We start from the raw sequence: 142,082 nt of genomic DNA on the forward strand, positions 1-142,082 counted from the left end.
AGAGTGGGGTTGTGTTTTGTATTTCTTCTCTATGCAATCTGGAAAACGCAGAGGGGAAAAAAGTAATTTTTAAAACTTTTACCTTTTCTCTTGTCCCAGAAGCAATGAACACAAGTTCAAGTGTTACATTTAATTTTCCAGGGAAGGAAAACTGCTCTGGCGTCCTTCCTCCAGGGGCTTCAGGGCATTCCCCACACCAGCCAGCTCGCCAGCCAGTCCCGGCCCGACCTGAGCAGCCGGCCTCCTGCAGGGCCCTTTCCCTAAAGATGCTTAAACCAAATCGCAATTGTCATCATGACAAGAATAAGGCAGGAAAGCGAGTAATTACAGACCTGGCCTTGGTGAAATTTTTTTCCCTAAGAAGCCACAACATTTAAACTTGGTTTGCCCTGGACCGCAGGGTCTGACAAGACAATAACAACAGAAAAAGCTTTTAAAACCAATTTAGCACACGTGAAAATGTAATTCTAATGAAGAATCAATAGGCTGGTGGATCATTTTTCCTGGGACTCCTTGGAGAACCGGAGAGAGACTCTCAATCAATGGGGCAGGCAGTGAGCAAAAGGGCCTGAGAGACAGTGTGGGACAGGGGTGAGGGCTGAGGACAAAGAGAGGCAGAGCCTGAGGGGGGAGCATGGAGGGAGGCCGAGGTATGGAGCTGAGCCCTCTGACTGGCATCACTTTGCAGGCTTCCGGAGTCCCCAAGGCTCCAAGTATATCAGAGCCAAGGGCTGAAAAAGCTCCTTCCTCCTCTTGGTCCCTCTGGTATGCGACAGGCTGCTTAGCACAATGGCCTCAGCTGCCTTCCCCTGGGCCTGGGCCCCAGCCCTGGCACGGCCCCAACCCTGGGCCCTGTGTTCAGGTAACTGTGACCGGCTGGCTCAGGAGCAGGCAGGGACACTGAGTTGAGTGCATGTGTGTCTGCAGTTCAGAACACCTGGTTCCCTGTGGGCGCCTCTCTGGGGTGTGTGTGTGTGTGTGTGTGTGTGTGACTTTGGGTCTCAGTTCCTGTCTCTGATGATATAGGAGCCAGGGCAATGAATGTGTCTGTGGTCGCACTTTACATTTTATAAATCACCTGCACTCAAGTTACCTTGTGAGAAGCTTGTGAGTAGCCTGTGAGAAGGACAAGGATTATTACCACGGTTTTAGAGAAGAGGTTAATAAAGGCACAAAAGCTGTGCACAGTGAAGGAATGACTCGGCAGGTCATGGCCCTTGGGTGTGGCTGGGTGGGGTTCCAAGCTGGTGACAGAGAGGCTAACGATGTGTGTGAACACCTCACCTGTGTGTAAGGAAGTGCGCCCCTGAGGGTGTGGCTTTGTATGTGCTCTCCCTTCTTGTCCTTGGGGATGTTGCTCTGTGTGTAACTAAAAGAAAAAAATTGTTTGCTTCTAAGTTTTTGTGCTCTTAGATTAGAAAAATCGCTGTATGATTTTTTAAAAAGGGAAAAAAGAAAAAACACTGGAAAAGTCTGATGTTTTAACTCACAAATAATGATAAGGTAACTTGGCCATGATTGGCCTGAAAGATTAGAAATTCATGTTCCTGTAGAAAGATTTTACATTTTTAAGTTGGGAAACAATGACATAGGTTTTGCCTCTGGGCTTCTGTGTCCCTCCAGCTTCCTGTCTCCAGTTGTACAGTTTTTTTCTAAAAGAACTTCAGCTGCAGTGGATGGGACTTACAGCAAAGAACTTAGGGACTTACAGTGAAGAACTTAGGGACTAACCTAAATTGGGGCTTACCCAGCACTTTTCCCCGACAGCCTCTCGGTGGTACTCAGCACCTGTGAGAGTGGGAGGCCCAGAACAAGTGGGAAGGGGTATGAAGCGGGGCAAATGAGAAAGGGCTAGGAACCTGGAAGGGAGGGGCGGGAGCTATAGTGCCCGAGAGGTGTCTGAATGTGTAACAAGTAGGAGTGCAAGAGTGTGCATGTGAGACACTGGTGGATAAGAGGTCTGAAGGAGAGAGAATTAGTGACAAAAGTGTGAGAAGTGTAAATTCCAGATTGAAAAGGCACAATGTGGGGAAAAGCTAAAGTGAACCTTTGAGGAGAGAAGTTTGGACAAGGTGTGCTCCTGAGATGGCGAGAGGACCAGACTGCAGGGGAATGGAGTGGCTCGAGCGAGATGTCCTGTGCATGTGGCAGGACTTTGGGTGTCCAGTCTTTTCTCCTTTTCCCTGGGGTTCTTATCACCTCCTTAGGACAAGGAAACCAGGACTTGTCCTTTTATTCCAAGTTGTTGTTCTGTGCATATGTGTTTTAATCCGGAGCAGGAGAGCTTCTGAGGGGCTTAGTAAGCAGACCCACAAGGTATTGGTGGCAGGGACCTCCAGGGAGCGACTGGGTGGAGGTGCAGAGTTAGAGGGTGTGGAGAGGGATCTTGGAAACTGAGGCCGAGACCTGGGATTGTTCGGCGGGTGAGGGGACTGATGATGGAGAAAATAGAATGGGGATAGTGCTGTGAATCACCAGGGAGGAGAACCTCACAAAATTGGGGAGTGCATAAGAGTGAACACGCGCCTGGGTTCCAGGCTGTTGACAGTAGGGGAGCGCTTATCACAGTGAAGAGGGGGTGGGTGAGAGAGTGCAGGCTTCTGGGCTGGGGATACGGTCTTTGGGTGCCTCTTGCAGCGCAGGAGCCGCTTGCCTGAGGCTGGCTCCGGGCCTGAGGGAGTGTGTGTGCCTGTGCGCTAGCCGAGAGCCTGGGGCTCCCCGGCGCGTGGCTGTGCCTCAGTGCGGCCGGGTGAGTGAACGCGGGCGCGAGCGGAGCGCACAGCTGAGGCGGCGGGCAGCCTGGGTTATTTGAGCCGCTCGGTTTTGGGTGGCTGCGCCCAGATCTCGGGGCGGCGGCGGCAAAGGCGAGACGCGCTGTCGGGCCGCGGAGGAGTGGAGAAGCAAGACCCAGTCCCAGACAGCAGCGGCGGGGAGCAGAGCATGGAACAGCACGCAGGCCCGGCAGGTGAGAGCCAGAACGACCCCTCGGAACCACAGGCAAGGGGGTGGCTGAGCGGGATGGGGGCGGCCAAGCCAAGGGCGGACTTCACTTCCCTTTCTCTCTGCGCTTGCCCGGCGGAGACACTGTGACTGCGGGGGTTCTGTGGCCCCTTCCCAACACTGGGGCCTCCTGGGCCTTCCCTCCCAGTGTCCTCTAAATCTACTTAAAACTTTCCACCCAGAAACGTGAGTTCCAACTTCTCTTGGTTTCTTTACGGAACCTGGCATTTCCTTTCTGTTACGGGTTTAAGGCTTGTATCCTTCCACTGTCTCTCAGTTTATAAATATTTTGCACAACTTTCTCTAAGTTTAGAGCACTGGGAGATCTCAGTTTCTAGTGGGAACTGTGCGTGGGTGTGGGTGCATGTGTGCCAGTGGGTGGGACAGGGTGTGTGCACGTGTGTAAGGTCCTGTGTATTTGAGTAGGAGCCAAAGTGTAAGCACTGCTGTGTGTGCCCAACACGTGTGGAGAGAGGCTCTGCCCCTCCCCCCAAATAAACAACTCCAGGGAGGCCTGGGATGAGGGGGAAGACGGCAGGCCCCAGGTGCCCAGAATGTGGGACTGTTTACCCAAAAAGCTAAGGTTGTGGAGGGCTTCTCTCTCTCTTTCCTTTCCTCTGCCTCTGCTCAGGACCTGCCGGCTCAGCTCTACCTCCCCACTCGGTGCCTTGGTGCAGTGCAGGACAACTAGGGACCCGAGTGTAGTTTTGGATTAGTGGGGAGGGAGGAGTTTGGATCAGGTTTCCAAGAATTTTCCAAATAACCCCACAGAGGTCGAGGGCTAACTCCACATGCCCCCCCCTTTTGCCTCACTCCTCCCTTTCCTCAAATCTCCTTCCTCCCCTCCCTTCCTCACCCCCCCCCCACTCAGGTTCTAGTTCTTTCAGCTGATAACACAGCTCGATCCCTCAGCACAGCCCTTCCTCTAGGTTCTTGGCCCAGTCCTTGGGCTGTATCCCTCCATTTCCCCCTCAGGGGCCTTGTCTCCACTGGGGATCCTGGGCCCCCGGGAGTGTCAACTGTGGCCTCCTGGGCTTTTAGGGCTCTGGGCCACCCCTCCGCACCAGAGGTTTAAGTAGGGAGATCAATAGCAAACAGTTGTAATGATCTAATTAATTATGGCAAAATTAAAAGCGAGTACAAAATCAATCTCTGATGGTGTTGAAGATGGAATTCAATTGAGAGCCCATCTGTGCACCCCCTCGACCGTATAAATATGCAGCCCAAGGACAGATCTAATGGCTGGGCCTTCCTGGGAACCTGCCTCCCCTTCTCTTCCTCTCCTGCAAGGGCTTCCCTCTCCCTCACTCTGGATCTATTTTGCCTCCTGCCCCTATCCCTCCCTCCTTCCTTCCTTGACCCGTCTGCTCAGGCTCCCGACACTCCCACTTATCCATTTTCCCTCCTGCAAGGCGGCTCTCCCTGCCTTGCAGGCCTGAGGTGTGTGGACCTGGTTCCCAGTCCCTGCAAGTCTCCCAGAAGAGGAAGCCTGGCCCCCTCCACAGCGCCTCAGGAAGGCGAAGGCAGAGCGGTGAGGGCGTCCTTGACCGCCTGTCAGGGTCCTCATCCCAAGTTTCCCTGCGCTGCGGGGGGTCTCCAGAAGGGACGGGGCGCTTACCCAGTAGCAGCGCTCCCCGGCGTGAGTGGCAGAGCGGCCAGGACGACTAGCTGCGCGTTGCATTCCCTTTCCCTTCCCTCCCCCCAACCCCCCACGTTTTTATCGCACCCCCGCCAGTCGCGGTTTGGGCAAGGGTGGGGAGGAGCTGCGGAACTGGGCCGGAGCAAAGACTTCCTGCGAGAAGGAAACCGCTGTTCCCCTTGAGGCTGCCCCACCGAGCTCTGGAGTCTTCGGCCCTCGGAGCCGCCTTCCCTCTTTCTCTTTTCACCGCCCCCTCCCGCTCCTCTGCCCCTCACCTCTCTCGCACACATCTGGCTGGGCACGACTCCGCGGGGGAGGGGGCCGTGTCCCCAAGGCGGGGCCCCAGGCCCCTTTCGGCCCGGTCCGGCTAGTTCAAAGTGACAAGGACACACGCGAGCGAGCGTGCGTGCCTGGCAGATGCCTTGGCGCAACCGCCGCAGCCGGGTTTGCGAAGGATGCGGGTTTTATTTATTGTCGCTGAGCCGCTTCCAGGGGAGCGAAAACCAAAAGGAAAAGGGGGACGGAAGGGAGAGGAGGAGAGAATCAGCACCGAGGTCAGTTGTGGTCTTTGGCCATCACCACCTCTAGCCTCAGAACCAAAAAAACAATTCGATGTCCTCCCTTGTATTCTTCCGGCCTGTCCCAGCGGCTCCCCGTCGCTGGTCCCTTGCTTGTCCCTCCTGGGACTTTGGGCCCAGGCCCTGGCCCACACTGAGTTCCCATGGTTCTCTCTGCCCTCCGAGACCCCTTTCACTCCTTGGCCCCGCCACGGAGCCCTCAGAGCCTGGGGGAGACGCAGCCTGCCGCCTCACCGCCCTCTTTTGCCAGGCCTCCTCACCCTGTTATTAATTGCTGTGTTGACCTGCAGGATTGATTGGCGGCCCCTCTGGAAGTGGCCGCGGAGGCCTTGGCCTGGGAGCAGCCTCAGCCGAAGGCAGAGGGAGGAGGGGGAGGTGCCGGATACGGGTCCTGGGCTCCTAACTCAGCCCCGCCTGGGACACAGCTGTTTGCCTAGACACTCTTCCCCGTAGCCCTGACACATAACACCTTTTACACACCCTCACAACACCCAAACACACACTCTCACAATCCCCTCACCGGGAGACGTTCAGCCCCCAAGGAGACACATAAGAAATCCTCCTTAATTGATTTAGAAATTGAAAGAGGCTTCCTCCATACATTAGTCGGTTTCTTCAATACATTCGTTAGCGGCGGGTCTAGACCTCGCCGCTGGTCCAGACGTGGCGGGTGGAATTACTGGGATTTAGGCTTCTCTGTCCGAGATTTACTTTGCATCTGCCCTCCCACCCCCATGCCCACCCCAGGAACAGTTACCGAGAGTTAAGCAGTATTTCTGGATGCGACCCTTAAAGTCTCAAGCCAAAGCACTTTTTCCAGAAAGAGCCTGTGCCCCGACTCCTGAGGGATTTTATTCAGCCCTTTTGTTTCAAGTTCGGGGACGGACGACTCTGGACCGCGGAGGGCAGAGGCCTGCGACCGCCGGTCCAGGGGTCTCATCTCACAGCGAAGGCCCTTCCCCAGTCCTCCCCCGCCTGCCTACCCGGCGCGCGCGCGCATACGCACCCACACACTTATGGCACGCCCCCCCCCCCCCCCCCGCCGGACACAGCAATACCCCATGCCCCGACCCCAGGCCCACCAGCAGGAACCGCAGCGGGAGTGAGCCCCCGGGACGTCCGACCCAAGGCGGGAGTGGGCGGAGGCGGCAGGAGCAGAGCAACCTCCGCCGGCCCCCGAGAGCCCCTCTCCCTGGTTCTTTCCCTGTCTCACCCGCCCTCTCCCCCCCCGTTTTCCGCACTCCCCTCCGCTCCGGTCCTTTGTCTGCAGCCTCTTCGCTGCACCGAGCGGCCGGTCCCCCACTCCCCCGGCGGCCCTGCCCTTCGCCTCCCGGGGTCGCTGGCGGGTCTCCCCTTCCTTACCCGCTCCCGGCTCTGGCGCGTTCTCCGCCTGCTCCTCACACCCGCACAGCCGCTGGCAGAGGAGAAAGGGAGGGCGGGCGCCGCGGATGGATCCGAGAGTAGATTTGGTGCTCGCTCGTAACTGTGGGACCACTCAGCCCGCCGGGCTTCTCCCGCCCCTCTCCGACTGTTCCTCGGCGCTGCAGAGCCCAGGGCCCGCGCCCGCCCTCGGCCCCTTCCTTTCCCTGTGCACTGGGGTGGCTATGGCCCTCTCCTAGGTCTGCCCGGCATCTGGAGTTGCGCTCCCCCTGCCCAGCACTCCGTTCCCTTTCGGCTGCCCCTCGCTACCGCCTGTCCCCTTACTCCGAAGCCCCCTTTGTCGCGGTGGCCGTGACAGATAGCCCCTGGACGTCCAGGGCCCACTGGCACTGTCTCCCTCCACCAGAGCCAGGTCAGCAGGCTGCGGGCTCAAGGCCTGGCTGAGAAAAGTGTTAATCATTACTTTGCCGCCGCCACTCAGCCTCACTTGGACTCTCTCCCCCGGCTTGGGGAGGAACCCGGGAAGGGGTACTTGGCCGTGTGGTAGCCCGGACTTCTCCCAAACCCGCCTCTGCAGGCCTTCCAGAGACAGGCGTCTTCTCTGTTTCCTCGGCACCCCTTTCCGCCCTTTTCTCCCCAGCCCCTCTCCCCCTCCAGCCTCCCGTTGGTCAGGCCTCCCCGCACCGGTTCATCTCCGCTCTGGCTTTGGCAGGTTGACTGCGGGTCCTGGGAGGACCAACTTTCTTTGTTTGGAACCGGACTGGACGGGATTTTCTTCCCCAAGTCTCTGCCAACGGGCCACCTCCTCCCGACGGTTTTGGCAGACTCGCCCAAAGGGGACCGCGCCGGAGGCCACAATTAACCCGGCTGTTAGGGTGGGGGTGGGGGAGTTTAACTGATCCTCTGGCAGCCGGCTGGTGCAGTGGGGCAAGCGTGCAGAGAGAAGCGGTCATGGAGGAGTGGCAGGACAGAGAGAGAGCAGAGTGGTAAACGTGGACGGAATGTGGCATAGTCAATGAAAAGGAGAAAAAATCCCGAAAGGGAGGAACACAGGAGGGGTGACAGTGACGGGCCCTCTAATTACCTTTATAGGATAGAAGGTGGATGGGAAATATCATCCCCTGCCTTGCCTAAATGCTCGGATCCCTTCCTTCCCTCTTTGTGCAAGGTCAAGGGTTCAGAAAGCAAGACACTTCCTCCTTCAACTGGTTTTCAAAATGCTTTCCTATTGGCTAGCCACACGGAGTAGGCTAGACAGGTGTAATTATCCCTATTTTACAGGGGAAAAAACTGAGGCTCAAAGAGGCAAAGGAACTATGCAGGTGATGGCTGCTGCTCCTTCCCGCGGGCTGTGGAGTGAGTGGTCCTTTTGGCTGTGCAGAGGTCCATGAGTGTCTGGGGAGAGGGTCTGGTGGTGTCCAGCTGTGACCAGAGCCTCACTTGTCCTCTTGCCCTCCCTGCCCCCTGCCTCACTCAGGAGCTTGTTCTCTGTTGGACAGAGCTCTCCACTCCTACCCTATAGACCTGCTGGCCCAGTTTCTCCTTGCTTGACCATTTTTTCTGTTTCACAGTCGGGTGGCCCACCGGCCGGCAGCCACCTGGCATGCCCGGACGCTAAGAGGCAGCTTTGGTGGCCAAGTGGGTTGCATTGTCGTTTCCCTTCAAAGGGACTGCGAAGGGCCAGGCAGATCACTAGAACCTCTGGTGAGGAGAAGCTGGGTTAAAGAGGGGTGGGGCTGGGGAGGATGAAGGCGCAGCGTGAGCGAGCGCTGGGCGGCCACAGGACCGATGGACCCAGTGGGCAGAGCAGGCCGAGAGTCTGGCCCCCGGGGGCTTCATGCAGGGAGCCCAAATATTGGGAACAAAAGCGGGAAAAGAAAAGTGAGAGTAGGAGGGAGACAGGGAGCAAGGGAGGGAGAGAGGAAGCAGAAATTAGGGGGTCTTAGATGAAAAAAAAGAAGAAAGTAGCTTTAGGGGGAATGTGCCGTGGAGTGTGAAATTGCAGCCCATGGTGCTCCATATTGTACCAGAAGCTCTTCCAAAAAAAAAAAAACCAACCCATCCTCCAACGTGACCAGAGGGCTAGGAAGGGGGAGGGACAGGAGAGTATGGGGAGGAGGAGGGGAAAGGGCCTGGCGGGCGCTGGTCTGGAGAGCTGGAGAGGGGCGGGATGCGTGCGCCCACTGCCTGGACTCTGATCTCGGAGTGTGCTCCCCAGGATGGGCGGGGACCCTCAGGGAGAGTGGGCCGCTGGCGGTCCCCAACTTGGATTGTCAGACGAACTTTTTCTTCTTTTCTTTTTTCTTTTTTGTGGTGGTGATGACTTCCAAAACTGGGAATAATTCAGAAAAGGAGCTCAGCTGCGGAGTTGCTGTTCTGCACCACCCTTTTCTCTTCCCTCCTCCATTTCTGCTTCTCTTCCCTTCGGACTAGTTTTTCCCCCTTGGTTCTAAACAGCTTCTTTCCCCCCTGAACCTTAATGCATTTAATTTGGTCCGCACTGTGGGAAGCATCTCCTAGGGAGATGCATTTAATTTCGGAATTTCTAATCCCCTCCCTGAGAGCCTCGGCCCCGGCTCCCTTTGCCGCTCCCTGGGAGGTGCCAGGAGTGGAAAGAGGAAGTCAGGCCCAGGCCAACAAAGCTCGGCTGGGGGCTTTCGCATCCCTTCAGCGCCCCTCCCCAGACCCAGCCGCCTTCCCAAACTAATCGAGGTCAGGTGCCTGGGACCCAGGTCAGGGACTTGCCTGTGGAGGGGAGGCAGAGACACCCCTGCTTTTTCTCACTGGGGAGAAAAGCCCTAGGCCAGGATGGGGAAACCGGAAACTGAGCAGAAGGATCGCAAAAGGAACGGGTGCAACTGGGGGCAACGGGCTGGATTTCCACGAGCCCTCTGCTTCATGCACAATCTGCCCAGAAACTCATTTGGGAGTTTGGGGTGCTAGTTGTGCTTGGTTTGGCTTGGGGGCCTCTGGTGGAGGGAGGAAAAAGGGGCTTAAGGGAGACCACCATCTCCTGTGCACCCACACCCTGGAAGAGCAGGCTCCAGACAGCCAGTGACTGAGGCGGGCTGCATCTTTGCCGGAGAAAGGAGGCAAGGGCGGGGGTACTGGGCGCCAGGCGAGCCTGGCAGAGCAGGGAGTGGAGAAGGTAAAGGAACAGAGATCCACAAGGAAGATTTATTGGGCAGATCAGATGCACAGAGGCGGCTAATGAAGCAAATCCCGAGATGGGTATCAGAGCAACTCCCCAAAAGTTTATTTGCCTTTAAATTTCCGCAGGGAGGCGGGTGCCTTGTTTGAAGTGTAAATGCCCCTAGGTTGGGGGGTGGAAGGGCCGCTTTGAAAACACCAGAGAGAAAAGGTTCATTTAGAGGCAGACGGGAAAAGCAACCAACCCTGACAGGTCGGAGCCCGGGTTGTGTTTGGGGTCGGGTTGTTTTCTTTCCTTCTCTTTCTTTTCCTCTTTCCTCTTCTCTCTTCTTCCCCCTTTTTTCTTTCTTGCTTTTTTCTTGTCTACTAGGCTCTATAGAAGAAGAAAGGGAAGAACAGAAAAGAGAGCATCAGAGGGAGAGGCCAGCCCTTCAGCCTGGAGCCCTAGGAGAAGGCAGAGCCGGGGCTACAATCCCCAAGAACCAGGGCTCTTTGCCTTTCTCACCCAGGATGGGCTGGAGCTAAGGAGGAAGCTGCCAGGGGGTGGCCTGGTGGGAGGGTGAGTGACCAGCTGGTGCTGGGTGGAGAAAGTGTCCCAGAGGGACTGAAGTAGGGTGGGCGTGTGGAGTTCTAGAATCTCAGGAGCTGGCTGTGAATTGGACTATCCTGAAAAGGTCTTCACTTTTCAGGGAGTACATGTGAAGGACAGGCATGTGAGTACAACTTCCAGCAGTTTCGCATTAAGTCTCCTTTACAAAAGGTGAAACTGCCTCTTGCAAATGCCTGTTGTCTGCACCCACAGCTCATCGTAGGTGTAACCTAGGGGGGTGTCCAGCTGCTTATAGAAAAGTCTGAGCCTATGTGTGGAGGGGGTTCTGCCCACAGTCTTGCTCTCCCAAAGTCCAGCCTCCCCAAGACAACTTCCTGGACCACCATAGGGAGACTCGGGGCAAAGGGCTCCGTGAGGTCTGAGTTCCTTGCAGTAAAGCAGCCTTCCTGGATGCTCCACGCTGCCCCGATTCTGGCTTAATCGCCTCCCTGAAGAAACCCCAAGGCTGTTCCAACTAATGCCACCTGAGAGCGTTTTACTCCCAGTCCTGGGATTGAGAACCTTCCCTTTCAGGCTGCAAGAACTCTGTTTTCCTTTTTCACTCCACACAAGAAGTTACTGCGTGTTCGTGGGGTTGTGAGGCCAAAGCAAACCCGGGAGCGCCATCTGCAGGTCTCGAGAGGAAGAGACTGACCTTCTGGGCGGGACCCTGCGCCTTCAACCTCCTGCCTCAGGGAATCGGCTAGGCCACCCAAGGGAAGAGGGCTGGGGGCCCAGCCGGAGGAGGCGGGCAGGGAGGTTTTTGCCCCCCCCAAAAAAAAGTTCCTCCGCAGGTGGATTGAGCAGATCAGGCTCAGGAGGATCCAGCAAGTAGGGCAATGTTAGGATCCCAGCAGGCCCGGTCCCCTAAGGAATGGGAGGCTCAAAACCCCGTCGGGCTGAGCCTGGCCCTAGCCCCGCAAGAAGATTAAAGGTACCCCAAAACCTGGGTGCAAGAGGCCCAGTAGGAGTCTACTGGCTGGGTCCGGCGGGTGTGATCTCATCTTAGCTTCCGCCAAGGCTCCGGCCAGCCGGACAGTGGCGTGGGTCTGCGGCGCTTCGGCTGAAGCCAGGGGTCTGCAGGCACGAGCCAGAGGAGCCCGAAGTCCGCGAGGCTGGAGCGCAGCGCGGGCTTCCCTGAACTGCCCTTTCGCAGACCCAGGGAAGCGGGGGGAGGGAGTGAAGGAGGGAGAGAGAGTTAAAACATCAGCTGAAGTGCCAAGATGATTTATGAGACGGGGGAAAATATTTCATAAAGATCTCCTGGATATTCTGTACTTAACCAGTTAGGAGACAAAGGGCTTCTCCTGCCTGGTGTGTGCAAGCGGACCCGTGCGAGCGAGCTAGTGGGGACGAGAGCTGCGGAGGGTGGACCGGCGGCCAGGCGCGCTGCGCCCCCTGTGCTCGCTCTGGATCCGAGGAGCTGGCGGCGGGCGGCGCTCAGCCTCGCGCGCAGCCTCTTCTTCCCAGCCGGGGAGAGCCAGCCTTGGTCTCCCGCGTTCTCTGCCGCCGGCGACCAGTCGCTCCGCACTGTCCCCCTCCACAAGCCCTCCTCCCGGGCCATCCCAGAGTCCAGGAACCCAGTCCCCGGGCTCTCCCACTGCCCGTTGGGTTCCACTGAGGCAGACAGGTCCTCGCCTTAGGTCTCCACCTAGATTCTAAGCCGAATGTTTTGGGATGCCCGGACCCCGATGGACAGGGAGGTGAGGGGAGTCCTACACGCAGCTGCGCGTGGGACCGGAGGGGACTAACTGCCAGGCACTTTGCCCCGGAATGAGAATTGGGGGGTGCGTGGGTGGGGAGGTACCTCAGGAGGGAAAGGGGAAAGGGAAGGACCAAAGAGAGGAAGGAAGAGCAAGGAAGGAACGGAAGGGAATTCAGAGCGGAGAACAGTGGAGCTAAGCCTAGGGATGCGGACACAGCTCCGGGCGGCGTGGCCCATGCGGGCACTGGCCGGTGGATGGCAGGGCTGGGTGAGTTGGGACTTCCAGCCTGGCTTCCAAGAGCTGTGCGCTCCGCGGCCCCCGGCCGATGTCTGAATATTCATTAGACTGGCCGCTCTTTATCCTTATCTAACGTTTATCTTATCGGCGAGTTTCGTTTCTCCGCGCAGTTTTAATCCCGGGCTCCCCTTCCTCCTCCCCCCTGGCCCACTCCCCTCCCTCTCTCTTCCTTCGCCCGCCGCTCCCTCCTCCCTCCCGTTTCCCCCTCCCCTCCCCTCGCCGGCACCGGAGTGACAGGCGCGGGGCCCTCCTCGCCGAAGCTCCGGGCTCCGGCGCTGGCGAATCACAGAGTGGTGGAATCTATTGCCTTTGTCTGACAAGTCATCCATCTCCCAGCGCAGGGAGGGGGAGGGGGTCTGGAGGGGACTTTGCAGCTTTTAGAGAGAGACACACCGGGAGCCGAGGCTCCAGTCTCCGACCGAGTCTTCTCGCGGCCGCAACCCACCTGGGGCCAGCCCAGTGCTGCCGGCGCCGCTCGCTCGCTCCCTCCCTCCCTCCCGGCCCTTTGGCCGCAGCAGCGTGCGCCTGCCTTTTCCAGGGGTGGGGGCCCGGCTCGCGCTCTCCCCTCCGGAGGGCGCCCGCCCAGACATCCCGAGGACTGCTACTTCTCTGCCAACTTCGCCAACTCACCGGCACTTGAAGCGGCCCAACTTCCAGCCCGGCGCCCTCGGGCAGCCCCAGCTCCTCGCCCTCTCTGACTGCCGCCTCTCGATGACCAGGTTGCAGGGGAGCTGAGCGAGCCGCTTCCCGCTCCCAGCTTCTGCCTGGGCCGCAGCTGCCGCTCGCGCCATGCGCCCCCAGATTCCCCCCGCCCGGCCCACCGCCTCGGGTTCGTCCTGCTGACCAACCAGCCCCGCGCCCCGACGGCGGGAAGTTGCGGGCGCTGCGGTTGCCAGTTCCGGCCGGTCAGGGACGAGTCCCCGCCGGGAAAGCAGTGCGGCGCCCCCCGCCCCGGTGCGCCCTGCCGCAGCCGGGCGCCTGCTCACCCCCACCCCCATCGTCCCTCCCTTTTCTTCTCAAGTCCCGAAGTTGAGTTTGCGAGGCGACACGGCGGCGGCGGCCGCGCTGCTCCCGCTCCTCCGCCTCCCCATGGATATGCACTGCAAAGCAGACCCCTTCTCCGCGATGCACCGTGAGTACCGGCGCCCGGCTTCTGCTCCCGTTCGGGGCTCCCCGTCCCAACCCGGGTCCTTCCTGGCGCGGCCCTGACCCCCGGTTCTCAAGCTGGCTCCTCCCGGTCTCCCCTTTCCTTCTTTCTTTCTCATCCCCAGTGTTTCTGAAGCCTTCGGTCTCCTCCTCTGCCTTCTGTCACCCACACTTCTCCCATCACCTGCCTTCCTACCTTCCTGTGCCCATCACCTGCCTTCCTTCCTTCCGCCTGATTCCTCCTGAGTCGTGGACCCACACCCCACCCTCTCCAGGAACCCACTCCCTACTCACCTTCTTGCCCTGGGCTGGGTGACAAACCCAGCCCGGCAGTTTTCAGGGTTTGTGTTGTGTTGTGATTTCTCTATCTTCTCTCTGCCTCCCTCCCTCCGCTCGCCTCCCCACCTCCCGCCCGCACCTCTGCCTTTCTCCAACTTGGAGTGCGGTTGCCCAGGACGAGCCTGGGAACCCCGCAGCCCCTGGGTCAGGGCGATCAGGCAGGAGAGTATGGGGGCGGGGTGCCCCCTTCTGACCCTCGGCTCCCAGCCTCTCGGTGCCGCGCCAGCCTAGCCAAGGCTTCCTGTGCGCTGGTTTGAAATACTTCTCTCCCCTTCTTTTCTTTCCACCCTCCCTTCCCTCTGTTTCTTCTTCTCTTCTCCTTGAGTTGGGAGTCGGAGATTGGCAGGACGTGGTGGTCATCTTTTTCCACCTCTCCCCGGGAGATGCTCTAAAAACAAAGAGATGTTCCAAGGAGAAATCGAAATCAGCAAAAGATGGAGTAGATGAGTCTTCCAGGGGGGACCCGGGCAGAGCAAGGCTCTGCTGCGGGGCCTGGGGCTGCTTGCCCACCTCCCGCTCCCTGGTGAGGACGGGTTAGCCCGGACCTGGCCAGGGGGTAAGCAAAGGGGGAGAAAATAGCCGGGAAAGAACAAAAGGAAGGCAAACACCAAAGCTGGCGAGAAAGGAAAGAGAAATCAAAACACGGGGGAGGAAATAAAAGAGAGAAAGCAGAAAGGATGTGACCAAAAAAGAATGGGGAAGAAAGAAATGAAAAAAAATAAGAAAAGGGAATTATTTTAATTAAATTCTAATTTAATTTTTGTCATATGTCTTTAACTTGGAAAACAATTCAGAGATTTTTTGTCGGGCTTTTTTTTTTTAGGAAAAAAAGGTAAACAGATTCTAAATAAAAACTTCTCCTCCTTTGGGGAGTAATAATTAAGGATGATTTGTAACTTTTCAGAGATAAACTTTTTAGAACTAGCTTGGATATGTGCTTTGGACAAGAAAGCCGAGCAGGGGGAGCAGAGTTTTTCTCTAAACATATATAGCGTTACAGGGGGAGCTTTAAAAAATACCCCTGGGATAAAGTACATTTTCCTAAATAATATCCAAGCACAGGAGATCCGAGCCAGGGGCCTCGGGCTGCCGCGAGTCTCCGAGCGCCAAACCAGAAATCCAGGCTCCTCTTCCGAGCTCCACTCTCTGTCTTCGTCCAGCCCGCCTGCCTCTCGGCCGGCTGCCTCCGCTCTCGCTCTCTTCTCTGGCTGATCCTGCAGGGAACCCGCCGAATCCTGGCCGCCCACTGGGTGCCACTTTGAAACCTAAAGGGGAGCAGGGCGAGCTGAAGGTGGTCGGAGGAAGGGAGAGACCGCGGCGCGGGCGGCGGGAGGCGGACCGGCCGGCAAGCCTCCGCAGCCGGAGTGGGCGCCGGTGGCAGTGGCGCATCCCAGGCCCCACTCAGCGCTGGTTCCGGCCCCCATCCCTGGACTCCCACCGTGTCCCCTTCCATTCCCACCCCTTAGATTGGGAATGAGGGGCCGGGCCCAGAGCCCGGGGAGGCTGAATTATTCATCTTTAATCTGCCCCCAGCTGCCGCCTTTTCATACCGGTAACGCGAGTTCTCCGGGGGCCTAAATTATTGATGGTCGGGTTTGGAGGGCGGGGAGGGGTGAAGACTGGGGCTAGAGGGAGGGAGTCCAGCGGAGATGGGGAGTAAAAGAAGAGGTTCCGGCCTTCCCCAGCCTCCAGATTCCGAGGCCTCTCCCCAGGGGTTTTGCCAGCTTGTGCTGTGGGTCCCCCAGAAGGGGAAGGGAAAGGGAAAGAATTGAGCCGGACGCAGATGTCCCCGCTTTCGCCGAAAGTCGCCTGAGGCTAGTGGGGCAGGGACTGCAGGTTGATGGTCCGATCCGGCCCAACTCGGCCGCTGGAAGTCTCTGTGCTTCGATTGATCAGTAACTGCGGCTGCGGGTTGATCGCTCTGGGTGCAGGATTTCTAGACTGCTTTAGCCCAGGGAGAATGGGGAGTCAGCAAGCCCCCCCAGGCCTGGCATCCAGTAATCACCTGGAACCACCCGGGCTCCGAGGCCGGAAGCCCGAGCTGGAGTCCGCAGTCCAGGTGGAGCCCCAGCGCCTTTTTCTTGGCCAAGCGAGCAAACAAACGCCCCGCTGCGGGCGACTGCCAAGGTCTGAGAGGTCAGAAGGACGCGAGCTGGCCGGGGCTGGCTGGCACAGGGTTCCCCTTGAACCCTCAGCCCGCCGGGGCGACCGGTAATAGGCAACCTGAACGAGGCGGTGGGCCCCGGGCCTGGCGCAGCGCGGCAGGCGAGCCCTGGTAGCCTGCGTCCTCCAGCTGATACGCGCGCGGCGCCGCGCCGCTCACCGCTGCCTGCCTGTCTCTGAGCGCAGCCGGCTTCGGGCCCCTGCCTCTTCCGCCTTCCCTCCTCCACCTGGCTTTCTTTGAACTTTAGACACTAGGGAGGCGAGAGGGGCAAATGGACCCCCCAAATATCTGAATATAGAAAACATAAAGGAAACGAAAACTCTAGATCCAAAAACCAGAACAAATCAAAGACACAGAGAAAGAGGTAAAAAAAAAAACACCCAAAACCATCCAATTTAAAAGAAATGCAAGAAAAAAGGTAGAGAACAGAAGGGGAGTTTCAGGGACCTGAGGAAGCCAGGGACGCAGTGATGTCCCCCTCTGCGTTCGGAGCCCTTAGGTAGTCGCCAGACCCAGACCCTTTCAAGCACCCGCACACAGCGACAACTCCATCTTGCCTGCGGCTCAGGCGGGATCCGCTCCACGCAGGTTCCGACTTCTGCCTGGCCTCTCCTTTCTTTTACATTCTCTCCTGCTGGCATTAACTCCCCCTTTGCTGTCCCCCCCTTCTCCCCTCGTTTCGCTCGCCCTGCGTCTCCATTCCTCCTTCCTTCGCTTTCTCCCTTGTGCCCCACTGGTCTGAGCCGAGCGCTTTCGCAGCCCTCTGCCGAGCGTCTGCGCTTCCGCGCCTCCACCTGCCCGAGGGTTCCGGTCCCCTATCCTCCGCGTAGTGGTCTGCCGGGCACCGTCCTCCCGCGACTCCGGGAACGTGCCCCTCTGCCCTGCCTGCTCCCTTCACACGTCCTGGGCCGCGGACCCTGACTAATGGCTGGTCCCTGCTGTGTGTGGGGTGTTGTGTTTTTTTCCTTGTCTCTCCCCAGCAGGGCACGGGGGTGTGAACCAGCTTGGGGGGGTGTTTGTGAACGGCCGACCCCTGCCCGACGTGGTGAGGCAGCGCATCGTGGAGCTAGCCCACCAGGGTGTGCGGCCCTGCGACATATCCCGGCAGCTGCGGGTCAGCCACGGCTGTGTCAGCAAAATCCTGGGCAGGTGAGGGCCTCGGAGCTGCTGCCCCAGGGGGATGCCCTGCCTCCTTCCCCTGCGGGCCCTGGGTCTCCAGCCTGAGGACCTGGCTAAAAGCTGGAGATACCAGCGGGAGAGGGAAACGACTGACTCGGGGTATTTGGAGAGCTGCTTCTTTCCAGGGGGCATTCAGGGGACGGTTGTAGCCCCCTGAGCGAGGCTGGAGCAGGGTAGTTCAGCACCTGTGCAGCTCTGGGGGGCAACCTGATTCCTGTCTTCAGAAAAGGAGTGGGCAGCTCTTTTAGCAGAGTTATACAGACTGGGGGATTGGAGGAACAGGGAGAGGAGCTAAAACAGGTACCCAAGAGGGGAAAAGTCAGCACTGAGGAGGCGGAAGGAAGGTCTTGATTCCCACAGGGGCTTTGCACCCAGTGGGAAAGGGCTGGAGGTGGTGCCTCATCCCTGGTCCAGCTGGGGGCCTGGAAGTGCAGCTTCTTCTGCTCTTTCCACAGGAAAGGTCAGGCTTTCCCTCCCAGGGGCTCCTTTTAGGGTAGTGTTCACCCAGCCCCTGGCAAGACTGCCTCCTGGAGGGAGTGCCCCCGTTGTGCTCTTCCTTATCCTCTGCATCCCTCACCCTAGCCAAGCTCCCTTTGGAAGCTCCCTTAGCCGAGCTGGGCCTTTTCCCTCTGCTCAGCTGCCTTGGGCACGAGAGTGGCTCAGTGGCTCTGGAACCTACAGCCCCCACCCCGACCCCTGCCCCTGCCACTGCTGCTTCTTGCTGATCCTGCTGGCCTTCCCGGCGCAGGTACTACGAGACTGGCAGCATCAAACCCGGAGTGATAGGTGGCTCCAAGCCCAAAGTGGCGACGCCCAAAGTAGTGGACAAGATTGCTGAATACAAGCGACAGAACCCAACCATGTTTGCCTGGGAAATCCGTGACCGGCTCCTGGCTGAGGGCATCTGCGACAATGACACAGTGCCCAGTGTCTCTTCCATCAACAGGTGAGCAAGCTACCCTGGGCTGCAGGGCAGGGCTCCAGCTCTCACCTCCTGCCCACCAGAGTGCCCCAACACTCAATCTTGGGATCTTGGTTCTTTCTCCAGCCTCTGCCCTTCCTCCCCACTCCCAGCCTCAAAGTCTTTTGGGCATGGAGAGGGGATCTGGGAGGCAGAGAGATAGACAGACAGGGCTGTCTCCAGCTTAGGTCTGGGTATTCCCTGCCAGGCTTCTCCCGCCGGCATCCTGGAAATGAATCCAAGTGTTTGTGGTAATTAAGACTCCAAGATTACGCGCCTCGGTATCTAGAGACAATCACAGCCCACAGCCGAAGCCTTTAAAATGACCAGTGTCTATTCATCGCCTCCAAACAGACTTCCCTTTCTAAAGGCATGCTCCCTTCCCCAGGGGCAGCAGCCTGTCCTGGCTCCCCCACCCTCCCTGCCAACTCCCACAAAGCTTGCCTCCCCGGAGCCCAGGCTTTGCTAGCCAGCTCTGCACAAATTTCCGGCCTACAAGCAGGAATATCCAGGCCTGTGGAGCAAATGCCAACCACTAGCCAGCAACTGGCAGGGTCTAGAGAAGCAGGACAAGGAGTGGGATGCCTCTCATGGAGGGAGAACTCAGTATTCAGAGGCTGAACCTTCGGAGATGCCGCTAACCACCTGGAGTACCTGTGTCCAGGCTTAAGAGTATGTTGCTGACAGGCTCAGGCACCCGGGGATGACACAGGCTGGAGTCAGCTTGACATAGAATAGCAGAAGATGGTCAGTCTCCCAGTCCCCAAGCCACTCCAGCATGTCCCCTGAAAGAACACAGGTGCACACTCCATCCATGTATGTACAGCCAGCCAGCGTGCAAATATGTGCCTGTCGTGGGTACAGCACACATAAGCAGCAGGTGGATGCAGCAACCCACGATGGCTTCAACATCACAAAACTGTACAACCTGACGTTAACAGAAACCCTGTACAAGTTCCAGATAACCTTGGCCAGCCTGTCAACCCCTGCCCTCTATTTTAAGGCAAATCCCCAAATGAGATGAGGGTTAAGAGTTTCATGCCCTTGTTGTTCTTTGAACTCTTCATAGGCTCATTTTCCGGACAACTGATAATTCAGATGATGCCTTTTTTGGCATCACATGTCAAGGTTTTTTAAAAAAATATTTTGCAAATGATATGGAATTATCCCAAATCATCCTGAAAACAGCAGGTAGAATTAGCTGGTAGAATGTACCTTGGCTAAAGAAGATTCCCTCTGCCACACTTGTGCTGTAACGTACTGCAAGGCGACCCCAGAAATTATCCCAGTGTGTGCCATCTGTATTAAAATGGTTATTCAGTTATGAACAGGGTAACATAATACTGATCAGCTAATTATACACCCTCCGAAAACCCTCCAGCTTCCTGGGCCTGGCTCAGCCAGGTATTGAAAGCACAGCAGTTTGACATTCAGACACCTTCGAAGGAGCTGGGGAAAAACGCTGTGTGGTTTGGGAGAGGAATGAGTCTTTTGCATTTAAAAGCTAGAGGAGGAGTCTGGGGATGCGTTGGGACAGAGGCAGGAGTGGTAGCCAGGGAAGGAAAGGGGACAAAACATTGTTTTCTGAGCCATCTGGAGATGTAGCCTCTGCTGGTACTTGGTGTGAGTTGGAACCGCGGTCTCGGGAGGAGAGCAGCCCTGCCTGAGGACAGTGGTGCCGGGACTGGGTGCTGGTGTTCTGGAGAGCATTAGAGAGAAGTGCTGCTGTCAGTGATAGGATTTGCTTTGGAGGAACCCAAGACATGTATGGTTAAGGTGGTTTGCTTCTCTCAATGGGTAGAGAATCGGGGCAATCAAGGTAGGTGTGGTGGCAGCACCCCTTGTCCAGCATCTTTTCTAGCACCCCCTGCTCCCCTCCACCCCAAAATATACTCTGTGTCACTGGCTGAGATGTTTTAGGAAACTGGCTTAAGTAAAAGTTGGGGGATGCTCTCATCCTGAAAAGCCATGGAGAACAGAGTGACCCCCAAGATCAAGCTCTAGAGGCCTTGGGGTGCATCTGCCAGCGTTGGGGAAAAGTGGAGAGGTGAGTCTAGGTTGATGGGAGAGTGTGAGAAAGAGTAACTTCAGCCTGACAGCTCTGACAGCTGCAGAACCTGCTCAGTGTGGAGCCCTAGCACCTGAGGGGCACGGAGGCTTCCTTTGGGCGTGGAGAAATAACCATGTGTGGGCAGGTGTTGCTGCAGATGAACAAGGAGTGGGAGGAAAGGAACAGGGAAGCCACCGACAGCACGGGCAGGCAGCCGTGGGTCAGCAGCTAGGTGAGGCTTGCTTTGTCAACAAGGAGCAGTGCGTACTCTCCACTTCGCTTTGGGACAGAATCCCATCGTGGTTAATATTTTGGAAAGAGTTCTGGGAGCTTCCCCGGTATACTACTGAGTCGAGGCTGGAGGGATGCATCTGGGCCCCCACCCTTAGCTTCATTCAGGCCTGTCGGTGCTTTGCTGTGAAGGGGGAAGAGTTACCTGAAACGTGTTGTTTCGCCATAAAGTCAGAGAAAGGCGGGTGTTTCTGCCAGTGCTGGTGATGTCAGGAACTTTGTGAATTCTCACTCTCTTCGGGAAGAGCCTGGAGATTTTCCCCTGGGCAGAAAGTGCGGTGCATTAGGGGAACAGGCAGTTCTTGAGTTGAAAGATTTACTGCTGGTGGGTGCCCGAGTGTGTTGGGTGCTTTGTAATCATTATGAGTAAGGGTGTGCATGTACCGGTGGTCGGCAAGAAAGAGAGTCCACACATGCTCCCCTACCTGAGCCAAATCGTAAGGTTTTTCATATTCTTCTCCTCAAAACAGATGCTGTCGCCGCACTTGAAATATGCTGTTATGGTTATAAACTCAATTGCTTTTCATGCTTTCAAAATGGTTTTGGCTTTCTCTGATCCTGTCGTGATAAAGCTTTAGTCAGCCAACCTACATTCTCTACTGACAACTCTTCATAGAAATACTTCTCTGAGCCAGCGGAGTAGGTTGGGGAGGCCTCCCGCCCCACCCCCAGGGACTACTGTCAAAAACCCAGAGAGTCGACCCGATTTCTTAGCGTGTGGATCATTTCTTAGTATCTGAGTCATTCTTGATATTGGGTGGCTGATCACTGAGCACGGAGTTGTCAGTTCTTTAGCTTGGGAGGGCGGGTGCTATGAACAGGTGACTTGAGATTGAAGCCTGGTGTGGGAAACGGCCTGGAGAGGGGACGAGGTGGAGGGAGATCCATGCTGCTGAAAGGGGAAAAGTCGCCTGGTTACATCAGAATTGACTAAGTAGGAAGGATTTTCCTGAGTGTATGCCAAGGCCTCCTGGTCTGGCTGTTGCTCTGGGCAGAAACAATACTGCTTCTTTGAGAGAACAGGCACAAACTGCAAGGAGAGTCTAGGGTTACTGAAGATCCCCTGAGGGCGACCTCTGGGAATGAGCTGCCAAGAAGGCCCTCACTTTCCTAGCTTTTTTAGCCTGCCCTGCAGAGTTTGGGACCAGGGTACTCCCTGCCTCTAGATCTTTGGTGTGGACTCTTCCAGGGTCCATTTCTCACTGAACACCTGCTACCCACAGTCTCTTAACCCTCTTTGGCTCTAAGTGAGCACATTCATCCTCTTAGCAGGGGCAACACTGCCTTCAAGAAGGCTACAGCCCCCAAGCTGTTAAAGAATTCCATCCTGTGCCATTCACAGGTCTTTATCAGAGCTCTGGCAGTGGGGTGACAGGGGTCTGCCAGCTGTTCATTCACAGACCTTTCCACATAAGCTGGGAGCCACTCATCCTAGCCAAGGGAATGCTGTGAACCTGTTCAGGGCTAGGGCTTTATCTCTCTCTCTGAAACTCAGGTTCTAGAACATTGCACGTTTGACTTTTGGACCCGGCTTGGCACGAAACTGAACTCAAAGCACAGCTTTCCCTGCCACATCGTCATACCTCTGCAGCCATTTAGTGGCCAAGGCTATTGGCCTCATGGCAAACAGCCAAGGCAAGTTGACGGGCTAAGAAGGAAACTTCTCCCAATAGAGAAATGAGAAAAGTAGAGACAGAGAACTTGCCTTCTGTGGCCTACCAGATCGGGTCACGAATAGCAAACACACATGTCAGTTTCTGTTTGAGAAGCCTTGCTCACCTGTCCCTCCCCAGAGAGGGTCTCCTGTTGCTGAGTAGCATGTGAAACAGCCATGACTGTGGCTCCTCTTATTCCTTCACATGAGCTGGTATTGTCCTTCAGAAAAACCATTTTGGTTCCCTTAGTTATTTTAGACTTCTTGGCCAGCGGTCGTATTGGCGTCTCCCTATTGACTGGCTCCAAGTGGGCGTTCAGGCCACAAAATGGCCTTCAGGTGAGAGCAATGGCTGGTTGCCCTGTGTTCTTTCCTCAGCTGGCAACTCTTGGGAAGAGGCAGACAGGAAGGGTTGTCCCTCATGAAAGCTCCAGGTGGGTTTTGGATGGTGACACAAAGTGGAAAAGAAAGGGAAACCCCTAAATAAATAAACAAATAAATGGTGCCCCAACTATTCTGAGAACGCAATAAAACAATCACATCAAAATGAAGAGGCATAAATCTTGTCTGCACAGGTAACCCACTCAATTGCTTTTATTATTGCTTGGGCTGCCTCCATTTATTACCATCCACAGCCTGGGCCGTGAAGGTTGCACGGAGGGTGGTCTCCAGTGCAGTCCTACACTCTGAGAGGCAACAATCAGCCTGTACAGGCAGGGATTTCGATGGAAGATCAGGAAGGGCCCATCTGTCTGCATGAAAACCAATCAATAACTCTGTAACCAGAGCCCTGTCACAGGGAAATGGACAACACAACAGTTCAATACAGGGGCCACAGGGGGAATTAGCCAAGTGGAGATGGGGCCAGGCAAGAGTAGCCCCTATGGAAGGGAAACAGGGTGCCTGGGGAAGGGAGGATTGAGGGGGAAGTGGGGTGCGGCAGGGGAGAGCATTGGCTCTGTGAGCATATTGGCACAAGGGGAGAATTATTGTGCAGAGTAGATCCAGGAGACGAAAGGCATCACTGGAAGTTGGGGTGAGAGGGAACAGTTGGGAAACGGGCTTGTTTTGGCACACGTGGGATCATGTTGTTGCTTGTGTGATGGTATGTGCTTTGTGGACTAGATGCAGCTTTCAGGGAAAGAGTAGTGATGGTAGTAACTGGTGCCCGAGATGAATCAACCCCACCCACCCACCAGGACCAAGAGCGTGTGCTCTGAAGAGCCAGTTTCTTATGAGCTCACATGGGACAGATGTTCTGCTTCCCAGTCTTCTCAGCAGGACCAATGAAGGAACATCTTAAGCCAGGGGCTCCATTGTCTTCCCCCAGCTTTCTAGATTTTAAGTTGTGTGTGTAACTGTGCACCAACCTCTTTGCTCTTTGGTGAAAGGGTTCTGAGGCCAAGAGGAGGAAAGGGAAGAATGCCCATAGAATGTGACCCACAGTCACAGACAAAGGATGGACACCTTGTCCTTGGGTCCATCAGGTCAATCAGTGAGGCAGTCATTGGGTCATTGTGCCATTAGGGGGCTGGGCTAAAGATTATTTCAGAACTTGTGCAAACTAAGGCCAATTTTCTTCTTTCTGTCGTTGTCTTCTTCTTCTCCTTCTCATCCTCCTTCTCATCCTCCTCCTCCCGCTCTTCCTCTTCTTCTCCTCTTCCTCTACTGTTTCCTCCTCCTTTTCCTTCTTCTTTTTTTTTGGTGTTGTAACACTTCATAGTCCAGTTAGCTCCCAGTAAGAGGAGCTTTGCTACAGTGATGCAACCCTTGTGGTGGAGAGTTGTGCAATTAGCCGATCATCTTCACTTTGACACTTGAGCATTGGCCCAGTTGGCAGGATGAGTCAGGAACCAACTGTATAAACAGCCAAAAAGATGATTTTCCTAGTGGGTCCCCTTCCTGTAGAGCTGTGGGGCAGTGACCCATCAAGGGTTGCAGATGCCCCAGCAGCAGGTATGGCAGCAGCACTGGGACACAGTCATTGGCAGAGCTCTCCCAAGGGCCAAGTCCTGGTTCCATCCTCTGAAACCCTCTCCCAGTAACCCAGGTGCCAGGGGCATAAGGAAGAAACTATGCAAGAAACGCATAGCTGGGACTGGAGAAGACTTGGACACCAGGAGGGGCATGATGGCAGATGGGGAAGGCTAGGCCTAGGGGAGCTGCTGAGGGTTTGGGAAACCAGAGAAGAATTTCCTGGCACTGGAGGAGAAGGAGCCGGTCCCTGTGGAGAAACTGGGAACTCTCAAGGAAAGGAGGAGGGAGACGAGAGAGGCCATAGAGCCAGGTTCCTCTTGTAGCTCATCCTCAAAAACCACAAAAATAACCGGACTCTCTCTTTTGTTTTTTAAGTGCTAAGATGATAAGAAGATATTTTGTATTTTTCATGTGTGTGCAACAGAGAGAGAAACGGAGAGTCCTTGGCATTCCAGAGAGGCCAGGCTTACTCTACGGATGTGAGGGGAGAAAAGCAGTGCTCAGAAGTTTAGATTAAAAAAAAAGTGTTAATGAGGGGCAGTGATGGGGATGCCGTGTGGCTGTACGGGTCACCAGCACAAATGCCTCCCAGGGGCCACGGCAGGGAGGGTCAGTGGGAGCGGCCACTAGAGATGAGACAGAGGTGGTGAGGACTGAACAAACAGAAGCTGGACTGCGCAGGCCCAGCGTTGAGGCAGTAAGATTTGGTTTTCGAAAACTCTGTGCTGGCAAAATAAAACACATCTTCAGGCCTGATTCAGTTCATGGGCCAGCAGTCTGCAGTCCCCAGGCTGCATAACTGGACATAACTTATCTCTCTGCTTCAGATGGGAACAGTAACCTCAATGCAAGTACAGGGCAATGTGACATTTCCTGAGCTCCTTAGTCCAGAAGCCTTTGAGGGAGGGAGTAGCTCTCTGTAGCTGGGGGAGGAGAGGACAAGGTGTGGATGGAAAGGGAAAGACAAAAGCAAGACTGAGGACTGGGAGACTGAGAAAGAGGTGATGAAGCTGAGAGGGGAAAGGGAGAGGTCTGGGACCTGGCTCAGCCTGGACAGGGGTGTTTGGGAATGGAGTGTGTCATGAGAGGGCAGAGCAGGGTGTGACAGGAACTTAAAAAGTGGGGTAGGATCTGTGCATCTGAGCCAAAGGCCTCTGGTAGCCAAGCAAAGTTTTGGAGGAGGTTGGAGGGTGCCAGGGCTCTCAGCAGCTGGCAGACCAGCTTTAGGGGCACTGAGGAGGCTCAGAGATAGTAAAGAAGAAAAGAGGAGGCCAGCCAGGGAGGAGAAAGGTGTCAGAGCAAGGGAAGTAGCATGGGAGGGTAAAGTCACAGGACCTGGAGCTCAGGGCTGCCACTGGCATCAGACAGCACCCCGGGAGACAGGCCAGCAGGGACTGTGGGGCTGCTGCAGTGCAGTTGCTACAGCGCAGTTGCTACAGCCTGGTCTCTGGCAGGAGGGCAGGTGGGAAAGAGGTCAAGATACAGGGAGGTCCTCACCTCCTGGGTGCTCCAGATTAGAGCCCCTTCTACTCGGAAGCCTCTGGCCACTTTGCTCTGGACTTCCTCCTCTGCCTGCCTTCAGCTCTGCCTAAGCATCTCTGCAGTGAGATGCTGCAGAGATCCAGGAACAGAAGAAGCCAGAGGACATGACCGGCAGCTCCTGGCAGCTCCTGGCAGCTCCTGGCAGCTCCTGGCAGCTCCTGGCAGGAAGAGAAAGGCGGTGACACAGGGCCACAGGCTGGAAAGGAAACTGTACCCACCTTGTAGGTACCATAAGGTCAAGAAATCAGAGAGAGGAAGGACTCTGGAGGAGAGTGGGAAGGGAGACTAACAGTGGCCCTGGGGATCTTGAACTGGGGGCAGCTTTCCCTGGCCCTCATGACCCCAGTCTTTGCTGGGCTGGTGAAGAAAAGGGAAGGACATTAGGGGCATCTTGGTCAGTGTCCAGCTTCACAGGTCACAGAGATGGTCAGGGAGGAGGTCCTTATTCTGCACCTTATCCAGTGACCTTTTGTCCTAATTCTAGAGAACAAGATGGTGCTGCCTTGTGTATGGTACCAAAAGGAGTTAGTGACTATGTGTTGGGGATGTCTGTGTGGCTCTGTTCTGGGGAGAGTGTGTGGGCTCAGGGTATCTCGCTGAGCATGGCATTTGTGCCCTGGGAAGCCATCTAAATGTCCCTGGCACTCCAGGGAGCCCTGAAAGGAATCAGTCCTGTCTGACGGAGAGCTAGTGCTTCACTCTTCAGAGGGCTTCCAGTTGAAGGGATTGTTTGGTCCCAGAACAAAAGTCTCTACCATCACTTGGATGGCCTATCCACTTGGGGTGTTAGCAAATGGTGTTGGGAGAGCGTGTGGTTGAATAGATGGTAGTTGTCCTGCTGGGTTGATGAGTGGGGGTCCTGTCAGGTGTGTAGAGGGTCCAGACACATTTAGTCTGTATGTACACATGCATTTGCTCTGCCGGAGGTGAGGGTGCACAGCTGGGTGTGATGCCAAGGTGGTGGGTGGGTGTAACATGCTACTGGGAAGACAGGTAGCCCCTGCTTGTTGGTGTCTGCTGAGGTCCTCAAAGGGAGTGTGCGTGGAGGTAAGGGCAAAGACCGAGCTATTCATCTCCTTTTATCATCTGCAGAGAGGATATCTCCTTCCCCTCCCCACATTCTCTACATCTTCCTTCCTCTCCATCTTCCCCATCATCACTCGGGTTAGCTGGTTTGGGTTAGGAGGCCAATCTCAGTAGACTCTAATTGAAGATTGAAGAGAATTTGATAAGATAAGGAAGGCCAATGCGGTTCCTCTGGGGACCAGTAGAGGTTTCACATTCCCTCACAGCGCTCCGCCTTCTCTAAGGAGCTGACAGCAGGGCAGGTGGCTGCAGCCATCTTCCCACTGACTGCAGCCGTCTGGCCCCTGGGAGAGCTGAAGAAAAGGGGGCATTCCCCAGGGTCGAGACTTGGGTCCCTTCCCCAGTTGCCAAGAGCCTGGAAGGGACAGTCTCACCAAGCCCCAGATGAGACAGGGAAAACTGGTAGAAGAGAGAGAGCCGCAGACCGGAGAAGAGGAGTGAGAGCCAGACGAGACTGACACTGACCAGCCCTAGCAGGAACTTGATTTGTGGCTTCAGGAACACGCTTGGGTGTGTGTATCAGGAATAAGGTCTCTTATTATTGTTGTTATTATTATTAGGGAAGAGACTCTGAAGGCTTTAAGCCAGTCTGCTGAGCAGAGCACTCAGCTGTTTGCAGAAAGTGCTGCCTTGGTTCAGGTACAGCTCCTCCTTGAAAGAGTGTTCACCTCACTCTTACACCCCCTGCCCTCCCACCCTGCACATGGGGTGATTCTCCCCCTGTTCTCACTTCCCCTGAACTTGGCTCTGAGGTCCAGCTAATTCCTGGCCTCAGGGGACAGCCTGGAGGGCAGTATAGACTTCTCAGGAGATGACCTCTCAGGGTGGGTGCAAAAAAAAGTTGAGAAAAATTCATTTCATGGCCAGTGGCTGCTTAGAAAAGGCGATTCCAGCATACAAATGTGATAAATGTTAACTGAGCATTAATCGCATTAAAGAGGGCCCTATAAACTTTTCATTTCTAATTAAATTCATCCAGTGATGCTGCCCAAGCGAGTACTCTGGGCCTTTGTTTATGTGGAAAATTAAAATGCAAATACAATGGGATTTATTTCCAGGAGTGGAGTGATGATGGGCTGGCCCCTCTGGCTGCTGGTCTCCAGGCTTGTCAGGCCAGGTGACTGCTTCTTTGGAGGTGCTGTTCCCCTTGGGACACATTCTGGTGAGAAGGGAGAGGCCAGAGTTCAAGGTCAGATAGGGTTAGAAATGAGGAAAAGGTGTGGAAAGGATTGAAGAAAGAAAAAAAGGCAATAAATGACCCAGAAATGTAAGGAGGCATTATCTTGGTCTCCTACCGTCTGACTCTCACTTCTAGGAGAAGAGCCCCCACCACAAACCTTGTTTGTGCATAATGTCATCACAGTTTCCTCTGCAGCTCTGGGATGGAGGGTGTGAGTGGGAGGAAGAGATATTGGAGGAAGCAGCAGGGCCACCCATATATGGTCCTGGTCCTAAAAGAACTGAATGGTCATCAGCAGGGAGGGCCCAGGGCCTAGATTTATCTACAGTAATTTGAGGGTCAGCTTCTGTCCATATGATGGTTTCATTGGGCTCTTCGTGCCAGTGCCAAGTGGCATTGACCTAGGGCAATGGAGCACAGTGGTCAAACTGAGGACACTGTGCATGTACACCCACATGCGCACAGCCTTCTCTCACGCAGGGAGAGAGCCGGGCTCTCATAAGAATAAACAAATGCCTCTTGCAAGGAGTCCTTTACTGCCACAATCCTTTTGACAAAAGTGATAACCCTAAATACTACTGAATAGAATGATCTAAATTTTCTATTTACCAAAGCCTCAATTAAGTCAAGTGGAGAGAAAACCTGGGTAAGAAAAACCATTTGGGTATATCAGTAGAGACACTGAAAGATCTCTGTGCTGCTCTGTGGACAAGGAAGCTGTAAACTGCATTAAAAAGTAGAGAGGGAAAGAAAATGGAAGTAGGAGAGATGATCAAAGGCAGAGCACTAAATCACAAATAGAGGTGCATGTACAAAGTCACAAACCAGATTTACGCCTGGCTTTGCAAAATCTTCAGCTTGGACTGTTGATACGTAGAGGGACCAAGCACACAGCCATGTAGGCATCCAGAGAGCAGGCCAGGCCGTGTCAGTATGAAGAGGGGGGATTGGCTGCAGCATCGGCTGTCTGTAGCAGGTCCTGGGATTGATCCATCAGCTCCATCATGCAGGGATCTTATTGGGTCTAGCTTTGTAGACAGTCGAGGATATAGCCTTATAAGATTTTGAAAGCTCTTTAAGCACATGAGTCTCTTGTGAGCTGGATCCATGTTCTAATAGATCTCCAAGACAGCAACCCATCCCCAGAATGGAGTCTGCTTGACTAGTTTTGTCCAGTAGCTGCTACCCCTGTCCTCTTTAGTCTGTTTTATTCTGGTTTTTTCCCCTTTGATGGTCGCTTATGTCTCCTAGAAATCCATGAGCACCTGCTGATGAACAGGCTAATGACTGTAGCAACTCCTAAACATCTGGGTGAAAACCAAAGCCTTTAGTCAGTCATTTAATAAAAGTTGTCGATATGATGTCAAGTATCTTGTGATTTGGAGATGCCCAAGTAATTGGTTGAATCTCTTCATTTTTATCCAGGCACACAGAATTAACACCCATTTTCATTTCACTGGTGTTTCGTTTATTGGGAAACACCTGTTCTCGTTCCTGACTTGGAGACTGGGCTTGGCCTGAGAGTCAAGTGGAGAGCTGGAGCTTACAGCATTTAGTATTTGAAGAAGCACAGCTGATGGGCACTTCCGCCTGAAAGCTGGCTGGGAGGGCAAATCACTTCATCCTAATAAGCTGTCTGTTAGGCCTGGCTTCCATAAGGGAATCTACTTTGCCAGATAGAAGGAGAGTGTCAGAAATCTTAGTAGATATGGTGTTTCATTCATTTGTTCTTGCATTCATCCATTCAGAAAAGCCTTGCTAAGCACCCTCTGTGTGTGAGGCAACTCACATAAACCCATGTGGCATAGAAAATGTAAGACAGCAGGTTCTGGGGAGAGAGAGCCAGAGTTTGAATCTAGCCCCCCTACTAGCTGGCTGTGTAGTTAGAGGTAAGGCTCACGTGCTTTCTGGACCTTAGTTTCCTTGCTTACCTGACGTGGGAATAATGGTATAGCTCCCTCATAGGTTCTCGTGAAAGGGATATGAGCAGCCCACATAAACCTGCTTAGAATTGCACCCAGCAGATATCAAGTGCTCGATAAATGTTAGTTATTATCATGGCAATAGTATTCATCAGTGTGTATTTCTTGTTATGTGTCTATGTCAGTGTGAATGAGTTCTGGCTTTAGTGTGCATAAACATTGAAATCTTTTATATAAAAATACTTGAGGAGCCAAAAGGATATTCTGTGAACAGAACTGTATATCATGAATGACAGTGAGAATTGTGGTCCACTATGAGTCCAGCTGAATTTAGAAAGGGGGCCTGCTCTGCGTATATTCAGGGGAAAAAAAACAACTCTGCAACTCAGTTATCTGACCACTGAAGAGAATTAGTTATATAATTTTCCCCTTTTGAGAGGTCTGCCTGCCTCTGTGTATGTGTATGTATGTGAGTGTGTACTTGAACTTTCTATGACTGCACATTTCTTCTCTGTGATGAGCTTACAACTGCTTGAGCAGTTGAAGGTTGGCATTTTCTGGGCTCCATGGCATTTTCATGTGTTGTGGTGCTTTGCATTTTTGTAGAGTTTTTTAAAGATAAAATGAAATGGTAATGGGAAAAAATTCCTTATTTGATGGGTTTAAAGCGTTCCCCTGATTCTTAAATGTCATAGAGGAAAGAGAAAGGGAGGGAAACAGGAAGAGGAGGGGACGAGAGGAGAGAGACTGGAGGTAAGATAAAGGATGCATAAAAGGGATAGGAAGAAGTGAGCAAGTATTTGACAAATTCAAACCAAATCTGTCCACCAAATTGTACTGCATATCTATACATTCCAGAGAAACATTCCCATATTGATAATTACTGTAGCTACTTTCATTACTTAGGAATAAGAAAATTTAAGAAAAAAATTTACTTTGGGCTCACTGTGCTCAGTGCCATGGGTCAAAGTAACGGGGCAGCTGCTAGTTTCTTTCTTACTCTATGCCCAGGAAGAGCAAAGATGAAACCCAAAGTTTCCCAAACTCATGATAATGTGTTCTGATTCCCCATCTTTATGGGAAGGCCCATGGGATGAGGCTGAAGCCCCAAATTCTTTCAGCCTCTTTGGCCTCGTTAAGTGACCAAGTTCAGCTCAATGGACTTCCATCAGGTCCACATCCAAGTGCTGTTGACATGCACTTACTCACCAGATTCCTTTCGTACCTCTTCCTTGGTCCCCAGATTTAACACCCAGATTCCACTATTCCTCATTTATATCGATTAGCTGATAAAGATCTTGATTTTTTTAAATTAGAAAATAAATATTGTAAGTGAGCTAAATTTGAATTCTGAGAGCTCAATCATCCTTAAATTTTTTAAATAAGTGTTAAATGTATGTGGGCCACCATCTTCCTTTCTGCATATTCATTCCCACAGGGCTGCATACAGCCCTCTTATGGAGACAGTGACCTCTATCAGCCCCCGGCCCTGCCACTACTCAATGGACCAGAAGGCTACTGCCCCTACCTCACTGTCCCTGGCTGACTGTAGTTTTTGCACTTCTCTGCTTAAACCACACAAACACCTTGATTTATGTTAGGTTTTATGCACATTAGCACATGTGTACATGTTTATACACATGAATAAGCCAATCTTATGGATGTTTTACGTGGTAAGTTCTAATAATAATAATAATGATGATGATGATGATAATAATGGCTAGCAACTGGTCACTGCAGTAGGAATTGTTATAAGCATGTTGCATGTATTAATCGCTTTAAGCTTCATAAACAACCCCATAGGTCTTTGTAGGATTGTTTATAGATGAGGAGTACAGAGAAGTTAAATAACTTGCTTTGGCCACAGGCTAGGTAGCAGAACAAGGATCTGAACCCATGTAGTTCTGGCTCTGAAACCCCTGTGCTTATCCACCAGTCCATACTTCATATCAACTTTTGATCAGAGCAAGCGCAGGCATGTGTAATGTCTTGGAGAGCTCTGTATATTTTGCAGTCTCATACCCCACGATGTAGTAATACATTTACTCATGAGCTCAGAGCAGAGACCCTGCGCCTTGGTAGAAAGTCATGCCCAGCACTTTTTCCTGTTCTTTCCCATGGAGTGAGTGCTGAGGCACATCATCTGGGGATACTGGGAAAGAAGAAGATGCTGATGGCCAGAGCTGTAGAGTGGAGCAAACTGGGGAGCCAGAATTTATGTCCTAATTCCCAATAAAATTGGGGAGTTCTCTCCCATACAGCCTCCCCTAGATCCCCTAGCCCTATCAGGGATCTAGACTCTCTACAGGCATAAGGTTTGGCCCTAGGGGCTTAACTCTCCAAATTAGGCAGATGCAGGGAGGGTGGCACCAGGACCTATGTTAGTGGGATGAGATCAGAACTGCTCTGTTAAGCAGAAAAAGTTTTCTTCCAAGAAGAATAGAACTGTGCATATGTTCAAGAAGAGATTTGTTCTGCATTTCTAGAATCCTTCTTCTGGAAAGGAGCAGTATGAATAACTAAGCCAGAAAAGCTTTAAAAAAATGAAAGGATGGGCCCTCTCACCCACAAACACACTGAGAAAGCAATTACCAAATTATATACCACTCCCTGGCTCCAACATCATTACTCAACCCACATCACCAAGGAGACACCCATTAACCTAGTCTTTGAGAGACATATATCACACACACAAAAAGAGATGCTGATATGATCAACGAACACAATAATTCAAAGCAGAAACATGGACATTGCCACCAAACAATACTTAAATTCTTCTAACTCAGTGTTACACAAAGTGCAGTCTCCTTGATACAATACCACAAAACACCAAGTAACAAACCTTAAGCTGGCTGCCAGAGGAATGAGTCACCATGCAATACACCGTAACACAGCACAATTCAACTCCCCATTCCACAGGCACACCCATACACAAAGGCTGATGGCATGTGGCCATCCGTGTGACAGTCAGCCTGGTCAGACACACAGAGAGACGGAGCCAGCAATGCAACACCCAACCCTCTGTGCACCCAGCACACAGTGGTTCACAGCCCCAGCCTCCCCAGAGCCAGCACTCTCCTGAGCCCCAAGCACAGCGCAACCTGCCAGACAAAAGTGCCCTCCTGTTTCTCCAGCAGGTGGATATGTCCAGACCATCACCTCCAACATGGCCTCTAGGCTGTCGTTGCTAGTGAGAGAGTTAACTGTCCCCTGAGCCTGCTTTGTGAGAAAGAACAAATCAGCTCTATCTCGGTTGGGGTTTAATCAGACTTTGCTGTTACGGAAAATGACAGAGCTCCAGGGATGGAGGGAGAGGTGGGGGTGGGCTAGGAGGGGGCTGGCCAAGCTGGGTGCAGGAATTCCCCTTCTTCCACCAAGCCCTGCCTTCTGCGGTCATTCCAGAACCGTAGCCCTCTTGCTGGGTGTTCACTGAGTATCGATTCAGTCTGCAAGCAATTTTAATATTTCTTCAGGGACTTTCCAGCAACAGCACAAGTCATTAATTCACCCTCCCAAATTGCTTATTCAATAGCAGGAACATGGCTCCTGAATAAAGTCCCAGAATTTATGTGACTCGCACGAGTCAGGAGGTCAAACAACTGTTATGGAGCGAAGTTAAAAATCCAAATAAAATATTGACACTTTTTTGGGGAGGGGGAGAGGGAAGTAAAGGTATTTAAAATAGGTTTTTGTTGCAATGCCCCCAGGATAAAGAATGGAAGGAGACTGAAGACAAGTTGGAGTTTATAAAATCAATGGAATTTATTGCACATCTACTTGGCATTTAATAATTCTCTCATTTCCGCATCACTCTACCCCCCCCATCCAGGCCATAGACAGAAAGATACACAGGTATACAAATGCACATTTATGCACATCAATACCGGTGCACAGACTAATATAAAAACGCGATTGTGATGTGATCATCGCAAACACCCCGGGAAGGGAACAGTAATGGCTGTGGAGTCAGATATGAGCGTGACTCACATATTTGACAGAAATAGACACAACTGAGCAGAAATTCATGAAGTAGGTTTTGATAAATATGTCCAGTATTTTAAATCTTGGATCAATGTATTAGAGCAGACATGAATATAAAGACACACTAATCATAGAAATAGTTTCTAGAAACATGGAGACTGAGAAACACATCTGTACACAGTGTCTTCACATAATCGTGTACGTGATTAGAAAACCAGATAGACAGATGGAGAGAACTGGAAAATCTACACCCCAAATCTACCAGTGCGTGTAAAATACACGGCCACCAAACCACTTTCACCTAAAATTGCAGTTCTTTGGTAACACAGACGTGGTGCTTACCAAACACAACTATAGCATGTGCAGGGCAGAGGGTCTGCGTCTTTAGGATCACAGCCACATGCGACCTCAGGTCATCGTCTGCATGTACCGATGTTCAGTTGTCCACATCGGGGATGCGAAAAGACCAAAAGGGAAACTTACCCATTCCCAATTAGGGAATAAACACAAAGAACTACTAACATAGAACTTTCCAGAAGAGATAATGTGGTTCAGCCTACAGATACTGGAGCGACAGGCCTGGACCCAAAGTCTGGCTCTAGTGCGCATGACCTCGGGCAAGTTGCTTAGCCTCTCTGCTGTCTCCTTGGGTGTGATAGACAGCGTGTCTGTTTGATAAAGTCGTAGTTAGGATTTGAATGAGAAAATACATTTGTTACAATGCCTGTCACATAATGAATAAGAAATAAATGATAGTTATTATTTTTCTTATTATTATATGCAGCTCTTCTATTCAGCTGCAGCTTCTCATCAATTCTACCATCTGTTCTTGATGCAGTTGACTTATTCTACCCAGTGGTTAGCAGCATGGGGTCTGGTGTCAGGCTCCCAGGTTTAAATCCGCGCTTTACTACTTAATGGCTGTGTGACCTTGGGCAAGTTACTTAACCTCTCTGAACCTCAACTTCTACACTGATAGGATAAGTTTAATAATCTGCATAAGAAGTTATAAGAAATAAATGAAATAATCCATGTAAAGTGCTTAGCACACTGCCTGGTACATAATGAATATATATTAGCTCACTATATCCCTATATACTATATTATTATCATTAATAACACGTTTGTGGTTCAACAAATAGTTTTTAAATATTTACATTATCCCAGGCACTGTTGCTTAGTGCTAGAAATACAGTGGTGAGGAAAGTAGGCATGACATCTGCCCTTGCAGAGCTCCTGGTCCAGGGAAGGATCAGAAGTGAATTGAGCAAGCAAGGAAACAAGATTCCAGCTCTACACTAGACCCCGAGGGGAGCAGGGGAACAGAGAAATAGGTTAGAAAGCCACTGTGCAGCCAGACTGGGAAAGATTTTGAAGGCCAGGCTGAGGAATTTTGAGTTTATCCTGTAGCTCAAAGGAAGCAATTACAGGGTTTAACCACATCACATTCCTTCAGGTGGACACAGAGAGAAACCACGAGAGAAACCATTGTTTTTGGATACTGCAGTAACTAGGTGAGAGGGGGTGGGGCTGGAGGCAGGGTGGACCAGTAGCCTCTGAGAGGCCCCACCTCCGCTGATGCGAGTGGAGGGGCAGGGAGGCATCGGTCCCAGGAATGAGTCTACAGCAGCATCCTGCATCATATAAGGCAGTCTTCTAGCCTCTGGAGGCTCACAGGTGGGAGTGTGAACCCCAGCCCTAGCCTGGAAGCCCTCATGGATGAGGGCAGGACCAGTGGCGAGAGGAGCTAGTCCGGTCACGGCTCTGGGCTTGGCATGCACTGCAGACTGGTTTCCAAATGGTTAGTTAAACACATTGCCCCTTAATTTTTAAACCTATGCCTATCTTGAAGTTAAATCAATCCATATGCTTACCATTCATCATCTAAACCATCCCTATTGCCCCCTTGGGCCAGCCCCATGGCCCATCTAGCCCAGTAAATTGTATCTGGCCTGGGCTCCCGGGGACACGTGGTGGAAGGATTACCGCCCTCAGTGCCAGTCGTGGAAGGCTGCGTTGACTCAGGAAATATGCCAGGTGTCTAAAGAACCCACTAGGAGTCTCTTGCCCTGGAATGTACCAAAAACTATCTTGAAATTATTTTTATTTATAACCTATCATTTAGTTTCCACAGAGAAACTGAGAGCTTCTCAAATTTCAGTTACTGTGTCAGTCGGAGTCAGGATTAGCAGTTGGAGAGAAATTCCATTGCTAGAATATAAATAAGGAACCTCAGTGTTCTTAACTCACTAAGACTTTCTCTCAGCTCGCTCCAGGCTTCCCTGTTCTCCACAAGGATGGGTTCCTCACTCGCTTCCTGAATGAAGGTAGTCTTCTCAAATACTAGAGAGTTGAAGAATAATTTGGACAATTTGCTTACATGCAGATTCCTGGGCCTGACTACCATCAGAAACTCTAATGGGGGGGTCTGAAGGGAGCCCCAGGATTTGCATTTTAGTACATATTTCAGGGGATGCTAATGTAGGCAGTTCAGGGGCAGTAGATTGAGGAAATCCTTCTGTAAGCTTTTTAGTATAGGACTCTCATCTCTTGGAGCTCAGTTATGACTTCTGAGAAGCGGAACAAAAGAGAGAAGCTCTTTACACATCTGAGAGGAACCCTGCTGACCTTGGAATCGGTATATTTCAGCCACATCCTGCTACAGCCAGAGTAGAAAGTCCTGCCCATACCTTCCCAGATTCAGTGGCCATTCTCATGCACAGAACCCTGCCTGACACATGGTCAGTTGTCCAAACTGAAGTCTGTAGGGCATGTGAGTGGGTGTGGGCAGATGACTCCAAGCTCTGCACAAACAGCAAAATGGGGGCCTCGGAAAAGACTTCACGTGCAGCACTTCCAGGCTGCCAGTGGCATGGGCAGGGTGCATGGCATTTGTTCTGTGGGGAGGAAGCAGTCAATTTTCAGCTTTTCTGTTCCTGGGATGTACAGTAGGGGGATTCCAGGTCCTTGGAGTCCTCAGGAGCAGGGAGGCAGAGGAACCATTTTGGGGAGAGGTGAAATTTTCCTAGATGATCTATGATGCCTGACTTGAGGCTCTGCCATGAAAAGTCTCCAGCTGTTTGCGCTGCTCTGACTTGCCTCGGGGCTGAGCCAGGGACACACGCCTGATGTTGGCAGCTCTCAAAAGGCCCGAGTTGAAACAATTACCTGCATTTGTCGGGCAAAATATCCTCTGCTGAAGCAAATATTGTTTTGTCCTCTAGAGTGCTCCAGCCTGTGGTAATACCCAGGAAGCTGGAAGTCACTGGCCCAGCGGGCAGTGTGGCTGGCTAGTCTGCAACATTCTTTATCCTGGAGTTCCTGTCATTTACCAAATCAGGAAAGACTTTCCCCACGCCAGGGCTTCAATATTTTCTTCAACAACTCTAAAGCAGGCTCTCTGCCCCAGGACAATTTAAACTGATTCATGTGTGTATATGACACATGTATGAAGACACTTGACATCTGACTCCAAAGACCCTCTGAGCAAACCAGTGACAGGACCAGGCCTGGGCCTCACCTGCCTTCCCTCTGGGCAGCCGGGCAGGACTTCATGGGGACATGCTTGAGGGTCCTGTGTATGTCACATTGTCGACAGCTGGTGCCAGCAGGTGCTATTACTCCCATTTCACAGAGGGGAGCACTGAAGGTCAGGGAGCCCCTTATCCTTCATTTCTCAGAACACAGCAGAACAAGAGAACTAGAATTCAGGGGTTCAGATTGGGACTTTGGGGTATCTCTCTCCTGGGGGCAGGATAGCTTGGCAGTTAAGGGTATGGGCCCTGGGGTTCCTCTACCTGAATTCAAACCTCAAATTTGCCATTTATTAAACGGTTGACCTTGGGCAAGTTAAAATATGCCTTATCTGTAAAATGGTTTGTTGTGTGGATTAAGTGACCCATTTGTTTAAAGCACTGAGAACATTGCCTACCACATGGTAAATAGTTAACACAATAGTTTTTATTACTGGAGCCTCCACCGAGGAAGCGCTGCTCCTGGAAATACTGACCACGCCCCCCAAGATGAGCTGTCCGAGGTCACTTCAATGCTAATAGGGCTTCTCCTTGTCTCCTCCTCGGGGGGAGTTTTTGCACACCATTTGTTATCATATAATATAACGCAATATAATATCATACATAACATAACATAATATGATGGGTAGGTTAACTTGGAAACCCTGAGGCAGACCGTGGATGGATGGATAGATGAATAGATACATTTGTACTAAGTATACATACATTATATCATTCTATTGATTTGTAAAAAGTTCCCGGTCTGCCTGGCTGTAATGAGATTTTTGAACTTTGCGTGGCGATCAATGAGAGGAATATTATTGGCCTGGAGAATTGATATACCTGCTCTCAGTGGCTTGTTCTGCTCCCAGGCTGCCCCGGCCCCCCAGGTGTACGATTCCAGCAGACACTTAACCTTTTTTACAGTGTCATCAGGCTAAAAGGAATCTAATAGTGACACAGGACTTGTGCTCAGCACTCTGCCACTATTGCTTTCCTGTCACAAATAATTTATAGCCTTCTATTTCCATCCCTGAGCCTGCACCCCAGCCCTGCCTCCCGCTTTCCCCCTGCTCCCAGGAATCAATAAACTCACAGAGCCACACTGGGACTTCAGGGTGCCAGCAGACAGACAGACAGACAGACAGAGAAGGGCAGAGAAAGAAAGTGAAAGACAGAAGAAGGAATGAGAAGAGGAGGAAGAAGAAGAGGGTGTAGAACCCGAGGAGGAGTAAGAATGGCCCCGGTGAGGTGCGTTCTAGGACGTTGAGGGCTTCTCTGTGTCTTCACCAGTTTAACGGACTATTACCAGGAGACTGGCTCCATGCGTTCATGCTCACTCACAGGGCCACTGGACTGTTTTCCTCTCCAGGCTGGTGGGGGGTAGAGGCCTCCCAGGAATTTACCCAAGAGGGAGTGGTTCCACCTGCCTTGTCATCATTTACTCTAAAGGTTTGCCGCACCCCCTGGCTTCTCTTGGGTCCAGAAGAAGCTGCTGCTCATACTGTCTGTAGAGCCTTCCCAGTGCCCCCAGGCAGAGGTCCCCAGTCTGTCTTCTCTGATGCAACCTCTTTTTGGGGGTCAGTCTGTGACACCTGCCGCTGCTGCTTCCTATCTTCTTGGTGTGCTTCCCAGGGTCTCTGTGGCAGCTGCGTGGACCAGGCTGGGGCATGTCAGGCTGAGAAGCCTCCTGCCCGCACCTGGCTCAGCCCCCACATAGAGAGCAGCCAGGCCTAGGGGTCAAGGTGAGCTGTCTGAGGTCACTTCAATCCTAACTGGACCATAGGTATAATTCTAGTTGTTACTATTTTTATGGCAAGTATTTGTTGAGCCAAGGTTTATGCTAATCATTTTACATGGACTATCCTATTTAGTTCTCACAACAGTCCTAGGAAGTGAAGAGCATTATTATTCACAGGCACTAAGTAATGGAGCTGGGACACGGACTGAGCCCCTTCTCCCTTCCCTGTAGTCACACTCTTGTGAGTGTGGGAGACGCTAAGTGCCTGAAGGCCCCGCGTGGGGCCCAGGCAAAGCCCTGGAGGTTCCCAGGAAGTTGGGGAGAAAGAACATCTCTGTGGAAGAAAGCACGCTGAAAAGAGAAGTGGGGAGAAGGCACCCCGGCCGGGCAGTCTTCCCAGAAACAAGAAGTAGCATCTCCCTGGCCTCAGGTCAAGGTGTGCTCTCCAGGGCTCCCGGCTGCATCCTCCGAAGATCCTTATGCCAGACTTGACTTTTCGGGCCAGATCCACCTGGGGCCCTGGAGACCACAGAGGTATCTGGCACTCCATAGGACCAGGAATGAAAGAGAAGTGGAGGAGGAAGAGGAGGAACTAGGAGAAATAGTATCAGGCAGTCACCCAAAGCAACTGCTTTTCTTTATCCTTTTAATCTCTAGTGATATTCCCATCAGTTGGGTTGCATGCAGGATGCAGGAGGGCAATGGATGACAATCATAATTCCACAGTCCCAGTTCTTTAATTTCCCGAGTCCAGATCTGGGGACTCGGGGGGCATGGATGGACACTAAGAGTATTAGCAACTCACAGCAGGCCCCCTGCCAGCCCCTCTCCCAGGCACCACCAGGCCGCTGTCAGGGAGTAGTGATTTTCCATCACTTGCTGCCTCAGCTAAATCTGCACCGGTGCCTCAGGGGTCAGGGGTGCTGCGTAACAAAGACAGAAACTCCACAAGGCCAGCGGTTATCTGTCTCATCCAGCCCCAGCTCCGAGGCTTCCTTAGTCCAGAGCCCATCAACGCTCCAGCCAGAGTCACTGGCAGGTCAGCGGGATCCCAGAAGCTTTTGCTGCAATGAATTGGAAGCAGCTGCTTTGAACCGCTCTGCCTCCTTCTACATCTTTCCTGTAGACCTCCAGTCTATACCACCCTTCACTACTCTGGTCTTTCCCATTGTGATTATGCTCCAAAGACCCCCGCCCCCACCACCACTATCAATTCTTGGGAGATGGCCTTCCCTCTGCTTTGATAAGAGATAAAAGCTACAAAAGCAGTTTTTCAAAGCATTTGGCTCCCTCGGAATATGCCCTCTCTCCCATTCCCTTCTCTCCTCGTCCCGCCTTCCTCTCACCATCATTCACAATCTCTCCGCCAACTTCAGTCGCTCCCTCTTCACCAGTTCTTCCTCCTCAGCCTACAAATGCATCCAGGTTGCTCCTACCTCAGAAAGCCTTCCCTCCACCCAGCTCCTGGTTCCATCCCCTGGCTCCCACAATTCCCTCTCCTTTTCTACAAACTTCTGAAGGCACTCATCTACTTTCCTCATATAAATTTCCTAATAACATGTTTTTGTCTGGCTCTTCCCCTGTATTGATACTGCTCTCCCCAAGGTCACTAATAGTCACCAAAATTCCCAAACCTATGCCCCTTCTTATTCTCAGTTCCTTCTGATCCTTATGTCATCGTTGACACTGCGGATTACGTTCTCCTTCTGGAAATGTTCCTCTCCATTGAGTTAAGTGAAACTGCCAGACCCTGGTCCTGCCATTTCCTGTGTGGCCACTTCTGACCCCCCTGCAAGGTTACGTTCTTTCCCCCATCTCTGAAAGTGGTATCTGCTCCTCAGGCCTCTTGAACATTTCCATGCTCCTCCCCTTGACCGTCTCCTAAACCCCTACCTGTTGTGTCAGCCAGGGTGTGGGCATGTCCACCTGGACACTCCTCCACCACCTCATACGCTGTTGGCCGAGGACCAGCATTACCACCTCCCTCCAAATCAGTCAGCTCCTCGAATCCCTCTTTCTGACAGTAGTACCAACTACCAGCTTTTCAGTTATCAGACTTGGAGTTCTCGAGCCAAGGTTGACTTCAGTTAATTGCCAAATCCTGACCATTCTGCCTTCACACTGCCTTGTAAAGTGTCTTTCCTGAGGTCAGCCCCTCATCATCACCTGCCTCTACGTTGCTTTACCAGAAACAGTTTGTACATGGCTCCTCTAAGTTTAGAAATCACTTGTGGCTTGGACCCTCGAAACCCAGTTTCTATATATGGGAGGATGTGTGACAAAGTAACAAAAGCATACATTTTTTTTGAGACTGAATTCTAATTCTACCCTAACCTGTGATGTAATCTCCAGTAAGCTCTTTAACCTCCATCAGCTTTGGTTTTCGATCTGCAAAATGAGGATAATAGTATATACTTTGGAGGTAGTGAGAATTAAGAGTAGTGTATATAAGTGGTATAAATTGCATGTAATGTAGGCCCATAATAGGTGCTCAGTAAGTGGAAAATCACAGCTCCCATCACTCCCGAGTTTGCAGACTTATTTCCTCCTGCATACCTCTCCTGTCTTGGCTGACCGGTTTGGGGATGGGTCCCTGGAATGCCAAGCTCATTTGGCTTCCACGCTTTGGTCCACCCTCCTCCAGCACCTGCTTAGTGCCCTGCCCTCTGCTTCTTTGTCCATCCTAGAATGGTGTTTTAAGAGCCCTTAGAGGTCCTGTAGTCCAAGCTCTTCAAAGCTGAAGAAACTGAGGCCCCGAAAAGTAGAGTGGTGAGCCCAAAGCTACGTGGCCACATAATGGCAGAGTCGGAAGCAGGACTTGGGGCCCCTGCCATGTAGCCTGGCACCCAGCCCACCATCCTCCGTGCTTCTGGTTCCTGTATGTATCTATATGGCCAGTCCTACTCTGCTGTGAAGAGCTACAAGCTTCACCTCCTCAGTGACTTCTCTCCCAATTCCCCCACCTGCGAGTGGGACGATTCCCCCTCTGCCTCCTTCTGGCACTTACAGCTTGGCCCCCTTGGTATTGCTTAGCTTTCTTCGAGTGTGTGTCTTCCTCCCCTAACCTTATATCCAGCATTGTGAGGCCAGGGCCTTCATTCTATTGCCTGGATGTGCTCAGTAAAAGCTGGTTAGAGCAGAGTCCACTCATGGCTGATGACTTACCTGCTGGCTGAGGTGAAGTTGGATCACACGCATCTCTGCAGGGAGGAGCAATGCTGTTGGAAAAATTGCTTCCAAGGGCAACTGATCTGATCGGTGGGTGGAAGGAAGTGTTCCTCAGTCCTGGCCCCAGGGCTGGCCTTTGTATGACATTGCCCCAGGTTCTTAGGATCACTGACAAGCCAGCTCGTCACCAGTCCTGGGATGTTTGACTCACCCAGAGTGCACTGTGGGGGCATCAGGCTTTTCAGGTAGCCTGGTAAAGAAGCTGTGATCCGAGGAGGACCTCAGGAAAGGAGGCCGTTGGGCCCTCGAGCTCCACGGGGACAGGGGTTTGTCTTGTTTGAGAGCAGTAAGTGGGCTCAAGAAGTCGTTCAGGGCCTGACATCTGGCAAAGGGACCACGTGCTGTGTTGGAATCCTGGCTACCACATGCTGTGTCCCCTTCCCTGGCTACTTCTCCTTGGCTCAGCAAATGGGGAAATCTCATCTTCTCTCTCAACTCTGGAGATGTGCAGTCCAGTCCCAACAGGAAAGCCAGCTCCAACATGATCTCCGGATCCAGGGAGTCCTGCTCCCAGGAAAAGATTTGCACGTGATGAAGGAGGGGAGGATGGACAACAAGCCCCCGAGCTGATCTCCACGGCCAGAGTGAGCATGCTGTACTCACTCTGCTGCCCCAATCCCTGCTACCAAAAGTCAAGCCACAATTCTTACCAGTCACATGTGGCCCCTGCACAGAAGGCAGACTATTGCCCTGCAGAGCTGCACTAGGCTGGATCCACACAGCTACCAGGAGGGAAAGCTCGAGCCGTGCAGTGGTTGGCGAGGGCAGGGTGCAGGGAGCAGACAGGTGAGGAAGGAGCTGAGGAGTTGGAGATAGCTTCTCTGCAGGTCTGGGCTAGAGCTGGTGCGGACGGAGGGGGCACGTAATGTGTGATGCTGTTGTGATTCTGTTGCAGGATCATCCGGACCAAAGTTCAACAGCCTTTTCACCCAACGCCAGATGGGGCTGGGACTGGAGTGACGGCACCTGGCCACACCATTGGTAAGAGGGCTTAGGGAGCAGGGAGCAGGGCTCCACCCGGGAGAGCTGCGTCTGCAGCTCTACCCCAGAACTGGTTTGTTTGTTCTTCCTTGAAAGAGACTAGCTCACTAGGATCCCTACCGCAACCCCCACTCCCATCAACATTTTTCCTTTAGTTTATCTTCTTCCCTTCCTCCTCCTTCCCTGCGTTTTGTTTGTATCTGACCCTGTCTCTCTACTTGTCCCTCTTTCTTCCATGTCTACTTTATTATTCCATTTTTCTTCATTTCTAAAATTATCATTCTCTCTTATGCCCTCCTCCTTCTTCTCTCCTCTTTCCCTATTCTCTCTGCCTTTCCCTTTCTCTTTTCTCCTTTCTGTGTGTGTGGTTCTGGGTTTGTTCCTCTGTCTGTCTCCCTCCCTCCTCATGGCCTGTCTTCCTTGATCTCCGTCTCTGTCGTCCACTCTGTAACTCTCCACTTCTCTCCAACCTTCTTATTTATCGATCCTTGCTCGTGGCCTCTTCGAGACATGACCCAGGCCCTTCCAGAACACCTGCTAACAACCAACACCGCCCCCTCCCCCAAACATACAGTTTTCCCCTTGGCCCAAGGGTGCTTGGTGCCAGGGCTCAAGGGGCTGGGATGTGGTCAGACTTTTCCTACTGCCCTTCTTGGCAGCTGTCCCCTTCTCTGTTGACCAGCAGGAAGTAGAATGGTAGGCCCCAGCTCTCCTGGAGTTGGCAGGATCTCTTGTTTACTAGGCCTGTATTACAGCATGTGCTGGGAAGGAGGGTTGGGCCGGGCTGTACCTGAGTAGATCATTATGGAGTGAATGTGTTCACCAGTCTGTGCCCTGAGGGGGAAACTGGGAACTTCTCAAGTGATTTCAAGACCAGAAACAATGGGGAGATAGGAGCTATGCACTACACTCCTGGAGAGTATCAAGACCACTGTTGTGTCTCCTAGAGATTCAGAGACAGATCTTAGAAAGCCACAGACTCTAAATCAGGACTGGTAAAGACTCAGCCCAGGAGACTAAGAGACAGTGAGCTGGGTCTGTTTAGGAGGATTTTCGCAGCCCCGGGGATTGGATGAGCTGCGCAAGGAGGCCTCCTAGGAGCTGTGCTCTCTACAGGACTGCTGAGTCACTCCATAGATTAAGTCCGCTTCGGTGTTTCCATTCATCTTCAGGGGAGTGAGTCCATGGGCGTCAGTAAATCTATACATCTGCAGAGAAGGCTTGGGTTTGACTGGTTACCCCTCAGCCCAGGGCTGGACAGAAGTGAATAGCCTGCTCCGTATGTAGCAATGCCTTCCCCCTTAAACCTCCGAGGAAGAAGGGGAATTTGGGCTCCCCATCCCTCCTTTTTCCCTCTGCTTCTCTCTGCCCCCAGCCCTGGGGCTTTGGCCTGCGGTCGCAACTGCTATCCTGACGGCATTTCCTCCTGACTCTCTTCCAGTTCCCAGCACGGCCTCCCCTCCTGTCTCCAGCGCCTCCAATGATCCAGTGGGATCCTACTCCATCAACGGGATCCTGGGGATCCCTCGCTCCAACGGCGAGAAGAGGAAACGTGATGAAGGTAGGGAGGAGGGAAGAGGCTTGGCTTCCCTGTGCGTGCTTTGTCTTGGGACTCGGGGCTCCGGTTTCGGCCCGGCCTCGCAGCTGCTCTGCTATGAGATCAGTTTTAGTCGCAAAGCCCAGGTCCCCCCATTGCCCTGCTGGCTCCCAGAGAGAGGGAGGCAGGCTGCTGGTGGGGCAGTCAGCTTCACCATCTGCTCCGCAGCCTCGACCGCCTCACCTTCCTCTGGGACTCACCCCCAATATCCCTGTGGGTTGCCAGGAGGAGACGCCTGAACCATGCACCTTGCTTGGGAAGGTTTTGGAGATTGGGGGACATCTGGTCTCTGACCCGAGGATGAAAGGCCAACCTGCCTTGTCCTCATCTGACCCCAACCCATCAGGAGACAGGGGAGGGATGTCCCATGCTCCTGACCCTAAGGTTGTTTCCCTGTGACACATGGACACTGACCTCAGTGAAACCGCTCAGGCAGCTGGACACGGGTTCCTCTCTACGCTCCCCCATGGGAGGAGATACCACGGGGGCTCCTCTGTGGCCTCCCCTCGTTCCCTGTAACCTCACGGTGCGGCCAGCTGTTGAGCAGGCAGGTAGAGAGGGGAATGAGGAAAAGGAGGGGGAAAGGAAGTAAGAGGAAGTAAAAAGTGGCGATGGGCTTGGGAGAAGGTGTTTTTCATATGTGTGACATTAGAGGTCCCTTGGTGACCATCTGGTTCTCTTCTGATGCATGAGGCCAGGGCTCAGGGTTGGCAGGCCAAGGCAAACGAAGACACCACTGCCCGAACCCTGCCGCTGGCTGCAATCTCATGGTCCCTGCTGGGGAGGCAGTAACCTCCTGGTTTAGGAAGGGCGTATGATGTTAAGGGTATATAACATGAAACTGACAGAACCCTCTAAAGATGAGCGAAAGGCAGTGACCATATATCCCATTAGCCCAGAAGGTCCCAATTTATGCCTTTGTCTCTGCATCTTGGCCAGTCAGCATCTCCTTTTTCTCTCAAAAATGTCCGATTTAGATAATAAATCATATGGTCATCCTAAGCCTAGATAAGCCATTGATTGGGGCAGTTTTCGAGGGTAAGGAACAGAGAAAAGGGACAAAGCTGACATCCCTTGGGCCCCGGGAAAAGAGAGTGAGTGTCCTGGCCTCCAGCGGAAGGGACAGAGTGTAGGAGAGGCATGGGTCTGGCAAGACAGTGATGACCTGGCGCTGGCCTCCTCCCAGAAGCCCTAATGGCCTCGTTTCACAGGGAAACAGCTTGTCTGGCTGTATTTCTCCTTCTTCCCAAATATCCAAACCCATTTGGCTGCCACGGCCTTTGCCACTCACTAAATTTCATTGCGGTTGTTTTGGCCACAGCCCCTGATGAGCAGGGGGAGGCTGTGAATGGCCCTTAGTCTCGATCGTCCCTGGGGGTTTCCTACATTCAGGCCTTAGCCGCACTTTCCGGCATCCTGAGTGGTTTGAATGATTCTGTGCCAAACCCTAAGGGGCTTCTCCTTTAACCACTGCCCCTGTATTTTTTAGAGTGAGAGATGTCCAGGGGGGCAGGACAGGCCACAGGACCCCCTCATCTCTCCTGTTGTTCTATGGTTGGACACAAACATGCTTTTTGCTTCCTGGGTTCCTATGGGCCACGGATAGAAGCCAGGGGGAGGGAGGGAGGCACTGGCATGAGGGTGTGGCCACCCCACATTGGGCCTGGTTGGCCCAGAACAGAGCGCTCTCCTCTTGGAGCAATTGATCACATTCATTGTTTCAAGTCAATTCAATTCAGTGAACCCTTCCTGTGCGTCTGTCACAAGAAAGGCTTGGTGCTACAAGGTCCCAAAGCAGAGCAAGATATGATTCTTGTCATTAAGGAGCTTACAGTCTAGTGGGGTGTATAAAACATGTGAGCCCAGAGAGCAGAAAGGCCCGTCAGTTACAGGTGTTGTGGTGGAGGTTGGGCCGCGGGCCATGGGACCTCAGCGTGAGGAGCCAGTAAACCCCAGGAAGGGCTGTTCTGTGAGGAGCAGAGATCCATCCTGAGGGATGGATGAGAGGCATGTCCAAAAACAATGGAGGTGTGAAACTCTCTCTGGTAGTCCCAGCCCGTGACCAGAAGTTTCTGTGGTGAGAAAGTGTAGGGGCACTTCAGCCGGGATACAAGGGCAGGGTGGGAAGCCACGGAAGCCAGGCTAAGCAGACAGGTCAGGGTCACAGGTCAGGTCAAGACCAGACCTCAGAAGGAGGCTGGACTTTTTCTGCAGGCATGAGGAGCCCACAAAAGTGTCTGAGCAGGAAGGAAGAAGGACAGGGCTAGGTTTGGGGACATCGTCCTCCAGCACATTGACAGTGGCAGCAGCAGTTGAACTCCTCTAGGTGATGGACAGTGGGGACCTCCAAGTTTCCTCTTATTGCTTAAGTGCTTGCTGGGCCTAGCTGAGTGTCAGGAAGGATCAGAGACCCTACTTCTTTTGTGGGGGTGGGAGGGTGTCTTGCCCTGACTCTCCCTCCTATTGACCAGACCAGATGGAGCCATCCTTTCCTGAGTGGGGGCCAGAGCCTGTGAGGGAGGCCACTTCTCTCTGACACCTTGTCTCTGCACGACACACCCTTGACCCATCAGACCCAGGTGGGAAGAGAGAAAAAGCAAAGCAAGAGCAAAGGCAGACCTTTCACAGCCTGTCCTCCCCTCCCCCACTCTGGGTGCCTCCAAGCAGCCAGGCCCAGTTTGCATTAGGAGCAGCTCAGATGATTAAGAATAGGGGAGATAATTATGTGTCAAGATGATGTAGCCCAACTCTGCAGTCAGGCCAAGGTAGCACAGCAGCTGGCAGGCCAGCAGCAGGAGGCGGCCTCGGGCATGGGCTGCACTGACACCCAGGTGTGTCCTTCAGCTACTGGGCCAGCACCGCAGGCAAAAGAGAAACTGGCTTGAGGCACTGAGGGGCTTCGGGATGGGGACAGGTATACAGTATACAAGTCAAGGGAGTGGGCTGAGGGAGTGGATGGCCACATCTTCCTCCAGAAGAACCCCGATGCACTACCAGGGTCCCCCTTTGGCCCCTTCTACTGGGGCATCTCCCTAGAAGTGTCATACCCCGAGGCCAAGCTGTGAGCCTTTCTGTCCTCAAGGAAGGCCACTCCCGCCCCTGCCTCTGGGTGCGGTTCAGCCTATTCCTCAGCTCTAACAATGTCATGGTGGTGGGCATTAGCGGGGATGATCACTGCAGCGTGTGCTGGCGTTATTGGAGACAATCTCAGCAGTAGTTATTGGTGTTCACAGTGATAATACCCAGAGCATTATTGGCACTGGCACTTGGAATATGGACAGTGTTATTAGTATCTGCAGCAATCATATCTGTGGGGATATTAGTAAAGGGTCGATCAGCTGTGACTCTGGGGAAAAAGAAACTGACAGTAACTGTGAGTCTGCCTGAGATTCCTTCCCGTGCCTCGGCCTTCGGAAGTATGGAAGAATCCCTAGACTTTCCTTTGAGAAATGTGCTGGTCAAGAAGCTTTGACCCTCAAACCCCAAGAGTCCAGGAGCTCCCAGAATGAGACAGGTAGACAGGCCGGTGATAGATGAGGATGTTAGGTCACGAAGTACCCAGAAGACAGTTTGTGAAGGTAAAGCCCCATTCGGTACCCTGCTAAAAGCTTTACCTCCTTTCAGCTACAACTATGAGAGGGTATGTTAGGGTCCTTTGAAGGACACTGCTTCCCTGGATATTGCTTGTCCTGGCTTATGTGGCTAGAGAATAGAGACTTGTATTTTTTTCAGGCTGAAAAACCAAAGTCCTTCGCTTTTGCCCAGTTGCTTTCAGCCATGGCCCCAGATGTTGCTGTCTATTGGTGGCCTTGAAACACAGAGCAATGACATAACTTGTCCAAACATCCAAATGAAGTCATACGGTCTGAGTCCGCTCATCTGCGGGAGGGGAGGCGTGCTGGTCTTCCTTGGGTGTGTGGGATGGCAGGGCGCTGTGGTTTTGCGTTCCGTTAATTAGGTGCACAGCGAGTTGTGCAGTTGGGTGGCACGAAACCGGTGAGGCTGTGCGTTTGCAGTCAGGGCAGGCTGCACAGCTGCCAATGACCCAGTCTGCTCGCTGCCTTTAGTAGCTCCCTTCCGCTTTGAATGGAACTGCAACTGGAAGAAGCAGTTTTATTTCCTTATTTAGTTTCCCTGCTAGAGGTCCCCAAGTGTGTGGCTCAGGTTAGACTTGGTACAGTTGAGGGGATGAAGCTGTGGAAATGAGTGGCACCTCCCCTGTCTAGGAGCCCTGGCTTCAGGCAAGAGGAGGTTGCAGACCTCCCCTGGGGTGGAGAATTCAGGGTGGGGGCCCGCAGGCAGTCCCTGAAGTGCGGCATGCGTGGGCCATGTGGCCCAGTGGGAAACCATGTGAGCTCTGGAGCCAGGCGTAGCTGGGTTCGAGCCCTGGAGCCTTGGTGGAGGCACTTAACCTGCATTAGCTCAGTCTTCTCTGCAAAGTGGAGAGAGTCGCAACACTCACTTCACGGGGACTGTGGAGAAGACCACACGAGATCACGGACGTAGAGTGCTGAGCCAACCCATCTTGGAGGATGGGTCACACTGTGTGTCTGGGGAGGAAGGCCTGATCGGCAGTTTGTGTTTTGAGAGAACATGAAGCCGTGTCAGGAGGAAACTCATTTGGGCAGACCTCCTTCATCTTGGGGCGGCTCCTGGTAAGTAGGCCAACCAGGGCGGTGGGGACAGGATGCCAGCCCCCGCATGTGACCGGGAGGACCTTCGTCCACCTCTGCTTACTCACTGGTTCCTCGGTTATCTCGCTGGGCCACATGTCCTCTCGTAGCACCCACCAGGCATTTCAGCTGTGTGCAAATTAATAGAGGGCCCCCTTCTTCTCCAACATGCAGGCGCCCCTCCCTCTGTGCACTGCCGTGCGTTTCCACTACCATGTGCAAGTTTGTTTATTTCCATGGGAGATGTATGTTTGTTTATAGACACATATGTAATTTTTTTATTATTACAATTTTTATTTTAAGAGGGAGAAAAAGAGAGAGAAAAACATCAATGTGTGGTTGCCTTTCACGCACTCTCACTGGGGACCTGGCCTGCAACCCAGGCACGTGCCCTGACAGGGAATTGAACCTGCAACCCTCCGGTTCTCAGGCCTGTTCTCAATCCACTGAGCTACACCAGCCAGGGCCATATGTAATTTTCTTACATAGCTTATGAAAATGTGAGTGTGTGTGTGTGTGTGTGTGTGTGTTTCAGCATCCTGAGATCTTCGGGTGTGAGAAAGCGGGTGTGGAACACCATGCATTGGGCAGGCGCTCAGTCCGGTTTTCTGGACTGTGTATACATTTGAAGAGACGATCAGATGTGAGCGGGTCCACCAGAGCCAGTGAGCAGGGAGAACTCAGGCCAGGCCTGAGTGTGTCAGGGTCCCTGGTCTTGAGGCACAGGTGTGCGTATAGACTTTTGCCCAAAGGGCCCCGCAGGCATCACCCTGCATTCTGTTGGCAAATGGATGGGCTGTACTGAACGTGCCTTCAGTGGCAGCCTGGGGCTCAAGGCAAGGGAGACCGAGGCTGGGACCCCTCACGGCCTCGGGCTATGTGGGAGTTGCCACTCAGCACCCTTGTCCCCTTGGAGGAGGAGCCTGGTCTCCCAATCTCAGGGTCGACCTGCCTGTCTTTCGGGATCTCTCAGTGTCTGTCTGTCTCTCATTTGCTCTAGTCGAGGTATACACTGATCCTGCCTACATTAGAGGAGGTGGAGGTTTGCATCTGGTCTGGACTTTAAGAGGTATGGGGGCCAGAGGGAACACGGTGTGGGGGCCAGGGGCACTAGCTGGGGGGTGGTCAGGGACCTTTCAGAGAGTGGGTTCCGGAGGGCCAATGAGCAGAAAAGGAGGTGGCGGCTCAAGCTTCTGCTGGAAAACCAAGAGGCTGACAGAGTCTCAGGGCCCACATCACTTCCTCCACAGGCCACTGCCGGGTTTGGGGGCTGAGACCCTGGTGGCCTGGAGGGCGAGGCACTCAGTGGATGGGGGGCGCTTTTTCCAGCCCTTGGAAAAACAAAGAGCAGATCGGGTAGTAAAACAAAAGCAAAGGAGACCTGGAAGCACCTGACAGCCCTAATTCATCACGGCCCAAGTTTTTTCCTGTGTTCCCATTATATTTGTTTGTAAAAGTGGAAATCAATTTTGAAGGTAATTTTCTGGAAAGAATGGAAGGGAGGTGGGAGGGCCGGATAAGGCAGAGATGGTAAAAGGAAAAATTTAGGCCAGGCACAGCCCAGGGGCAGCTCTTGGCAAGGTGAAAGAAAATTGCATATTCAATCTCCATCCATGAATCTCCCTCACTGCTGCCCGCCTCCTGCTTGAAAACAATGAAGGCTTTTTCCCAACACTGGGCAGGGCCTCGGTATCAGCCTCACTTTAACTTCAGGGTCATTAATTCCCTGATTATTGAAGGAGAAGAGAGGGTTGCAGCATCGTCAATTCCAAAGACACCCCCCATGTGATCAGGCCCTGGCTAGGGTGCGGTGGGGGGCAGCCAGGGTGGGGTGAGGTGTTGTTTCAGAAGAGCAAAAGGGCGAGGAGGGAGGAAGTGGGGAGCCAACTGGACTGGGGGGAAGGAAGCCAGGAGGAGGGCGGAAGAAGGCAGTCATTACTGCATACCTCCGTTGTTGTTATTGCAAATTAAAAGTAGCATGTTCCACTCCACAGCTATCTTTAGGGAGGGAGGGGCACCAAGGGAGGTGGGGGATCTTATCATTGCTTCTTCAGCAGACCAGCCGTGGTGTCACCGTGTGAGGTGACATTTGAATTTACAATTCCGCTGAGAAAAGCCATTAATTCACAAATTAACATTTCTCCCTCTCCCTCTCTCTTTAACACTCTCTCCCTCTCTCACATGGATGTGCAAGCAATTGAAAAGACAAAGGAAATAGCCTTAAGGAAGAGACTTTACTGCTAGTCTGTCTGTGCTGAGATTGCTCCCCCTGCTTCCAGATAGATAAACCAATTACCTGAGCAGCTCTGCTCCTGGCCGCCTGCGATCGCCCCTTTTTGTAGGCTGCCTCCATGGCTGGATTACACTCGGTGTATCTCATTAATGTAAACCAGCCATGCCCTGGTCACTGGTCTCTTTTCCCTCGCTCGCTTTCTGGAGGGGCAGTGGGAAGAGTGCTGGTGTCAGAAAAGGCAGGCAAGGTGGACCCCGGGGAACAGGAGAGGCTGCCAGGCCCTGGGACTTTGGGTGCAGCCTTCAGTCCTGGAGGAGGCTGATGGAGGAAGTCTGCAGGTGGGTGCTCCCTGGTAGGCTGGCACGGTCGGATATTTAGAGGCAGAAGCAGGAGCCTCAGCCTGACTCTCTCAGGCCCACAGTGTCTTTCCTCTGTGGCCTTTTGGTCAAGATGCAGGGGGCTGGCAGAAGCAGAGAAGGATCTGAGCATTCCCTGCATGGGAAGAGCTTAGGGAAGTTTCACTGAGCACATACCATTTTAGTGGGCCAGGTTCAGCCTGAAGGAGCTGGGAGGGGCGTCGGGGACGGCCCGGAAGACACAGTGAGGTTGCCCTGCATTGGGTAAACACAATGAGGTTGCATGGATTCCTTAACCTAAACCCAGCACTTGGGCACAGTTATGTCTGTTCGCCACTTAACCTTTACTCACGTGCGCGCGCACACACACACACACAGTCATCCAATTCCCTTTTAAAGAATCCCCACCCAGGACTGTGCACCTGGGCGCATGCCTTCAGAGCTCAGACGTGAGCTTACATGGTGGGCAAAGCACGGTGGAGCCTCTCTCTGCTCCCACTGCCCTCCAGGCCACGGCCAGGCCCTGTAAGAAGACACTGTACTGGCGGGGTCTGAGTCTCTCTGAGGACAGGTGTGCTGTGGCTCATTGCTGGAATCACAGGGTTTCACACGCCCCGTCCTAGCCAGCACAGGTCACAGACAGTCCCTCGTGAGGCAAGTCCTCTGAAAGTCCAGAAACCAAATCTACAGGGCGGTAGTCATCCACCTAAACAAGTGTCCGAGTTCAACTGCATTAACAAGCTCAACCTATGTTCCTTTTCCAACAAATAGTGAAGGCCTGGCCAGTGTCCACCCTAATCTAAGAAAGAGCTAAGGTTTGAAGGTCAGCATTGGCTTAGACACCAAAAAAATCCACTTATGAACATGTATTTGTTGTTATGATTCTATCTTCCCAGTCACCTGGGAAGTCAGACCGTTCACACGGGGTGGGGAGGGTCTATCTTAACTGGATCGCATATTTTAGCCAAACTCTGGGCCATGTTGGCCGTGAGCCTGTTGAACAGTGACCATGTCATCATACAGAGGTACGTGTAGGCTGTCGATGTTTCAGTAAGACCTTGGGTCCTGAGCCACATGGGCTTACCATTTTCCAAGGGGAAGGACCAGGCTTCAGACATGGCGGCGCAGAGCTGACACGGGTGCATGGATTTGTACGTTAAGTCCCTGGGTTTATACCAGAGACTTCAGTCAAATCATTAACCACCTCAGGTCCCTAACCAGAATGCTGTTGTGGATAGTTATATTTTCTTGTTGGAGGAAGTATATTTTGATTTAGCACAAAAGAGTTTTTTTTTTCCTATGAAGTACTAAAACATTAAAAAAAAAAATCGACGCCACCCCCCAGGAAAGGACGTACAGAGCAGCAGTGGAGGGCGCTGTCTGTGTCCCTCCGCCACCGGCACGTGCGGTGGGTGCAGCACAGTGTTACAGCTTTCCCAGCAAAGGCGTCTGTGCATTTCCGGGCACGTGTGTGCGCACCCATCTTGTCAGACCCTGTCTTCAAACCCTAGTCGTCCATTTGGCAACTGCCTTCCAGCCCTGCAGGTAGGCATCATTCTCCTCCCCGCACCTGGCAAGGGCACAAAGCCAGAAATGAGAAATGCCTGCCTCAGCGATGCCCCCAGGTATGGGCCGTGGACAACAGGGAGGGGCCAGGCCCTGGGGCTGCCCCCAGGCCCTGCTGGTAGTGGGCTGGCCTGCCTGGGCACCTCCTCCTCTGCTGGCCAGAGGGTAACTGAGAAGGGCAGGGGCAATGGGGACCTCTCAGAAAAAGGGTTTGGAGAGAAGTTCAGCTGGGGAGACCCAGGATTACTGCCTGACAGGAATGGGTCTGAGTGGCCTACCAACCGTTGCTGGCTGCATTAAGAGCCCTGGAGCCCAGGGAAGGACCCGTTCCCTGTTTGCCTTCCTCAGGGCTGTGGTGGCTAGAAAGCTCTCCAGGACCTCCCCATTCTGCTCTGTGGGGGTGGAAGAGCAAGGAGAGTTGGGGGAGGGCTGGGAGATGATCACGAGCCTCAGAGCCGAGTGGCAGCAGAGCCAGTAATTCAAACCATCCTGACCCTTCGGTGAACCTGAACCTGCTGACCTTGACAGCACCAGACAAGGGAGGCCTCACAAACCTCAACCTGCGTGGAGGCCTCGCTTTCTCTCTCTCCCTTCTTGGAGCCCCATGGCCCAGCCTCCAGGTAGCTTCTAATTTGGCCATCCCCACGAAATGTCAGCATCCCTCCCTCCCTGGACCTGCCCACCTGCCTCGAAGCATCCTTTGTGCTCATCTCTACTGGAGACAAGTGCGTGGGCATCTCAGGGGTCTTTCCAGAGCCAGGCTGAGGCTTCCTTTTCAGGAGTACTAGCTATAAAGTGTGTGTGTGCATATGTGTGTTTGTGCATGCACGTGTATTGTGTGCGTTCTGGGTGCACAGAGGGGCTGGGGTAAAATGTGATTGAGACAGAGCAGACGAGACGAGGGAAGAAAAGCCTGAGGAAAGCTGCCCCAGGAACCTGCACTAAAGTAAATGTAGTTTATGAAGTTTGTGCTTTCCTCCCAGGGAGAGCTGGATTCCATCCAACAGCCTCCCGGAGCCTGCCAAACAGCTCCTGGAGCAGAAAGTGCGGGCAGGCCAGTGACGGGGGCGGGGAGACACGCGTGTATACATGTGCACACACATTCTCTCTCTGTCTCTCGTTGGTCCACACAGGTCTCCCTAGATCCCAGCAGACTTCAAAGAATGGAGGGAGGGATGCGGACAGTATATTTGGTAGAAGTGAGTTCAGGAGCTTCCCTTTCCTTTCCTCTCTTTCCCCTGCCTCCATCTCCTTTGGCAGTGTGGCTGACCCAGACACATGGGCAGTGGGGACACTTTGGGGGCTGTTGGTGTGGTAAGCTGGGCCGAGGGCAATGTGGACCACTGAGGCAGCCAGTTTGTGGGGGCCGCTCTGGGTGAGGGACATTGTGGGTGATCTGGGGGTGGTGGTATAAGGTCAGTGTAGTGAAAGGGTTCAGAATGTGTTCTGCCAGGAACCTGCCTTCTTTCTGATGCTGGGGATCCATTCTTCTAGACCAAGCAGGTACCTTACAGCTGCTGAAGACCACTGCCGAAATCTCTTGAGGAAAAACAATGAGAGATAGTATTCTTTTTTTCTGGAAATTCAAAGGAAATAAATGGTTGCCAAAGTTGGGGTATGGGCACTCTTAGAGGGACTTATAAGCCCGCTAGCTGATCTACCTTTCTAGACTCTTCTTCATGTGCACAAGCACATGGGTCCGTGAGTGTGGGTACCAACAGTATGCAAGTGGGCCAAGAACCCTGACTTTAGAGACTGTGTGGAGGAGAAGAATCACTGGAAGGGGCAGTAGTATGTAACAAAGGCCTCCGCCCCGGCCTGCTGGGTTGGCGACAGTGAGTCACTTGCCCCTATGCTTCCAAGACATGCTTCAGCTGGGGACAGGCAGTGGGAGAACTCTGTCTCCCACCTCCTCCGGGGGACTTCTTGTCCTTATTCAAGTTCTGCCAGCATCTGAGACAGAAGAGGACAACAGAGGCAGAGTTATCTGAAGGCACAGAGTTGAGGGAAGAAGAGGGTAGAAGGGAAAGTGAAGGATAAGCAGAGATTGCGATGGCGGAAGCTCCTCTGGGCAGCCAGGAGATGCTGGGCGCGGAGGGCAGCACAAATTGGCCGAAGATGGCTTTGGCCCTTTTTTGCCCCTTTCTCCTTTCCCATCCCTCCCTCCCCCTCCCTATCTCTCCCCTCTTCCCTCCACACATCTTTATTGGTTCCAGTAATAGCGCTGATTTGCATGTCAGGCAAAGCCTTGCTACACACACAAAAAGAAAACCCCAGCCTTGGCGGTGTGGCAGTGTCAGCTCTCGCTGTTGTTCGACAGTGTAAAATTAAATTAATAAAGCCCCCAACGCAGGAAAACATAACAGGAAATTAATGGCCTTTACTGTCGCTCTGATGCAGTCATTTGCAACCCTGCTTTCCGCACCAAAGACTTCATAAATGCAAGCAGTTTCTCTAAACAAGCATACTTAGAGCGGCCTGGTATGTAATTTTTCGCCTTGCTTGTGTCCTCTGAGCTAACAAAGCTCCCTTCTCTTCTGGCTCCAGAGAGATTTCTAACTGGTTCTGGCCCCAGCTGGAGTCCAACACCCAGCAGAAGGTCCCAGCCCCTCCCTGAAAGGGCTGAAGGAGGACTCTGGTCCCACACTGACAGGCCCTCAGCCAGCCCTCTTTCCCCACCAGCGGCCAGCGAGCCGGAGCCCCAGCCGCTGCAGCAGGCCAGTAGGAAGGCACAGTGCATGCTCAGGCCGGAAAGTTGATCACTCAGGAGAATTCACCCAAGTCCACCCAGTGTTCACTCTCCGCCCTGTTCTGTGCACTTGTCTTCTCTCCACTCCCTGCTCGCTCCCCCATGGTGTTGCCTGGCATCGCCCTCCCTCCCCCATTTATACTCACTCACCCTCCCAAATGGGTCACACACACGCTCAGACTGATTGTGTTGGCAGTGGGTGCCCATGCCCTTCTTTCCTACAGGTAAACTAGGGGTTTTGGATGGAAGGAGGGTACTAACATCCAAAATGGGGGAATTAACTGTGCCGGTATAATTCTCTGGGGTCCCAGGGCTCCTTCATATCTCCTTCTTTTCTGCTGGTTCATTAGGAAACATGAGGGCCCTAAAGGAGTACTTGGGCCATCTGTCCTTGGGCAAATTTCCTATAAGTCATTTCAGATTGTTGAGAATCTGTGATCTTGCTTTGGCGTGTAAAACGGTGGAAATTTATACTTACCTTTCTGGGGATCTTTGTGTCAATATGGGCCCCCATGTTGGGGAGTGTGAGAGGAGCAAAGAACCAGGATGCGGATCTCAAGGAATTTGCGATCTATGGGGGGAGGCAGAGCTATCACACATCAGACAATAAGCTGAACCACGTGGCTAAGGACTCACTGGAAATCCAGGGAAGTAGTTAGACGAGCGAGAAGGGGACTTGAGCTTGGGAATGGCTAAGATTCAGGGAGACAGGGAGCCCGGCTCTAGCGACACCTTCCATGTGGAAGGAGGCCTGTGGGCTGAGAGCTGTGTCAACGCAGAGTCTCAGATTCTTAAATGTCTTCAGGTCTTATCTGCCACTCACGTAGAACTCTCCCCTCCAGCAGTGCCGCCGGACAGGCCACAGCCCATGACCAGACATGGGACATAGATGGACAGCTGTCACTGTTAGGATCACAATTCTGGATGTGGGATCCATTTGCACTCCTTACTTGCTCTGGGACCTTTGGTTAATTACATAATCTCTCTAAATCTCAGTTTCCTCATCTTTAAAATAGAGATAAAGACATGAACCACATAGAGTGGTGTAAAGATCTTCATCGGACACCCCCTCTTCTCTCTCTCCCTCTATTCCTTCCAGCCGATTTACTGAACGCCTAGAAAAACAATGAGCTGAGCCCTGACTGGATTTCAGTTTCTCACATGATGTGGTTCTGCACTTGCTGGAGGTCCCTGATCATCTTGTTACCCATCTCTGAATTCATTCTTGACAGTTAAAGTCCCTCTTAAATAAACACTCAACTCTAGAGACAGTCTAGCCAATGCCAAGTACAGTAGAACCATTGCCATTCTCCATCTAGAGATTCTACATTCATAATGTAGCCTCAGATTACATTCGATTTTTTTAGCAGCCGTGTCAGACTCAAGCTCATATTGAGTTCGTGGTCAGCTAAAACCTCGAGATCTTTTTCACATCAATTGCTATCAAGCCAGGTCTACCCCGTGCTGCACTTGTGTAATTGATTTTTTTTAACCTAAACACAGGGCATTCCATTTATCCTTGTTGAATTTCATCTTGTTGGTTTGAACTCTTAATTCCACCCGATGAAGATCATAAGGAAGTTTTCTACATCATCAGCCTAGTTTTTTTTAAGAGTAATTTTTCTTTAAAATAAAGGAGAGCCACATGGCCCACCAACGGAGACCTCCCTCCTGGCTGTGAAAAATGGACATTCTCAGTACCCCTGAGTCCAGCAGCCATCGGCCATTTCACTTTTCCTTACATCGTTCATGAAGTTAGGAAGGAGATGCTTTGTGAAATGTTAACACTCACTACATCCAGAGCATTTGTTTGATTAATCAATAAAAAAAAGCCAATTTAAGTCAAGGCATAGATTGAGTGCCTGCTATGTATGGAATAGGGCAGGACTGATTTACAGAGGTAAATAGGACACAGTTCTTGACCTCAAGAATCTTCCGATCTAGTAGGGAGATAAACATGTACGTCATTCATTATATGAACAGGATGTGATAGGTGCTATAATTAAGGTATGAAGTGCTATGAGGAATTTTCTTAAAAAAGTGTTAGTTGCTTCCAATCAGAGCAACTGAGGAAGTCTTGGTGAGGATGGCGTTTGGTCTGAGGGCTAATATCCAGTTCATGTGCCACAACTTATTCTTGGTGAGTGCACGCAAGCTCCAGAGTGTCACCGTTTTCCTTTCTAGTGCCAACAAACTGACTCTATAATAGTTTCTTCTAAAAGATTTCCAGACCCCAATATTAAATTTATTTGCATAAGCTTACCTCCCCTTCTCCCCCCCCACTTTTTTTTGCAAGGCAAATGGCATCAAGCTTTGTCACTGCCCCACTTTTTCATTGTGACTTTTAAAGGATCATCAAAAACATTTTAGAACCCTATCTACCTTCTCTCCCCAGGGTCCTGCTACATGAATATCTAGACCTGGGGAAGCTAACTCAGTGGAAATGGTCAGGAGTACCCGCCTGACCCCCTCCTGACCCGGGCAACTCCTGCTGGTCCCATTTAGAAGACTCTTTTCTCTGGTGGAGAAGTTCTGCCTTCTCTCTCTTTTCTCTCAGTACTAACCTCCTCTTTCCCAGCACTGAGCCTAAACCTGCCTCACATTTTGTTTTCTCCAAACATAGCTACCAAGGCCCTTTCTTGTTGTCTCGGCTACTTCTGAGCTTCCGTCTTCCTGACAGGCTCGCGCTATTCTCATATCCATCCTTGGTTATGGTCCCCTCCTTCCATCTGTTGTGTGTCCTTTACAACAGGAAAAAAATAACTTTTGTCTGATAATAAGTACAATGCATGCTCACTGTAAAATATTTTGAACATAAGTAAACTTTGCAAAATTACCCATGATCTCATCATCGAGAGGTAACCACTGTTGGAATTTGGTATATTCTTTTACAGTCTCTTTTTTTTTGGTGCATGTATAATTTTATATATAATTTTTTATCAAAATTGGAATGATATTATATATACAGCTTGTCTTGCTATTTTCACTTAACATTATATAGAATCATTTTCACATATCATTAAATATTCTTTGAAAACATGATTTTTTAATGGCCGCATAATCTTCCACTATTCGGTGTACATGTCCTTTTAAAATCTTGGCTCATCATATTTTAAAGCTTATTCGTGTGCAGCCACAGTGATTTTCCTTAAATGCCCTTCTCTTCCCGCCCCTCCCCCACTCTCACTCCCTCAACTGTGTCAGGGTGATTCTCTGAGCTTGCAGAGGCAGAATTTCATTTTTAGAGGATCCAATCCTTACGGAATTGTGTTTCCTTCTAGAATCTCTTGCCATGGGATTGCATGGCTATTCTCTCCCTCAACACACAGCAGTTTGCTTTCCTAGAGTCAGATTTTGTCCAATGCCTCCTTCCTTTGCTACTGTCAACTCCAGACACGCTTGCTTTCTCCCCAGATCCCCATCACTTACCCTTCATCAGTTTTTCCTTCTTGGCCGAAATTAAGCAGCTTGAAATAGTGGCAATGGCTCTGGGCCGAGACCCTCAGCTCACAACCGGACAATGACTGGCTGGGCGACATGGGGAAATTACTTCACCTTTCTAAGCCTCCCCTTTTTTTTTTTAAATCTCTTAGAGAGAATGGGATTAATAATCCTGATACTTTCCAGCTGTAAAATATGATGACACCAAATCCAAAATAGCAATTTCCTTTGTTGCTTTTTTTCCTTCTAAAAGGTAAAATGTTGAATAAGGCAAGTTAAGAACCTACCAACCTTTGCTTTTGGAATTCTATTTGACAAATCAGTTAACCTTTTTTTTTCACCTACTATGTGTCAGGCCCAATGCTGGGTTTTTAAAGATTAAAAAACATGTTCCTGCCTTCAAAATGGGAATAATAATAGAAACCCCCTGCTTAAGTTCTGGCGAAAATTAAATGAGTTAATATATGTGAAATTCTGAGATGGATGCCTAATATATAGTAAACACTTAATGTTAGCTGCTGTTATTGTAAGGATTAAATCAGTGGCTATACGTTCAGCCAAGTGTCTGGCATAATAATGGGAACTGGATCGATTTTAGTTATTATTATTATTTTTGCAATAGAGGTTTGGATAGATGGCTATTGGAACACAGAGAAAGGAGAAATTCATGCTGCCAAGAGGGAGCTAGCAACCCTCTGGTGTACCTCTGAGGAAACTCAATCCAGAAAAGTTTAAGAGACTTGGCCAAGGTCACACAGCACATAATCAACAAAACTAGGAGTTCAACCAGGAGATGTTACTACCAGTCCAGTGTCCAGTTAGGGTGACGAAGGCAGATAGTGTCCCCAGAGGCACAGGAAGACAGGGCAAGCAGGCCAGGCCCCCTGCCCACCTTTCATCCTACCATGAACTCACTGAGTGCTTAGAAGCTGGGCTCTGTTAAGGAGAACCCCTTGGTCAAAGGTCGCCAGGGCTGGAAGGCTTAGCTGAACTTTGTCTTTGGGTCAGATTGCCAAGGGCTTCTTTGTGCCCATCCTCCTCCTCAACGTGGGTTGGGGTTCTGGACAGGGTGGTCTCACAGATTGTCCAGTTTAAGGATGGGAAGCAGTGGGGTACGCCACCCCAGCTCCTTGGACAGACGGCGTCTCCGCCAGCACGGTCTCCAGCCCAGCCCTGTCCCAGCACCGTGCAGCACCGCTTTCCTCCCCTGCCCTCCATTTCCTCTCCATTTCCACTTTCCACCACGCTTTGCACTTTGCGCACCCTCTCTCCCTCCTGTCTTTCCTCCCTCCCTTTCCCAGTCTTCTGCCCTTCTCTCATTCTCACACTCCTCCCCTTTCTTTTCTCTTTCCCCTCCCCTCCCCTCCCTATTCCATTCATCCTTGTTGCATGCCCAGTCTGAAAGCAGCCCCACTCCTAGTCACAAACCCCACAACTCCCTGTTCTCAATCAGATGGGAGGGCCAGGGTGGCAGCTCAGACCTTCGCAGTCCTGCTGCTGTGGGGGTGGGGGTGGGGCTGGGGCTGCACAGGCGGGCTGCCCTGAATGACAAGCGGTGATATTGATCGCATTCTGAACTCAGCCCAGCCGATAGAAGGTAATTAATGACTCCATTTGCCTCAGTACAGAGGAGAACAATTGAGTTTGAAACTGCAACAACTGGCAGCTGGGGAGACTAGGGGACTGCCTGGGGGTGAACCCCTCAGAGGGGGAAGGGGTGTTAGCGGAGCTAAGGTGTAGAGAGAGAGGGCAGAGGCCGTAGGTCACAATGGCATGGAGCAAATGTCTGCCCAGAGCCCCACTCCCAACCACCCCTCTTGCTCCCCCCAGCCCCCTGGAGGCCTGAGGCCCATCACCCACTGTTTCCACCTCCTCCACGTTTTCTCTTTCCTTCCTGTATTACTTTTTCAGGTCACTTTTTGCCTGCAGATGAAGGAAGGCTCACTTTCCCCAAGACAGCTTCCTGTCCACGATGTGGTCTTACTCATGCTTTTAACTCTCCCTGAGCTTGTTTGCCCTTGTGTAAAATTGAACTAATGGTGTCTCTTCTGCAAGTGTTCTGTGAGGATTAGAGAGATTGCATGTAAATCACCTCGAACCTGCTTAAGACATAGTTAGTGCTCAGTAATGGTGATAAGGACAATCTTTGACAAAGGAGGCAAATTTGGTAGTGTCGAACAAATAATTTTGCCTCTCAGCTGAAAATGAGAATAATAATTACCTTGTAAAGGTAAATGGATTTAATGAGCATATGTGAAGGCCCTAGTACTGGCAGCTTCCCCAGTGACAGGTAGGTATTTGTGTTGGGTATTAGAAAACTGAACTCAGTGTAGTCCTCTAGTACCTCCTTTAAAACAGACCCATCAAGTGCGTAGTCCTTGCTTCCAGGGATTTGGTGGGCAGCCTCTGTTTACCCCATTTTAATCCTGTAGACTTTGATAACCTGGGCACTTTCTGACCAAGAACAGGACAGTATTTTATTCTGTTTGTTACCATTACCCCACCTCCCTCTTGGTCAATGCTTGAGAATTGCTCTTGTCCCTTACGGTGACTACTTTGGGAATTTGGATAGAATGTCCACACACAAGGAAGACTGAGCATTTCTGTTTTATCCCTTGTCCCTAACTCTCACCCCTTAGACATGGTGTTCAGTGACTGTCCCCCCTCTCCAAGCTACTGAGACCTCACTGGACAACCTTATTTATGATTGGCCAGAGAGAAGGTTCCGGTCGGAGGTCAGAGAGGTGGGGTACAGCCCTCTGCTCCAGGGAAACCCAGGAATAGATGGGGAGAGACAAGCCTAAGTGAATGAGGAGATCAGATCTTTTTATTGAGGAGTAAAAGGTTATTATTAGTGATTCTAGAAGGGGTGCATGCTCATTGTACAAAGCTTGGATGATTAGGAAAGAATTAGTTGAGATGAAAATCACCATGCGGGGTAGCTCTCCTCTCAGTCAAGATGATCTTAGGTTTTGCAGTTCACTTCTTTTGCATGGAGTCTGAGAGCTGATGCTCATTGGTTCAGTCCACACCTGGTTACAGAGCACCTTCCTTGTGCCAGGCTCCCTGGTAGATATGCCCTTGAGCTAGCCACTTACCCTCATCTAATCTTCAGCTCACTTACTCTGAGCCTCAGCTTCCTCGCCAGTAAAAAGGGGATTATAATCCTCACCTACCTTGGAGAGTGGTTGAGAAACCCAAATAACCTAAGGTCTTTGAAACCTTTTTGTTAACTGCTAAGCAAATACAAAGTGCTTAGCGGGGAAGACAATATGAGCCTTTGTTCTCCTTGAAAGAATAATATACATCAAAGTTTTAACTCAGCACTTTGTTTAATTTGATTAATTTATTTATATCTGCCTTGTTCCGAAAAGGACTTGGGAGGTTCACTCTCCTTGAAAGTGCTCACACTGTAGTGAATGAAGGTCCTGGAATGGGCTCCAGGTTTGAGACTACCTGGCTGTGTGACCTTGGACTTGTCTTCTCCCCTCCTCCACCTCACTGCCCACCCCACTAGTTTTCATTACTGTAAAATGAGGACTTTTCACCAGGTGTCCCCTAATCACTCTGGGCACAGTCTGTGCTCAGCCAGCTCCGGGGCCACAGGCTGCAGCTTCAGCATAGAGAGGATGCAAAGCAGAGGAATGGGGATACTGGCAGGGAAACCATGTCCTGGATGGGGCCAAGTGGCCCCCAGCTGGGCCCCTGGCTTTGGTACCCAGGCAGCAGAGTGAAATGATGTAGAGAGCAGGCTCTGGAACCAGACAGACCTGAATTCAAATCCTCACTGTCATTTGCCAGCTGCATGGCCTCAGATAAACTATTTAATCTCTTTGCCTCAGTTTCTCTATCTTTAAATAGGTATCATAATATTTACCTCCCAGGGATGTTAGTAGGGGGATTAAATAAACTGTGTAAAGTTCAACAATGGCTTGTGATAAGCTCTCAGTACTGTGAGCTGCTAATGGATGGTGGCTGGTCAGGGGGGAGCAGGAGAACAGGGCCGAATCCTTCACCTACGGAGACCGACTAGCCCACGGTTCCTTTTTTGCTCTTTGGGGTCTTACTAAACCTACAGCAACCACATTTTCCAACCTCAGTCTGTGGCCCAAGAGTGGGATAGGATTTTGGAAATCAGAACTGTTCCAGAAAGCTCAGGATGTATGGCCACCATACTCCAGCCCTCTTCTTAGAGTCCTGACAAGGGGCTTCTATCCCATCAAGGTGAAGGCCAAGGGCCTCCTCCCATCATTTGGGAAAGGCTTTTCTTAGAACCAGCTCCCACCATGGACAAATAGACTCATGTTGCATTGACCCTGCTCTTTGTGACCAGGGGTTGGTGTGGGGAGTCCAAAGCAGAGGCTGTCTGGGCCCCATTCTCAAGCCACCTCTCTTGCCTGCTTTGGATGGCAGTTCCGCAGCTCCAAGGTTCTGCACTGGGAACTCGGTGCTCTCTGTCCCTTGGGGACAGGCAATGTAGGTGGGCAGGATGGTGCCGATGAGAGCAGGAAGGGCCTCCTGTGGACTGGAATTGATGCTGCCAGAAGCTAAGCAGTGGGAATGAGTGAAGAGGGGCATAGGTCTATCCAGGGGCCTCTGATAGCTGGGATGAGAGGGACTTGCCTGACAAGGAACTAGGTGTCCTAGGGTGCCAAGTAAATCAGGTCAACAGTCCAAAGACCTTCTGCCAGGGGTCTGGCTTTGAGTGCTCCCTGGCAGAACCTCGTTCATTTATTCTAAAGTCATTCATTGAGTACCAACTGTACGCCCGGCTCTGTGCCTGGCACTGGAGCTCCCAAGATGCATGGGTCCCGGTCCCTGCACACAGGAGCTCACAAGGGGAAGGACACTCTCTAATTACTCACACCCTTTCCTTCCCTGCTCACTCTGGGACCGCTTCTGCCTCCTTCTCTAGTTTAGCCCAGCTCTGCCAAAGAGCACTTCAGAACCTAGGCCTAGCAGCCATATCATAGCCCAGTTCCATCCTCTTCCTTGCTGTCACCTCTGAGACCACCCTTGGGAAATCCCACTCTGAGCTCTCTCTCTCCATTCTCCCGAGAGGGGTCTCTCCAAATGGTTGGCGGTAACAACTGCTTCATTTTCTCATCCTTTTCTATTCTTCCATGTTCTCTTGTCTTCTCTGCTCCTCCTCTATTCTCTTCTCCATCTCCTCACCCACTCCCTACCCTCATCTGGGCCCTGGGCTGCCCTCCTTAGCTGGATACCCAGGTTTACAGGGAAGCAGAGCCAGCTGGGTTTATCCCTGTGGCAGGTGCCCTCACCCAAGCCAGTGCTGACCCAGGTTCCTGGCATGGGAACCTTCTTCCCTCTCTTCCTCTCTCTTTTTGCCTTTTCTCAGGCACCTCTGAACTCCCTTTCCTCACTCCCTTCCCGCTCTTCCTCCTTACCTTCATTCCTCCCTTTCTTCTGTAGCTGAGGGAAAGGTACCACCAGGTTCTCTGGAGAGAGCCCAGGAGAACCTTTGGGCCCTGTGGCTGATCTGAGAGGGCTGCCTCCCTGTCCCCCACCGGCCACACCACTGCCCTCTCCCTGCCCCTTTGGCTCACCTCCCTGATCCCCCAGAACTTCTCTGCACCCTTCATGATTCATCGTTACTGCTGCCTTTCCCCGCCCCTGTCACTTCCTTCTCCTTTGGGGATTTTGCTCGCACCTCCGCTGCCTCTCATGGGGGTTCTCTGCATGCCTTCATCACACCAGTTTGCTCTGCTGCTCCTCCAGCTCCTTCTTTCTCTTCCTCTCCCCACCCCCTTGCTTCTCCTCCTCTTCCCCTTCCCTGCCTCCCACTGCCATCTCTGCCAGTAGCAGACTTCCTTTTGCCTTTCCTTTTCCTCCCCATTTCTCTACATTGCAGCCTCTGTAACCTGTCTCATCACCAGGACCCAAGTATACAAAAAAATAAATAAATAAAAAGGTCAGTGAGTGGAGGGAGCAGCAATAACCCCTAAAACAGTACTATCAGTGGAACATGATTGATCAATTGAATTCCATAGCGGCTGAAAAATGTGGGATTAAGTAGTGTATTATACGCACAATGAGTTGAGGCATGATGTTCATTTCAAGTTCATTTCGCCGGCCTCTGCCACCAGATCAGGCAATCAATAGGGGCAGCAGATATCATATATCACCTCTCTGCGGGCTGGGGAGAGAGCACCATAATCTCTCGCAAATTTAGAGTGACAGATTTGTCAAGATCTGAAGGGCCCCTGAATAAATGAAGGAAAAGCGACTCCTCCAGCCAGTGACCTGAAGACAAAGCTTCAGTTCAGCCTTTACACACACATACACACACAGGCTTAGTCAAGCCACACACAGGCATATTCACAAATCTACACAAGGGCATGGTACGAGTCTCGCCCCACACACGCACACACCCATGCACATAATGTGCGAGCATCCGCTCACAGACAGAGGCACACTTTACTGCCCAGGGCCCGCTGGTGACACTGTAATAACCTCACACAAAGACACTCTCGCTGCCTCCCCCAGTCCTTACAGCCAGGCTTCCCCCAAAGGTGGGGCACTCCAGCAGGGGAGGATTAGGACACAATGAGACATGCAAAGAGCTGCAAGGGGTGGGATGAGGATGACAGCACATCCGTGGAAGAGAAGCAGGGACAGGAGACACGTGGGAGATGTGGGCTCGTGCTCCCCATGCAACGGCCCATGCACACGCGCACGCACACACACACACACATCTTTCCAGGAAAGTTCTCACTCTGTCACTTACACACACCCAGACACTTATATGTTTACACACGTAGAAATGCATCTACTAAGTGAATACTTACACATGAGGGAGAAATAAATATGTCACACCCTAACTTATATTAAGAAAGGCATACACCCTCTCAGGCAGACAATCATTGCAGAGGCTTGTAGAGAAAAAAACACAACCACCGAGTTTTGTGTCCAGAGGAACAGAGAGAACATAGAAATACCACTGAGACTGTCCCTGTGTCTGTCTGTCCTTCTGGGACTTGATCCTGGTTTTCATTTCTCTCTCTTTCTCCCACCCTGTCACACACACACACACACACACACACACACACACACACACACACATTTTCTTTGCTTTCCCATCCCCTCCAGAATAAAGCAGAGGGAAGACAGGAGGTCCCGTTAAGAAAGCAGACCCCCGTTCTCTGTCTGAGAGGCCAGCAAGAGAGGATGGCTGCAGGTTGAGGTTAATCAATATGTAATATTTTCTATGTTCTCCCGAATGATACTGTATGGTGTTACTGTATATAATGCAGTATTGATTATATCATATCATATAATCACCTATAAACTGATATATATAAGAATCCCAGAGGATCACCCTGGGACCTACAACATGGGCTGGACCCAGGCCCAAGGCCCTGGGGGTTTTGGCCCAGCTGTGGTCCCGGGAGGTTGCAGGGTGCGGGTCCAGGGAGAGGTAGTACAGTAGGCACTTGGCCCACTGTGTGCCCTGAAAACTCCTGTGGGCCTGATGCAGGAGGGCAGGGATGGGGAGGCAGGGGGGCAGCACGGTGAGGAAGCCTGGGTGCCTGGGTGGGGCAGGAGGTGCATAGCACTGGCCTGCGGCACCGGGGAGCCGGCAGTGCCGTGGCCTTTCCTTGGTGGAGCGAGCCTCAGCTCCCTGTGGAGACCCACAGGAGGAACGAGGTGGCCAGGGAACTGGCCTCTGGTAGGGGCCTAGCCAGAGTCCAGGCCAGGGACGGAGGCTGAGCAGGGTGGCGGGGGCAGCACAGTGTCCACAAGGACTCTGTCTTCAGTCTCTGTCCAAGTTAGTGTTTTACTGCCCACCTGCGTCCGCTGTTCTCCTGGTCTGGGCTCAGTCCTGGCACAACGCAAGCAAAATGCCTCAGCTTGGCTTCAAGTCCCTCCGCCCTCAGTGGTGAAGTTAATTACTTCACCCAGTCTCCATGTTACACTCAGCCTCAGAGATTTGATGATTTTCCACCCTTGGAGCCAGTGGAACTGATATTCATCTCAGAGCCAAGTTCAATTCTCCACAGGCTGGGCAATGCTGGTCCCAGACACCCAGCTCCTCCTCCAGGCCAACCCAGGCCAGGGCCCAGGTGCTCAGGAGAGATGGCCCCTGAGATCCCCTATGACCCCACCTCTATCTAGTCCTCTGGCCCCACACTGGGACAACCTCCCTGTCTCTTCCCAGCTCCTTCAGAGGCTCTGGCTGCCTCAGCCAGATCTCTGAGGCGTGGCAAGCCCTGGGCCAGCCCCCCCAGCCTCAAAGCTGGGAGTAAGGGGTCCTAGCACAGCTGCAAAGCCCCAGGGACCAAGCCAGGTGCCCCATTTGCCCACTGCACTATTCTGTGCCTCTGCTGGCCTGTGCTGATGCCCCGAGTGTCCCTGTGTCCCCCAGATGTGTCCGAGGGCTCAGTCCCCAATGGAGACTCCCAGAGTGGCGTGGACAGTTTGCGGAAGCACTTGCGAGCTGACACCTTCACCCAGCAGCAGCTGGAAGCTTTGGATCGGGTCTTTGAGCGTCCTTCCTACCCTGACGTCTTCCAGGCATCAGAGCACATCAAATCAGAACAGGTGAGGAAGGCGCTTGCTGCGTGCAGAAGAGGAAAGGAGCTGGGCAGAGCAGGCCTCTGGAGCGTGTGCACAGGGATCAGCCATGTGCACACCCAGCACTGCATGTGCTGCATGTGATCAAACCATGTGTGGCTCATGTGAACACACACAGGACATGTGAACACACTCACACAGGACATTATGGTGGAGTTAGGGCAAATTATTGTGGTATGTGGTATTTAGAAATGGTGAGTTCTGGGAGCAAGTATGGTCTTGGGTAAGTCTTAACCCTTTCAGAGCCTCAGTTTCCCCCTCTACAAATGAAGGCCTTGGACATAGGATCTAACAGATCCCTTCAGGCCCTGCCATGCCCTGCTTGTGGCATAGAGTACTCAGGAACTGCCTTTTGCCGTGCCCCCTGCCTGAATCCCCCAGGTCCTACAGAAAGTCTGTGCCAACCCATGGCACTCTTCTCGCCCAGCTGTGCCTGCCTCTTGCTCCCCAGTCCAGAACACACAGCCTGCAGCCCACCTGCATGATGCACAAATGTAGAGACACATCTCCCAACTCCTCACGTTTGCCCATGTGCACACGTTTGCACACCACCACACCCACCGACTCCCTTTCCCCACGGCCCACAGCACTCCCAGTGTTCCACCCACCAGCTCAGCGCCCTCCAGCCCCCCTTCCACCCGCACCTCAGTGGAGCCCACAGTGCACACGCCAAACACAGGAACACAGCCCCATTCTTCCCTCAGCTACAGTCCAAGCCAGGCCCACGACTGCAGCACCACACACACCGCTGCGAGTGCACGTGCACACAGGGCACGTGCACGCACACAAGCACACACATGCCGGCGCAGCCCCGCCAGCTCCACACAGCACAGTTCCACTCTAGGATTCCAACGACTCACAGCCACTCGCCTTTCTCCCCGCCTGTCCTTTTATCCCATAAGCTGTTTGTCTTCATAAAACAAAAATCAAAAGTCTTTTTAAGGTGCCCTGAGCCATAAACCAACAAAGGAGGAGCCAGCCGAGGCAGGCTGCTCGGTGCACCCTCCCCGAGTCCCCGGCTGTATTACAATGAATAACCTTTATTTACTTTCATTAGACTATTAAACACCAGCACAGTCATTTTTCCCCCTGAAACTCGGAGCAGGGCCCATAAAGCAAATCCGAAGCCTAATTGAGTTCATTTTAATTTCTCTCCGATCACAGCGAATTACTCTGGTGATAAATCAGGGGGCAGCTTCACCCCCAGTAGAAGGCCTAATTTGCAGCTAATTACAAAACTGATTTCTACAGGAAGATCAATACGAGAAGGAATTGGAAATGACGAGGCAATCCCGTCCAGCCAGGGAGGAGAGGGGGTCCTCTGGGGGGGCCAGGAAGTGGAAGGGAAAAAAACGGACCCGAAAGAGCAGAAAATCAGTTTTAATTTAACGTAATATTAATCAGAGCAACTTTTCCTGCTTTGTGCAGGCTCCTGGCCTGCCCAGCTCTGGGGTCTGGCTTGGCGGTGGCTGCAATAAAAAGGCAATTACCCAAGTGTTTCGGGCAGGACACCCTTTCAGAGTCAATGACTGGCCCCCTCCCACCCTTCTGTTAGCCATGTGGACTCTCCCCCTCCCCAATTTCATACCCCAGTGCACAGGCAGAGAGCGAGGGGCCCGTGGGGCTGTCTTTGTTTGTTTTTAAAAAGGGGGCACCAGCACCCGATCAGCCAGCCCAGCAGTGCCAGGCTGGAGGCCCCACCAGGCCCTTCCCCCAGCTCCTGCTGCTTCTGCCATGGTGTCATGGTCTGCCCCTCCTCCCCAAGGTTCTCCACCCGATGGGGACCTTGAAATACCCCTTGCCTCTCAGCAGAGGCACTGCTACACTCCAGCCTCCGGGCTTCTTAGGCAGGAGCTGCTACAGTAATGTGAAGGGTGCTCGGATAACCACCAACCAGGCATAAGCTATACCTAGGCTTCACAAAGTCAGGTCTGCATCTGCCCACACAAAACTGCATCATTTTCCAGCCCGCCCCTCCCGCTGCCTGGCCATCTCCTTCCACCCCAGCTGGGAGGGCTCCCCGGTCCTCCTCCCCATCTGCACACCGAGTCCTTTCTCCGACTGTGTGCATCAATAGAGAGCTGTCGCTTTTCTCTCTCCTCCCAGGGGAACGAGTACTCCCTCCCAGCCCTGACCCCTGGGCTTGATGAAGTCAAGTCGAGTCTATCTGCATCCACCAACCCTGAGCTGGCCAGCAACGTGTCAGGCACGCAGACATACCCCGTTGTGACCGGTAAGAGGGCTTCCAGGAGGGTGGGGGCAAGGCTTTTAGGGGGAGCACCTCAGCTCATGCCATCTAGGGCCCAGAGTGACAAGTAGACCCCCTGCCATATCTGTAGAGTGACTCTCCAAAAACCAGGGTGCTCCCTGGATAGATGTGTGCAGGTGTGCAGACGAAAAATTGTGGTCAGGGTCCCCATGTGCTTCAGCCTGGAAAGGGGGCTACTGCAGGCTCTTTCTGCCCATCCTCTTGCCTCTCTCTTTGCTTTTTACTTGCTTCCACCTAGGTGCTCAGAACTATAAGCCTCTTACCGGGACTTGTACATGACAGGGCAAAGGTAAACAGGCCAGGCTGATGAGAAGGGAGCATGAGTGCCCAGCGTTCAGCCTCTTACATCCCCAAGGTTGTTGGGGACCTGCTTTCCTCGTCCTCTGGGTAGACTGTGTTACTGCTGCTTCAGGCTTCAGGCCGTGGCATCCAACTCTGCAGTTATAGAAAAGCACAGTTATCCCAGCCCTCCTCTGGCTTCCCAGAGAAATCACAAAGAGTGAGACTTGATTTCCAGGCCAGGCAGGGTCAGGCCTGTCCCACAGTCAAGTGCAGGGGCACATACTCCACGTGCTCCCCTGGATTAGGAGCAGCAGAGGCAGCAAGAGTGGAAGAAGGCCGAGGTGTGGCAAGGGTAGGGCCCAGCCAGTGGAGCTCTAGGCCTCAGAGCTGCCGTCTGTGGAAGGCGCCTGGCACTGCAGAAGGGTTTCCAGGCCAGGAAAGCGCCCAAGTGGGAGAGACACACATTGAGGTGTTATTAAAATTCACCTAATTATTCTGGAGACACTAAAGCCAATGTGCCGTTTGTTCCTTAGGAGACAGAATGATTAAGAAGGGTCTCAGTGGGGATTGGGAGACACTGAGGCGTTACCTGCCGAGCAAGGCGAGCGGAGGCAGCCTGGGGACCTGGCAGCAGGGCAGCAAGCATCCAGCATCACAGCCAGTGGCAAAGACTGGGAGCAGGCCCAGCCTGCTCGCTGAAAGGCACGGCCCTGGTGCTGACTTGGAGCTGATCTGAGTATGGCTCAGGCCACAGATGGGCCACACGTGGCCACCCAGCCTCCCCCGGTTTGGGGCCGGGACAGCCCTGTTGTTAGTTTTCCCAGGTTCTCCTTAAGGAGTGTCCTGGTACAACTGTTTCCGGCCTGGACAGAGTTGAGCTCTTTGGCTAGACAATCAGAGGCTGAGTTCTGGGAGTGTCAGAGAACTGTGTGGTTGAGCTTTTGGGAGTAACAGCGTTAGCTGGATCAGGACACAGCCTGTTATCAACTGACCCTTGGCATGAACTCTCCTTAGCTCAGCTCAGAAGCTCTCTGAGCTATGCTGGGTACCCTGATTCAAGCCAGAGAGATGGCTCAGGCCAGGACCCCTTTCTCCTGATCTGCTGAGAGTTCAGTGGTCACTTCCCAAAGGGGGTGCACCCTAAGCAGCTGGTGAAAGAGCCCAGGAGGCTTTGCTCTGATTCCAGCTGTGCTTCCCTGGGCCCAGGGACACAGTCCAGAAGGCAGGGGCTTCCTGGGCAGGAGCAACGGAACTTGGGGGCAGGGCTTCTGCTGCAGACCTCGATGTTGGTGTAGAAAGTCTCTCCACCTTGAGCCTCCCCTACACGCCTCCCCCCCATGGCCCTGGAACGGTCCCAGCTCAGCCTGGGAACATCTCCGGCTGATCCATCTGGATCCAAGTGTGAGAAAAGTTCATTTCAGACCCAGCTTGACATTCCCAGGTGGCAAGTTAGCACTAACATCTCAATCTGTATGCGACATTTCAATCAAGCGAGGAGTAACAAAAGCAGAACCATTAACATTCGGAGCTGTTCACCAGTGGTAATGACGGGGAAACTCGCTCAGAAACTGGAAATTACCAAAAAGAGAGAAGTGTGTGGAGAGGTGGGGGAGGGGAGGTAGAAGGGGGTGGGGGCTGGGAATGATTTTTCTACACTTAGGAGGCCAAGATCCAATGTTTGGATGAATGGTGCCATTACCCGAGAAAGGGCCGCTCATTCTTAAAATGTTTTTGCTGGCAATTAAACGGCTGCAGTTATTGATCTTTGTTGATTTTATGTCCTCCTAATTTGCATAATCTATTAAAGATGAATGATTCATGATGTGTTTATTATGGGGACAAACAGAATTTGCTGAAGGTACTGTCAAGGTGAGAAGCGGGGTAGTGCCCGGAGACCTCGTGGGCCACCTCAGCAGTGGGTCCAGCGTGCTGGCCTTGAGGCCAGGACTTTGCGAGGAGCAGTGGGCAGTGACGCAGGGAAAGCAGGCACAAGAGTTCTCTAGAAAGATGCGGGCATCTTGGAGAACTAGGCTCCAAGCACGGCTGGGATTTGGGAGAGACTTTGGTGTATTTGCAGAAATCCTCTGCAAAGATTCTTAAAAAGCTGATTTTGTTGGAGAATGTGAAGAGCGTCGGTGAAGGAGGAGACAGGGAGGCCCGTTCCGACCGGTGATTCTGGCCAGGTGTGTGCTCAGTGAGAGGGCAGGGGCATCCTGTGTGCCCTGGTGCTCAAGGAGCCGTCTTCATCCTCCACATGCCAGGCACCCAGCTTGTCCTCCCTGGGGACAGGCAGCTGAGGCTGCAAACCTCTGGGAATGCGTCCTGAGGAAAGCGGCCCAGAATGCCCTAGCCCAGCTTGAAGAGCCGACCTTATTGATATTCCTGCCACCTCCTGGCACTGGAGGCTGATTTCAAACTTCACCAGCCACTTGATACAGCTGTTCCACAAGGTCAGGACTGAGAGGAGAGAGGAGCTTGGACTATTGTGTGGAGGGGAGAGTGGGGCCCAGTGGGCCAGGACACAGCTAATCACATTGCAAGCAAGGGTGGCTGCCAGAGGCCGCGGCTCGGCCCAATAGCTGCCCTCCCCACCTTCCATCATGGAACCGAGGAGAGAGACCAATTTTTCTGGGTAGTGTTTGCAAGTTCTGCCGAGATTTTAATTTCACTGCATCACAACTCAGCAAGCTGCCAAGTCAAGCTGGTTATTTAAATTTATCACCCACTTTCTCTTCTGCCCCTGGGCTGCTCTAGCTCAGCGGCATCTCTTCTCTCCAGCCCACTGCTCTAGGCTGCTGGTCTGGAACGGAGCCGAGTAGCTCCTAAGTGATAAGGAAAAAGGGACCAGCCAGATGAGAGAGTAGGTTGGGGGCACTCTGGCCCCAAGCTTCCTCAGGTTGGCTGGCTGTGGCTGGTACCTTCTTCTAACTTCTTATTCTTCCGAAGGACTCCCGGAGGGGCCACCATCAGCCCCTCAGTAGGCCCAGGGACCTCTGGATCAGGGACTCTTCCGTAAGGACTCTGGCTCCAGTTGTGAGTTGGTGCCTTCGTTCCTTCTACTCTCTTACCACTGGTAAAGAGTCCCTCTTCCCCACGGCCTCTTCACCTCGAACGCTCCCTTCCTGTGCCTGGCCAGGTCTGCAGCCATAGAGGAGAGTGAGGGGACACTGGCACTAATGTTGGTCTGGGAGAAGATGAGTACTAGTTTCAGGATTCCCTCAGTCTCTTGGAGATGCTTCAGACCACTTAGAGTGTCCCTTGACCTGGTGCAAGTCCACCCTGAATGTGAGAGTCGGTTCTCTACCCTGGAGCCCAAATGGAACGAGATGGCGCTGGAGAAAGTCAGGGGCTTGTGCACAGGCCGTCTGTCCCCAGAGCTGCTGCACTGAGTGGGCTTCGCTGGCCTCTAGTGGGCACCACTGCCATGCACGGGGCAGCTCTGTGCCCACGTGGTTCTTGCCACCTCATTTTAATCCCAGAGAGGGAATGGAGGAATGAGACTGAGGCCAGAAACAAGGCAGGTGAAACTTACCAAACACAGCTGGATAAAATATAGCGACAAGAGTTGTTAATACACAACCAAGTCACACTCTGTGGTACCAGAAATAGAGGGAAAGCCAAAGTCAGAGCAGTAGCGAGAGACTGCTGGTGTCGCACTGGAGGTACACCCTGACGGGGAAAGGCTGGCGTTGCAATACACCACACGGGAGGTATGACCCTGAGTCCAAGGGAAGCAGGAAGCTAGAATGGGTATCACCCTGCGTAGAGCGAGGAACAGAGTGGGACAACACTGTGCAATAAAGGGAAGTACAGAAAATCACCCCGCTGGCCCTGGGTAGCACGTGAGAGGGGAACATTCTCCAAGAGAAATGAAGACCCTGATACTGACCCCGGTTCACAGTCCAAATTTATCCCCTGAGTATGTGGCAGGAACTCCCAGCGAAGAACTTACATACAAATTTGTCCAGGATAGTAACCCACTCAGAAACCCCAGCAGGAACCAGGACAAACCTTCTCTGCAGAGACATTCCCCAGTCCAGGTCACCTGGGACTCCCACAGGAGGAAAAAATCCACCACTGTAACAAAATTACACACCTCACATCAACGGACTATCATGAGGGAGAGTCTGCAAAAGCAATAAATAGGACAGTTAACACCCCCAAGCACTGAGGATCATAGAACAATCCAAAGCAACTATAAAATAAGTATGTTTACTATTCTAAAAAGGATAAAAGAGAAGTATGGTTTTATGATTATCACAGATCTAGATCAAACTTGCCCTCCCCCACCACTGCTCAGCAAACTGTGACAGAGCGGAGATAATAAAGGGTAAAAAGTCCACACCTACAGCTTATTGTTCTGGGGTTCAGGAGCCATGGAAAGGGATGAGCCTCAAGCAGCCCTTGAAGTAGAGCCTGTCGCCTGCTTGTCCAAGCTCCCAGACAGCCAGGTCTCAGCAGAGAGTCATCTTTTTTCTGAACATTGGAGAATCATGACAAGGGCAGTGTGTTTCTCCCCAGTGGGCAGCGGGGAGAGCCTCGTTAGCTCTCCTGCCCCGGTGGGAAGAAGGTGGTTTTATTCAAGAGCTTGGGAGAAAATTCTCTTGATGCCTAGAGATACAGTGCCTCTCTAAAGGAGTCTAGAGCTAAGAACCAGAAGGAGAGGTGGTTGCTGCCCGGGAGGGAGGAAGCCCAGGCAGGGATAAGGAGCAGAAGAAGCAAGTTTGAGCAGAGGTGAGGAGGCCAGTAAGGTAAAGTTCAAAGAAAATTAAGGGCTGGCCGCCAGGACCTGGAGTCCTGGGGAAACAGTGTGGGCTCAGCTTCTGAGAAGGAGTCGTGAGCCCTTGGGAGCTCAGATTCCTTGCCCATGTCTAAGATGGTCAGCAAAGTGGCCTATTAGCAGATAGAAGCATGGGCCCTGGGAAACCCTCCTCCTCCCACTCAGGGAGTCCCGAGGACCTCCAGGAACTGCCTCTTTCCTGTAGTTAACAACTCCCTTCCAATGCGACTGCATTTCCCTCCATAAAACAAACAGCTTAGCCTTTGGCCAGCCCCTCGAGGGAGGAGAGGGCAATAAAGGCTGAGAAATGTTTCCGAAGGAGGCTGGGAGTCTCCTCGTCTTGTCTGTCTGCTCAAAGCCCCTGATTAGCTAGAGGAATTTAGGGCACAGACATCAGGGTTGCTCTCCAGCCTTGAAAGGAGAGAGGACCAGGGCAACACCAACATGCGGGAGTCAGAGAGCCCTTTACTGCGGAGGCAAGCCAGAGGGTTTCTCCTCAGCGCCCCCAGGCCCTGGACCCTTCATTTAAGCTGAGAAGGCCCATGGAAAGATGCTAGCTTCTTCCAAACATCCCTAAGGCCTCCAGTCACATCCCCAAGGACCTCCAGCCACCAGACCTCAGCTCTGATTTAATTATGGGGGCATTTCCATAGCAATGAGACAGTGACAGATAATGCAGGTGCCCTGGGCCTGCAGCCTAGGGAGTCACTGGATCAGGGCTCTGTTTCCTCCTCCTTTATCCCATCCACCTCTAGAGGGGAAGGATATTGAAAAGAAGAGGCATTAATCTACCCTAGGACCGGGAGAGTCAGGTCAGATTTGAGCAGAATAAAAGCTGTACCACCCCAATCTCCAGCTGCATGTCTGAACCCAGCAGCTTTTGCATTTGCCTGCCTTTCCCAGCAGGGTGCCTTGGGCAGAAACACCTGGGGCTGCTAATGGAGCTGCTAATGGAGCTGCAGAATCTAGGAGAGTGTGGGGAAGTACGAAGGGCTCCTGGGCATCTTAGCAAAGATGTAATTCTATGATCTTCTAGGCTGAGTTCAAATTTGGCCTATTACCTTGAACCTTTCTCAACTCCTCCCTTCATCTCCTCCCTCCATCCATGAGACCCAAAGGCTCAGCACGTTAAGTGGACTGTGCTTGGCCCTCCACAGCACGGTCTCACCAACTCATTTAGAGATCTGGGGGAGAGGCCCCATTTAATCAACCCCACTACGTCTCCCCTTCCTTCCTTTCCCCTCTAAAGATAAATAAGTAAAATATTTTTTAAAAAATCTGAGTCAAAATACTTTCAAGAGATCAGTGATCTTTGTTTCAAGTGCATGTAGCAGCCAACCCAGGCCAACAAAGGGTTACCTGGTAGAAAGCCCCGGGCACTGCTTTCGTGATTAGCTAGGTTATAGGGGCCGTTTAGGGTGCTGTAGATGTTTAGAGACACTTGGGGTGTTCCAAAGGAGAGGTTTCCAAAGGGGTATCTCCCAGCCCTAAGCTTGTTTACTCCATTATCTGGCACTTTCTATGAAAAAAGGTTGGCTAAGTAGAAGTAAAGTCAGTCAGCATTTTCTAAATGACCAGAATGCCTGAACTGTGGCATTCCAATGAATGTTACAGGTATGTATGGGAACCAAAGGCTTAGAAATGTCCCGGTGGCCTCAAAGCCACAGAGGCAGCACCCAAGAGCCTGTTTCCCCCAAAAAGCCGGCCATCCCGCAAGGTGACAGGAAGACCCCCCACGCCCTCCCCAGGGTGACCAGAATCCTTCCTTCCCCCACCTTAGCCGTAGCCTCAGGACACACATGCCGGCACTTCTTCAACCCTGAGCTTTAAGAGGCAAGCCCTGCCACTATTGTTACTTCGGAGAGGGCTTTGCACGCCTTCAGAGTGGAATCCTTCCCTCTCCTCCCAGTGGCGGCTGGGCTGGCAGGCAAGGAGGGAGGAAATCCTGGGCAGGCTCGGAGAGCAGCCTAATGCTCCAGCAGCTTAAGTGGCCGTTTTCCTCGGGATTAGGGTTTCACTTACACAGAGCGCCTGAAAAACGCTGCGCTTTCGGAAGGATTAGAGCTGACAATTCAGTGCTCTCAGAGAACAAAATAAAGCCAGAGAGGAACTGGGAGAGCTGGAGTATTGGGAGACTGTGCAAACAGGCTTAACCTCTGCCCACCCAGCACGAGGGTCTCTCTAGCTCTGAGCCCATCAGTGAGCCTGGGCCCCAGCCTGTGAGAGAGCCAGCACCTGCCCAACTCCAATCTTCATTTGTGATGTGCTAATAGAGCCAGAGAAGGCAGTGTGGGGAAGTGAAATGAGGAAAGGGCTAGGATGACTCCCCCTCTCTGAGCCTTAGTTTCTTCCTCTGTAAAATAAGGGAGTTAGAGTAGAAGGTAACCACATTCTGTTCCCTATTAGCTTTCTGAAAATGTTATTCTCCCCAGTGCTCCCTAGCCTTGTCCCAGGATGCTGAGGCTGCAGCTCCATCCATAGTCTGGCTGAGTTAGAAGGAAGCCTTCTCTAGGCCAGCAGACTGCCATGGCCCAGATGAAGGCCACGTGCTGTGAGGGGGAGGGGTGTGAACAGCATGCCTGGTTGTGTCCGGCCAGTTGGCCGTGGAGGCAAAGACCTCACTGAGTCCACACAGATCAGCCCAGGATACATCAGGGACTAAATTAAAGGTCCAACTCTTTGTCGGAAGCTAGATGAGCTAGGAGCCGCCCTGAGCTGCAGGCACAGCCCCCTCTGCTGGAACCCGGGGAAGACAAGCTTCAGGATGAGGAGCCGTGGGGCCAAGACAGTGGCTGGGGCTGGGAGAACTCACACGGGCACTTCTGCCTTCGAGGAGAAAGCTCAGGAAGCATTTGGAAACCTGGGAAGTAAGAAACAAAATGAAATAATAAAAAAACTCTTTCCTGTCATTTAAAGTAATCTTTTATAATAAGACTTAAAGTTTGTTACTTTAGTGTATTCTGTAACTTGGGTTGGTCGTAAAGTGATTGTAATTGGCATAGTAAATGTAAGTGTATGGTATGTTTAGGCAGTAATCACAAATGTAATAACTGTGTATTCTTGGAAGTAGCGTGAGTGCTTGTGTCAAAGGCAGCCACGGCTGCCAACCTCGCAGCAATCCAACATCTTCATTTTCGTTATCTTACGAGAAGCAGGCAAACTTGAGGGTAGGAGAGTAAAACAAGAGTTATGTTTTGTGGCCTGAGGGTCCCCTACAGTGTCAAGTGGCTAGCAAACGTGCTCACTTTCAGAGAAAGATGCTGAGGAAGAGCCTCTCTAAACTCATTGAATATAACTTCTCTATAAATCTATGACTAGTAAGTCTTGCTGCCCGAGCCATCCGTGAGCCACAGCATCTCAGCTGCTTTGGCAGCTCCCTTTTCGTTATTTCCTTGGTCTTCTGAATGCTGACATTTTCCTGACTTGAGATAAGCCTCTCTGCTCCTTCATTTTGCTCTTTGTCTGATTTTGTTTATCGGTACAATTCAAGTGGCTTCAAACAAATCAATGTCTTTTTATACCAAAGAACAGAGGTTTGTTTGGTCTTTTATAAATACTACTTATTTATTACTCTTTGGGCGATGAATAGCTTTGAGAACATGATAAAAAGCCACTAGATATTGTACATGTATATCTATCACATTTCATGTATGGTTTTGAACGGACTTCCCGAAGCACGTCCGTCTGTGGAGTCCTGCAGGATCAGCGAACTCTTGCTGTGGAAAAATGGAAGTACCTGAAAGATGCAAGAAACAAGATATGACAAGATGTTCTATTATAAGAAGGGTTTGCTTAGCATAATCCCAGGCTACTTTCCTGGACCCAAACACCTCTCTATTTCCTGGGTCTATGATTTTTGAGATTGTCATTCTAGAGTCACCCAAATATACTGCTTGTTCTGTAGTCCAGATTCTGCCATGTCCTATCTGTGAAATCTTGGACATAATACCTCATGCCTCTGATTTTCAATTTCTCATTTATAAAAATGCTGATTACAAGCAGGTCAGCATCATAGCTTGATATGAGGATTAAATGAGATAATGCACAGAAAATATTTAGGACAGTGCCCGGTGTATAGTAGGTGCTCAATGAATGCTGGCTAGATTGGGTGCAACTAGAAGCACAAGTCTGCCCCTCCATTTTGACAAAATAGCATAAATTATCTGGTGACTGAAATTTTCCAATTTCTTAATAGCCTTTCCCTTCGCTTTTCTCTGTCCTTGTAAAAGCAGCTTCACTTAGAGTCTCCAAAACAGTTGATTCGATCTGGCCCATTTGGTCGGGAATGTCTGACAAAAGTGCACTGTCTGATTCAGATGTAGTGATTGCTGTAGAAATTGGCTTTAGAATCTTCAGGGACTTCTGCAGTTGAACTGAGAAGACATCCTCATCAAGTACAGTGCTTCTAACACTTCTGGGTACTTTAAGAATCTCAACTACTACTGTTTCTTGAAGACCCTCTTTGCTTTTTAGAAAACTCACGAAGGAGATTGATAGTCCACAACGTGGAGTTTCACTGCAGACTTTCGACGTCAGTATTTTATTCTTTGCGTCCTGTTTTTCTTGCCTTATCTTAATGACGGCAGTGACAATATGAGATGTTGCTTATTGGATGACTTCTTTCTCTTTTCTTTGGCTTGTTCAGGAATATCTGGCCTCCTGTTACCATGAAAACATAGTGTGGTAGAGACAGCTTCACACTTTGGCTCTGTCATTTGTTAGCCGTAGAACCAAAAGAAAGTCATTGTGACCCTCTGTGCCTCCATTTTCTCAACTTTAAAACAAGCAAGTTAGACTGGTCACCTCCAATCCTCTCCCATCTTTAAAACTTTGTAACCTTAGGAAGTGAGTATCCAACATGAAATGCCCATCCTCTTCTACTATGTGGAGTTCTAGCCATTTGTGATTCTTGGTGCTATTTTTACGTTACTGGCATTGTCAGTGAGCAAAGCAAAAACTTTACTGCTTCCTATCCCCTGTTGGTTGGTGCGTATTTTATGATTGATGTATTTTGCTGTGTAGCAGTTTCTTTCTCTTTCTGAGCTTTTGCTTGTTTAAGGAGGTGGCTGTGCCGTCTCTCGGTTTTAGAGCTCGCCTCCACCCCCATTTGTCCACCTGTCTGCAGTAACACAAGACCCAGTGCTCTGTCGATTCTTCCTTGCACAGATCCCATTACCCATTCATATTCCCTCACTGAAGGAGGCTTGCGCGAAGAATGCTGCTGGGCAAATGGTATGATGGTCTGAGTAATTTGAAAACTTCCTGCAGTATGTTTTCCATTATTGACAATGGTGTTCCAGAAGGATATATGGCTCTGGCAAGAGTTTGGTCAATTTTTTCCTGCTCTTCAGGTGTCACTTGTGTACTAATGAAGCGAGAGAGAGTGCTTCGTATGCAGTTTGTTGGCCCAGGCGTCCTGGACGGGCCCCTCTTTATGGCGACCCTGGTGTTCCAGGCTCTGGCGCAGCAGAAGCACAGCTGTGTGCTGAACATCGGGAAGCTTGCATGCTTTTTCCTCGCCGTGGCTTTCTTCTCTCATGTTTTAAAAATGTCTGATAAGCATCAATCGGTCTGTACCTTTGCGTTGGTTTTTGTTTTGTTTGTCCATTTGTTTCTTGTCTTCTTTTGCTTTATATTCTACATATGAGTGAAAATATACAATGTTTTTTCCTCTTCTGTCTGACTTCACTTAGCATAATGCCCTTAAGTTCTATCCATGTTCTCACAAATGGCAATATTTCATCTTTGTGTGTGGCTGAGTAGTATTCCATTGCATGTAAGTCACACCTTCTTTATCCATTCATCAATCGATGAACGCGCAGGTTGTCTCCATCTCCTGTCCTAACTAATGCTGCAGTGAACATAGAAGTGCATAGATTTTCAAATAGGTGTATGTGTTTTTTAGGTAAATATAGGTACCAAATTATAATGTTGTGTACCTACATACATGTGAAACTTACATAATGTTATAAACCAGTGTTACCTCCATTAAAAAATCTATTTTGAGAAAAAAATAAATAGATGGGCACCTTGACCATAAACAAGAGCCTGAATAGCACTTCACAGATTCTGTGTTTAAAACAGAATTTGGAAATATGTCTTTCAATAAATCAATAATTCTGTGTGACTTTCAGCATGCAAAAGTTGCGATATGTTGGCAGTTGGCAAGAGAAAAAGCCAGTGGAAATAAACAGTGCAGCAGGTTTACTCCCAGCTTAGCTGGAAACACCTTTCCAGTCATCCAGCCTCGGGAGTTAAGTATGATATCATGTGACAAGACCTCAGATGAAAAGGAATTCGTGTGTGACTGGTTGTAGAAACCATGAAGCTGAAAATCAGAATTCAGATGACTTTAAATTCCTGTTTATTAAAAACATATAAATTCCTGTTTATTAAAAAAGAGGCATACCTCTTTTTCTGGATGCTTTGTAGATGTTAAGATTGCAAAGCCAAGAGGAATAGCGTTTCTATATCTTTCTAATATTTCAAAACCTCTGCATCCTCTTTAACTCTCCTCTGTCTTGGGCCTTTTTTGACCAATAAATGCCATATTATTAATCTCTCTAGGAATTGAGAAAGATGGCTGTCATTGCCCACTTCAGGTCCACTCCTCTGAGAGGTAGTCAGAAAGAGTATACCATTTATTGACAATAGAAGTCAGTGAAAGAAAACCCACAACAAAGTAAACACAGATTCTTTCTACTCTCTCTCTGGGAGTCTGAAGTGATCTCTTGTCTGACAGTTCTACGCTATTGTTTATTCTTGAGTTTTAAAATGTATGATACTAGCTGTAGTAGATAAGTTAGAAGGATACCATTCTACTACATGATAAAGCTGACTCACAATATACGAGTCCCTTACTGTAAATCTCTCATCAACCTATAAAAATTCATAATCCATTGTTCAAACTATTTTTAGAGAAAAGGCAGATTCGAACATTGACATTTGTCCCAGGCTTTGCCTCTTCAAAGGAGACCAACACATATGAAGCAATTAAAAAACAATATAACCCACTCTATTGTTTTTGTTGTCTATAAAAGCATAGAGTGATAGAAAAGTAATCAAAAAGTATTTATTGAGCATCTACCATTTCTCAACTGTGCAATATAGCATGGAAGACAGGGCCATTGCTTTGATTCTGATCTGCATGACGGAGCAAGCTGTGACACGAGACTACAGGGCCGGTGCGTTATGAAATATAATGACATGCTCAACCGTGGAGCACCAGACACTCTAGAAGTTCAGGAGAGGGAAACGTCTCTGATGGGTAGAAACAGTAGGGATTTTAAGGCTTGAGCCAGAAGGCGAAGGAAGCGATGAGTAAGAAGACGACAACGGTACGGCAAAAGCACAGAGGTTTCGCAGCACACAAGCCCGCGAAACACTCAAACTAAACCGGGAGAGGTGCAAGTCAGAGCTGAGGGCGCTGGGTGGGGAGGAGTCCTTGGGAGGCTGTGAAAGCCTGGCAGGGTTTAGAGTCAAACTGTAGCCTACAGAGAATCAATGAAGGTTTTTACAAGGAAAGTGATGAGAGCAATGTTTCATGAGGACAAGCCAAGCATGCACATTTGGGAGAGAACTGAGGGGGGAGAATGGAGAGGCAGGGAATACAAGCAAGAAAAATGTTGTGGCAAACCAAGGGCAGGTTTCAGGAGCTGAGCTATGGAGGTGGTGGAGGAAATGGAGAAGGGACTAATGTGACGGCCATTGCTAAGAGGAACTGACCACACTTAGTGACTGACTTCATATAGAGGAGGAGGAGAAAGACCATGTCTAGAAGGACTCCAATATTTTTGGTCTGATGGTTTTCAAATAGGTTGTTGGTAGAATGATTATAGGGATGATGAATCATCTTTTATTCTTGTCGCGTCTGAGGTGACAGTGGGCCAGTTAATGAAAATGTTCATCAGGAAGCTAGAAATACAAAAATCTGAACTGTATCCCTGTTTTGCTGAGGGTAGGAAAGACAAATCACTCACATATTAAGGTGAGGATGAGGAAACTCACAGGTTTCAAAAAAAATCAGAGGCAAGGTCAAATTAAAGGGTTGAGTGGCAAGGAGGGAAGAAGGGAGGAAGGAAGGAAGGTAGCGGGAGAGAGAGAGAGAGAGAGGCACTTTGGAGTAGCCATTAGGAGGATGAGGATTGGTGCAACTGATGAACAGAAAGTGCACTAGGCCAGATTTGCATAGTTCTGTGACTTCCTCCAGCCACACCTTGCCTTCCCAGGGTTGGACAGAGGCACTAGAGGGGGAGAGTGGCACTGGATGAAGAGAAGGATAAAGGGAATCTAGAGAGGACGAATGGGATCCAGAAGACCCAGGAGAGCATGAAGTAGTCTCGAGGGCATGAAAGTGTAGGAGGAGAAAGAGGGCAAATTATTGTCATTGGGGCATGCTAAAATGCAAAGGGAAGTGGTGACCTCTTCATGGTGATGGAGGGGACAGGCAAGGAAGGGAGGCCACTCAGGCGCAGCTGTGTTCCAGAGATGTCTGTGGGCCATGGGTCTTTCCCTAATATCGACTGGCTTTGCCTTCACTTCAGGACACTAAGGGAAGCCCTGCTTCCCACTCTTCTAGCTCAGAGAGGACTCCCAGGACAAAGTCCAGCACTTGGTGGGGGGAGAAGATTTTGGAACTTGATCCGATCCACTTATGCTATTGGCTCAAAAGCTCCTGATTCACAACAGAGATGGTTTTCTATCATTTAAACGCCATAAACACTAACAGCAAAATAGCCCACTGGTTGGGCCCCTGCTCTCCACACCCAGCACCTGCAGCACCACTTAGAGAGGACAAGAAAGACCCATCAGCCCATGTGGGGTGGGGGGTGTTCTTCAAGTCTGTAGGAAAGATGGGGTGTTAACAGAGGAGAGAGGTGAGCAAGATGATAGAGGTCCATTTGGCTACTGGAGAGACCACAGCCGAATATCTTGCTGGGAAGGGGGAGTGAAACCAGGTCATCTTCCCTCCCTTTTCCATCTGGCTTTGGGCTACAAAGAGATACCGAGAAATGGCCAATGCATGCACACACATGCACAGAGAAAGACAAGGAGCATACATACACACAGCCAGTCACACGACAGACATTTAGGTAATGAGCTTGCACACTTGTAAAGGCACACTCAGACCTGCTCCTCACGTGCATCCCTGTGTGTCTACACACAGTTTTTTCTTCTCCAAGGGTTCTCTTTCCATGGAGAACCCTGGTGTGAGTAGAGGCAGGCCCCTCTCTTCCAGGCCTCACACCTTCCCCTTTGTGTTTTTCCAGGTCGTGACATGGCGAGCACCACTCTGCCTGGTTACCCCCCTCACGTGCCCCCCACTGGCCAGGGAAGCTACCCCACCTCCACCCTGGCAGGAATGGTGCCTGGTAGGTGACAATGGTGCAGCTGCCTAATTTATGTGAGGGTAACTAAATTGTGGGTGAGCTGCTGAGTGGTCTTTAGTGTGAGGCTGGGGGTGGGAGGAGATTCAACATCCCCTCCCCCCAAACTACTGCTATTCTATCCCTCTCTCTCCCTAGAGCTGCACTTGGTCCCTAACCCTCCATCATAATCAAACTAGGGAGAGAGCTTGCAAAAGTGTCCCTCGTGTACACCCCACTGTGTCATGGCCCCTCCACAAGGCCCACCCACCCAAGCCTATGCCCAGGGAAGAACTCAGCCTCGGCAACGCCCTCAGTGCCCCAGCCCACCCCCAGCCAGCTGACACTGCCTGGAAGAGCCTGCCCTGGTTTCCATGGAAACTTGGAGCCCAGAACCATTTCCAGGGACATGTCAGTCACTCAGACAAAGCCACCCTGGTCCACACCAACCCTCAGAGAAGACCAGTATTAAGAACCTGCCCCACCCCAGAGAAAGGAGGGATCTTGTCCCTAAGGAAAGAGGAACAGGAGGACAGACTATGGCAAGAACCAGAGATGCTAGCTGCAGAGAGATAAGCTACAGCACCCCCACATCTCAGAGGAACTGGGCTCTCCTTGCTCCTCAGAGCTCAGACCCACCCAGTCTGAGAGCAGCTGGGTTAGGCTGTGTGGATTAGAGAGGCAGAGGCCGAATTTAGGGTCTGGCAGGGCAGCTGGAGCTTGTGCTCTCCCCAACCCCTCACCTCCAATTGGGAGCCAGACTTGAAGCCAAAGACAGGTGAAACTGCTCTTTGCATAAATACCAAAAAACTCTTGTCTCAGAGAGAGTGAGGCACACTAAGCCTGCACCACTCCTGTGGCTGCCTTCTTGGGTGCCCCTTCCCTGAAGCTCAGCTCTCATGGGAGGAGTGTGGATAGAAAACGGTGCCTGGCACCATTCCTGGAGGGTCCATCCAGGGAGGCCCCTATAAGCAGAGTTGGGGGAGGGGCATGGCAAAGAGGGCATTGCTGCAGGGTGTGGTAGAGCAGGGGCTGATGGGAGTGAGAGGAACTGGGGAAGGAGAGCTGAGAGGGTAAGTGAGGGCCTCTACCCAGTTGTGGGGTAGGGGGAGTAGAAGTGTTGGGGGCGAGGAGATTTTTCCAGGAAGGTCCCAGCAGTGAGCTGGTGGAGGCTGGAGAAGGTCTTGAAGAGATGGAGTGAGGGAGGGGGAAGTCTGTAAGGAGGTGGGGATGAGAGGAGCGCAGAGAGCTCATGGTGGCAAGGGGGGAGTCGTTAAACAGAATCTAGTGCTGATGAGGAAATTACACTTGTTTCATTAGCGATGGAGAAGGAGATAGCTCAGTTCCTCTTGGTCACAGTTGAGCTCAGAAGCTCATTATCCTGCTGCACGCATGCTTTCCCTCCTCGTCAATAAACAGGCTTTCCAGTGGCTGCATCCCCCACCCCCACCCCAGCTCCCTCTCCGAGAGGGGCCCCTTCTCCTCTACTTAACCCGCGGTTAGGGATCACTGTAAACAGTCTGGGGTCATCACACAGGAGAAAGGGTGAGGGGGAAACCCGGAGGCTTGGCCTTTCTCCCGCGGAGGGAATGAAGCAGCTTCCAAGAGCTCCCAGCCCACGGGAGGCCTCCACTTGCTGACCCGGGGCAGTCCACCTGCTCCCTGCCACCTCCTTCACCTGCTGCGCGGTGCAGGAGTGGAATCTCTCCAGGGAAAGGCGGGAGGGGGGTTTCCCAGCACAGCCCCAACCCCTTTGCTTTGGCACAGTGCTGAGATGCCATTCTTAGGACTTTCTGGGACAAAGTGTCCCGAGAGCCTTCCTTCGCCACCCTCCCCCGCTTCCACCCTGTGGGGCTAGGGCTCCCGGAACCAGAGTCTCCACTAAAAAGACCCCGTCCGCCAACACAGCGAGGTAGTCGTGACTGGACTCGGAACAAACCCCTCCTGGGTAGCCCAGGCACCTCCGCCGGAGGAGCCCCAGGCAGGCACTACCCCGCACAAGTCCCTCCACGCTCCTGTGCGAGGCTTGGGGTGCTTCTGCATCCCCGGACACGCACACACACACCGCCGGCTCTCCCCACGCTGACTCCGTGGATCGCTCCGCCTTCGCCTGGCCCACAGCCCGCAGCGGGCATTGCCCTGCCCGCCCCATCTGCACCTCGACCGGTGCGGGGAGGCTGCGGGTCTGGCACATCAGGTCCACCTCGGAGTTGCACGTATCTGATCCCCACACCCCCACCCTCCCGCAGGGAGCGAGTTCTCCGGCAACCCGTACAGCCACCCCCAGTACACGGCCTACAACGAGGCTTGGAGATTCAGCAACCCCGCCTTACTAAGTGAGTACGCCACCTGGCCGGCGGAGGCTCGGCGCGTCAGCTCGCCCCTGCTCGCCCTACGCGCGCTGGCTGCTTCTGGACGCGTCCAACTCCCAGCCACCTGACTTCTGGGTGCCAGCTGGGCAAGACGTTTAGAGCAGCACTGAGGCCCCGGATCCCCTGAGGACGCCCGTGCCTCCCGCCCGTGGTTCCTCTCTTCTCCCGCCCCGTCGCCGAAAGGCCCTGCGCCACCCCCACTCTCGGCACCCCTGGAAGGTCCATAATCCGGTAGCGGTGGTCTCCGATTGGGTCCCTCTCCCACCCGGTGAATTCAGCTCTCCTGGGGGCAGCCAGCCCCCGAAGCCCAGCCAAGGTCTTCCTGCCCGGTCCTGCCAGACCCGAGCCCCGGGAGGTCTTTGCTTTTCTTTCCTTTTTTTGTTCTCCTGTTTGTCCTCTCACCCAGCCCATTCTTCTCCTGTGTTAACTTCCAGGTTCCCCTTATTATTATAGTGCCGCCCCCCGGGGCTCCGCCCCTGCCGCTGCTGCCGCTGCCTATGACCGCCACTAGTTACCGCGGGGACCACATCAAGCTTCAGGCCGACAGCTTCGGCCTCCACATCGTCCCCGTCTGACAGCCCACCCTGGAGGGAGGGAGGACCGACTCTACTCGAAGCTTCCTGGCCACAGCCCCAGCCCCACCCCACCCCAGGACACCTGCAGCCCTTCATGTCAACCCAGTTGAAGGCTGGACAGGACTAGTGGAGCCGCGGGCGGGACCCTCAGGCCCCAGCCCACTGCCCCAAATCCCGCCCGCTGCCCCTCCCTGCCTGCCTGGACTTCAAGGTGCGGTGCGTTGAGGAGGACCCGACCCAGCTTGCCCTGGCCTCACCGAGCCGAACGGAGGAGCGGACCAGCCACGTCTCCGGACTCCAGCTGGGTGGCCTCTGTGCGCGGGGACACGTTTCTGTGACACACAATCAGCACCGACAGCAGCGCGGCCCAGCCCTGGACCGCGCCTTGCGCGGATGCTCCAGCGCAGGCGGCCTTGCTGGAGGGACTGGGCAAAAGAAATTAAGAACAAAATGATTGTCTGGAGAAGGAGGAAGAGCCTCCTGCTGAACCCTTGAAACCTCGGGGGGGGGGGCAAAGTTCTTACCCCTGCGCCAGCCGGACTGCCCCCACCTTCCAAGCTGAGTGTGCCCTGCCCCAGGAAGTGGAATGGAATGGGGGGGGGCGGGCTCTAGGGACAAAGGTTGGGGTTGTTAAGTCTTTCCAAACTTGGAACCCAAGACACACAGGCCCCAGCAGCCCGCACCCACAGAGCCAGACTCTTGGCTCTTCCCTGCTCCGCCAGAACTGCCCAGTTCCCCAGGGCCCAGGCACCTCCTACCAGTGACGAGACTCTCAGCCCCACCTTGCCCCTACCTCAGCGTCTCTGCCATCTGCGACCTCCCAGTCTTCCCTCCTGCCAGTCCTTTCCCATCCCACGTCTCTCTGCATCGCTCCTCCCTATCTCGCCACCCCGTGGGAGGCTCTCGGTGCCTGCCTGCCCTAGGGCCGGCCTCCACAGGCCATGTGCACTGGTCTTCCCCAGCAGTTACTTGACGCCCCTCCCCCGACACAGACTCTCGATCTGCGGGTGGCAGGAGCAGGTTCTGAGCTGCGGGCGGGGCGGGAGTGCGGGGCTGTCCACCCCACCCCCAGCCTCCTCCTCCGGCAGGAACTGAACAGAACCGCAAAAGGTCTACATTTATTTAATATGATGGTCTTTGCAAAAAGGAAAAAAACAACAAAAACCCAACACGCTGCTGCTATAAAGATGGTGTGTGTCGTGCGAAGGCGAACCCTCTGTATATAACCCCGCCCTGTCTGCCCCGCCCCGGCCCGCCCGGTAGAGCCCCAGACGCCCGCCCGCCCTGCCTGTAGATCCGCCTGCTCTCTGTGCTGTGAGAGTCGCCGCTCGCTGGGGGGGAGGGGGGACACAGCTACACGCCCACTGAAGCACAGCACGTCCTGGGGGGAGGGGGGCATTTTTTATGTTACAAAAAAATACGAAAGAAAAGAAATCTCTATGCAAAACGACGAACATGGTCCTGTGGACTCCTCTCTGTTTTGTTGACTGTTTCTCTGTAATTCCGTGTTTTCGCTCTTTCATTCTCTCCTGCCCGCCTCTCCCCTCTCTCCATCTCTCTCCACTCCTCTGTCTCTGTCCCTCTCTCGGCCTCTCTCCCCAGCCCTGCCCCGGCCGCCTCGCCTTCGCAGGCTGGACCGGAGGTGGCAGCCCCGCCCCCGGGCTTGTCCCCTCTCGGCTGCGCCCGTGCGCCCTGGGCCGCCGGCGGCCGGACCGCCCCGCCCCGTAGTTGCTCTCTCGGTAGCGGCGATGCGCCTTGCATGTCTCCTCACCCGTGGATCGTGATGACTCGAAATAACAGAAACAAAGTCAATAAAAGTGAAAATAAATAAATAAAATCCTTGAACAAATACGAAAAGGCTTGGACTCCTCGCCCAGATCTCTCTCCCCTTCCAGCCTTTTTATTTGAAAAGGAAAACGAGAAAAGAGAATAGTTTAAGGGAACTGCCGGCGCCTAGCCAGGCTGTAGTGGCCCGAGCGGGGCGGCGAGGGCGCCGAGCTGCGAACCGCCAGGCCCCCCCCAGTCCTCGCGCGGCTGGCGGGGCGGGGGCACCGGAGCCGGGACCCAGCCGTTCGAACCCTCGCACACTCGAGAGAGCCCCCGATAGCTCTGGTCTCCTTGGCCACTTTAAGCGCGTCGGTTCGTTTTGATTCTTTTCTTTTTCTTTCTTCTTTTTTTATTGTGCACATGAGAAATAAATAATAATAAATAATAATAAATAAATAATAATAAAATTTTGTATGTTACTCCCCATGGCTCCAGGTTTGTCTCTCCCTGTCTCCCGGACAGGCCTTGACTCCCACTGGTGGACCCCAAATAACCCCCAGTGATCCTCCCAAGTACGCTCCCTCCTCCAGAAACCTCTTGGAGGCCGCTGCAAGCAGGCCAAGACGCAGACCAGCGGGCCCTTCGGTAGCCACCCTCCCCGCCCTGCCCCGCCCTTGGGGCAAGGAGGTTTCCAAAACTTCAGAATAACTTCGAGTTACACATCTATACCAGGCCGATGCGGCCGCCCAGCCTCTCCACTCGCGCCCAGATTTAGGGTGTAAACTCTCAAAACTCAACGTCAGACGCCCTTTCGAGAAGGGTGGGAGGGGGGACGGTTGTCTGCTGTCTTGTCTTCTTTCTCTGCACCTCCGCGCAGCCGCAGTTTTATCCCACGAGTCTTCACGGAGACCGCGGAGACCACAGGCGTTTGTCACAAATTTCCTCGCCGCTCGTGTAGTGCCGCGCGCCCACGGCGCCCAGCTCCCCGGAGACTCGGGGAGATCCTGCTGGCTCGCGGGACCTCGCGCGCCCTCCGTGTCTTGCGGAGCCCCGGGCGCTGGCGAGCAGCAACTAGGATTGGTGTGGTCTGGGTGTGTGTCCCTGAGAGGGGAGCACCGGAGTCTGTTGGTCGGTCAGGGTTTCCATTTCTGTTCGACCTCGTGGGTCTATATGTCTCTGGCTAGGCCTGGGGGCTGGGAAGTGGGAGAACTGTTTGCTGAGCTCAGAGGGGCCTGTGAAGGATCTGTGCCTGCCCTGTGTCTGCCTCCCTGTTTGGGGGGAACGGATGGAGTGATTGCCCAGGATCACCCAGGATTATCCAGGCGGCATTGGAAACGGTCCCCTCTCTATCCCTTTAGCAACCTCTCAACCCCAGCCTCCCACAGATGTTGCAGCCTTCACCAGGTGTCCACCCTTACAGGTCTTCACCCAGGGAACCCTTTCCATCTCAGCTCTTAGCTGGGCCTCCTTCCACGTGGAACGTTTGTTGGGTTTTTTAAAGATTTTAATTCTTTATTTTTAAAGATAGGGAGAGAAACATCAATGTGTGAAACATCGATCAGTTGCCTCTTGCACAATCCCAGACCCAGAGCCTGGCCGGTAACCCAGGCATGTGCCCTGACAGGGAATCCAACCTGCATGGTGTCAGGTTGCAGGAGAAGGCCCAATCCACTGGGCCACTCCAGTCAGGGATGGAAGGTTCTCAGGTGCCAGGGACAGTTGGGGATGGGGGCTGCATGGAGGACCTGCAGGCAGACTAAGGAGTGACTTTGCCTCTCGGCTGGGAGCAGTGTGTCCCAAACACCTCCTTCCCTCCAGGATCCCAGAGGCCCTTCTTTCCCCAAGCCTGTTTGCCCAGCCTCACCCTCTGTCACACTTCAGGAGGATACGCAGCATCCCCAACAAAGCATCAAGTGCCTAATTAGTCCATCCCCTTTTTTCCTCCTCCCTTAACTGTGCCCCCTCCCTATTCCTCATCTCAGCAAATGACGATCCTACTTTGTACCCTGCTTGGTACTGCCCCTCTTAACTCTCATTCTCCTAGAAGGGTGGTCTTCAAAGTTTTTTTTCTAATCACTCATTTCATTAGTATAAGGAATTCTTAACATGTACACCTCTTATAATTATATACGTATTCAAACTTTTACTTATTTATAAATTCCATGAATGTACTACTGACCTAATATATTATGAATTTTATAATACATAAAATAGTAAAAGGGTGAGATTGGAATACATAGACATAGAAGTTCTAATGTTCTCTAAAATAAATGGATTATCTCGTACCCCCGCCATCACCCCTGCCTCAGGAAATTACACCTCACTTTGGAGATCCTGCTCAGAGCCCATCAAAACCCAACAGGGCAAATCTCCTGACTATTGATTGCCTGATGCCTGGCAGATAAGGTTCTGGAAGTTGTCGGGGCACTGGGCTGGCCCAGTCAGCGGTGCCTTCATCACATGTAGCAGGCTACCTGGCCGCGAGTGCCTGGCTGTGCCTCCAGGTGCCCCCAGCCTGGGACTGCTGCTTTGCCTAACCCATCAAATTGGGAGTCAGAGCCTCTTGCCTGGTTCCCACTTGAACTCCTTACCCTCTGTTCTATTTCTGGTCTCCTCATGCCAAATTGGACAGTGAGAGTCCCACTGTTGACAGTGACCACCTCTGTTCAGAAGCTTTCATGCCACGTTTCTCTTGGGGTGCTGGTTTCTGCTTCGAATCAGCTGGAGAGTCCCCACAATATGTTCTATAGTCCTTGAGGAGTTGCCTGTTCTGACTGCAGCCCCATAAGCATACCCCAAACATAAACAGAGCCCGTTCTCCATAACTCGCCCGATTCTGTCTCTCCTACTCCTGTCCGCGTCCCACCCTCACAGCTGAGATACACCATGTACGACAGTTAGAAACCGATGAAGAAAGGTGCCCTGGATTGAAGGACTAGCAGGAACAAAGACATGGGAGCACTGAAATATACCAGATAGAACATGGCTGGAGGATCAGGTGCCTAGGAAGAGACAGAGGGGATGCAGGGGGTGGCCGGAGATGAAGCTTAAAAATAGTTGAGAGCAAGGGCACTGTGACAGAAATGCCAAGACGGCATTCATCACTTGCATGGCTTCTTTAAGGAAGCTGCCCCACTCAACCCCCTCCTGCCGGTGTAACCACCATATTTGTGCCAATGACTCTGAGCTGAGCCGGTCAGTCCCCTTTTCTCAGGACACAGCACGAGGAAGTATGGGGAGAATGAGGCCACTCACCAGTAGCGGCAAAGCCCAGTGGAGATCCTAAGCGGATTCCCCAGTCTCCCTCATCTCAGTCAAGGACAGCTTCACTCCATCCCAGATCTTCCCTGACTGCTTCTATGGATGGACTGCTTCCCATCCATACCTGATCCCCCACCAAGACTAAACAGCTCTGCCTTTAAAATATTGTGTTAGCAAAAAAAAATTGTTTAGTTTTTTCCATACAACGGCTCTAGTAGCACTTAGGTGTCTTCAACTTTATTCAAAACAATTCCATTGGATTGTTTTGTGACAGCTGTCATACCTGCACACATTTTAAAAAATCGAATTGGTAAATTCTTGTGCAGCCATTTTAATATTGAAGATGAAACAAGATATGTAACATTTTTGGCATATTATGCTTTATTATTTCAAAAAAGTAAAAATGCAACTGAAATGCAAAAAAAAGAGTTGTGCAGTGTGTGAAGAAGGTTCTGGGACTGATCGAACATGTCAAAAGTGGTTTGTGAAGTTTCTTGGTACTATTGACATTTTGGCCAAATAATTCATTGCTGTGGGGCTGTTTTATGCACTAGAAGATGTTTATCAGCACCCCTGGCCTCCACCAACTAGAAGCCAATAGCCAATATACTCAAAATATCCAAATCAATAGTTATTGGTGAAAATGAAAAAGTGTCTTTCATTTTATGGAAAAAACTAAATGGACTTTTTGGCCAACCCAATAAACTGAGAATTTGACCACTTCTGATGATTTGCACTATACTGTCCCAGTCCAATTCACCATGATCCTTCACCTGGATTTGCAAAAAAACCCTTCTGATTGGTCTTCCTATTTCCATCTTTACCCCACTCACCCCAGTCCATTCCCCCCGCCCCGCAGCAGCAGAGTGATTCTCCAGCATGTGCAGCAGATCATGACCTGCTTCTGCCCAGAGGTCTCTCGTGGCTCCCCTTTTCCATCAAAGTCAGAATCCTAAAGCTGATCTACAAGGCCCTACATGTTTTGGCTGTCTGCCCTCCCACCCTCACCCTCCTGATCCCTCCCACCACTGACTCACTTCCCATTATCTCCCCCAGCTCACTGCGCTCTGAGCCCATTGGCCTCTGTGTTTCAATTACACCAAACACAAGCCTTCCCAAGACATTTGCACTTCAGGTGCTTTTACCCTTAGCAGACTGGCTCCCCACTTCCTTAAGGTCTCTGCTCCAATGTTACCTTTCCAACAAGGCCTTCCCTCGTTAACTTAAATAAAACAGCATATACCCCAGCATCATTGTCTGTTCCCTTCCCTTGCTTCTCCACATTCTTTACCTCTTCCTGAAAGATTATGTTTTATTGGCTTAGGTCCTGTCCTCTCCCATTAGAATGTTAACTCTGTGAGGACAGATTTTTGTCTGTTCTGTTTGCTGCTACCTCCCCAGTATGTGGGTCAGTGGTTGGCACACAAGAGATATTCGACAAATACACAGTGGACAAAGAAACAAGTGGAGTGGTGAGTCAAAAGAACTCATGAAAGAGCAGGAGGCAGAGACAAGGGAGAGGAGAAGGAAAGTGAAGGCAGGGCCCCTCAATCACATGGAGGAGCGAGATGACCCCCAGAGAGTAGCTGAGTAGCCAAGGAGGAGGAGAAAGAGGGCAGATGCTATTCCTACTTCTTTTGCAGCCCAGTGGTTCAAGACTCATGAGCATCAACCTCTGTGAATAACTAGCACCATTATCTGGGTGACTCTATCCCTTACACCCCAAAGCACCTATCATAGTCCCCATGGCAGGGCATCAAGGGTACATCCTCCTTCCACTGGGACACTATCCTTCACCGTCCTGTGTAGTTTTTGTGGGACTGTCCATCAGAGTGCTCTTCAGTCAGAGAAGCCATCAGCTCCTGACCAGGATGCAGGCCTGAGATCACATCTGGCCAACAGGGACCCCATGTCCCTGCCCAAAGCACATAGGCCTCAAGTTAGGAACAATCTGAGTCCTCTCAGAAGGCTTTTTATGTAGCATAGGAAAGGAGAAGGGTAGGGCCTTCTTTTCTTTTGGACTGTGAGCTGCAATGATGAGGGCTCCGGGTCCCTATGGACTCCCTGCAGCACGTGGAGAGTGCAGTCATACACTAAGTCAGGCAGGGACACAGACACAAGAGAGATGAAGAGCTTTGGTGGTTACAGTAAAGCCCCTGGAGCCAGCTGGGCCTGAAGTGTGACCACCTGTGGACCTCCTAGGTCATACGCCAGTACATTCTTTTTTTCACTTAAGCAAATGTGTTGAATATCTGTTCATTGCAACCAAAAAGTTTCTGACTTAAACAGTTCTGGAGGGCGTGAATACTCTCTTAAGGACTTTGGATTTTTTTTTTCCATAGGCAATGAGAGCAATGGAAAATTTTTGAGTGAGAGAACAGGGTAATGAAGTTGCATTTTTGGAGGAACTCTCTATCCATAGTGTGAGGAGTTGAGTTGAAGGAGAGACGGCGGGTACGAGGAAAACTGGTGTGAGCCCAATACAGTAGACCAGGCAAGAGATAATGGGATGGGTCTACACCGAGGAGGAGCTCGGGAAGAGTACCGACCGACACACAGATGTGACAAGGCTATACTTTTAAGTAAAAAAGAAAAAAAGCCCTGACATGTGTGACTCGGTTGGTTGGGCATTATCCCACTGGTTCAATTCAGGGTCTAGGCACAGGCCTGGGTTTCAGGTTCGGTCCCAGGTTGGGGCACATACGAAAGGCAACTGATGGATGTTTCTCCCTCGCATCAATGTTTCTCTCCCTCTCTTTCTCCATCTCTTACCCTCTCTCTAAAAAATAAATAAAATCTTTAAAAAAAAAAAGGAAAATGCAGAACAGTGGACACATGCAAGAAAGAAGAAAAATAAGAATTTTATCACATTACTTTCTATGTACATAAACATTGAAAACATAAACAACAATTTAACAAAAATGGCTATCTCTAAGGAGGGAAAGTATGGACGAGGATTGGGTAAGAGTGAGATTTCTGTGAGTATACTTTTTAATGTAATTTTGAGTTTGTTGAAGAATAAAATTTAAATTAAAAAAAAGTAAAGAGACCAGAGACAGCCAGGTCTTTGGCACATAAAGCATAATTATTTAAAGAGTAAACCAAATGTTGCTTTTTTTTTTCATATGACTGAGGGGATGGCCGTTGGATTTGGTGACGAGGGATACCTGGTGGCCTTGAGAGCTAGTGTTTGCTGAGGGTGCTGGCGGGGCTGCTGGGAGTTGGGGGGAGGGGTGTCTAAGACCTGAGGAAATAGAAGGAGGCAGAGTATAAATAATTATTTTGAAATGTTTGGAAGAGAGAGGAACATGGCAAGGGCCGGAAGATGATGTCGGTGAGTTCAAGAGAAGATTTTTTTATGTTAAGGGCTATAGACAGCCTGCTGGCCGAGGCAGGGGTGCGAGGCAGCTGGGGCGAAGGGAGGCTGATCAGGGATGACACGGGGAGGCTTATGAAAGGAGGCCTGAAATAATATGGTGGAGTGATGGGTGGGAAGGATGAGAATTCTTCTGGGGACAGGAAGGTCATGAGGGAAAGGGGGCTGCTAAGGTTGCTCAGAGAGATTGCAGGAGACACAGTTGCTGTCTGCTGAGGATGGAGGGAGCAGGGCTGGGTCTCCCCTTGAGGAGGATAGAGAGTTTGGGAAGCATTTTTCTTGAGGATTCGGAAAGAAGCCTGTGAGAGCAGAAGAACCTCATTGCCAGGCAGCAGCAGGGTGAGCACACAAGGGTGGAAGGTCTCTAGCTCCCCTCACCCTGGCCGGCTCCATCTCTCAGGAGGTAGCATCCTGGTGCCCCAATATTTCACTGCTTTCCCCTCTCCCACCTCATCCACATTTCTCTCCTCCACGTGGGTACCCTACTTGATGAACCCCAGTGGCAACTTGGGCCCATTTTCATGGTCTGACCTTTGTGACTGTCCATCTCCAGGTGCCCAAGTGTGGCCTCAACTACCTTGTAGGAGAGACCTGTAGAAGACCCTACCTCTCCAGGAACTCCCAGTCCCCGTATGCAACCCAGAGGCAGAACAGAAAGCACATGTTTATGGAGACATCTGCAAGTCAACAGCAGAAGGAACTGAGAAGTTGGCTCACAAGGTCACTGTGGAACCTTCAACAAGTAACCCCTTCTCTGTGCCTCAGTTTCCTCAGGTGTAAAACCAGATGGCCTCTAGGAATCCTTCCCATTGGATGCTCAATTCTTCTGTAGTTGTATTCTGTGGGTGCTCAGGCAATATCTGTGGCCAGAAGAAGTTCAAGAAAGTTCTATGGAGGTGGGGTGGGTATATTCAGATGGGGAAAGGGATGAGGGTACTTTTTTAAGCTGGAGAAGGAGGAGACATGGATTTATTTGTTTGTTGTGTCTCTCCCACCGGGATTTAGAGAGTTAGTACTGTCTTTTCTCTTTCTTCCCAGTGTCTGCCCAAAGTTTTCTAGAGGTAGGGTCTTTGATCATTGACATAGAAGAATAGTGAGGACCACTGAGGGTGCAGGGCAGGAGGCTAGGAGAGGAAGACAAAGGAAACAGCTATTTGGGGCCAACTATATTTCCTGCCTCCTCCCAACACCCCCTACCTGCCCAACCATCCCGATACCCTAATTAGCCAGTCCCTTAGGCGCCTGTTAGCAAGGCCGGCTGAGCGCCCAACTCCCTAGGGACCAGCCCCCTTACCCCCCAGACTAATCAGTCCTTCACTCCTTGAGTGCATGAGTGTGTGCACACACACACACACAGCCTTATTCTTTCCCAGAGCTCCAGGCCCCATCCCAGCCTTTAGAGAGTTAATGTAGGGTGATGTTGAATTCCCCAGTGAAGACACCCCCATTTGAGCTGATTGAAGAGTTGGGGAAAGGCCAAAGTTTGGTGGGTCCTCCCAGTTTGGGGTTTTCTCTCAAACTTGTGGGATCAATGATGTGTAGCAAAGGATGAAGCCATGATTGGGGGCACTCTATGGCCCACTAAGCCCTAGGGCTGGTGTTTCTCAGGCTGCTATCTATGGTCAATATTCACCCTAACCCAGACCCCTCCCCCCTTCATCTCAGGCCCCCCATTCATCTCCCTACCCCCCACCCCCCACCCCGACACCCGCACTGTCAGCCCAAACACATGATAAATTGCCCTGTCAACAGAATTCATTCAGGGACCAATTAATTCCACAGAAATGAACCAGGAGCCATCAGTTGCTGAAAAACTCAGAGTGCAGGGAGCGGAAGGAGGGGGTGCAGACGAAGCGGGGGAGTGGGCACCAGAGGAGGGGACAGGGAGGCTGGGGAAGTTAGTCTGACAGAAATTGGTCATTTAATGCTTAAGTGCACGCTAGACAGCCCTGTCATCGCCCGCGGCCCCCGTGCGGGATTAATTATCAGAGGAGGAGAGGGCAGCCCAGCCCAGCCAAGCCGTCTGCCACTAACTGAGGCCAGAGTCACCCAGGACTTGGGCCACCCTGAGTCCACTTCGAAGTCTTCAGGTCTCCTGCTCCCTCAGCTTCAAGGTTCCCCCCGATGCCAACTTTAGGCCCAACTTCTTATCTTGTGCCCTAAACTATGTTTAGTCATGGTCTTGTCATTAGCACCCCTGCCAAGAAGGCTTCTTTGACCCCTTGACCGGGTTATAACCTGTAACTTCCTGTACTTCATTATCATTATCCCTAACCATCTTGGGTGACTCTTTGAGTGGAGCCCAAAATATGATTGTCCTACCCATTGACCCTAAGATGAGGTAATGGCACCATCTTCCACTCAAATGCTCAATCCAGAATCCCACCAGTTATCCCTGACTTCTCCCTCTCCTTCTTCCCTCTCAACCAATCAGAATCCAAGTCCTGTCACCTGAACCTCCTATAAACATATCAAGTCTGGGTCACTTGCTCCCAGCTTCCCCCACCACCTGAGCCTGGGCCACCAGCAGCTCTGCCTGCTCCCCTGATTTAGGCCCTGAAAGTTACCTTTAAAAATACAGATGACACTCTGCTGTGCCCCTGTACACATACACAACACCCAATTTAACATTCTTTGGGGGAGCACCATGGACCTGCAGGGGATCAAGTTCAAACTTTTAACTTGACCGAGAAGGCACAAAGCCCCAGCCTCCAGCATGCTTTCCCTGCTCTCTCTGCTATAGCTCATTGACCTTCCCTTTTGGCCTCTGCACATGCTGTTTTTCCCTTTGCCTGAAAAACTCTTTCTATCTTACCACCCTCACCATTCACTTGACTAACTCCTATTCATCCTTAAAAACACAGATTAAATCTCACTGCCTCCAGGAAGCCTTCCCTGACCCCTTCCTGAGCTTTTGCAGCTCCCAAACTTCTTCATTTATCAACATTGTCACCCTACCTGTGCATTGTCTGTCATTCCACCAAAATGTTAAGTTTCACAAGAATGGAGTCCATGTCTTTATCCTCAGGGCCTGCCATCTAATGGATACCAGAAAATATTTGTTGAATAAATAAATGAGCCAATAAAGGCCCAACTTTTTCTAGGCTCTGTCCCTGGCCTGACTCTGGGGCCAAGCTCCCCAGAGTCTGACCTCTCCTAGTAGCCAAGACAGGGTGGCATGCATGGCTGGAGAGAAGAGAAACCCTCAGAAAACAACTTGTGACCCATCTGACGAACCCAAACCAGCTGTGCTAAGAGAATGGCCTGAGAACTGGTGGTCAGAATGGTAGAGAGAGTTTTGGGGAGGACTTTCTACAAAAGCAAAGGCCAGAGTCCGGCAGAAGCACGCTCTGGACAAATACGGGGGTTGGCTGAAGCATGGACTGATCATAGGAGGTGGGGAATAAACAGCAGGAAAGCCCACTTTCAAAACAAATTTTGACATATTTACCAGAAGTTGAACTGATGGGACTTGGTTAATGAATGGAGGGAGAGGGAGACCAGTTTGGCAGGGCAGTGAAGGTCAGGATGCGTTCGCCCTTTTTCCTGCCCTTGATGGCAGAGGATGGTCACTGACTGCTTCTAAAAATGGTCAGGTACAATTTTATTTGCCAAGTTAATTCTGGCTGCCAGACAGGGTGTCTGAAGGAAAGATTGAGGCAGGGAGACCATTAGAAGGTCGGTGCAGTTATGAACAAGGAGAGGAGAGAGAGAGAAAGAGAGAGAGAGAGAGAGAGACTGGCCTGTGGAAGGAAGGTCTGTGATGGAGAAGTCTCCCATGAGGGGTGGAGGTGAGCTGAGTGGGCTCTCTCCCTCTGAGAAGCACAAAAGGCCTATTCATAGCCTCACTGAGATGATATCTGGACCTGACTGCCAACTGGATGTTGAGGTGAGGTAGAGAAAGAGGGAAAAGATGACTGCCTCCAAGGTTTGTGTTCCAAGAGTGGGGCTGGGTGGCTGGTGGGATCATCAGTAGAGGTGAGAAGGGAGGCTGACTTGACACTGGAAACAATGACCATGACTCATATACAGAGTACACATGTCTGATTTGACATGCTTGGCATGATGTCCAATAGAATTACAGAGTATTAGCTCAGGGGTGAATTGGCCTTGGGATATAGAATTGGGAGATACCTTCTTGCCCTCACACTCCTATCCTCTAAATTTTCATTTAACTAGAATGGGTTAGCCCTGGCTGGTGTAGCTCAGTGGATTGAGCGTGGGCCTGCGAACCAAAAGATCGTGGTTCAATTCCCCGTCAGGGCACATGCCTGGGTTGCAGGCCAGTTCCCAGCAGGGGATGTACCAGAAGCAACCATGCATTGATATTTCTCTCCTTCTCTCCTTCCCTTCCCTTCTAAAGATAAATTAAAAAAAAAGAATGGGTTAATATAATTTTGTGACAAAGTGATACTATAATACAGAAACAAATAATCCTAAATAATATAGTGCAGTGAAATGTGTCACATAGTACAAATATTGGTGTAGGACTTGTAATGTTGTGTAATGATGTAATCCAGAAACAGGATACCCATATGACAATTTACTGATATGAACCGGGAAATGATGGGTCAGTGCACTAGTTAACAGCATGGGGTTGTACTGTGGTAATAAAATAATCATGTAGTCAGTGACACTGCAACAAGGCACACAATCCAGCAAGCAACCAAATGACAACCTGACAGTGTAACCATGTTAACTCAGTCACGATGTACTGACATAATGATGCCACGAGATAATGGCAGAGTGTGGTGATGATGTCACACAATAATAAGAGGCCAACCAGGAAGCAGGTTGAGCCACAACATAAACAGATAAATTCCTCAACACAGATTTTACTAAAAGACCAATGTTATGGTGAAGAAAAATTCATGTAATAAGTAGCCATTTATCTAAGAAGAAAAGAGATAGTGAATACATATACTTATTTGCTTATACTTTACAAAATGGAATGATGAACCAAAGAGTTTTTTTAATGTTCATCTATTAAATAAGGATGAAACAAAAGGGAGAGGACAATGTAAAAGGTAGACATCACTGATCATATCTTATTCTGTAGATTTGACTTTAGAACCATGTACATATTTTACACAATAACACAACAAAATTAAGTAAATAAATAAGCAATCCCCCAAAAGGCAGAAGCCAAATGAAATAAATGAACATAACTATTCATTGAGTTTGAATCATAACCACATAAAGAAACTATTTCAAATAATTTAAAACCTAGTAATTGACTATATGTACATTACTTAGTGGGCCATACACTGGCCCACTAAGTAAAGCAAATAAGTAATGATATTCATGTTCGTGGAGATTTTGGTGTGAGAAAAACAAGCAAAACCAAAAGGAAGATCAGTGATGATAAGTAAAACCCCTATAGTCCTGGATTTCAACTGGATGCATTAGTAATATAATAACTCAATGCATTTTACCTTTTTGAAAACTGTATTTCCTAGCTCTACCCACTGAAAAAGACAAGAAGTTAATCAACTCCATAACAATAAGCACCTCTAGTCCCCAGATTGTGGTCTTTAAATACCATGTTGCACTAAAAAAAAAAACAGGACTCTTTGGGGAAATGGAAGATGATTCTGGAAATCTCTCCATAGCAGAAAGCAAGAAAGTTATTAAAAGCTACTATAAGGGTCAGGTCATGAGGACTTAGGTTCCATTTAGAGGCTGCCACTGACCAACAATGACATAATTGAGCATCAGTGAGAATAATAAGTACACTTTATTTAAACTCATCAAATATACTTAAATCCATGAATGTATAATTAAAAGAAACACCTTGCTGATCTCCTTTGTAAGACACTAGGAAACCAATTTATTATTTGAGAAATTAATAAATGAGGAGAAAGAATCAAGCATTTCTTCTGCTTTTCTTAGAAGAACTCCTATCTTAGGAAAATCTAACAGTGGGTAAGGGGAAGCTTCTCTTTATAAATGTCTTACAGCTAATAAATGAAGAAGAGATGGATAGATTTAGAATATTACCATTTTGTAATCCCAATAGAATGATAGATCTAGGAAATGATCATCAATGGCTGCTAATTTCACAAAAAAGAGAAACAACAGAACATTATATGTCTCTTGATGAAAATATAAAACACATACACAAAACAAAAATAAAACTCTATTAGGTAATATTTCCAAAAAATCAAACCTGAATCTGACCAAGCCTCTCCATGTAACTAGCATTTTGCAGATAATACTATGGACAGAGGAACTACAAGGATGAAATCTGATTTGGCTCTTGCTTGTATATTTCCCCCAGACTATGAGACTCCACAGGGCACATAATCTGACTCCTTCAATAAAGAAATTGCAAAGGGGGAATGGATGGACAAAAGAGACATATCAACTGATTGCAATACATTTGAATCTTGCAAGTAGTTAAAGAGGGGAGGAGGAGCAGGAAGAGGAGGAAGAGCAGGAGGAGAAGTTATGAAGTACTCAGTGACATATAAACACTGCACTAATTGCACATTATGAAATTTTTAAATGAGCTAGTGTTAGTGTGTTCATTTAAAAAGTAAACAAAAAGGACTTATTTAACTGAATTATTTAACTGAAATATTTACAGATTGAATAATATAATGTCTGGGATTTTCTATAAAATAATACTGGGCAAAGTGGTAGGAACAAAACTAGCTACAAATTGCTAATTCTTGGAGCTGGGTTCATTATACCATTCTCTCTATTTTTATATGTGTTTGACATTTTCAATAATGAAAAGTGTTAAACCTTTGTTATCTTAAATCAAGCTACTTAAATTTGGCAGCAGCCATCTCCCCTCTCTTGACTTTCAGAAAGCTGACAATTGTCTTCAATTGGTCAGCTATCTAACCTGAAGATTCTGAAGAAACTGACCAGCCTAAAAGAAAACACCTTCAGGTTCTGGCAATTGGGGTCTCCCACAAAACTCCAGGTCTCCACCTTGTTACTCTTCAGTGATGCCAACCAATTAGCACAGCCCAAACATGCACACAGAGTTTCCAGGCAGTCTTTTACTGCTTTACTTGTGTGTATTGATGGACAGGAAAGGATATTAATGATTTAAAATAAGCCTCTCACATGAAAGAAAGAGACAAGAATTAACTACCGCAAGAGAAGGAACTTGAAAAAAAATCAAAGACAATTCAGGAAAAAGAATAAAACTAAAAACAAAACAAAATAAAAACTGTCTATAATTAATAACCTCAAAGCGGTAAATGAAGAAGGGCAAAGGTGGAAAAAATTGGGACAACTGTAATAGCATAAAGAATAAAAGGGAAAAATGATAAAAGAAATATACCCATGAAATATACCCATGAATGTATTTTAAGGTACATTCAGAGAATAATAATTCTTAAATTCCTGGAGATTAATATATATGTATGTGTGCATATATGTGTATGTGCGTATATGTAATATCAGAAGTAAAAATATTCAATAGGTTTTCAAGGTAAAGTTGAGGAAATATCTAAAAAGTACTATGAATGGCCACAGAAATGAAACTAGAAAAGAAAAAATAACAAACTAAAGGATAAATACAGAAAGAATAAATGTCTGACTAATAGAAGTCTCAGAAAAAGAAGACAAAAAATAGGGATGAGAATATTATCAATAAATAATTTTATAAATTTCTCCAAAATGAAGGACAGCACTTTCTAGATTGAAAGAGCCTACCAAGGACTCAGCACAGTGGATTTACAAATTCCCACACCAAAGCACAGAATCATAAAATTATACAACACCAAGGGATAAAGAAAAGATTTCAGAGTGAGAGAAAGAGGGGAAATACAGTTTAAAGTATCATAGTTTAGCCCTAGCTGGTGTAGCTCAGTAGATTGAGCACAGGCCTGCAAACCAAAGGGTTGCTGGTTGATTCCCAGTCAGGGCACATGCCTGGGTTGTGGGCCAGGTCCTCAGTAGAGGGTGTGCAGGAGGCAACCACACATGGAGTTTCTCTTTCTCTCTTTCTCCTTCCCTTCCCCTCTCTCTAAAAATAAATAAATAAAACCTTTTTTAAATGGTTTAGAAATAAGAATGATAGCAAACTTCTCAACGGCAACAATAGAGATTATTAGATAATGGAACAAGACAAATAAGGATAATGTGAGGTGTAAAGTTTGATGCGGCAGCACAAAGAGAAGGTAGAGAAACTGAAGCAGTTCCTGCCCCAGATTTGGCACTGAAAGAGCTTAAATTAATCAGACCTGGTGATCTGAACCATATTGAAATGTTAAAAATTACACTTTCATATACAAAATATTGGTTTTACTCCAAATTGTGACATATGTATATTGAGAGAATTAAAAAAGATAAAGTAGCCCTGGCTGATGTGGCTCAGTGGATTGAGCTCCAGCCTGCAAACCAAAGGGTCACTGGTTTGATTCCCAGTCAGGGCACATGCCTGGGTTGCAGGCCAGGTCCCCAGCAGGGGATGGGCGAGAGGCAACCACACATTGATGTTTCTCTCCCTCTCTTCTCCTCTGCCCAAAAATAAATGAATGAATAAATAAATAAATAAATAAAATCTTTTTTAAAAGATAAAGTAAATATAGATGTTGGTATAAGAGAGCCCCATCTTCATCTTCCAAAATAAATAGTCAACAGATAACTCTAAAAAGTGAAAAGTCAACTATAGCAATATAAATGGAATATTTCAATAGAAATAGGTATGTAAGCATCAAAAGACACAGATAAACAATTTTAAAATACAAGCCTACGAGCAGCTAATAGGGGATAACTATAAACTTTAATTAGTTGGCTGTTTGAGCTATGTAACTAACTTTTTAATGAAAAATTCAAAGATACCTAAAAATTGAGAAAACAGTATGCTGATCTCTTATAATCTAATCACTCAGAGGTAGCCATCATGAAGACTTTCCTACACTTGCTTCACATAAGCCTATTAATTCAATTGCTTAACTAAAGTATTTAGAAATACATACAACAAATTAATAATACAGCTCCCTCTGAGGCCCGTGACTGATGTAGGGATGGGAGGGAGTGGGGAAAGGAGAAATTTCCTTTTCTTTTAAATGGCTTTATTTGTTTTATTATTTTTTTAACCTCGTTTGAAACTAGCCCACACTCTACGGAGCTGTGAGGCCAGCTCCGATGTTGCTTTCCCTTTTTTTACTACCACCAAGATCGGTGCACAGATCCGATGGGAAAGGGAACCAGAGGGCTAAATGGCTTTATTTTTATCTTACAAATTCTTATGCTATGTACTGTCCTAAACACTTTACACTCATTTAACCCTCAACAATACAAGGTAGATATTAGTATCCTACCCATTGACAGAGAAGAGTTGGCTATCATTTGTTTTTCAATGAGCAGGGGTTCCTTTGTAAATAATAATTTTTAAAAGATTTTATTTATTTATTTAGAGAGAGGGGAAGGGAAGGAGAAGGAGAGGGAGAGAAACATCAATGTGGGGTTGCCTCTCATTTGGCCCACCCTGGGGACCTGGCTTGCAACTCAGGCATATGCCCTGACTGGGAATTGAACAAGCGACCCTTTGGTTTGCATCCTATGCTCAAGCCACTGAGCTACACCAGCCAGGACACTAAATAATAATTTTTTATAAAGATTTCACTTATTTTATTTTTTAGAGAGAGGAAGGGAGGGAGAAATAGAAGGAGGGAAGCATCAATATGTAGTTGCATCTCATATACCCCTCATGGGAGACCTGACCCACAACCCAGGCATGAGCCCTGACTGAGAATTGAACCAGCAGCCCCTTGATTCGCAGGCCGGCACTCAACCACTGAGCCGCACCAGCCAGGGTTAAATAATGATTTTTAAAAAAATAATGGGCCATAGAAATCTATTCCCCATCTCATATGACAACTATTTGATTATTTGAATTCTCTCTTCTCTAGTATAAAAAGTCCCTGTTCCTCCAATGATGCCTCAAACGTAGAATCATTATACATTGCTGTTATTAATAACTTTCTTTTACTCTCAAATGTATCCTGGTTTAGGTAACAAATTTCATAGTAACTCTACTCATAGAACTTGGAGTTTAGGTCCTTTACAATGGGGGTTGCCTTCCCTAGACATCCCTGTTTAAAAGGGTCTTCAGCTCTAAACCCAGCAAAATTTGGAACCTGGTGGGACAACTGACTCTTCTTATTCCCAACTTTTCACATCTACAAAGGAAGTTTGGGAGCCAGGGTGTATGTTGCCATACCCCTGACAGTGCCACGTAACTGATTCACAATGAATTGACTGTGAGATAAACTAGGTCTTTTTCAAGTGATTCATTCTTAAACCAGAACTTTTCTGCTCTTGTAACCTGCCTGCAGGACTCCACACCCACCTTCCTCCAAATGCCATTTGTTCATGTATGTTCATTGTTCCAGCCTGTCAAGATCATTTTGAACCTCAATTGTCATCCAGCCTATTAGTGATCCTGCTCCTCTTTGCATCATCTGGAAGTGTGATGAGCTGGACACCTACGTCTTCATCTGAGCTACTTATAGCAACATTGCACGACCAGAGCTGAGTCACAGGCTCAAAGACCCCCCGCTGGCAAGACATAAACCCTCTCATCACCACACCCCTCTGGGTACGGTGATTCACCAGTTACGAGCCCTCCAAGCAGGGCCATCATACAGCTCACATTTCCTCATTGTGTCCATGGCATAACCTGACTAAGTGCTTAATGCTCTATTGAAAGCAAAAACAGTCTCTTCACTAGTCTCCTATCCTTATTAACAAAAGAACCACAATATTTTCTATTTTGGTATGTGTTCCACCAAAGGCAGACATATTCTCCTTGCTAGGCATTGCCAGACCCCATATGTAATAATAATTTCTAGAATTTTTCCAGGAATCAACATCAGTTTTGACTCTCTTTACTTTCCAAATCCATTGTCTACTCCTTGCTGAATGTAGGTATCACTTGTTCATTTCCATGCCATAGCACTCCGCCCATCCTCCATGATTCCCCAAAGGTCACTGAAAGCAGATTCCTCCTCATCGCATGTGATCTGGACACCTATCTGGGCCTAGGCTTTTTTATCATATTTGCTTTAAAAAAGTTACTTGTTTAAATATAAATAAGTAAAAATAAAAATATACTTATTTTTATTTTTTATTTAAAAATAAATACATTTATTTATTTGTTTGTTTGTTTTTAGAGAGAGGCAGGGAGGGAGAAAGAGGAGAGAAACATCAATGTGTGGTTGCCTCTCAAGTACCCCCTACTGGAGACCTGGGATGCAACCCAAGCATGTGCCCTGACTGGGAATTGAACCCAAGACCCTTTGATTTGCAGGCTGGCACTCAATTTACTGAGTCACACCAGCCAGGGCTTCATCATATTTTCTTACTCTTTCTGATTTAAATCATTCTCCTCAACACTCTAAAAAGAAAAGAAAAGGTAGCAGGTCTTCTCTTTGTCTTTGGTTAATAACACAGCATGGCCTTCAATCCCAAAGATATTAAACACATTTTATTTACTTACTTACTAATTCATTCATCTATTCATTCATTCATTTATTCGAATGATCATTTAATCACACAAGACAAATTAAAATGCACATATTATGGATAAAGTTAAAGCTCTCATTGACTAGTCCTTCTAATTCTAGCCCATTCTTCACTGTTATTAGCTTTGTATACTTTCTTCTGTGCATTTCACACCAATATGCACATAAAAAAACACATGCTTTGGCTTTTTGTTCATCTATCCTGGCACATCCTGCAGAACATATTCCCCCATTAACATTTTCATGGCAGAACATCTCTAGGTTTTTAGGAACCAAACTTGATAGAACACATGGATCTCACAATAATGTTTTTCAGTTGTTTACTTAAGGAAAACATATATCATATTTGCATCCCCCAAACTCAATATGGCATTCTAAATGTAATGATGTACAGGAAAAAATCCAAGTCATAGTTCAAACAGAATTGGTAGGGTGTCAGATTCATGTGTAGATGTCTCACAGTGTGCCACCAAAGGGGCTGTGAGTCTGGATTGTGGCTGACACTCAGTGGCCTTATTATTGCTAACAAAGCAAGCTTTTGTGACCACCTTATTCCTTATTTGGTAACCAGAAAGCAATTCTTAAGCATTTTACATACTAACATAATAATTTGTTATTTATATAATATTGGCATTTTACTGGGATTTTGTTACATTTTAGGAAATCTGTGGAAGGATTTGAGTTGACACAATCTGTTACCACCCTTGCTATTTAGAATAATGGAAGACAGGCTTCCAGTTAGCATTTCCACACAGAACATTTAATTTGAAGGGACAGATTTTTGACATTAAGAGAGAAAATGCCTGTCAGATGAAAGGATCAAAATTGTGTCATGTACATATAATGCACTCTTACTTGGTCATAAAAAGGAATAAAATTCTGGTACATGCTACAACATGGATGAATTTTAAAAGCATTATGCTAAGCGAAAGAAGCCAGACAGAAAAAAACAAATATTGTATGGTGCCATGTATGAAATATAGGCAAATTCATAGGGATACAAAGTACATTATTGGTTACCAGGAGCTTATGGAACAAGGGAGTGGGAAGTTATTGCTTAAGCATATAGAGTACCTGTTTGGGGTGATGAGAAAATTTTAGAGGTGATAGCTGCATAACATTGTGAGCATAATTAATTCTACCAAGGTGTCCACTTTCATATGGTTTAAATGGCAAAATTTGTTACATATATTTTGCCACAATAAAAAGGAAAAGTTCTATGTATTAAAAAAACTTTGAGTACTGAGATTCTTATTTATATTGAGTCCTACAAAGATGAACATATATATATGAAAAAATTCAGGGAGAGTCTTGTTTTTACCTTAGTAAACTCCTTAATTTCTTTTGAAACAAGAAAGTAAGATGTCCATACATACACAAATGGCGAAGGTTTTCTTCTGTAATTTGCTTTTTCTTCTTCAATGTACCTTGGAGAGCCCCCGAGTGTCAGTACCCGGCACCACCCAACTCCGTGGTTGTTGCCGAGTCCTCTATAGCAGCGATTTTCAACCTTTTCCATCTCTCGTCACACAGAAGCTTATTAAAATCGGCAGCACACCAAAAAATACAATATATTTTTTGCCGATCTGACCAAAAAACATAGGTATAATTTTAATTCATTCACACTGGACAACTACTGCGTTGGCTGTTGTCATTTTTTTCTTTGACAAGCTGAGGGAGAAGAGGTCGGTGCGCCCGACTAAATATTGCGAGTTTCAGAAATCCTCACGGCACACCAGTGGAAAATCACTGCTGAATGGAAGTACCTGGGCTTTGTTGGGCCATTGCCCTGCCAGGCAGTTTTCATGGCCTTCACGCTTTTCAAGCTCTGACCTTTCAGATGCTTTTCACAGTGTGTTGCCAATCTGGTGTCCCTCTGCCTGGTCACTCTTCATTCCTCCATGGTCTGGGCAAGGTCTTGTCAATCTGGCTTCATTAGAGACCTTCCCAGGCAGGTCCTCCCCGGCCCCTTTTGGATATAGAGATACGTGCTCTGGGATGTTCCTTGCATTGCTGTTTTTAAAGTCAGGAAACATTCCAGGTGTCCATCACTAAGAGATTATTCAATGAAATTCTCCTTACAGTAGACTGCTGTGCAGCCACTAACAGTGTTGGTACATATTATAGAACTATATTTATTGACATGAAAAATTTCCCACAATTGCAAAGTGAAAAAAAATGTCCAAACATGTATTATGTAATGTAGTTTTTTTAAAAAGAGAAAATTTGTTATGTGCCTAAAAATAAACTCCAGAAAGATATACACATACACTCAAATGTGAACACTGGTAATCTGGGCGATGGGATGACAGGTGATGTTTATTTTGCACCTCTGAATTTTCCAGTTTTTCTTCAATTAACATTGGTAACCCATGTAATGAGGGGAAAGAGCTTTAAAAATTTTCAGTGTTGACATCCTTGAAATCCGGTCATTGCACTGAACTAACTTAGAGCACAAATGACATTCCTCGCGTGTCTCTCTCTCCCTGTGAGTTCTGTCCCCACTATATGGAAGAAGGAGGGGAGGGAAAAAGAAGGGGGCCCCTTTCATAGGCATAGTGCCAAGTCTCAGCGAGGAGGCTTTTGTCACCATCGTTGCATTTAATCCTCACAAAAGCTGAGTTGGGTAGATACTATTAGGCCCATTTTACAAATGAAAAACTGGGGCTCTGAAATGATAGGCAATCTTCAATCATGGCGATTGGTGTGGGCAGCCCAGATGGAGCCCAGCAGAGGCTGGAAAGACACCCCAACTGTCCTTGGGGCTGTTCTGATAGGGCTCTCCACCCACCCAGCCTCTGGAGCAGAAGGCAGGTGTCAACAAAGACACATGCATTGCTGCATCAGGGCTCACCACAGGCTCCATTCCTCTCGTTTACAGAATAGTCAACTGAGGCCAGAGAGGGGAAGGTTTCTGCTCAGTGGGGTCAGCATGTTTGCAACAGACCTAGGACAACTCTTGACTCTTGTGAATAAACGGGTGAATGAATGAATGAGTGAATGAATGATGCACATGAATGAGGATAAAGTACATGGAGAGATTGTAGGTGAGAGGAATTAATCAAAGTGATGTTTTCCCACTGATTCATCGTGCTGAGTGCATGAGTGCATGTGTAGATACCCACGCCAAGCTATGTCCCAAAGGTTCTGCTGTAACCTCCCATATGCTTTCCTCCCTGCCCCAGGCTAGTGCTGTTCCAACTCCCTGGTTTCCTCTTATCCAACTCCTTGTGTTTTCTTTGCTCTTTCCAAGGCCCCTCCTCCAGGAAGTCCTCCTGAATTTGGAGCAGTGGTGCTGACCCCTCACCCAGTCAAAGAGCCCTGCCAGCAGCAGCCTCAACTCAGGGAGTTACCCTAAATTGTCCTAAGGGGACAGGAGCCTAGAGAAAACCCCCGCTTTGTACCTTTGTACCACTGTCTCCCCATTTGCTTCTGTGCCTCTAGCCCCTCATCCTCTCACCCTCACCAGGGCCCCATGATCAGACCCATGTTCCTTGGACCCCAGACCCCCAGTTCCCTTCCTCTCTTCCTGTACCCTCCTGCAAGATTCTCTGTCATTATCTCTAGAAAGTGAGGCTTGTGCATCATCATTAATGGGCTAAACAGCAGGGTCAGCGAGGCAGGTAGCAGTAAACACAGCAATTACGGCCGCGCCTCCATCCAAGCGCCTTCGCTCCCAATCCATCTCCCCTCATCACCGGGCGGTGCTGAGCCGGCCCTGCCTTCATTACATTAATCAGGTTAATTCCAAGTTAGAGTCCACATTCTAATCAAAAGGCAGTCAACAAGGGTGGGGTGTCAGAGGGAGAGGAAAGAGCGGTCCTCCCAAGGAATGGGAGTTGACAGCAGGGTCCAGGTCTGGACACCTGACAGCCTGGCCTACAGAGCCCATCCCTTCCAGGCGCTGCTACAACTCTGTATGGGCCTTGCTCCTGAGACCTCTTTTGCATCCTGGATTCAACACAGGGCTAAGGCTCTGGAGATGTAGTTAGAGGCAAGGGAGAGTCTTTTCTTGTCTCTCTACATAGGCCAAACAGGTCATCATGGGCCGTTGACAAGGTTGTACCCTGACAACTCTAGGAGTGCACCATATTCATATTGCAGTCGATGTGAGCGATGCCCTTAGAGCTGCGCAATGTATAACGCACATGACAGCGCGGAGCAGCCCTGCAGCCTACTGCCTGAGAAACCCAGGGCCCGGAGATGGTGCGGTACAGTAGAAGTAGGAGAGTAGAGGCCACGGAGCCAACACTGGAGCCCAGAGAGCTTGTAAAGAGGGGACAGAGACCAACAGACCCAGCCCCCATTGCCAGCAACATCTCCGTCAGTCCCCAACATGCTGGCATTTCCCCAAGGTTTTGCCCTCGTCTACTTCCACAGCTTCAAATATTGCCATGTTGATGAAGACCTCCTTCCCAAAAATCTTTCCCACCCTGGCTTCCTGTTCTACATGGGTTACTCCACATGGGAGTCCCTATAGGCACATAAAGAACATGATTAAAATAGCTCAGAAGCTTCTCTCCCCAATTTATATCTCTTGTCTTTCTCCATGGAGTCTTCCCTACCTGGCACAAGGTAGAAATATTGAAAGCCATGACAGCCTTTGTCCTTGGTCCCTCTATTAGTCCCCCATAGCTGCTGTAACAAATTACCACCAATTTAGTACTTAAAACAACATAGACTTCATTATCTTTTAGTTAAGGAAGTCAGAAGTCTAAAGTGAGCCTCACTGAGTTCAAATCAAGGTCTCAGCTTGGCCTTGTCCCTTCTAGAGGCTTAGAAAAGATTCTGTTCCCTTGCCTTTTCCAGCCTCTGGAAGCAGCCTGCATTTCTTGGCTCACGGCCCCTTTCTCCATCTTCAAAACAAGCAGCATAGCACCTTCAACTCTGTCTCTGATTCTGCCCCTCCTGCCTCCCTTTTCACACTAAAGGCCTTTGTGAGTACACTGGGCCCACCCAGATAGTCCAGGTTAATCTCCTGGACCTTCTTAGCATCTTTAATTTCTGCAACCTGAAGTCCCACTTGCCATGTAATATAACATATCCACAGGTTCTTGGGATTAGAATATGGGCACTGAAGAAACATTATTCTGCCTACCAAAACACCAAATGCCCTGTTACTCTTCAAGTCCTGTTGATTCTATGCCTCCAGGTGACCCTTCCTCCTGTTCCTACATTCTTCATATTGGATTATCTGGATGTTGCAATCACCTTCTGATTGGTACCTCTGCCTCTGACCTCTTGCTCTCCAGTCCATCTCCCAAATGGCTGCCAGAATGTAGCTGATGCCTTTGTTGGATGTAGCATCCCTTCCTCGCAGCTCACTTCCGATTTCCGTGCAGCTAGCCCAAGAAAGGGGATGCAACTAATAGGAAACCTCAGGCAGTGGATGAGTGCCCAGCTTCTTATCCTTCAGAGGGCCAATTCTGGGGTACAATCTATGTGATTCCTGAGAGGGCCCCCCAAGATGGAGCACACAGTGGCAATAGCTCTTTTATGTTTCGCTCTTCTCACTCCCTCTCTACTGTTCCCTGGGATCACCCCCCAAATAAGCTGCTTTCACCCAAGTCCTCGTCTCAAGCTTTTATTTGGAGGAACCCAAACTAAGACATAAAGTGATATTTCTAAAATGAGCATCTGATCCAGCCAAATTCCTTATTAAAGATAGTCAATAACTCCTGCCCTCAGATGAAAGTACTAACTAGTAGGTTAGTATTTAAAGCCCTATATACCCCAACTCACTCCCCTATCTCATTGTCTTCTACATTCATCCACTCATCCTATACAGCAGCCACACCAGATCCCACCTTGAACTTTCATATCCCTAAGCCCACCCATCTCATGCTGAGACCCCTGAGCTCTAAATCCTGGCCCCTGGGCACCACTGTATAAATGTCCCATAGCAAACCTCAAACTCAACATGTCCACATCTGAACTCAACTTCTTATCGATGTTCTCTTGTCTTTCCTAACTATGTCTCATTTTTCCTCTGTTTTGTCTGACTCTTCCTCATCTTTTCCCGATTTCTCCCTCTAGTCTCATAGACGTGAGTGCTTGCCAGGCTTTTCCGCCTGACCCTCTTCTTTTCTTGATCTCAACACTTTCCCTGGGTAGTCTCATTCTTTACCGTGGCATTAGTGACTTCATTGTACACATGCTGATAATGTTTTTTTTCTGCAGGCCAGACCTCTCTGCCGAGCTTCAGACTCAGACCCAGCTGCCTACTGGGTGCCTCAACCTGGAGGCATCACAACTAAAACTACATGTTCAAGGCCCTCATTCCCCAACTTGCTGTTCCTCCAATCTCTCCCTTTATGAAATCACCTGCTACCTAGATGCTCATAAACCTTCCATACTTTCTTCCCTATTCCCCTCCCCCAAAACTGTCCACTCTACCTAATTTCTTCTCTCTTTCCCCTTCCCTCAAACCTTCACGACCTCTCCCCTGGATTTTTGCAATGATTGTAACTGGTGTCCTTGCCTCTGGTCTTGCCTTCTCCAATCCATCCTCCACACAGAAGTCAGATAGGCCTTTCTAACTACACAAATCTGGCAGGGTTACTTTCCACTCAGGACCCAGAAGGAAAAGTCCACACTTGTTAGCACAACCTAAAGTCCTTCTTGCTCTGGATCTGCTTTCGAGGCAGCCCAGCTTCCCTTGTGCCCCATATGGTGCTCCCTTTGGCTGTAAAGCCCTTTCTGTGTCAACACCCCATCAATCCCTTCTCTACTTGGAAACTTCTTATCTTTTAAGCCACCTCTTTTGGGAGGCCTTCCAGAACAGTACTCCCAGAGTCCATGCAGTACAGTTCTATGACATTTATTTGACAGTCTGTCTCCTCCATTAGACTATGAGTCCTTGAGGGCAGGGACCCCATCCTAGTCATCTTTGCCCCAAAACAGTGTCTGGATCTTATGAGTTCATTTGGTGTTTGCTGAACAAATTAACTAGTAGATGTTTAGTTCCACATGCAGCCAAATTCTTACCTACATAAGGACACACAATAGTCAGTGTATGCATGGTTACACAGGCAGACACAGTCATCTTTATTCACACTGTTATTTCATGTACAGGAGTCTTCAAAAGTCAATCACACAGCTCCGCCATCACTTATCTCCAGCCAAATACCAACACTCACCCACGTACCCACCTGTGCATCAACCAAGTCACTTACAGTCACACCCACACAAACATGCATAGTCACAAACACTCCCACATGGTCAGCCGTGCACACAGATTCCCACAGACACACACACAGCTCCAAGTACCTCGAGGGCACATTTCATCTCCAATTGTGAGCAAATGCTGTTGGTTTTCATTAATCTGCAGACTCTGTGTTTGCCAGGGTCTCTGGCTCCCCATCTCCCTCTTCCCCACTCTCTCTCTCTTTCTGCTCCGAGGCAGGTGAGCGCATCAATTTTCTCCTCGTCTGTGGCAGTTAAATTAAATGGAATCGGCCTGATTGCTGAAAATCAAAGGGAAGGCTGATAAAGCAATTAAATCCCTCTAATTCCTCGTCCTGAAAGGTGCAGCGGCTCTGAAGCTAATTAACTTCATAATGAAAATCCTTCTTCACCCTTTTAGGCTCTTCACCCTTTTAGGCTCTTCTCCCTGGGTCTCCTCTCCTTCTCTCCTTCTGGGGAGAAGCTGGTGACTGAGGAAGAGCTGGATCAGCAGCATTAAAAGTCAAAACTCTGGAGAAGTCTCAGGAGGCCTTCTTGTGCTCCCACATCCAGATCCTTTCCTCAGCCCTTCCCCATTCACCTGTCTACCTGCAATACCTAGACCCTTTTCTCCTATACCCAGTTGCCTGCTTACCTTTCAGCACTGCATTTCTAATATCAATCCCTACCCCAAACACTCAGTACCGTGCCAACACCATCTCAACCTCCAATACCTAACCCCACTTCCAGTAAAGCCCTACATCAAACATCAGCCTACTGGAACAATGACCCCATCTCCAGCATCCACCATTTCACCTTTAACACCCAGCCCTACATCAACCTCTACACTTACCTGCAAATCAGCCCTCCTCAACCTCAGCTCTGTTCTAATCCAGCTCTGTGCCAACAACAGACTCACTTACAAAATTCAGTCCTAGCTGCAAACCAGCTCTACTCTTACACCCAAGCCTACCCTACCTCCCTACCAGCCCTAATCTAACACCCAGACCCAACTACAGTCCCACTCCTATCTCAACACCATCCTACCTCCAATGCACAGCCTACTAGTTTGAGTACCTAATATGTGCCCAGAACTATGTTCAGCACTGGGACTATATAGGTGAACAAAAAAAGGGGGGAGCCTACACCGAAGTATCTCCTTACCTAGAGGTACAGATAAACAAGCAAAAAGACAATCATCATATGAACTAAGATATTCCTAAAGAGAAGCCCATGACAAAGGTTCCTACGGTCTGTGGCAGACAGAGAAGGCTCCCAGACGGGAGACACTTAAACCGGGTCACTGTGTTAGCTAGACTGGCTAGATGGGAGAGAGATGGTGTCAGAAGAAAGAGCATAGGCAAGGCTTGGGGATGGACTGATCAGGTATTAGGAGTTTGGAAAGCTAGCCAGTGGGCATCTGGAGATGATCTTGGGTAACTGGACAGGGGCCAGATCTTGAAGGGCTTTGAAGATCATAGCAAGCAGTCTCCATTTTTTTCAAACAATGTCAGAAGCTAAAGGAGTTACATGTCAGATAGAATTAGAGTCCGTTAGACTTGTCTTCCACTACCCCATGTGAGGAAGCAGGGCAGACACAGGGAGCCTGACAGCTCACGTGCGTGTGAGTATCTGTGGTCACACTGACAGGAAATGGACCTGGAGGACAGGGACCATAAGAGACATCCAGTCAAAGCTATCTAAGAAATAACGACGCAAATGTACTGGATGGCCATCTACGATTTGAAAAGGACAAGAAGCCCCAGTGGTGTGGCTATCCCTTTTCCAACCCTGCAGTGCTGGCCCTCTAGCACCTTTCTCTCTTCTCCCTCTGGGAAGTTCGTCCACTATCAGGGCTTCAGATACCACCTCCCCATTTATGGCTGTGAGCTCCACAAGAAAAGGGTGCAGCCTGTCTCATTCACTACATCTCAGCCCCATCTATCACAGACACTCAATGACATTGGTTGACTAATACACAGAAATGAACAATGACTTCCAAACTTAACAGTCCCATGCTTAAATTCTACTGTCAACTCAACATTTTTGCTTGGATATTTCCATCACACATTCAACATGTCCAAACCCAAGCTCGGCCCTCTCCCCACACCTGGCCCAACCCTGCTCCTCTTCTGAGTTTCTCATCTTGGTTAATGTCATCAGCAGCTACACTAATGACCAAGCTGAAGTCCTGGGCTCCATTCTTGGCCCCTCCCTCTCCGATACCCATACCCTGACACCAATTCAGTCTCCAATACTACTCATTCTACCTTGCTGATGGTTTTTCCTCTTTCCTCTCCCCTGTAACACATCTGCCATCGGCTCTCATTATCTCTTGGACTACTGCACTGATTTCCTAACCAGTCTTCCTGCTTTGATTCTCTACCACCTCCAGTCCATCTTCCAGAATAATTGTCCTTAAATAGAAAATAGGATCACACTATTCACTGGCTTATTGCCCTCCAGGGTGGCTCCTCCCTGCCTACAGAACAAGGCCTAAACCCCCTCAGCCGGCCTAAGAACCCCCAGGCTTCAGCCACAGCAGATTTCTTACAGCTGCCAAATGTCCCAAATTTACATCAGGTGCTTCGACTCACATGTCCACCCCAGCCTGGAATGCCCTTCTCCAAACCCCCTCCCCAACCCTAGCTTCCCCCCATCATCACACCCTTCACTTGGTAAAACTCTTCTCATCTCTCAAGATTCCCTGTAATTTTCTTTAGAGGCTCTATTTTGTATTTGTTTTCCTTTGACCTTTTTTGGTGCCTTCTCAGCATTCTGCATTGAGCAAGTATCATTTGTGTAAGTAGAAAAAGAAAATGTTCTGAATGCAACTGAGAACCCTCTTCTCTATAAAGATTTTCTCCCCGCTTTTGCACCTCTACCCAGAGGATTCAGCTGCCTTTGGGCCTCTTCCTCCCACCCGCCCTGGAACACCAGCCTCCTTATCTGTGTGCGTACCTGTCTCCTTTGAAGGCAGGGTTTAGGAGTATCTTGCTCATATTGGTTAGCACAGTGCCGGGCAGATCAAATGTGCCCCATGACTGTTGAATGAATGAGTGATCAAATGGTCTGAGGAGGAGCTGAGAGTTTGATCCAACCACAGTAAGGGCGTTAAGAGAATTTGACCTAGGAGATGTAAAGAAGAGCTATCATGCTCACCCCTGCCTTAGGGCCCTGTTAAACACCTAAGCACCCACCATTACCACAGGCCAGGCTCCCCCATCTCTTTGCCATGGTGCGGGAGGGTGGTAATAGAATTTCCCCAAATGGGGAAGACCACCCTAGGGGACCTAGGCCCCAGCCGAGCCCAGACCTGACCTCTACCTTCAGAGACTCTCAGAGGGATGGCCAGACCACGAGGAGAGAAAAGTGGTAGGCAGAGAGGAGCAGGAATGTTAAGGAAAGGCAGAGACAGGGAGAGTGGCAGAGGTAAGGTCGTCCTCGTGAAGACACAGGGGGAGGGATGGAGAGTGACACAGGAAGGGCGGATATGCAACAAGACCCCAAGCACAGCCCAGGAACCTCCTCCAAGGCTGGGGTTGAGAAATAGTGTGTATGGAATGGAGTGTGTTTCCCTCCCCACCCCCAAACAAGGTACTGCTCCCATCCTGGGCCAGCTCCCCGCCCCATTCTAGAGCCTGTGGGCGGCACTTAGCAGGGGGCAGATGAGGCTGCACAGTGAGTAATGGGTTCCAATATGGGCCCAGATTCTCAGTGCTTGGAGGGCTGGCACAGCTCCGACACTAGGAGGAGGGGTGGACTGGGAGGAGCAGTGGACTGGGTGTACGTGTCCAGACTGGCCACTGGAAGTAGGGATAGTTTCTGGCTCCCTTCCCTCAGCACCCAGGGCACTTCGAGTTACCAAGGACTCAGAGCAGCAGCCAGGAGACTGGACAGGAGCACCTGGCGCAGGGCTTGACTTCTGTTTGCAGAGAGTGCAGGGCAGGCCTCCTGAAGGGGCAGTCACAGCTGAGCAGGGAGTCGGTGCATGTGTTTGTAGCTCCCCGAGACTGCCCAGGGCATGGGTGTGCATGCGTGTGAGCACACACACTCACCATTCCACAGCAGTTGCACCCAGAACTAACCACTGCGAGTTGGCTGCATAGACACACTCATCAGCATTGTTTGGGTACCTACCATGTGCCACAGCCTGTCTGGACCATTCACACACTCAGTGGCACAGCCCCACAGAGCAGCCCCCCACACAGTCGTCCTCCCCAAGCTCATATGCCATCACACCCTCACCGCCACACTTTCGTTCAGTCACTCACACTTCCACAAGTGACAAGTCCCAGCCAGACACAGAACAAAATACACCCCACTCCCAGCCACAAACAGCCACCAGCACTCATTCACCCTCTTCCAGCCGCTCAGAGTGAAAGTCAAGCAACCCGCTCACAGTTCATCACAAAAGAGATGGCGCAGTTGCCCAGATGCCCCGCATGTATGCAGAAATACGCAGGAGCACGTGCACACACAGACTACTCAGTTTTGCCAAAGTAATGGGGAAAACCCCAGAGATTAAGAACAGTGTGTCTGGGTCTAGGTTTTGAAGAAAGAAGACGATCTCAGGCTGCTGGGCTCATGGAGGCGGATCTGTGGCCTTACAGAGTCCAGCGATGTCAGCCCCAGGGGTCCAGGTCTCTTGGGGACGGTCCTGACCGTCCAGCTGACTCAGGCCCCACCCACACTGTCTCCAGACATCCTCCTGCCCCTGACCAGGGTCCGGTCCCCTTCAATCCCTACAGTCAGCTCCTCCCTGCCCCCCTCCTGTCAGCTCATTCTCTTCCCATCTGCATCCCTTCCCCTCCCCCCACGACCCCCCCATCCCCACCCCTCGGTGATAAAAGAGCCAGATTGGAGCGGGTGCCACGCAGCTTCATTCCCCACCATATGGGCCCAAAAGCCAAATCGTCAGCTAAGCGATTAAATCAAGTATGTCGAACAAAATGTTATGAACTGACATTATGGGTATATAATTTTATGCCATTTGTTGCCATCTGTTTATCTAAACAGCCCCCATTCCACACAGACGTACAGACCCACACCTTCCCTCTTACCTCCCCCAAGCATCAGGACCCCCCACCCCAACCAGAGCCAAAGGTCAGGGACGAGAAGACGTGTGCCTGGAAGCTGGAGAACTGAAGGCTCTGGGGTTCTCGGGCATCAGAAGGAATTGGGGGCCAGGGGTCCCAGACAGCTGAGGGATGGGAGAGTGAGGGTCAGGATTGCTCAGAGGCTTGGGAAGGGGCAAGGCATTTGGGAAGCCAGGGAGTCAGAAGTTCTGAGCCTAAAGAGTGTGGCTAGGGCCCCATACAGAACCGGGGCCAGGGGAGCCTTATTGGCAAGCCTCCAGCCTGGCACGTGGCAGGTTCGAGCGAGTGCATGCACCAGGGCAGGCATGAGAGTGGCAGCTGTGCACATCAGTGGCTGCGGGAGCTTCCTCTCCCTCTGCCCCCTGCCTGCCCTGGGGGCCTGAGGCTCTCAGAGCCTTGTAGGGAAGGCTGGCTCCTCTTAGGACCACAAGTACAGACAAGGGATCCAGAGGCTTAGGTTGGAGCTGCTCATGACTCCTCCTCAGCACAGGCCAGTGGGCAGGTGCCCCATCACGTCAAGAGACTGGGGAGCCGCCTCCTCAGGACCCTCCAGACCTAACCAGCTTCAGAGCCTCTGCATACTAGGCCTGTGGCCTCTGCACTTAAGTGTGAGCTCCCAGTCACAGACACTCAGGCCTGCTACCCTTTCCTCTGCCCTGCTGCCCGGCCCCTGGTCTGTGTCTATGTCCGTGGTGCCTCTGCCTGTCCCTCCCTTGTCCACCACCTTCTGTCTGAACCTCGCCGCTGCCGTGGTGGCCCTCTCACTCCACATTAGTTCTTGTCTCCCATCTCTCAGTCTCTTATTTCTGCTTCTGGCTCTGTTTTGGCCTCCAGCTTTCCAGAAGGTGCAGGCTAGGATCTCAGGGACATCCAACCACAGGAGTGGGGGCTCCACAGAGGGGTTTGGGCTGGAGTTGGGAGCTGGACAGGGACAGAGCAGGGCAAAACATTAGACCCCAGAGAGTCCAGTGGTGGACAGCAAGGTGATCCTGGGGCACTGAAAGTGCCATTCAGGGAGTTGGGAAGAGACTGGCCTGTGGATCACAAAGGGTGACGATGGTGCGGGAAGCCTCCTGACCCCTGTGAGGCTAATCCGGAGGCACAAGGAGAAAGCCCTGTCGAAGGGTACACCGGGCAGAAGTGGGGAACCCCAGCCAGGGTTTATTAAAACACTACCCCAAACATACACTCACACACGCAGAGGCACATCACATCCACACCCACTCACGCAGACACGCAAGGCCACTCACTCGCACAGAAGCAGCATCACAGTGACGTCCCCATGTAAACACCCAAGGTCGCCCTGACACATATTCTTCCAATCGGAGGCAGTGTTGCTAGCAAAACAGCCCTCTGTAGCTCACTGAGCCCCAAGCCAGGCGTCCCAAGGCCCTGCCTGTTTCAGGGCTCCCCAGGTGTGTGTGGACAAGAGGTTACGTACCCCGTGCCGAGGTTCACCTCCACTGCCCCACCCAGCACCACACAGCCACCCTGACTCACTCCGGATCTCTGTCCCTGCAGGAGATTGAGTGATACGGAGAAGGGCCGAGGTGTGCCATAGGAAGCCAGGTAGGAGAGAAAGAAACAGCTGAAAAGACTGAAGAGAGTAGACTGAGTTCGAAACAGAAAGAGAAACTAAGAGAGAAGATGAGGAAGACACAGAGAGACAGAGACCCGGCTGGAAGGACAGAGGGAGACGGAGAAAGACAAAGGAAGAGACTTGAAGACTCAGAGGGAGAGGGGGACAGCCAGAAGAGTGAGGGGACGCTGCAGGTGGGCGGGCGGGAGGGGGGGCCCAGGACGCGAAGGCCAGGAAGGCGCGGTCGGCGGCGGCTGAGGATGGAAAAGCTCATTTTGCTGGTAATTTACTCTCCTGCTTTTGGGCCGCTCTGCCTGCCGCTGCCGCCCGCCCGGGCTGCCTGTTCCAATATTAGATATAAACAAGTAAACTGTGTAATGGATCACATTAAGCAGGCCTTGCGTCTTGAGGCAGGATTTAATTTGCATGGCAGATTAGCTTGTCTTCCCAGCAAGGCACCCCGGGGCACCCCGAGCTGTAATAGGATCCCGCCTCTTAGAGCCCATTAAGGCAATTGAGAGAGCCTTCTAATCTCCCTCCCCGCCCTGCACCAGAACCCCCTCCTGCTGGACTGGGAGGGACTCTCAATGGCCAGACCCTCTGCTTCCAACCCCCACTTCAAGTCCCACCTCACCCTTAAAGGAGTGACCCCCAAGTCCCATGAGCTGCCCCCTTTCCACCCCTTGTGTCAACACCCAACCTCAGAAACTCCCTCTGCACAGCCCGGCTCTGCTCCAGAGCTCCAACGGCCCTGAACCCACCTTTTCCCATTCCCTCCAAGTCTCCCCAAGCTTCAGACCAGTGCTCTGGCCTCCAACTTTCTCTTGCCCACTGGAATTTCCAAAACCTTCCTCCAATCAGTGGGCCTCATAGCTGAGGGCAGACAGTAGAATATGTTCGATCCCTTTTTTTCTATTTATCATTTAACAACTAACTATTCATTGAGCTTCCTACATCCTTAACAACACTGTCGCCAGGATGGGAATCAGGGCAGGTCTCAGCATCTGCGTGAAGGTCAATGTGAAAGTCATGGTTTGGTTTCAAACTGAGGCTGAAGTGAGTGGTTAAAAAGACCTGCCCTCTTGGGGTGCTTTGAAGTTGGTGTCGTACTCACTAGATTACTAATCCTCATAGGAACCTTTTTAAATCTGCTTCGCTTTACAGATGAGGCTCAAAGCGGAGAAACGACTTGCCCAAGGTCAAATTACTGCTAAGTGTCAGCTCCAGAACCCAACCCAGGCCTTCCTGACCCCCCGGTGCAGCAGCCAGCCTCTCTGATACACCACACTGCAGGAGTCAGCACAGGGCGGGGTGGGGGGCCAGAGAAGGACAGGGCAGTCTCGAGATTAAGGACCAGACCAGGGTCTGTACCAGGGTTAGGACAGCCAGGGACATTCATCCCCTGCCCCACCACTGGGCAGGGGCAAATAGAGCCCACTCCATGGTTCAGTCTCCCGACTCATTTCACAGGGTCTCTGTGAAAGAGACCTGCACTTACTGAACACTGTTAAGAAGACAAAACAACCAAAGGCCAGTGGGATCAGAAACCAGAAAAATTAGGGGTAGACATAGAGAAGGACATCTGTGGGACATCAAGCTGAGTTCCCTCAGCACTGGAGAGACCGGGACATGGATCGAGCTGGGCTGCGAGGGGGGCTATGGAGCCTACGAGCAGGGAGAAGGGGCCCCGGTGGGTGGGTATGGGGCCAGGCTGGTGGAGAAGGGTCAGTTCAGCCCTGCTTAGCTCACAAAGGGTCCTTGTTGTGGGTAATGGGACTCCCCTGGCAGCTTTATTTGCTGTCAGTGGCTTTTATTAAAGTCTCCAGTTTCAGACCCTCCAACCTCCAGCCATTGTGTGTGCTCCCCCAGGGCCCTGCCCCCAGCCCCTGGCTAGCTGACTCCGAAAGGCCCCCTCGCTGTCTCCTGGGCCCCAGGCCCCCCAGCCACCAGTCTCCCACCGCCACCTCCCAGCGAGAGGGCAGAGAGGTTATGCACTCAAGAGAGAATGTCTCAGCCTTGGCCCTCAGCACCCAAACAGACCCTAATCTCCCAGATGTTGTGACTGGTGCCAGGAGGAGGGGCCGTGAGTCAGCCTACGTGGAATTCATGCAGAGTGGCGCACACGTGTGCGCATGTATGTGCACCCATGTGTGTCCTCAAGGGGTGTGCACCCATCTGTTCCCTCAGTTCGTCTCTGCACACAGACCCACACAGACGCTCTAGGAATCTGTACCGTTTAGGGACTGAGATGAGGTGGGGGCTGCGTTTTGACTCCACAGCAGTCAGAGACCTCCACCTTCACCAGTTACCCAGGGTGGCGAGGATGAGGAGATGTCTCCCACTTCAGCCTATCATCTGGGGCATTGGCTCCCCGCTCCCTTCTCTCTACCTGGGCAAGGGAGAGAGTTGGCCAGTGGAGGAAAGGGGGAGAGGGAGCCAGGCTGGGCCTTGATCCTGGGTGAGAAGGAGACCCTCAGCTTCCCGGAACATCAGCACAGAGCGTAACTTCACCCAGATCCAAACTCGGACCCAGGCCCTTCCTTGGTCACCCAGAGCCCCAGCCTTTAACTCAGCCCAGAAGCCAAGCAGCTGAGGCCTGGTCCTCACACACTTCTTTCCCAGAGGTGTGGGGGCGTGGGGAGACCCAAGCTGGTCTCTTGATGATGACCCCCACCTAAAGGCAGAAGTTTGAAGTGAAAACGGGTACATGATCCCAGGAAATTGTTGCAGAACAAGGAAAACAGAGAGGTGCCCAGAGGGAGGACAGAGGGACACAGTGGGCTAGAGGAGACTCAGTCCCACTCCTGGGCTTCTGTCACGTGAACACCCACCCCTGTGGAAGGGCAGGAAAGAGGCAGGGAGCCCTCTCCCTTGCCCACAGATCTGAGACCTGAGTTGGGCATAAGCACATGTCCAGTAACTGTGTCCGTGTGCAGCTGGGCGTGGACCATGGGGAGTCGGTGTGGATGTGCGTGTGCGTGGATGTTGGAGTCCATATCAGCATCTTCAGAATCAAGCCAGGCATCAATTTGTCCGTGTGCGTGTGTCCTTGCTGGGAATGTCTGCTCAGGGAAGCCTCTCAGTGGGTGTGTGTGAGGAAAAGGCATCTGTGTTTGAAGGCAGCTCCGTGAACTTGTTATGGGATATTTGCCCTGCACATGTTCAAGTGTATAAGAGAGAGGGAGATCCGGGGGGCCCACAGCCCTCCCCAGGGTCTACTGAGCTCCTGCCTCGGCCTGTGCCAGGCCACTTGGGGAGCACCCGTGCTTTATGGTGCGCGGGTGAAAAATGGAAATGCTAATAAGTAGTCGTTAAGTTGTCTTGCAAAAATGTTAAATGATAAATTGGGTAATGTTATTGTTGAAATGAAATATGTAAAATAAATGAGTTATTTATTTCTAATAAATATTTTGTTTATGATATATTTGTAGGGGTGTTAATTATTTTCCCCCTCAATCGGGGCAACATATAAATTCTAATAAAGTGCAGGCTACAGTGAAGGCAGCGGTGATGGCGGAGGCTCCTCCGGGCCCGGTGTTGGTGGACCTCGGCCCATGATGAATGCTCCGGACACAGCGATTGCTCTGCTCACTGCTGCCTCAGGCTCCCCAGTGTGGCAGCCTATTTCCCTTCTAAGAAAGAAGAGAAGGAAGGAAGGAAGGAAGGAAGGAAGGGAGGGAGGGAGGGAGGGAGGGAGGGAGGGAGGGAGGGAGGGAGAAAGGAAGGAGAGAAAAGAAAAGGAAGAGAAAAGAAAAGAAAAGAAAAGAAAAGAAAAGAAAAGAAAAGAAAAGAAAAGAAAAGAAAAGAAAAGAAAAGAAAAAAGAAAAAGTAATAGAATGGGAGAGAAAAGGGAGCGTCAAGGAGGAAAACAAGTGGGCCCGGGTCTCCATGAGGAGAAGATTAAACGCCCCCAGGCTGGATCTGGCCCCTTAGCCAGCAGACCAGGCCCTGGAACCACCTTTAAGGAAGGAGAAACGAATACATAAGCAAACCAGGCAACGAAGAAGTTTCCTGCCCCCAGACCCATCAGCAGCACTGACCACTCGCTCCAGCCTAGGCACCCTCAGTCATTCCCACTGTCCCTTACCCCAGTTGGGGGATCTCCATAGGAGCAGGTGCCCCCCATTTCCTGCTGTTTTCAATCCTGTCCCACCAAAATGTCCTCCTTCCCCCAATCAAGGGAAGCCCCTCTCTCCCCTCAGCCCCTTCCTATTCAGGGACCTCCGGGACTGTCCATGACTGCTCCAGGGGAACCCTAGATTTGCCCTCTCAGGGTCCATCAGACCAGAGGTGCAGTGGGGCCCTGGCCTGGGCCCTGAGGCTGACCTTGGGGGGGGTGCATTCCCCCCCAGAACAGGCTGCCTCCTCTCGGGGCGTTATCTTCCCCTGGGCAATAAAACTGCTGAGGCGGGGAGGCTTGGTGGGCAGGGACAGGCGGCATGGGCACGCGGTGCTGGGTCATTCTGTCCTTGCCACAGGCGCCATCCACGCCTCTCGCTGATCCCCTCCCCCAACTCCTGGGGCTTAACTGGGCTCCGAGTTCTCATCACAGGGCTCTATCCTGACCTCCAACCAGGGATCTCAAGCACTTGGTGAGCCCTTCCTCAGAGCCATAGCAAGCTGGGACTGGGCAGATTCGGGGGTTCCTGTGGGCTCTTTAGAGTTAAGGTGTAGAGCCATGGCCTGAAATAATGCCTCCCTGGTTGGGGTCCCTAGTGTCTGCCAGAAAGGGGGCCTGTACCTCTTTCAGACACCTACCACTGGCCACAACCCCGAGCTAAGCCATTGGGACCTGCCCCGCAGAAAGTGGCCCTCTGCACAGGTTTGTATGTGTGCACATGTGTGCCAACGTGTGTGCAAGAGAAATGAGCCAGGCTTGTTGAGGGCAAGACCTTCAGCATGGGACTAGCAAAAAGGCAAATGACAGAGGAAACGAATGAAGACATATCACACACTCTGCCTCACGCACCCACGCACGTCCACACTGGCCCATCCGCAGATGCCGGACTGGCTCGTACAGTCACAGGGCTGTGTTCTGCACGTCCAGATGCAAAGCCCAGTCCCATACAACCAGTCACACCAACGCACATGCCTCACAATCGCACGTTCAAGGGAGTTGGGGACAGGTCCACGGGCTTAAAGAAAGAGACCTGAAATCATTGCTTGCTTACCAGTTAGGCTCAGACTAGATGAAGGGAGGGGGTATCAACACTGGGTGGAGGGCGCCCCCTGCTGGACAGAACAGCTGTAACTATCCACTCCCAGGCCGGGCCACCAAGCCTGCCTAACTGCACCCCCATCCCAACCCACCAAGATACCACATACCCATCACACTCCGGATGAGCCCCCACCCCAGTTGAGTAACTCTGGGTTCTTTTCAAAATATGTACAACCTCTGATCATCATTTGCTTAAACTGTATAAATAATCCACCCAGTTTTAATAGGATTTTTCTATGAATCGGCAACAAAGCATGAAATGTGATATTTTCACCATGAGTAGCTGGGAAATTAGTCACCTCTGTCCATGGCTCTCTGCTGGCTGGAGACCCCCATTCTGTGTAGTCCTTCCCTCCCCTCTACCTCAGACCATCCCGGGTCCTTCAAATGTTACCCTGTCAGTTCCCACCTTATCTGGGGGGTAGTGGGGGACACTCTGGCATTGCTCCGAGGAGCCTGTACTGGTCACCTCCGTGTCTGACAGCAAAGGCCAGGCTGCCCTGGGTCCCTGTTGCCCAGACTGCTTACCTGAGCTCAGGGTCTTTCGTTTTCTAAGTTCCACGCTGGGTTCCACTGCAGGCTGGGCAGGGTTCCAGGATGGGCAGTGGGTTTAGGGAGAGTTATTGGGGGCAGCATGGTAGTTTGGGGCAGAGTGGGGCCATTCACCATTTCTTCCAGTTTCTCAAAAGTATTTTCACACTTGCTTATTCCCCAGGCTAGTCCATACCCATTTGCTATTACACACCCACATGTTGTTATACACTCACAGAGGCATGACCTGTGTACATACACAAGGGGGCTGCGCCTGTCTCCTGAGGTTGACAAGCTGCCCACCCAGCCTGGGAACAAAGATGCCAAACCTGAGAGGAGAGCCATTGTTGGTGTCGAGGAGAGGTCAGAGGTGGGGTCAGATGTGGGGAAGGGGAAGATTGGGGCATCAGAGATGAGCTTTGGGGACAGTAGCCGGACAGAAATCAGAGGTGGCGGAATCAGAGGTCAGGTCAGGACTGGGGAATTACATGGATGAGGCAGTGGTGGCAGAGGCTGCCCAAGTAGGCAAGGGAGGCTTTCAATCCCACTTCCTGACCGTGGCCCCTGCTCCCAAGTCCGGCAGCCCCAAAGCAGCCCTCCCCTGCCTCCATGCCCTGTTGAGAAAAGCCAGCAGCCAACAGCAGTGATCAAGGGCCTGCAGAGCAGTTTGGCCTCAGCCATCGGTCCAGGCCTTGGGCCTCCCAGGGCTCAGGCTGAAGCCAAAGCCCCGGTGGGGCTCAGCCTCGGAACTGGGCAAGGCAGTGGGGGAGGGGTGTGGGGTCCCCTCCCCGCACAGCACCACAGTCCACGTGCTCCAAGCTGAGCAGGGCCCCCTTCCTTTTTGCCCCCTGCCCCTGGCCCAAAATGAATAAAACTCCAGGGGTGGGGGGAGCTATTCATGGAACCAGAGAATGTGTGAGCCGCCCAGTGGCCCCCTCTCATTAGGGGACCCCGTCAGGTGGCGCTCATTAACTTCAAGTTGTCTCTTGTTTTAAAACTCGGGTGAGGGGGGCGGGGTGGAGGGGCACATTGTCTGGCTGCTGCCCCAGAGAGATTAGGCGCCCAGGGGGAGGGGGGCAGGCAAAGGCCCTTTAATTAGTTACTTTCAAAGGTTCCCTGTCCCCTTTCTCTCAGGTCCCCCTCCTGCCTCCGGCTGGGCCCAGCTTCGAGGGGGGCGGTCTTTTCTGCTTGGCAGAGCCGCCTGGTCACTCAGCTTAAATCCGCAGTCTTTGTTCCCGCCTGGACAATGGGCCCAGCGCATCAGCCACGAAGGAGCAGGGTCTTCTGTAAGCCTGGAGCCAGCTGAGAGGGGCGCACCCTGGCACCGGGTGCAGCCTGGGGCTCTAGACAGAGGCCTGGGCACCAGGGGCCCTTTCTGAGCTGAGAAGACACACACCCACACACACACACACACCCCCACACACAGAGCCAACCTCAAGACCTAAGTCTAACAAAGGGAAAATGAGGGACAAATCTCACATTAGGGTCTCCTGCCCACAGGAAGTTTCCAGGGGGCTAACCTGGAAGATAACTTGAGGAAGGGGTCTTCTTCCCTTCTATAGAGCCAGAATAACATGACTTTAGAGCCAGACAAGTCTGGTCCCCAGTCTTCCTCTGCTACTCATTAGCAAGTAATTCTCCTCTCAGGCCTCACTTTCCCTCCTTTTACGTGAGGGAACTCACGCCCGCTGCTTGGGGTGTAAGGATTGAATTCCTCAACCGCATAGATGTGTCTAATAGCACAGCACTTGGCACACAGTAGGCTCTCAGCTCTGTTCCTTGCGAGGTTCTTGCAGCAAGAACCTGACCCCACACCTTCCGACACTGGGTGGCAGGAGCACCTGACCCTTTCGCTCTGGGGGTGCTGGTGTCAGGGCCGGGGGGGTCCACTTAGCAGATCCTGGGGGTGGTCTTGGGGGGACGAGTTGAGAGGCTGAGTTGCAGGCAAAGGTGGTGATTTGCCTGGGTCAGCAGCTTAATGGCACTAACGAAGTTTCCAAGAGCAGGGTGAGTTGGGGGGACAGGAGCACCCATGTGGAAAGGCACATGACTGGGGATTGATCAGGCTGAAGATGAAACAGAGAAAGCTTCCCGGGCAGCGGAGGTAGGAAACGCCAAAACCAATTACTGCCCAGCCCCGCCAGCCTCCAGAGCGCTCCCCTGGGGAGGAGGGAAGGGGCTGTGACCTCCCTGGTGGGGTGCATGCACTCCAGCACACACACACAGGCCACTCACAGGGGAGGTGTGTGCACAGGGGAAGGCCTACACGCGGAAACACGTAGACCCAGCCTGTGAAGATGTCTCCCGTGTTGGTCAGAGTGCTCGCCCCCTTGTATGTGAGTCATTTGACTTCTCACAGATGTCCCCACATTCCACCTAATTGTCCCATGGGACCAGCACAGGTGCCACCAGGAGAAGCCAGGGGACCACGTGCGGCAGCAGCAGTAAAGGAGGTACTGAGGGTCTTTTCCATTCAGTTTCAGCCTGGGGTCCCACCTCCACAAATTTGCTAGTTGGAGCTTAATCCTAGTTTCTGGTCAGAGGCAACCCTTGGGTTACCGTTTATGTGGCTAATGCCTGGTGCATATAATTGACAACTCATCAGCCTCTGGTTAATGGGAGTATACCCCACTTAAGGAAAATCCACCCTTTTGGAAATAATCAATTATGAACAGGTTCCACCCTGACCAATGTGGCTCAGTTGGCTGGGCGTTGTCCCAAAAAGCAAAAGGTCACTGGTTCCATTCCCGGTCAGGGCACGTGCCTGGGTTGCTGGCTTGGTCCTGACCAGCCATGTACAGGAGGCAACTGATCAGTGTTTCTCTCTCACACTGATGTTTCACTCCTTCTCCTCCTCCCTCCCCTCCCCTCTCTCTAAAAATAAATAAATAAAACAATTTTAAAAAATTATGCCCTGGCTGGTGTGGCTCAGTGGATTCAGCACTGGCCTGCAAACCGACAGGTCGCCAGTTCAATTCCCAGTCAGGGCGCATGCCTGGGTTGTGGGCCAGGTCCCCATTTGGGGGCGAGCAAGAGACAACCAATCCATGTATCTTTCGTACATTGATGCTTCTCTCCCTCCCTTCCCCTCCATCTCTAAAAGTAAATAAATAAATAATTTTTTTAAAAAAATTACACAAATGTTCCTTTTAATAGCCCCTGATGTTTGTTGAACGAATAAGTGTGGCAGATTGAGCAGCCCCCTCCAGCTTAAAGAATTCGCAAGGCATATCAAAGAACTAGATCAAAGGGCAGGCAAACATCTCTTACAGGACCTTGAGAAGCCCTTAGTTAAAAATCAACAGTTAAGAAGTGATTAGATGTAAGATAAGGACCCTTGGAACTCCTAACACTAACCCAATAGTCGTCTGTATTGGGGTCTTTAAAGAAGGGGGAGCCTGGGGGGGCCTGGCTCTAGCTCTTGCCTGTGGAGGGGCCGCCTCCTTCCCGGCAGCGTGTGTGCCATGCAGTGTCTGCACCTTCCTGTTCAGGACAGAATTTGTGCTTCATGCCATATGTTGAGTGGTGTTATTACATTATTAGCAATTTGGTTTGATCATAAAATCACTTTTCCTTTAAATATGTGAGAAAAAATTCAGCTGTTCCTCGAATAAGTTTTATCAATCTATTCTACTTGGAAATTACTTCCGGTTTTATCACACAAGCCAACAGGCACAGGGGCTGGGAGCCCTGGACACGTGTGTGACCGTCTGTGGGAAGCCTCACCATTTCACACGGGGAGCAGCCACCGTGCTGCTGGGTCCAGAAAGTTGAGGCATCTCAGGGAGGGAAATCAGGCCTCAAAGGTACTGCAGAGAGTCAGCATTCCCAACCCGGGTCCCAGGCCTCCCCTCCCTCGGTCTTCAGCCCAGCTGACCACCTCGCCAACACTGTCACTGGGCTTCTTGGCCAAGGATGCCTCCTCTTCCCTGAGCCACCTCATCCACACCCTGCGCCCTTGCTGCAAGGTCTGCGAGGGAGACCAGCTCCTCTTGGGGCCTGCAAGCTTTTGTTAGAGTTATGTGAGCTGCTAGTGACAAGGGCCCTGAAACCCAACTCGACCAAACTCATAAAAGGGGTCACTGTCTCTTTAATTAAAGTTCCCTGTTTGGAGGTTAAAGACAAACCCGTTTGATGGTGCAGGTGTGTGGGGGTTGGGGGGTGGGGGAAAGGGGTGGAGGGGACTGGAGGAAAATGGAATTCTATCCTTGGAGGGAAGCCGGGAGGGCCTCACAAGGGTCAGACTGGCTGACCATGGAAAGTCTGGTGCGGGTCCCCCACCCCCCAGGTCCCGAGTGCAGTGAGGGTCACAAGGGAGGAACCAGGCAGGAACAGGGAGGCCAGCACGGCCAGCTCTGACTGTCCTGCAAGAACACCCCACACATACGGCCTGCCTTCTGCTCCCAACCTCCATTATGCCCACTTCCATTATCCCCACACCCCAAAAGTTCTCCATTAAAAGCAGACCCCGGGCCTAATTCCCTCTCCCTATAGAAGCGACTTCATCACAGTTTAACATAAAAAGATCAGCTGGTATCGACCCGTAATTTGGACCCACGCCACGCTATTGGCAGAAAGACAGAATAAGTTAGGGTGGCCATGTTTCAAAAATTCTCTGTGTGCACTCAATCACGGCCCAGGGAAGGCGGGCGGGTGCGTAATAACCCAGCCGCGCTCTCCATTTCCCCTGTAGATCAATGCTAATACCAGGAGGCCCCAGAAGATGGATGGAACCGACAGGAACCTTGAAATCCCGACACGGGGGCTGGTGCCTCAACCAATAAAGGATTTCACTGCTACTGGGGAGGGAACACGGAAACCCTAGGGGCCACGGGAGACAGTCTGGTGGGGGCAAGGAAGTGGGCAAGAGGGGGCAGCCTCTCTTTCACACACACATTCATGTCCTCACTGACACCCACAGTTGTTCACACAGCCACTGACTAATGCACACTCCAGAGTCACTGACACGCACGCCATTGGCTGACACACACCATCACTCACACACTATCCAGCCTGCAGCACCAACACTTCCCCAAGAGGCCTTGACTCTGGAGCAGCTATTCACACATGTCCTAGCTGATACACACACACGCAGGCACATGAGCTCACATCTGCACACCAGAATCAGGGTCTCTGACACAGACACTCATGTTGACATATTGAGATGCAAACACACCCACCCACTGGCACCCACACATTGCATTGCCACAGCGAAACATAAAGATGTACACACCCACACACATAGACACATCCCTGTCTTTCCATTCTTCCTTTCAGTCCCAGCCCTTTCATCCATTACCTTCCAACTCTGTTTTGAACCTTGATGGCTGATGATCGACTGGGGCACTTCCCAGGACCTATGGGAGAACATCACTGAGACAGAAGTGCACCAGACGCACAGGCCTGGAGACACCACCCAGACGGGAACACACACACACACTGGGCTGGAAGGAGAATGGGTTCCAGGGACAACTCAGTCACAGATTTGCTGTGTGGCCTTGGGCATACCACTTCCTCTCTCTCTCTGGGCCTCTATTTCTTCATCAATAAAACAGAGGTGGGATTGGGAGATTTCTAAGGTCCTCTTCCAGATCTGAATTTCTCAGTCTGTAGCAGATGCAAATCCTTGCAGAGTCACACACACACACACACACACACACACACACACACACAGCCCCAAGCAGGTATGCCCCACCAGGTTTTGAGCACCTGGTGGCCTGAAGCCACGCCCACACTGACATGCAGGACCACACATGCACACGCTACTCTTCCCAGCAAGGGTGCCTGCAGCAGGTACAACAGTTCCTCATCCTTCCCAGAGCTGGATGTCAGCAAGTGGCAGAACCCACTTGCCCGGGAGCAAAGAACTGGGGGCAGAGCAGAGATGGAGCATTGCTGTGAGTTTGAGGGAGAAGGTGAAGTGAAGGGCAGAGGTTGGGACTTGCAGAGGGACAGAAAAAGAAGCACAGGGCTGACTGCCAAGATTGCCCCCACCCACCCCCACACCCCCTTTGCTCAGCTGTCTGATTCCTTTCTTTTGAGCTTCCCACCAAGATAGGAGTCCTTTCCACGGCCTCACACTGACATCTTGTGGCCATCTATAGAATCGCAGGCATTTCAAGGAGGCTTTCCGTCCCACACAGAGAAGCACTGCCCTAACTACAGCCCTAATCGTCAAGGACAGGAAAGGAGTCTGATCCCTAGGGGTCCTGTACCTTCCTCAGTGCCAAGGAAAGGTACAGGATAATGACATGTACCTTGAGCAGGGGCAAGTATAAGAACAGAAGTCTGCTTTGGGAAAAGGCTTCAGGGCCACTTGTGACGAAAGAGACTGGAGAAAAACGATAGCTTAAGGGAGTTCCCTGTCTATGGTAGAGATGGAACCCTATTTCCTGCAGCCCCAGTCTGAGGTGGGGAAACATAAAGACCCTGACCCAGAGGGGCTTCAGTCTGAGTGAGGATGTGCAACCTTTCCCCAGGGGTCCCTCGCCTGAAGAAATAGACTCAGCCCCAACTTCCTGAAAGCACAGTGTGATGGGGAGCAATTGATCCCTTCACGGAGAGCCTAAGCATTGGGGGGGGGGGGGGGGCGGGAACCAGTACAAGATGGCTCTGTCCTAAGGGAGACTCTTATCTTGAGGAGGGAAAAATCCCAACCCCCCATCAGGGACCCCTATCTTATCTAAGGAACATGTAATTTGTGGGGAGTTGGGAGTCCCCAGCTAGCTCAGCCTCCCATGCTAAGCCCTAATCTGGAAGTCTAAAAGGAACAGGATTTCTATGTCTGCATCAGCAGCCTAGGGTTGGGAAGAGGGCTGGGGAAGTGGACCCTCCAGAGCCATTCCCACACATTCTGAAAAGTTCTGGTAAAGGATGGTGAAGGACCACACCTCCCAGGTCCTCCCAGAGGTAGCCGTGACTAAAGTCCCAGGTCTGTTTCAGGACTTCCCCGGACCAGTTCCTCCCGCTGGAGCCTCCAGCCCTTCTGGAGCCAGGTCTGAGGCACCTGGAAATGACAGATTATACACAACACAAGGCAGAGGCCATCAGTTGCCCACCTGGAGCTAGAGAACCCTGGAGGTGCTAGGCTGATGAGTTTGTTATAAATTAGAGACTCATTAAGGGAAGGTGAGAAGGGCTCAGTAACAGCTTTCAGGGCCCATCTTTTCGATTTCTTGTTCGGTTTGTTTATTGCGATTGTTCCTGTCTCATAAGCTTATTGCAAAACCAATAAAAATGATCTATTCAGAGAGGGGAGCTGCTCTTTTGACTGGTAAGCTGCTGCTTGGTCCTGGACCCCACCCCTCCCCCTTCCCATATCTTCAGCCCCAGCCTGGTTGACCAACTGTCTCCCGCCGCGGGGTCAGCAGAGGGTGCCAGATTCCTGCTCACCAGAAGCTATGTCCACCTGCCACGCAGCCACCCTGGGCTGGCCTCAGGCCTCCAACCTGGCCTCAGTGACCACTGCACCCCAGCCCTACAGCTCACCTCTGATGGACACAACAGGTCTGAACTGGGCACATATCAGGGCTCAGTTATGGGAGACAGGAGGCCAGGATGGAGATTTGGGGACAGTCAGTCCCCAAATTCCACCTGGAATTTCAGGTGGGATTTTGTCTCAGTTTCCTGTTTGTGCCTCACTGAGGCCATGTCCTTAGCATAGGGTTCCCTAACCTGAGGTAGCCCTAAGGCCTGGTGGATGGAGCAAAAGAGGCCCCAGAGAATCAAGTCCTGGCTCTGACCTTGATGCTAGGACAGAGGCCCTGGACCCTTGCACATCCAGGAACCTAGTCACAGCTGAAGCCAAGGGCCCAGAAACCCCTCTCCTTGGTGGGTCGGCACTCACTCCTGTCCCTGTCCCACCAGTGGCATTGATTCCATTTAGTGATTACAGTATTTCTGAGGTTTCGTGGGTTTCCTTATGCTTCTGGTGCTCGATTTCAGAGCCTTTCAGATGACTGTGGTAGGGAGTGCAGAGTTTATGGAAGTCGGAGGGGCCAGTTCTTCACTGACCATACAGAACTCCAGAGTGTCAGAGCCAGCAGGGACATCTGAGCTCACTCTGTCCAACCTCTTCATGTCTTGGATGCAGAATGAGGGTCAGAGACTTGGCCAAAGTCCCACAGCTAGTGAGTGGCAGAGCTAGGACTGGAATTCAAAGTGACAGACCCTTGGACCATTGCCCTGCATCTTTCTCTGTGTTTCCTGTTCACGTCAGAGAGCGTGTGTCAGTCCCCACAGCCAACACAGGTCGCAGGTCTCCCTTTCCCTCCCGGCTCTCTAATGACACTCTTTTCTCTAAAGTAAACTGGGTGTCTTCCTTCAAGGCCAGTGTATCAGCTCTGCCCACAGGCCCAAAGAAGGGAAAGAACCTTGCACAGAGGCATTTGGAGTTTCTCTGTCACTTCAAAAAGATAGCATCAATGGACTCTCCTTTGTCTATTTATTTTGGGAAAAAAGAAGAAGAGGGGGAGGTGGGTGGGAAAGAGCAAAAGTTTTCAGGAAGTAGAGCATCTCAAGGACTTGGCACATCTTCAGAGAGAACCATATCAACAGTTAGTTTCCCCTAATCTCTTTGTATTGGCTTATTTGAACAAACAGTATAGCACTTACTTGTGTCAGGCACTGTTCTAAGAGCTTTATATATTAATTTATTGATTTAATTTTATATTAACTTCATAAACATCATATATATTCATTTATCAAGTCCCCTTAATAATCCTTAAGGCTGGTACTATTATTATTGCCACATTAGAGAAGAGGGAACTAAGTCACAGAGGTAAGCAGCTTGCCCAAGGCCTCGCACCCAGGAAAGTGGCAGCACTGCCATTCGAACCCAGGCAAACTGGCTCTTATCCACCAGCTCTGCACCTTCTCTTTTCCGAAGCCACAGCACAGAGGCTGGCAGGACCCCTGTAACCTGGGGAGGAAAGAGCACTCTGAACACCCAGAAGAGACAGGACATCCTTGGTGTCAAACGCAGTGTCTCCTCAAGTCTATCTCTGTTAACCACTATCCTGGCCATCTCTGCCTTAGCTTATTTGAAGGCTATGGTTCATGTTCAGGTGAACAAACAAAGCATAGGTAGTCTGGTTCTCCCTTATCAGCTCCACATCGAGGAACCTTTGGCTGGATTTTGGAAGCCAGGGCTCCGGGTGCGCCAGGCACCCACTGCCCAGTTGCTCATGGAGCCCAGCTTCCTCCCACACAGCCGCCTGTCCTGACATCTCTGAGAGGGCCTTTGATTAAAGAGACAAGTGACTTTGCCCATTCTATTGATCAGAATAAATTACTAGGAACTAATTTATGGGCCTTCCTACAGCCGATGACATGGTGGATTGTGCGCTATTGGTCAGTAAATTGGATTGTCAGGCTAGATTATTGGTTCATATACAGTTATCTCTCATAGCAATATCAGGGAGCCCAGGTAGAGGAGTGAAATCCTTTCTCTGCTGCCAGATGCCAGGATGTGAGGCCTCCAGGGCTGGTGGGGAAGGGCAGAAAGGGGAGAGGAGGCGGGGGGTGGGGCAAGGCAAGGCCTCTGTGTAGGATGCTTATTAATTAGTGCAGCATCACAGCATTAAAAGAACATTAGTGTGGAATTGTCTGCAGAGTGATGGGGAAATGACATTGTGGGCCTCCTCCTGATTCTCCAGCTATGGCTCCACTGGGTAGAGGCAAGGAGGGGGTTGATGAGCAGACAGAGGGATAGGGAAGATAAAAGATGGAGGGATAAGGGTTCAAGAGGAGGGGAAGGGAAAGAAGAGGCCACATTTGCTGGGAGTTGCAAGCAGAGCAGGTCTGCTAAGTGCCAGCGTCGCTGAGCCCCACGCGGGGGAAATGGAGCTGCCGTTCTGCTCCGTACATCACAGCCAACGATGAAAAGTTCTAGAGCTGGGATTTCTCAGGCAATTTGGCCAGTGATGCATGGGGCAGTAGATCCTCGCGCACTCTTCCGTGCTTCTGCCAAGCCAGCAATAACAAAAACTTATTTTTTGCCAGGGAAACGGATATGAGTCAGGCAGCCCATCAGGAGGAAGGGGGGGCTTCACCACACTGCTGCGATTTGTACCGCTCGACTGTTTCCCCGAGCTCTAAAGACCTGCCAGGAGGTGACAAAGGCGAGACAATTTCAAGTTCACAGTCCTGTGTCCTCGAAGCATAACAGCAGCCATAGATGGGGACTTTCAGGGGCTGTGGGTTGCAAAGTCAGCGGTCCTTCCCCCAAGCCCACTGAGGAGGGGGAATGGGGTGAGCAGGAGGAGAGAGGCAGAGAGATGAGGCACTTGAGAGGCAGGCGCCCTTTTCCTCTCTGTGAATTTCTAGGAGCAATGCCCTCTCTGCACAAGGGGCCTGGCAGGAAGCGGGGAGAGGGCAGGCAGTGTGGATGTGCCAGGCTGGCTGTGGGGATGAGAGTGTAAATACCCCAAGTGAAAGCCCCGTGTGCCTCCCGCCACAAGCTTCCGGGTCATTACCACCGTGCAGACCCTGAGACCGTCCAGTCCACAAAGGGTGGGTACGGACAACCCACTGGGTCTAGTTTGTTCACTCTCTCTGCTTGGAGCGCTGAGGAGGCCTGTGCTCTCCCTGAGGCATGATCAGGAACACAGACAACCTGTTCTTTGGGCTGCAGGCCTCAGGGGAAATGTTCAAAGGAGCACAGAGCCCTTCCAACCCCAGCTACCGCTCAACGGACACTGCCAGGAACCCCGCAAGTACATGCCCGCTGGGCCCACTGGCAGGGACCCAGGCCCTCCAGCTCACTTGAGTTGCCACTGAGAACAGCAAGGAGGTCTCATCAGTGTCACGAAGCCACCAACGTCACCATCCCTTGGTGCTGCTTAGCATTAGCAGACACAGGGAATGCAGATCGGGGTCCTTGGAAAAGGCTTAGCACCATGGGCTAAAAATATTCTGGACAATCCACTTGATCTTAGCCAAAAAGCTGAGAAGCAATATTCTGCACAACCCAACAGATAAATGTCAGAGGTTTAGAAGGCGAAAGACCCTCCCCCACCCTCAGGCTCCGCATGCTATGCATGCCTACCCCCTGGTCACTTTGCTCTCCCAAAGTTAAACTGTGGTTTTTGGCCACTCATTTCATCCCGGTCACTCTCCCTTTCTGCCCTCCACTGATAGACGTGAAATTGTAAGGGGGCAGACCCTCTAGACAGAGGAAACAGAGTGGGGGCCCAGACCCCCAGGCCCCAAGGCAGAGCCTCCTGGCTGGCACTGCTGTGCCCAGCTTCCGTTACAGCAGCTGCACAGAAATGAGCACACAGACCCCCCAGAGCACAGGGGCCTCCGAGGTGGAAAAGTTTGCAAAGCTTGGGGAAAGAAAAGTGGGCCTGCTCATCGGTCTATAAATTAGAGACTCATTAAGAAGAGGCGGGAAGGGCTTTGGGGGCCTGTGTCTTTCGATTTCTTGTTGAGCTGGTTTATTGCTATTGTTTCTATTTCATACGTTTATTGCAAAACCAATAAAAATTATCTATTAAGAGCAGGAAACTCATCTTTTGACTTGTTGGTTGAGGCTTCTACAGAATAACCTTTAAGGGGTCCAACACGTCCGCGCGAGAGGAGCGGGCCCATGTAGATGCTTCCGAAGGTCAACCACGCGGAGGGCAGGGGCGCCTAATTCTGGGGGGGGGGGGGGGGTGGCAGGCCATGAAAACAAGAACATCCTCTCCAGAACCTGCCAAGAGGAAAGGTTCTGACCTTAAGCAGCGAGGCGCCATACTGTGTTTTCTTCACCCCATATTTAAATTTTTTTAAATTCCTTGAAAGTATTTAAAGTTTCTGACTTCCCACCAAAATATGCTGATATCTGACTTCTCTTTAAAAAAACAGGGAAGGCCCTGGCTGGTGTAGCTCAGTGGATTGAACAGGGGCCTGCGAACCAGAGGATCGGGGTTCAATTCCCAGTCAGGGCACATGCCTGGGTTGTAGGCTAGTTCCCAGTACAGGGCATATGAGAGGCAACCATACATTGATGTTTCTCTCCCTCTCTCCTCTTCCCCTTTAAAGATAAATAAATAAAACTTTTTTAATGGAATTATTTTTTAAATATATTTTATTTATTTATCTTTAGAGGGGAAGGGAAGGAGAGAGGGAGAGAAATATCGATGTATGGTTGCCTCTCATGTGTCTCGTGCTGGGACCTGGCCTGCAACCCAGGCATGTGCCCTGACTGGGAATTGAACCCCGATCCTCTGGTTTGCAGGCTCGTGCTCAATCCACTGAGCCACACCAGCCAGGGCAAATAAATAAAATCTTTAAAAAAATACAAATAAAAACCAGGGAAGATCATACCGGGCCCCATCCGCACCTGGAACAACTGTTTCCAGACAAGAGACAGTGTCTTCTCTTTGCAGGCCCCGCACCCTCCTACACCCCACGGGGCTCAGCCGGCACACGCTTGCCCACCTGGCACCTGCCATTGTGCACGTTTGCAATTCCTGCCTCAGAGGCAGACTAGGCTGGGAAAGGAGACAAGTAAACACTTCATATATGGAACTGCTCTAGAGGTAAAATGTTGTGAGAATGCTTCCCACTCAGACTGATAAAACTTCTCTTCCAACATCCCTGAAGGCCTGGGTCTGGTTCCAGCTGGGCAGGAAGGGAGCTGACGGTCGTTGTGTCCTCAGTATTCCTCTTGTACGTGCATCATCTCCTTTTCACCAAAAGGGAAACTGGGGCTGGGAGATGTCCGTGATGTGCCCGGAACAAAGGGTAATATGACCTTCAGCCCCAGAACACCAGCCCTAGAAGACTAAGTAACCATCTTTCAAGTACAGAAGGAAGAACAGAACATCCACGGTGTTATTCTCCCAGGCGTGAGAGCGTGCCCTTAGGGAAGATTCACAACCAATTGAGGGAGAGTCCACCCAACTGTGACTCAAGTGAGAACTTGCCTCCAGAGTTCCCAACACCCCTAAATCTAGTGAAAGGGAACTATGGGGTCTTTATAATCACTCTGTCAGGTCACAGGATGGTGACTAATGGGCCTAGCGGAGGAGACGGTGAAAAACACTCTAGGAAATAAATTTGGGTGATTAAATTTCAAGGCAGTTCATGGAACAGCAACCTGAAGCCTAAACTAAGCCATCAAGTTACCAAGAGAATCAAGATTTCAATTTAACTGCTGCTGCCCAGGAACCAAGCCTGAGTCTGCAAAACATTAGTGGATTAGGAGAAGGCACCCCAAGAAAACGCTCTGTGTGACTCCAACATCTTCCCAGCTTCCTCCATTTCTTCCAAAAGGCCAGCTAGCAATAAGTCGAGGAAATGGCTGTCTTTCTCTCGTTGTGGCATAATTCTGAATCTTTACATAAAAAAATGATCAAGGACCATTTGAGTAAGGAAAGCAGGGTGGGGAGGGACTCCAGTTAGACACAGGCCAGAACTTCGCACAAATCTCTGAGAGACTCTCCTTTTACTAACCTAACAGAAGAGACCCACATTCCTCTGATCTCTGCTATTTCAACTGAATGCCATGTGCCTTGATTGGATCTCATCCCCAGTCATGGTCTAGTGTCTAGGGGCATAATCCCCTCTAGCTGAATCACAGGCCAGGTGCTGTTAAGCTTTGCAGGTGAACGCACCCGTGCTCTAAGGTAAGAGCCCTAGGTCCGATTACTGGTAGATACTGTGTGCCCCTGTCTATAGTCCCCAGGGCATCACTTCAGCTCATTTGTTCCTCTGTGAGCAAAGCCAGGGTGGGGGGTGTTGCAGCCCGTCAGGCCCCTGAGATTGAGGAGCTCAGGCAGGAAGAGCTTAGTGACTGCAGCTGCTCCCATCTCTCTCCCTTTCCCAATCTCTTCCTCTCTCGAGGTTTCACCTCTCTCTGCCCTGGCTCCACCAGCTGTTTCCTGCAAATCCAGCTGAGGCAGCTGCTGGCCCACCATGCTAAATTTCCAGGGGCCCTGGAACCCCTTGATTCTCTTGGCCCAAATGTGGGCAAATCTCAGGCGTCCAGACAAGGCTGATTGTTCAAAAAGCGCTTCACTAGAAAACTGGGGGGAAGCCAAAAAAATAAATTACAAAAGCAGAGAAACAGACAGCTTCAAGAACACAGATTCCTTCTCGCGGAATGACTCCAGTCTAGTCTCAGCAAAGTGTGTTGCAAGAATAAGCGAATAAGGAGAGGAAAAGGGGAGAGAGGAGAGGAGAGAAGAAGGGAGGGAAGGGAGAAAAGCTACAGCTTGACGGACACCCATCCTTTCTTGCTCCTCATTCTCCCTCAATTCTTTAAGGCTTGGATGCAGAACAAAGATGCTCACACCTTAGCCAGAGATAGAGGTTACCACCATTGCCATGCCTGATTGAGCCCTTAGTTGTTTTGAGAAACTGCCACCCAGGCCCCTGTCTTGATCTGGCCCCCAAATCTGGGCTACACCGCATGTCTGTTCTGGCCTTTCCTGGGACAAGGAGGGCACTCCTCTGTCTTCTTCCTACACAAGCTCCAGT

General features: G+C 50.9%; 1 protein-coding gene, 1 long non-coding RNA gene and 1 other non-coding gene across 9 annotated transcripts; 1 reads left to right on the forward strand and 2 right to left on the reverse strand.

Moving 5' to 3' along the window:
- Positions 1-2,759: 2,759 nt before the first annotated feature.
- Positions 2,760-88,642, forward strand: PAX2 (paired box 2). Of its 6 annotated transcripts, none has more exons than XM_037159472.2 (12): positions 2,763-2,965; positions 13,361-13,471; positions 16,969-17,137; positions 17,916-18,113; positions 43,188-43,273; positions 44,715-44,834; positions 50,544-50,612; positions 68,275-68,450; positions 70,590-70,716; positions 85,084-85,185; positions 87,429-87,515; positions 87,986-88,642. In XM_037159472.2, the coding sequence occupies exons 1-12, from the start codon at positions 2,941-2,943 to the stop codon at positions 88,060-88,062; spliced, it is 1,347 nt and encodes a 448-aa protein (XP_037015367.1). In that variant the 5' UTR covers positions 2,763-2,940; the 3' UTR covers positions 88,063-88,642. The 6 variants fall into 6 exon arrangements, with proteins under 6 accessions (XP_037015372.1, XP_037015369.1, XP_037015367.1 ...); XM_037159471.2 differs by having other exon boundaries at positions 88,005-88,642; XM_037159477.2 differs by lacking the exon at positions 85,084-85,185 and having other exon boundaries at positions 2,760-2,965.
- On the reverse strand, positions 9,787-13,872 carry LOC128627947 (uncharacterized). 2 transcript variants are annotated; one of them, XR_008392254.1, is made up of 3 exons: positions 13,780-13,872; positions 11,275-11,478; positions 9,787-10,120 (listed from the first exon to the last, which is right to left on the reverse strand). It is a non-coding gene; the product is annotated as an uncharacterized LOC128627947 (long non-coding RNA). The 2 variants fall into 2 exon arrangements; XR_008392253.1 differs by lacking the exon at positions 13,780-13,872 and adding an exon at positions 12,970-13,330.
- A 16,950-nt stretch (positions 88,643-105,592) lies between the features above and the next one.
- Positions 105,593-105,712, reverse strand: LOC119059719 (small nucleolar RNA SNORA61). Its single transcript, XR_005084450.2, has one exon. It is a non-coding gene; the product is annotated as a small nucleolar RNA SNORA61 (small nucleolar RNA).
- Positions 105,713-142,082: the final 36,370 nt, after the last annotated feature.

The sequence above is a fragment of the Artibeus jamaicensis genome, unplaced genomic scaffold (genome assembly GCF_021234435.1).
Source record: "Artibeus jamaicensis isolate MK-2021 breed Jamaican fruit bat unplaced genomic scaffold, CSHL_Jam_final contig_490, whole genome shotgun sequence".
NCBI lineage: Eukaryota > Metazoa > Chordata > Mammalia > Chiroptera > Phyllostomidae > Artibeus > Artibeus jamaicensis.

Coding starts and splice junctions, on each gene's coding strand:
- PAX2 (XM_037159471.2), top strand. CDS start 2,941: ATGGAACAGCACGCAGGCCCGGCAG. Junction 50,613..68,274: donor TCTGGTCTGGACTTTAAGAG/GTATGGGGGCCA, acceptor TGTGTCCCCCAG/ATGTGTCCGAGGGCTCAGTC. Junction 68,451..70,589: donor AGCACATCAAATCAGAACAG/GTGAGGAAGGCG, acceptor CTCTCCTCCCAG/GGGAACGAGTACTCCCTCCC.